The 114583-nt window shown below is 41.8% G+C and overlaps 1 protein-coding gene across 1 annotated transcript; it reads left to right on the forward strand.

The window, feature by feature from the left end:
* The first annotated feature begins 35083 nt into the window (after positions 1-35083).
* On the forward strand, positions 35084-83860 carry LOC132128855 (collagen alpha-3(IX) chain-like). The gene is made up of 32 exons (XM_059540230.1): positions 35084-35290; positions 35930-36001; positions 36532-36567; positions 36958-37029; positions 37148-37201; positions 53598-53633; positions 53865-53888; positions 54084-54137; positions 54499-54552; positions 54641-54682; positions 58571-58627; positions 59110-59163; positions 59265-59318; positions 60469-60522; positions 60602-60655; positions 60774-60827; positions 60937-60990; positions 61069-61122; positions 61191-61244; positions 61525-61569; positions 63461-63514; positions 63733-63786; positions 64148-64201; positions 64423-64494; positions 73948-73983; positions 74086-74130; positions 74219-74251; positions 80753-80899; positions 80985-81039; positions 81123-81305; positions 82370-82447; positions 83000-83860. Exons 1-32 carry the CDS (start codon positions 35225-35227, stop codon positions 83182-83184), a joined length of 2040 nt encoding a protein of 679 aa, XP_059396213.1. The 5' UTR covers positions 35084-35224; the 3' UTR covers positions 83185-83860.
* The last annotated feature ends 30723 nt before the right edge of the window (positions 83861-114583 follow it).

Raw genomic sequence — 114583 nt, forward strand, 5'->3', positions numbered from 1 at the left:
AGTACAACCTCTGCTGGGCCTTTTTCACAGAGGAGTCAATGTGAATGTCCCACTTCAGGTCCTGAGAGATGATGGTTCCCAGGAATCTGAATGACTCCAAAGCAGTCACAGTGCTGTTCATGATGGTGAGTTGGGGGAGTGCAGGGGGGTTTCTCCTGAAGTCCACGATCATCTCCCCTGTTTTGAGCGTGTTAAGCTCCAGATTGTTGAGACTGCACCAGACAGCCAGCTCTTTAACCTCCTGTCTGTAAGCAGACTCGTCACCGTCCTGAATGAGGCCGATGAGTGTGGTGTCATCTGCAAACTTCAGGAGCTTGACAGAGGGGTCCTTAGATATGCAATCGTTAGTGTACAGGGAGAAGAGCAGTGGGGAGAGAACACAGCCCTGGGGAGCTCCGGTGCTGATTGTACGGGTGCTGGATGTGTATTTTCCCAGCCTCACTAGCTGCTGCCTGTCTGTCAGGAAGCTGTTGATCCACTGACAGATGGAGGTGGGCACGGAGAGCTGAGTTAGTTTGGGCAGCAGGAGGTTTGGGATGATCGTGTTAAAGGCCGAGCTTAAGTCCACAAACAGGATCCTCACATAAGTCCCCGGTCTGTCTAGGTGTTGCAGAACATAATGCAGTCCAGTGTTTACTGCATCGTCCACAGACCTGTTTGCCCTGTAGGCAAACTGAAGAGGATCCAGCAAGGGTCCAGTGATGTCCTTCAGGTGGGCCAGCACCAGTTTTACAAATGGCTTCATGACCACAGACGTTAGAGCCACAGGCCTGTAGTCATTTAGTCCTGTAATTTGGGATTTCTTTGGGATGGGGATGATGGTGGAGCATTTGAAGGGACTTCGCACAGCTCCAGTGATCTGTTGAAGATCTTAGTGAAGATGGGGGCCAGCTGGTCAACACAGGATTTCAGACAGGCTGGTGTAACACGATCTGGGCCTGGTGCCTTTTTCCTTTTCTGCTTCCGGAAGACCTGGCGCACCGCATCCTCGCTGATCTGTATTGCAGGTGTGGGGGAGAGGGGGGATGCAGGAGGTGTGAATGGTGAGAACGCTTGATTGGAGATGTGTTCAGGGCGGGTTGCAGGAGTTGTTAATGGTGAGAGCGGTTGATTGGAGAGGTGATCAGGAGGGGTTGCAGGAGTTGTGAATGGTGTGAACGGTTGATTGGAGAGGTGATCAGGATGGGTTGCAGGAGTTGTGAATGGTGTCAATGGTTGTGTGGAGAGGCATTCAGGGCAGGTGATGGGTGTTCTTTCAAACCTGCAGTAAAACTCGTTCAGATCGTCTGCCAGTCATTGATTCTCCACAGTGCTGGGGGGGGGGGTGTCTTGTAATTGGTGATCTTCTTTAGACTTTTCCACACTGATGCTGAGTCGTTCGAAGTAAACTGAGTCCTTATTTTTCCAGAATAATTCCTCTCTGCCACTTTGATCTCCTTTTCCAGTGTGTATTTAGCCTGTTTATACAAGACATTGTCCCCCTTCATGTAAGCATCTTCTTTGTCCTGACGGAGCTGTCTGAGTTTTGCAGTGAACCACAGTTTGTCATTGTTGTAATTTAGTTGAGTCTTGGTAGGAATACACATATCCTCACAGAAACTGATATATGATGTTACGGTCTCTGTGAGTTTATTCAGATCGGTGGCAGCAGCTTCAAAAACACTCGAGTCAGTGAGGTCAAAACAAGATATTAAATCCTGCTCTGCTTCATTAGTCCATCTTTTTACAGTCCTTAATACAGGTTTAGCTGATTTTAGTTTCTGCCTGTAGGTCGGTATAAGATGAACCAGAAGGTGATCAGAACGTCCCAAAGCTGCTCGTGGAACAGAGTGAAATGCATCCTTTATTGTTGTGTAACAGTGATCCAATATATTACTGTCTCTTGTGGGACAAGTAACATGCTGTCTGTATTTTGGCAGTTCACGGGAGAGATTGGCTTTATTAAAGTCCCCAAGAATGATTAAAACAGAGTCCGGGTGTTGTTGTTCTGTGTCTTTGATCTGATCTTTGAGTCTCTGTAAAGCTGAGCTCACATGCGCTTGCGGAGGAATATAAACACTCACCAGAATGAATGAGTGAAACTCCTGCGGCGAATAGAACGGCTTGCAGTTAATGAAGAGTGTTTCGAGATTTGAGCAGCACATCTTCTTTAACACAGTTACATCTGTGCACCACCGTTCATTGATGTAAAAGCATGTCCCGCCGCCGCGTGATTTCCCCGTTGATTCTGCTTCGCGGTCCTCTCTGAACAGCTGAAAGTCCGGCAGATGGAGCGCGCTGTCCGGTATGGTGTCATTCAGCCAAGTTTCCGTGAAACACAGAGCAGCAGAGTGTGAGAAATCCTTATTTGTCCGAGAGAGCAGAAGCAGTTCGTCCGTTTTGTTGGGTAGAGAGCGGAGATTTGCCAGATGGATGCTAGGCAATGGCGTTCGAAATCCTCGTTTTCTGAGTCTCACGAGCGCGCCAGCTCTTTTTGCCTGTCTGCGCGTCCTCTTGAAGCGTGTGATCAGGGCAGCCGCTCCGCCGACAAGAATGTCCAGCAAAACATCAGAATAGTCGAAAACCAGTGATATATCGGGAGATGTGTGTTGCCGAATATCCAGCAATTCGTCCCTGATGAAACTGATTGCAGGAATATAACTAAAGACAGGACAAACTAACAATAACACAAAAACAACTGCGGAGCACATCACGGAGGCAGCCATCCTGTATCAGTGCCAACAATTAACGCTGATATATTCAGAGCCCTGATATAAATTAAGGTGACTTGACTTAACTTTTCAAACCTCGTACTTTCTATGATATAGTGCTGGGAAAACATGGAGGAACATTGTGCTTTGCGCGTTACCCATCGTGTGTTGGTAGTGATGTGTACCACAGATTGCTTTGCCGATAGCGGAACGTGATTGGTAAACAGTTTGCCAGAATATAGCATGACCCATTAGCCCGGGAGGTTTCCAGCTCTCCGCTCTCTCAGCGGGGTCTGCCTCACCTCCAGGTTGTGAATCTGCTTCTCCACGGCCTCCAGCTCGAGCTGCACAGAATGCAGCTAGAACATGTCCTCACCTGCAATAAATAATAATAACTTGACCTCAAATCACTATCTGAAATGTTTCTTTTCTATCTACTTTTTATTCTGTTTATTTATTCAATAATAATAATTAAATAATAAATAACGTGTATTGCATTAGACTAAAACAAGACTTGTCATAACACATATATCGTTGTTCTTTTGTCATGTTGATTGCTTCTATTACCCTCATTTGTAAGTCGCTTTGGATAAAAGTGTATGCTAAATGATTAAATTTAAATGTAAATATAATGTTATTATTACTTGGGTTTATGCTTAAACATACTGTTCCTACGTATACACATAAAATATTAAAGCTATTCCATGACTTTAAATCTTTTTTTTTTCTTTTAACATTGTGAAAGGCTCACATTTTGTCATTTTTGCTTTTATCATTCATAGAACTTATTGTTTTTACATTAACAAGTGGACAGCTCTAAACTCAATTGTTTATATTTAGATACATCCAATTCAACAACAATATTCTGTACAGAGAGAAACTTACACTCAATCATACCAAAATGATGGACTTTATTGTTTTATTAGGATCCCCATTAGCGGCCCATTTAATGGCAGCTAGTCTTCCTGGGGTCCTCTTTAAAAATCTTCACAACATAAAATTACACAAAACAAAAACAAATTACAATCAAGAAAATTCAAACATTGGTAAATGGACTGCATTTATAAAGCGCTTTCAACAGACCACATGGCCATCCAAAGCTCTTTACAAGTTGCCTCACATTTACCCATTCATACACTCATTCACACACCGACTGCGGTGTCAGCCATTCAAGGCGCCATCCAGCTCGTTGGGAGCAGCTGGGGTTAGGTGTCTTGCTCAAGGACACCTCGACACTTGGTCAGGTGGAGCCGGGGATTGAACCACCAACCTTCCAGTTTGTAGACAACCTACATGAACCACTGAGCCACTGCCGCCCCGATTGTAATTCAAACATTACAGTTACATTCAAAATATTACCAAGTGAAAGAACATGACAATTTCCAGCTTTCATCGAGGTCATTTGCAGCAGTTCCTGGGTTACTGTCCTCTTAAATTTATATTTGTTCTGAACTCTGTGTGATGAGACAGAAAGTCGATTCCAAATAGATATTGCTCTGTAAAATGATGTGCGTTTCAGAAAATTTGTCCTGGGAAGCGGAAGTTTTATGTCACCACCTAGTGCCTGCCTGGTGGCATATAGGTGTCCACTTCCTACAAAAACAAGCTGCTCAGAAAGAAACTTTGGCTGTTTCATAAATACTGCATTCCACAATATTAAAGTTAATCTTAGTTTGATTTTATCATCAACTGTAAGCCAAGAAAGGCGTGTATGCATCAGGGCCACGTTAGTCTTAAGAGAGCACTGGAGGACAGTCCTCGCTGCCCTATTTTGTGCCACTTGAAGCTTACGTAGGTCTTTTTGTGATGCAGACGACCATATAATTGGACAGTTTTCTAAATGGCACAGAGCAAGAGACTGGACAGCCTGTTTAGCAATGGACATAGGAATATATGACATACATTTTCTGGACATTGCAATACCATTCCCCATTTTAGCTATCATTCCATCAATATGAGCTGACCAAGACAAGCAAGAATCCAAGGTGACGCCCAATAACTTGGCTTGCATCACTTGTCTTAGCTGCAGCCCATTGACTGACAAGTTCAGAGAAGGCTCGGTGATTAGTTTTGATCTTTTCCAGAATATCATAGATGTTGATTTGTCTACATTTAAAGCTAGTTTGTTATCTTTTACCCACTTGCTTATATTCTGCAAGTCATGATTTAATAGATTTGAAACATCATGAGGAGTTTTTGCAGAACAGTACAGTGTGGAATCATTGAATGTTTCACAATAAAAGGTAAATCATTTGTAAAGATCGAATATAGCAAAGGCCAAAGGCAGCTACCCTGGGGCACACCACAATGTATTGTCTTAGTAGATGAATATTGACCATTAAAGAACACCCCTGCTGCTTCCTATTGGATAGGTAACTCCCCATCCATGACAGAGACGAAGGTGTAAAACCATAGCATTCAAATTTTTTAAGCATTATTTTATTATCTATCAAGTCAAACGCTGCACTGAAGTCCAACATAACAGCTCCTACTAATCTGTTTGCATCGATTTCTTCTAACCAGTTGTCGGTCATATGAGTTAAAGCAGTACATGTGGAGTGACCCTGTCGATATGCATGCTGGTACTTGGTGATCAGCCTATTAGAAAAAAAATATTTATAAACTTTTTCAAAAGTGATCTTTTCCATGACTTTGCTGAGTAAAGGTAATAGACTGATAGGTCGGCTATTCTGTCCTGTAAATGTGGCTCTTTTATTTTTAGGCAGTGGTATAATTTTAGCCTCCTTCCATTTCTCTGGAAATATCCCCTGCAACAAACTTAAGTTGACCAAATGAGCAATGGGAAAGGACAGAGCTTCAGCAGCCACCCTGATAAGCCTGGAGTCCAAGTGGTCCATGCCTGATGCCTTTCCATCAGGAAGGGCTGCAAGAATTTTTCCAACAGAACCTCTGTCAACTTGACTAAATGAGAAAGTGACAGAATGGTTCTTCTCACTCATTATCTTACTTAATATTGCATCATAAGATGCTGAGGTATTTGAACACATACCAGATCGAAATTTCTCTACCTTACTAATAAAGTAATTGTTGAAATAATTAGCAATTCCCTCTGGATCTGTAATGAACACTCCGTCATTTTCAACATATGAAGCAGCTGAGTGCTTACTCCTGCCCATTATTTGATTTAAAGTGTTCCATAGTTTTTTACCATCATTTTTTGCTTCATTAATCTTTTCCTGGAAGTACTCTTTTTTCTTCTTTCTATTCATTTTGACTACTTCATTTCTATGAGTTCACTATTGTTTTTGATCAGCAGAAATATTAGCTTTTATTTTAGCGTTGTCTCTAGACAGCATTACATTTTTAAGATTTTTGTCCAACCAAGGAGCACTTTTATTTCTCACAGCTCTTTTTCTGAGAGGAGCATGCTTGTCGACTATTTTGATTAGTATATCCATAAACCTATTAAGGGCTGAGTCAGGGTCACGATCTTCACACACTTCTGACCAGTCCACACCTTGAATTTCACCCACATATATTTCACCTTGGTTGAAATATCTATAAGTTCTTTTATGAATTATTTTACAGCCACCTTTAGGCAATTTAGTTTTCCTTGTGACTTCTATGATATTATGGTCACTACAATCAGTGGGCACAGAGACTGCTTTGGAGCATTGTTCAAAAGCATTTGTAAATATATGATCTATACATGTTGCAGATAACACCACTGTACTGGTAGCAACCCTAGTGGGTTGAGTTATGATTTGTTTTAGGCCACATATTGTAGCTGTAGATTTAAGCTTCTTATACATTGGACAGTTTGGTGACAGCCAGTCAATGTTAAAATCACCTAAAATAAATATCTCTCTGTTTTGATCACAAGCAGCATCAAACATTTCACATATGTCATCCAAATATTGAGTATTGGCACTGGGAGGTCTATATACACACCCAACTAAGATAGGCTTTATGTGTTGTAAATGAACTTGTAAAAACTTGAACTTGAAAAAAATAAATGTTTACATACTTTAACTAGACTCCTCCACTCTTGGATTTTATAACCAGTTTATCATATTTCAGAGTAGCTATCTCTCCTCTTTCCCGGGCAGCTCGCAGCTTGGGTAGCAGTTCTTTTCTTTTCTTCATTACAGCCTCAGAGAAGTCCTCATTTATGTAGATGCGTGTGCCTTTTAATTTCTTTGCAGAGGATAAAATGGTCTGCTTGTCCTTGAATCGCAGGAGTTTGACGATTATCTGTCTGGGTCTTCCACCCTCCTGATGCTGGCCAATCCTGTGGGCCCGTTCAATTTCAATATTGTTGTCATTTAGGCCCATTTTACTGACCATCATGTCCTTGATTTTCTTCTCGGATACATCCCTACTCTCTCCTCTTTCCTCAGGAATGCCATCCACTATAAGGTTGTTTCTTCGTGACTGGTTCTCAATAAAATCCAGCTTTGTAGCCATCTTGTCCAGCTCCTCCTTTGATTTAAGTATTTCCATTTCAAGCTTCTTCAACTTATTCATTTCCTCTTGTGCTTTAGCCATTTTGTCAACTTTGTCTTGAGTAAATTCCAGGCTGATTTTGATTCCTTGAACATCCTTAAATACATCATCTAAGCGTTTGTTGCCATCACTTATGAGCTGCACAAAAGATTTAAAGTTGTCCTGTTGTTGTTGTAACATGTCTTTGTAAAAATCTTTTTGCTGCTCAAACATCTGAGTGAAGAGGCTCATGGTCACCAGTGACTCGTCCTCTGGTGGTTTAGCCTTTGATTGTCTGTAAGGCATGTTGTTTCTTACCATGTGCGTCCACCTGGGCCCTGGGTGTAAAACCAAGAAAGTCCTGGATAGCTCAAAGGCTTCGGCATACTCCAGACCTCACTCCAAACAAGCAAGATTTTGAGGATATTCCAGCAATATCTTCACTCAATATTATGGAACAGGTTGGGTTAGAGGCTCCCTAACATAGATAACCAACATAGATACCAAATATGCCAGATCAAAAGGCATTAAAAGGATTAAAGGCATCATAGAGGATTGTGAAGATATTTCACTGGAATTTAGTCTTCATCACATTTATTTTTTTTGTTTATTTTGTGTTTTCCTTCTTCTTCTTTTTTTCATGTTCAGTGTCATCTGTCAACTGTTGTTAAGCACTGAAAAAAATGCTTCAATTTTAAGTGAGGCTTCCTCTGCAAATGGTTATGGCCCCTCCTTATCTTCCTTCTAACTTATACCAAACCTCAGTATACTTTATTCACAGTGGCCCCTCTACCTACTCCACTGAATGCTACCACTTTCTGTGCCTAATACCCTAAATTCCCAGATTCTCGCAGAAATTTTTGGTGCCATGTTTCTATTGGCTTAGTGTGGGCCTTCCGTCTGCCATTGAGTTGCGCTGCGTGCTCAGTGGTGGATCGGGCTCTCCCTCCCGGTGCAGCAGAGCCGCAGGCCCCTTTTGGTTGCTGTGAGAGCCCTCCATCCGATGCATCAAATCATGCCTTATATCTAGTCGCAAGGGGGACTCTCCCCCCCGGTGCAGCAGAGTTGCAGGCCCCTTTCGGTCACTGTGAGAGCCCTCCATCCAATGCATCAAATCATGACTCATATCCAGTAGCAAGGGGGAATCTCCCACCCGGTGCAGCAGAGCCGCAGCTCCCTTCGGACACAGTAATAGTCCGTCCATCAGTCGCGTTTTCTTGCTTACTCAGCATTGGATGGGGCTCCCCTACCGGTGCAGCAGACCCACGGCTCCCTTCGGTCGCAGGGTGAACCCCCTGTCTGAGTTATATTGCATGCACAATGGATGTCAAGGATCTCCCTCCTGGTGTAGTAGAGCTGCTGGCTCCCTTCGGTTGTTATCCTGGCTGTCACCTTCGGCTATCATCTCTATGTAATCCACTAAACGGTAAAGGTATTCAATGAACAGAAATCAGTAGTTCATGCTTTACTTTATTAAGCAACTTTAGAAAACACAACTATCTAAAGAAAGAAAATAAGTAAAACTTTTAAATGGTTAGTTCACCCTAAAATAAAATTTCTGTCATTAATTACTCACCCTCTGTCAGGAACACAACTGGACACAGATGCAGGTTACAGTGCGAGACCAATTTATTCAAAAAGTCAAAAGAAAAGCTCCCTCCAACGAACAAAAACAGGCCGGGAAATGAGGAAAAAGGTCCAACAGAAAAATAAGAGACTTCAATGTCCTTGCAAAAATGCCCGGCAGGGGGCGCCCAACAGCGCGGCCACGTAGAGAGCGGTGAGGGGAGGAAGCCACGAGAGAGCCAGTGACGGAGCAAACAAAACTCTTCAGAAGAATGCCGGTGCCCGGTCTAGGAAATGAGGGAGGGGAAAAAATAGAAAAAACAAAATAAAACCAGTAGCACCAAACAATGGCACAACAGAACAAGGCTTGACAGGATCAGACAGAAAGGCTACACCGGGACTATTGACGAACAACGATCTGGCACCGATAGGCGCGACAGACAAGAATAAATAGAGCAAGAGATGAACAGATATTGAATTCAGGTGAGCTGAGTCAAACAAATAGAAGCGGAAACAGTAGTGATGAGGGGGAGGGAGGAACGCCACAGATAGGTGCAAGACGAACGATCAAAACCAAAACAAAACACCATGTGCACACGAAATGCAGACATATACAGAAACACACGCACACACCGAAGAACGGGGTGATCAGACAGCGGACATGACAGTACCGGACGCCACCAGGCGCCGCAGGAAGGGGCTCACCTCGTCGCCGGTAGAAGTCCTCGACCAGTGTCCGATCCAAGATGTCCCAGGCCGGAACCCAGCTCCTCTCCTCTGGGCCATAGCCCTCCCAGTCCACAAGATATTGAAAGCCCCGACCCCTACGTCGGACATCTAGCAACTTCCGCACCGTATAGACCGGGGAGCCATCCACTAGACGGGGGGGAGGGGGGGTTGGGGCAGATGGAACAAGAGGGGAATGGAACACAGGTTTAACCCTGGAAACATGGAAAACAGGGTGCACCCGACCAAGCGTGGTAGGGAGCTTGTGCTGCACCGCCGCCGGACTCAGGACCTTGGTGATCCGGTATGGGCCAATGAACCTGGGTGCCAACTTGCGTGAGGCTACCCTGAGAGGCAGGTCCTTGGTGGAGAGCCATACCCGTTGACCACACACATAGCGGGGAGCAAGAGTCCGGTGACGGTCGGCACTGCTTTAGTCCGCCTACTAGCCAGGGCCAAGGCCGCCTTAGCCCTCTTCCAGGTGCGTCGACACCGTCGGACGAAGGCCAAAGCAGACGGGACCGCAGCTTCTGGTTCCTGTGTGGGAAACAAGGGAGGTTGATAACCGACAGAACACTGGAATGGGGACATACCTTTGGCAGAAGCCGGAAGGGAGTTATGGGCGTACTCTACCCAGGACAGCTGTTGACACCAGGAGCTGGGATTTTGGGATGCCAGGCGGCGAAGAGTACGTTCCAAATCCTGGTTTGCCCGCTCGGACTGCCCGTTGGTCTGAGGATGGAATCCTGAAGACAGACTCGTAGAGGCCCCGATCTGCCGACAGAACTCCCTCCAAAACCGAGAGACAAACTGGGGACCCCTATCAGAGACCACGTTGACCGGAAGACCATGAATCCGGAACACCTGATCAACCATCACCTGAGCAGTCTCTTTGGCTGAGGGGAGCTTGGGAAGGGGAATGAAATGGGCAGCCTTAGAGAAACGGTCCACCACCGTAAGAATGACGGTGTTACCCTTAGATTCCGGAAGGCCAGTGACAAAATCAAGGGCCAAATGTGACCAAGGGCGAGAAGGGATGGGCAACGGGTGGAGCAGACCAACGGGAGGCGCATTGGAAGTCTTGTTCTGAGCGCACACCGAGCAGGCAGCCACAAACTGCCTGACATCCTTGGCCATGGATGGCCACCAGAATCGCTGGCGGATGGCAGCCAGCGACCTTCGGACTCCTGGATGACAAACCAGCCTGGACGAGTGACCCCACTGGATGACTTCAGAGCGCAACTTGGTGGGAACAAACAGATTACCCGCTGGACCCCCCTTCGGCACAGGCCCCTTTAGTAGGGCCTCCTCTACTCGTCTCTCGATGTCCCAAGAGAGGGATGCCACCCCCACCCCCTGGCCGAACGGATATACTCAAGGTTTTTGTGATCCGTCCAGACCAGGAAGGGCCGAGCTGCGCCCTCCAACTAGTGACGCCACTCCCCCAAAGCCAGCCTGACCGCCAACAACTCCCGATTACCTATGTCGTAATTCCGTTCTGGGGGACTCAGGCGGTGGGAGAGGAAGGCACAGGGATGCACCTTTCCGTCCTCGTGCGACCGCTGAGATAGGACCGCGCCCACTCCGACATCGGAGGCATCCACCTCAACAATGAATTGACGTTCAGGGTCTGGAATAGACAAGATAGGAGCAGAGATAAAACGGGACTTTAATTTATCAAAGGCCTCCTGTGCCCCAGTATTCCACTTGAACGGTACCTTGGGAGAGGTGAGTGCCGTTAAAGGTGCAGCAATCTGACCAAAGTTCCGGATGAACCGCCGATAGAAGTTGGCAAACCCCAGGAACCGCTGCAGAGCTTTACAAGAGTCAGGAGCTGGCCACTCGGCAACGGCCCTTACCTTACAGGGGTCCGCTTTGATCTCCAACAACGAACAACGAACCCCAGGAACGGAACCGACTGGGCATGGAAGACGCACTTCTCCGCCTTAACATAGAGCTGGTTCTCCAGCAGCCATTGTAACACCTGGCGAACATGCTGAGTGTGTACCTGCAGAGATGGGGAAAATATCAAGATATCATCAAGATACATAAAGACAAAGCGATTCACCATGTCTCTCAACACGTCGTTAACCAGGGCCTGGAAGACAGCTGGGGCATTGGTCAGACCAAATGGTAGGACCCGGTACTCAAAGTGTCCCGTGGGTGTGTTGAAAGCTGTCTTCCACTCATCCCCCTCACGTATGCGAATTAGGTGATAGGCATTCCAAAGGTCTAGCTTGGTGAAGACCTTGGCTCCCTGCAATAGCTCAAAGGCAGACGACATAAGAGGCAAGGGGTACCTGTTTTTAATAGTGATGTTATTCAGGCCTCGATAATCTATACAAGGACGCAAGTAGCCATCCTTCTTCTTGACAAAGAAGAACCCAGCACCTGCAGGAGATGAAGAGGGTCGGATGAGACCGGCTTTGAGGGATTCATTAATATATTTGTCCATGGCCTCTCTTTCAGGACCTGAAAGGTAAAAAAAGTGACCCTTGGGCGGAGAAGTGCCTGGGAGGAGCTCAATGGCATAATCATAAGGGCGATGTGGAGGGAAGGAGATGGCCCGGGACTTACTAAACACCTGGCACAGGTCGTGGTACTCCACCGGGACCCCCTTCAAATCAGCAGCCTCCACCTGCAAGACAGGACACACAGACACAGGGAAAGAGGCAGCACCCAAACAAGACGCAAGACAAAACTTACTCCAAGACAAGACAGAGTTGCTGGACCAATCCACGTGAGGGCCATGTTGCACCAACCACGGGTGCCCCAGAACTATGGGAGCACTCGGGGATTCAAGAAGGTACAGCATGGTCACCTCACGGTGATTGCCCGAGACTATAAGATTGACAGGAGGAGTAGCATAGGAGACAGTGGTGATCAAAGTGCCATTCAATGAACGGGCAGGAATAGGTTCGGAAAGAGGAATTGCAGGAATTCCCCAACGGGTGGCTAGAGAGAGGTCCATAAAGTTGCCCTCAGCTCCCGAGTCAACCAGTGCAGTACAGGAGTTAAGGAGCAGCCTCTCGTTGCAGGTCTTGGATGCGGTTGGTCAGCTCAGCCACTTGGTTGGCTAGAAACTCCACCTCCCTTGTGGTGTTCGTCAGTCTGGCTTCGTGCTGGCCCAAAAGAACACCCTACTGGGTGACTGCGGTTCTGACAGGATCTGCACCTGCTGTGTCCATCTTGGCCAGATCGTTCTGTCAGGAACACAACTGGACACAGATGCAGGTTACAGTGCGAGACCAATTTATTCAAAAAGTCAAAAGAAAAGCTCCCTCCAACGAACAAAAACAGGCCGGGAAATGAGGAAAAAGGTCCAACAGAAAAATAAGAGACTTCAATGTCCTTGCAAAAATGCCCGGCAGGGGGCGCCCAGCGGCGCGGCCGCGTAGAGAGCGGTGAGGGGAGGAAGCCACGAGAGAGCCAGTGACGGAGCAAACAAAACTCTTCAGAAGAATGCCAGTGCCCGGTCTAGGAAATGAGGGAAGGGAAAAAATAGAAAAAACAAAACCAGTAGCAGCAAACAATGCCACAACAGAACAAGGCTTGACAGGATCAGACAGAAAGGCTACACCGGGACTATTGACGAACAACGATCTGGCACCGATAGGCGTGACAGACAAGAATAAATAGAGCAAGAGATGAACAGACATTGAATTCAGGTGAGCGGAGTCAAACAATTAGAAGCGGAAACAGTAGTGATGAGGGGGAGGGAGGAACGCCACAGATAGGTGCAAGACGAACGATCAAAACCAAAACAAAACACCATGTGCACACGAGATGCAGACATATACAGAAACACACGCACACACCGAAGAACGGGGTGATCAGACAGCGGACATGACACCCTCATGTTGTTCCAAACTCGTAAGACCTTATTTCATCTTCAGAACACAAATTAAGATAGTTTTGATGAAATCAGAGAGCTCTCTGACAACTGTAGTCACATGGACTATTTTAAGGATACTTTTATTAATGTTCTAGGATTTGAAAATGTTAGGTAAATTGCTGTCTATGTGTAGTCAGAGAGCTCTCAAATTTTTATCAAAAATATCTTATGGGTTTCGAAGGTGAACAAAGGTCTTGCAGGTTTGGAACAACGTAAGGGTGAGATATTAATGACAGAATTTAAATTTTTGAGTGAAATAGCCCTTTAAATCTCCTGAAAAACTTTATTTGGTAAAACTTGTATTGTTTTTATATGCATATCTGAAATCTCTAAAAGGTTTTCACAAACAAAGCAACATTAGTGCAGCTCCTCACTCCTCACTCTCCCAACGGCCCTTTGAAAAGAAAAAAAAAACATTAATGAACAATCATTGTGCCACTTTTTTTTAATTCCTTTTTTCACAGTTAAAACAGATGTGTCAGGTTACCCTTTGGTGCCCCACATCAAGTCGATATAGATCAGGGTTTCCTGTAACACTCCCAGCACTGCACATACAGGCTGTGCAAAATGTAAATTTTTAACAACTTTTAACACTTTTGAAGTCATTTCCAGTGAGGAATTAATATTGTACTAATTAAATATTCACTTTATCACCAATGATTTCTCTCTTTTGTTGTAGATCATTAAACTATTACCTCATTAGTCTGTCCAAAATCAGTTTTGTGAGGTACCTTGTGCCGAGTTCACACTGCACGATTTTCAAAGTAGTCAGATCACAGCTCCTTTCAGACTGCATGACTATCTGGGTATCGTTCAGACACTGCTGTGTTCACTCTGCAGGATGGACAGGGTGTTACATATTGCATGACTTTTTTTTAAAGAGGAACAATCGCTGACAACTCTGTCCTATCCGAAAACTGTTTCACAACAAAACACATGAGAAGTAACAAGGAAATAACAAGATCACGACTGTGTGACCAGAGCTCTCATGTGAGACCAAATAGTCTGTGCGCTGATTTGTGAAAAGTATAAAAAAGAAAAAAACATTATGTAAATTAAGTTATAGTCTCTCTATTTTCACTCGCATGAACGAGCACCGATATGCCTATGATAACAGGCATTTGTCGGAGGATGACGATCGGGCCTAAAATTGTGCAGTATGAACTCTGCATTAGTGTGTAAACACTGCTATGTTGTTATCTGATAGGGCAGCGAGGCAACAAGTCAGTTTTCATATGCAGCCTTTGTATGTCTCCCTAATCGAATACAACCAATTCATTTTATTAGCTCATGAGTACAAATGGCAAGACTTGAAGTAGATGTGTAGTGCTGTGGGTTCCCAGGACAAGTTTGAAAACCCATGATTCAATATCGTTTGGCTATGATCATATGATGTTCCCACAAGTTAATAGTAGCCATGACAAAACTAAGTGAACAGAACATGTCCCCTCCCGGTCACTGTACTGTATGTAATAGCACACAAATGGTAAGACATTTAAGAATCATTCTTGTCTTTTTAAAGTTTGTATTCCCATTTAAAACTTAAATCTTAAGAATTTTACCTATCTTGCTCTCCAACATGTGCCCTTGCAGTACGATTTCCTCCCATCCCTGGCACTGATTAGACACTTTGACACTGCTTTTTCTGCCTCTCTTCTGGTAATTGGGTTTGTAAGGGCATTTTGTTTTCAAGCTTCCTGTAAAATACATAAAGAGCATTAAAGTTAGATTAAATTCCATATTTGAGCTCTTGCAACAAAGGAGTTATTATCTCCACTTTTACATTTTTCAGGAAATTACAATAACGGTATCGAATATAATATTCTGTCATACACAAATGGTTTCTGTGCATTTTTGTCTGTGACTGCCTTCGTATATTTTCGGATAAACTCAATCGTGACATGAGAGAGGGCTCACTAATTTCTGACCGACCGCCTTAACTGAGAAGATGTTTGTTAAACATTATGCTTTGAAAACAATCTTTTTAATTAAAATTTACATTTTTTATATATTGTATGAAATTATTAGGTTCTTAGCTCGAAAACACTGACAATAAAAATCACAAGAAATTACAGCTGAATGACGAAGAGTGATGGCGCCGGCTGGATTCAGGAGGGAGGAGGGGGGTGGGATAAAGGGGGGTAAAAAGGGAAAGGGTCTTGTGATTCAGTGGAAACTTGTTGTTCTGTGATGAAAAAGACATTTATAAAAATTAAAAATGTCAAATTAAAGATTTGAGAATGCAAATATTTCACTGAATGTGAACACTTTTAGAATAAAAGCTAAAGTGGTCGCTGTATGCACTGTTCTGTGATCACAAAATAAACAGGAGCAGACACAATTAAACAGACAAGAACATGTTTTGTTAAACATTACGATTTGAAAACAATGTATTTTAATTAAAAAGTTCACATTTAATCATTTAGCAGACGCTTTTATCCAAAGCGACTTACAAATGAGAACAATAGAAGCAGTCAGGTCAACAAGAGAACAACAAAAGCATAAGTGCCATGACAGGTCTCAGTTAGTCTAGTATAGAACGCGTAGCCAGGTTTTTTTTTTTTTTTTTTTTTATAAATGAAAAGACAAGAAAAGGAAAAGTGCTGGTATTAGTTGGTTAAGTGCAGGCGAAAAAGATGAGTCTTTAGATGTTTCTTGAAAATGAGTAAAGACTCAGCTGTACGAATTGAGATTGGGAGGTCATTCCACCAGCTGGGCACAGTCCAGGAAAAGGTCCGTGAGAGTGATTTTGAACTTCTTTGGGATGGCACCACAAGGCGTCGTTCACTTGCAGAGCGCAAACTTCTGGAGGGCACATAAGATTTAACCAGTGAGTTTAGGTATGTTGGCAGAGCTGGGTAGATTACTTATGAATTGTAATCAGTTACTGATTACAGATTACATGAAAAAAATTGTAGTCAGTAATATAATCTTTTAGATTACACATTTTTGGTAACGTAATCTGATTACTTTTGGATTACATTTAGATTACATTTGTGCTGACCCTCATTTGATATCACATATATTCAGTTAGCCTAATCCTGTATTTTTTTGAAAATATATTTAAATATATATTTAATATATATATTTAATTCACCAAAAAGAACAAAATACTAACACTAATGTACCTTGCGGTTAGTGTTTGCTAGTAACACTGAATTAAACAAAATCACATCTTATGATAACATATTTTTACTTATAATAAAGTAAATTTAGAAAACCAATATTGAAAAATGGAAAAACATGAAATTCACAGCAATATCACTACTAGGTAGAATATTTAATCTAAAAAAAAAAAAGTCTTTAAAAATGAAATGATGTCTGAACATCCAGTGATTATAGGCTGCGTTCCCCTCATAGACTGTATAAAAACAGGTTCCCCTCCATTTAACATTATCCTGTTCCTGATTTCTTCTGAGTGTGATTCTGACACCCCTCCCCCTCAATCATAAACGTATATAAGTAGCAGGTTTATTAGGAAAAATATAAACGTAAAAAAAAAGAATCTTAATGAAAAAAACGTCTTTTTACCATTGTGTAAATAATATGTAATCATGTAATCCATAAAAAAGTAACTGTAGTCTGATTACGAGTATTTTAAAAAGTAGTTTACTCTAATTACAAGTACTTGAGTTTTGGAATCTGATTACGTAATCCAGATTACATGTAATCCGTTACTACCCAGCTTTGTATGTTGGTGCCGTGCCAGTGGTCGTCTTGTAGGCAAGCATCAGTACCTTGAATTTGATGCGAGCGGCTACTGGTAGCGAGTGTAACCTGATGAGGTGAGGAGTAAAATGAGCTTTTTTCTTTGGCTCATTGAAGACAACAATCGCTGCTGCATTCTGGGTCAATTGCAGAGGCTTGACAGTACATGCAGGAAGGCCCGCCAGGAGAGCATTACAATAGTCCAGTCTGGAGAGAACAAGAGCTTGGACAAGAAATTGGGTTGCTTGCTCTGACAGGAATGGTCTAATCTTCCTAATGTTGTATAAGGCAAACCTGCAGGACCGGGTCGTTGTAGCAATGTGGTTTGTGAAGCTTAACTGATTCAAGTTTTTTTTTTCAATTCAAGTTTATTTGTATAGCGCTTTTTACAATACAAATCGTTACAAAGCAACTTTACAGAAAATTATGTTTCTACAATATTTAGTAGTAGCTAGTAGTTTGTGCACGTTTGACAGGATTTTAGAAAAATAAAATTAATAATAATAATACAAGACATAGTCAGCTAGATGATGAACTATCAATATTATTAATTAATAGTAATTATATGATGCAGTCACACATGTAGCAATAATTGTTAGTTCTGTTTGTTGATTCAAGGTTAGGATCATCTGGGGTCCTCTGAGGGTCAGCATCATCTCTTCTCAGGTGTTCTGGATCCAGACTGGAGCTTGTGTAAATCCATCCCGTGGCAAAACATAGAAACAAAATAGAGACATCATTAGCATAGCTGCTGATCCAACAAAGTAAAATTAGTTTAACCCAAGCTAAAGAATAAAAATGCAGATGCAACTACACTCACAATTTAAGAGATACATTATTCGAATGCTTGGCGAAAGAGATGCGTTTTTAATCTAGATTTAAACAGAGAGAGTGTGTCTGAACCCCGAACATTATCAGGAAGGCTATTCCAGAGTTTGGGAGCCAAATGTGAGAAAGCTCTACCTCCTTTAGTGGACTTGGCTATCCTAGGAACTACCAAAAGTCCAGCGTTTTGTGACCTTAGGGTGTGTGATGGGTTGTAGAGTGGTAGAAGGCTAGTTAGGTGCGCAGGAGCTAAACCATTTAGGGCCTTATAGGTAAGTAATGATAATTTGTAACTGATACGGAACTTAATAGGTAGCCAGTGCAGAGACTGTAAAATTGGGGTAATATGATCATATTTTCTTGACCTCGTAAGGACTCTAGCTGCTGCATTTTGGACTACCTGTAGCTTGTTTATTGACGAAGCAGGACAACCACCTAGAAGTGCATTACAATAGTCCAGTCTAGAGGTCATGAATGCATGAACTAGCTTTTCTGCATCAGAAACAGATAACATGTTTCATAGCTTGACAATGTTTCTAAGATGGAAGAATGCAGTTTTTGTAACATTGGAAATATGATTTTCAAAAGACAAATTGCTGTCCAATATAACACCCAGATTTCTGACTGTAGAGGAAGTAACAGTACATCCGTCTAGTTGCAGATTGTAATCTACAAGATTCTGTGTGGTGTTTTTTGGTCCAATAATTAATATCTCTGTCTTATCCGAATTTAATTGGAGAAAATTATTTGTCATCCAATCTTTTACATTTTTAACACACTCTGTTAGCTTAGATAATTGGGAAGTTTCATCTGGTCTCGTTGAGATATATAGCTGAGTATCATCAGCATAACAGTGGAAGCTAATTCCGTATTTTCTAATAATATTACCAAGGGGCAACATGTATATTGAAAATAGAAGGGGACCTAGGACGGATCCTTGTGGCACTCCATATTTTACTGATGATAAATGAGATGACACCCCATTTAAGTAAACAAAATGGTAGCGATCGGACAGGTAGGATCTAAACCATCTTAGAGCCTGCCCTTGAATACCTGTATAGTTTTGTAATCGATCTATGAGTATGTCATGATCTATGGTGTCGAACGCAGCACTAAGATCAAGTCAATGTCAATGTCACCTTTATTTATATAGCGCTTTAAACAAAATACATTGCGTCAAAGCAACTGAACAACATTCATTAGGAAAACAGTGTCAATAATGCAAAAATGATAGTTAAAGGTAGTTCATCATTGGATTCAGTTATGTCATCTCTGTTCAGTTAAATAGTGTCTGTGCATTTATTTGCAATCAAGTCAACGATATCGCTGTAGATGAAGTGTCCCCAACTAAGCAAGCCAGAGGCGACAGCGGCAAGGAACCGAAACTCCATCGGTGACAGAATGGAGAAAAAAACCTTGGGAGAAACCAGGCTCAGTTGGGGGGCCAGGTCTCCTCTGACCAGACGAAACCAGTAGTTCAATTCCAGGCTGCAGCAAAGTCAGATTGTGCAGAAGAATCATCTGTTTCCTGTGGTCTTGTCCTGGTGCTCCTCTGAGACAAGGTCTTTACAGGGGATCTGTATCTGGGGCTCTAGTTGTCCTGGTCTCCGCTGTCTTTCAGGGATGTAGAGGTCCTTTCTAGGTGCTGATCCAGCATCTGGTCTGGATACGTACTGGATCCGGGTGACTGCAGTGACCCTCTGATCTGGACACAGACTGGATCTGGTGGCCACGGTGACCTCGGAACAAGAGAGAAACAGACAAATATTAGCGTAGATGCCATTCTTCTAATGATGTAGCAAGTACATAGGTTGTTATGGGAAGTGTTTCCGGTTCCGGTTTACCTAATTAATGCAGCCTAAAAATCCTTTAACGGAATTGGATAATAAAAGCATATTAGTATGTTATGTGTATGCCAGGTTAAAGAGATGGGTCTTTAATCTAGATTTAAACTGCAAGAGTGTGTCTGCCTCCCGAACAATGTTAGGTAGGTTATTCCAGAGTTTGGGCGCCAAATAGGAAAAGGATCTGCCGCCTGCAGTTGATTTTGATATTCTAGGTATTATCAAATTGCCTGAGTTTTGAGAACGTAGCGGACGTAGAGGATTATAATGTAAAAGGAGCTCATTCAAATACTGAGGTGCTAAACCATTCAGGGCTTTATAAGTAATAAGCAATATTTTAAAATCTATGCGATGCTTGATAGGGAGCCAGTGCAGTGTTGACAGGACCGGGCTAATATGGTCATACTTCCTGGTTCTAGTAAGAACTCTTGCTGCTGCATTTTGGACTAGCTGTAGTTTGTTTACTAAGCGTGCAGAACAACCACCCAATAAAGCATTACAATAATCTAACCTTGAGGTCATAAATGCATGGATTAACATTTCTGCATTTGACATTGAGAGCATAGGCCATAATTTAGATATATTTTTGAGATGGAAAAATGCAGTTTTACAAATGCTAGAAACATGGCTTTCTAAGGAAAGATTGCGATCAAATAGCACACCTAGGTTCCTAACTGATGACGAAGAATTGACAGAGCAACCATCAAGTCTTAGACAGTGTTCTAGGTTATTACAAGCAGAGTTTTTAGGTCCTATAATTAACACCTCTGTTTTTTCAGAATTTAGCAGTAAGAAATTACTCGTCATCCAGTTTTTTATATCGACTATGCAATCCATTAGTTTTTCAAATTGGTGTGTTTCACCGGGCTGCGAAGAAATATAGAGCTGAGTATCATCAGCATAACAGTGAAAGCTAACACCATGTTTCCTGATGATATCTCCCAAGGGTAACATATAAAGCGTGAAGAGTAGCGGCCCTAGTACTGAGCCTTGAGGTACTCCATACTGCACTTGTGATCGATAGGATACATCTTCATTCACTGCTACGAACTGATGGCGGTCATATAAGTACGATTTAAACCATGCTAATGCACTTCCACTGATGCCAACAAAGTATTCAAGTCTATGCAAAAGAATGTTGTGGTCAATTGTGTCAAACGCAGCACTAAGATCCAATAAAACTTATAGAGAGATACACCCACGATCAGATGATAAGAGCAGATCATTTGTAACTCTAAGAAGAGCAGTCTCAGTACTATGATACGGTCTAAATCCTGACTGGAAATCCTCACATATACCATTTTTCTCTAAGAAGGAATATAATTGTGTGGATACCACCTTTTCTAGTATCTTGGACAGAAAAGGGAGATTCGAGATTGGTCTATAATTAACTAGTTCTTTGGGGTCAAGTTGTGGTTTTTTGATGAGAGGCTTAATAACAGCCAGTTTGAAGGTTTTGGGGACATGTCCTAATGACAATGAGGAATTAATAATAGTCAGAAGAGGATCTATGACTTCTGGAAGCACCTCTTTCAGGAGCTTAGATGGTATAGGGTCTAACATACATGTTGTTGGTTTAGATGATTTAACAAGTCAAGTAAGACTAGAAATGAGATGCAGCCTTGATCTGACGCAAGAAGCAGGTCATTTGTAATTTTAACAAGTGCAGTTTCTGTGCTATGGTGGGGCCTAAAACCTGACTGAAATTCTTCATACAGATCATTTTTATGCAGGAAGGTGCTCAATTGAGCAGACACAACTTTTTCTAAAATTTTAGACATAAATGGAAGATTTGAAATAGACCTATAATTTGCCAGTACACTAGGATCTAGTTTTGGTTTCTTAATAAGAGGCTTGATAACCGCCAGCTTGAATGGTTTTGGGACGTGACCTAAAGATAACGATGAATTAATGATATTGAGAAGCGGTTCTTCGGCTACAGGTAGCAGCTCTTTTAGTAATTTAGTGGGTACAGGATCTAATAAACATGTTGTTGGTTTAGATACAGTGATAAGTTTATTTAGCTCTTCCTGTCCTATATTTGTAAAGCACTGCAGTTTATCTTTGGGTGCGATGGATGAAACTGAAGTGTTAGACGCTGTAGAATCTACATTTGTTATTGTATTTCTAATGTTATCTATTTTATCAGTGAAGAAATTCATAAAGTCATTACTATTTAACGTTGGTGGAATATTTGAATCAGGTGGCGTCTGGTAATTTGTTAATTTAGCCACTGTGCTAAATAAAAACCTTGGATTGTTTTGGTTATTTTCAATGAGTTTGTGGATATGCTCTGCCCTAGCAGAGCCTGTCTATAGCTGGACATACTGTTTTTCCATGCGATTTTAAAAACTTCCAAGTTAGTTTTTCTCCATTTGCGTTCAAGACTACGAGTTACTTTCTTGAGAGAGTGAGTATTACTGTTATACCATGGCACAGTACGTTTTTCTCTAACCTTTTTCAATTTGATGGGGGCAACAGCTTCTAATGTATTAGAGAAAATAGTGCCCATGTTGTCAGTAATTTAGTCTAATTCATGTGTATTTTTGGGTACAAATAGCAGTTGAGATAGATCAGGCAGGTTATTTGCGAATCTGTCTTTGGTGGCTGGAACAATAGTTCTGCCCAGACGGTAACGCTGAGACATATAGTTAATATCAGTTATACGCAGCATGCACGATACAAGGAAATGGTCTGTAATATCATCACTTTGGGGTACAATATCTATAGCAGTAAGATCGATTCCATGCGATATAATTAGATCTAGTGTATGATTAAAACGATGAGTGGGCCCGGTGACATTTTGCTTGACTCCAAAGGAGTTTATTAGGTCAGTAAATGCAAGTCCTAATGTATCATTTGCATTATCAACGTGAATATTAAAATCTCCCATGATTAGCGCCTTATCAACTGTAACTAGAAGGTCTGAGAGGAAATCTGCAAATTCTTTTAGGAATTCTGTATACGGCCCTGGTGGTCTATACACAGTAGCCAGAGCAAGAGATACATTATACTTCTGACAGTGTAACATTTAGCAGAAGTATTTCAAAAGAGTTAAACCTGTATCCTGTTTTCTGGGTAACATTGAGAATATCACTATATATTGTTGCAACACCTCCGCCACGACCAGTCTGACGGGGCTCATGCTTATAACAGTAGTTTGGTGGAGTAGACTCATTTAGACCAAAATAATCATTTGGTTTTAGCCAGGTTTCAGTCAAGCAGAGTACATCAAAACTATTTTCTGTGATCATTTCATTTACAATAACTGCTTTGGGTGTGAGTGATCTAATATTTATTAGCCCAAACTTTAAAAATTGTTTTTGTTCATTTACTTTACATTTTTCTGGTTTAATTACGATAAGATTTTTTCTAGATCCTACATTATATTTTGACCTCACTATTCGGGGAACAGACACAGTCTTAATAGTTTTTACAGCGCAAGTACTTTTATAATTTAAGCGGGTGGAACAAAACTCATCATAATAGTTATTAGAGAATTGTCTTACTAGTCACATGGAGCGAAGTGTCCTGGAGATGTTGTCAGAGAGCAGCTCCGCTCCGATTCTGCTGGGGTGTAATCCATCAGCGCGAAACAGCCTAGGACGCTCCCAGAAAAGATTCCAGTTATTAACAAATAGCAGTTTCTGTTCTTTACACCATGACAACAACCATTCATTTAAAGCAAAAAGTCTACTGAACCTTTCGTGTCCTCGTCGATACGTGGGCAGTGGTCCTGACACGACGATCGTCGCCGCGGGCGTCGTGCTGCGAACCGTCTCGATCAGGCTGCTGAAGTCCCTCTTCAGCGTCTCCGTCTGCCGCAGCGTGGTGTCGTTAACCCCGGCGTGAAGCACGACCGCTCTGGGGCTCTCGTCGGCCTTCAGGATCGCGGGTATCTGCGCAGAAACATCGAGAACACGAGCACCAGGCAAACAATGAGTGTGCACTTTACCTTCGGCTAACGTAGCACTTACGTGTCGGACGATGGAGTCTCCGATGATCACAGCATCGCGTCCTGTCTTGCGGAGGGGAGCGAAGCGGTTCCGGATGGAGATGTCGAAGGCAGGAGGGGGAGAAGTCGTCGCCTGGGACCCGGCTCGCGTCCTCCGCTGTGGATGCACCCAGGGTCCGTGGTGTCCCGGCGTCGCAGTGAAGGACATCTGGGAAGATCGCGTCCTGGGTGCACCGGGCCTGTGCAGAGAAACACACGGAGTAGACGTGGTGGGACTGTTAGCAGATCGCTGTATACTTACCCCGGACTTGTGAGCGTCAGCCCGGGATGATTCCAGCGCGGCTCTCCGCTCTCTCAGCTGGGCCTGCCTCACCTCCAGGTCGCGAATCTGCTTTCCCACGGCCTTGAGCTCGAGCTGCACAGAGTGGAGACATTCATCCGCCATTAAAGCAAGTAACAGTGAGTATAGCAGTGGTAATGTGTGTGAATAGAGTATTAGCAATGTAAGCGCAGTTAGCTGCAACCACGCCGCTGATGCTAACAGGCTAAAAGCTAATAGCGGACCCGGGAGATCAAAATAAAACTAGTGATAGCGAGGCGCTCTGATTGTTTTTGTTGTAGAATACAATAGAGGATATATTCACACGTTATATAAACGGAAACGATGATGTATAAAATTGATTTTTGAGTTAAAAATAGTCAATGAAAAGAATATAGTGACGGAGCTCAAACGCAGTACAGCCGCCAACAACAAACAGGAAGTGACGTCTGAAGTGATGAACTGATGATCCATCACAACTCCTAGGTTTCTGGCTGTCCTCGAAGGAGTAATGGTTGATGAGCCCAGCTGTATAGAGAAGTTGTGATGAAGCAATGGGTTAGCTGGAATCACCAGGAGTTCTGTCTTCGTAAGGTTAAGCTGAAGGTCATGGTCATTCATCCAGTCAGACAGGCTGAAATGCGAGCAGCTACCGTCGGGTCATCTGGCTGGAATGAGAAGTAGAGTTGGGTGTCATCAGCGTAGCAGTGATAAGAAAAGCCATGCTTCTGAATGACAGATCTTAATGATGTCATGTAGATGGAGAAGAGAAGTGGTCCAAGTACTGAGCCTTGAGGAACCCCAGTAGCAAGGTGGTGTGACTTTGAAACATCACCCCTCCAAGACACACTGAAGGATCTGTCAGAGAGGTAGGACTTAACCCACAGGAGTGCAGTTCCAGAGATGCCCATCTTTCTGAGGGTGGACAGGAGAATCTGGTGATTAACAGTGTCAAAAGCAGCAGACAGGTCCAGTAAGATGAGTACCGAGGATTTTGAAGCTGCTCTTGCTAGTCGCAGGGCTTCAGTAACCGAGAGCAGAGCAGTCTCAGTTGAGTGGCCACTTTTGAAGCCAGATTGGTTGCTGTCCAGGAGGTTGTTCTGTACAAGGAACATAGAAAGCTGGTTGAACACAGCTCGCTCAAGTGTCTTTGCAATGAATGGAAGAAGGGATTCTGTAGTTTTCAAGAAGCGCTGGATTTAGAGATGGTTTCTTGAGCAGTGGGCTTACCCTAGCCTGCTTGAATGCTGAGGGAAATGTTCCAGAGTGAAGAGAAGAGTTGATAATGTGAGTAAGCGAAGGTATGACTGCAGAAGAGATCGCTTGAAGGAGGTGAGTGGGGATCGGATCAAGTGGACAAGTAGTAGGATGATTTGACAGGAGAAGTTTGGAGACATCCATCTCTGAGAATGGGGAGAAGGAGGAGAAAGAGTGTGCGTCGGCCATTGTGAAGTTGTCCTCAGTCTGCGGTGTGGAGAATTGGTCACTGATGGATCTTGTCTTATTTGTGAAGAAAACTGCAAAGTCGTCCGCTGTAAGAGTCGATGGAGGAGGTGGTGGCGGCGGATTAAGAAGAGAAGAGAAAGTCTTGAAGAGTGTCCAAGCGTCACAACAGCTGTTAATTTTGTTGTGGTAGTAGGATGTTTTAGCCGTGAAGACATTTGCAGAGAAGGAAGAGAGGAGAGACTGATACACACTGAGGTCTTCTTGATTTCTGCCATTTCCTCTCTGCAGCCCTGAGTTTAGAGCGATGTTCACGGAGAACCTCGGACAGCCAGGGGGCGGATGGGGCAGTGCGTGCTGGTCTAGACAACAGTGGGCAAAAGTTGTCCAAGCAAGATGTTAAAGTGGAGCAAAGAGTGTTCCTAGCGCTGTTCGTGTCCAGAGCTGAAAACTGAGAGAGTGCAGGAAGTGAGGATGAAACCACAGAAGATAGGCGAGATGGAGAGAGTGAGCGTAGGTTCCGTCGAAAGGTGACCTGCATTGGAGTGTGAGGCGCTTCAGGAGTAAGTGCTAGGTTAGCAGTAATGAAGAAGTGTTCTGAGGTGTGCAGTGGAGCAACTGAAGAGTTGTCCACAGAGCAACAGCGCATGTAGATGAGGTCCAGTTGGTTGCCTGATTTGTGAGTCGCTGTAGTAGACAGTAGCTTGAGATCAAATGAGGTAAGCAGAGTTTTGAATTCAGCAGCCTGGGGTTTATCTAGGTGGATGTTGAAGTCACCAAGCAGTACCAGAGGAGTACCATCTTCAGGAAAGTCTGATAGGAGCACATCCAACTCCTCCAAGAAGTTTCCCAATTGACCTGGGGGACGATAAATAACCACAAAGTGGATTTTAACAGGGTGGGTTACAGTAATGGCATGTAATTCAAATGAACCAGGACCTGTAGGTGATGGCTGAAGATCAAATTTCCATTCTTTTGATATAAGGAGACCCGTACCTCCACCCCTCCCAGTGGTACGAGGAGTGTGGGAACAAGTGAAATTAGTGGAGAGGGCTGCAGGGGTGGCAGTATCCTCAGGTTTTGATCCTTTGAAGTCTCTGTCAGTGCCATGAGGTTGAGACCGGAATGAGTAGCAATAGAAGAAATGAAGTCTGCTTTGTTAACTGCAGACTGGCAGTTCCAGAGACCAACTGGAATAGAGAGCGTAGTAGTAGAGGTCAGAGGGACAGGCCGTAGATTTGTCAGACAGGCCTTCCTGCGACCTACATAGCGTGCTCTTCGAGTGTTAGTAGTGATAGTAGAGATCTGAAAGCACATAGTGACTACAAGTGTAAGAGATATTTGAGAACAAGGTATACAAAAAGTAAAGAAAGAGGAGAAAAGCAGTACTCAAGTGCCCTGTCAGTGTCCTTGTTCGGTGGAGTCGTGCAGGTAGAGTCAATTGTCTTTACACCTGTCCGTCTTCACACGAGGAGGATTCACACGAGGGTTGCCACGACCGCTGCCGTGGTGAAACCTACCGCTTTTGTATTTGCCTGATTACCTGTGATTGAAGTCAGCTGTCCATGCCTCACTATTTAGCAAATCGAAACTGGGCAGTCCCGCGATAGGAAAACGCAAAACCAAGCGCCACTTTCAGCACGTATTTACCAGGGTAAGACACACACAATTTAAACCAAAAACTTTCCTAGCAATGACGATCACACAGTAGTCTAATGAGAAAACGACACAAAACACTCACAAGCTGCTGTCCTTCTCTGTTGCTCGACTGTTTCTTCTGACAAGTGCTTTCAAAACAACTAATTAAGTACTTTCACTGGCTTTGGCCACGCCTCACTATTTAGCAGATCGAAACTGGGCAGTCCCTTAATAGGCAAACGCAAAACCAAGCGCCACTTTCAGCACATATTTACCAGGGTAAGACACACACAATTTAAACCAAAAAATTTCCTAGCAATGACGATCACACAGTAGTCTAATGAGAAAATGACACAAAACACTCACAAGCTGCTGTCCTTCTCTGTTGCTCGACTGTTTCCCCTGAAATTATTAGGCCGGCGACACACTGGATGCGTGGCGCAAGCGTCTCAGCCGCGTGGCGTGCCGGTTTTTAATTCGGCTCCCATGTTAACAGGTTAGAGCTTGCAGACTGCCTGCGTGAGCCGCGCGGAAAACGCCTGCATGCTAGAAATAGAACCGACGCCTATTTTTACCGCGACACGCGCGTGTGTTGGAAGCGTTTCCAGGCAAAATATAATAGGAAAATGTGTTTTTATGTCATTTTGTACACAAATACATATGAATTCATATTTTGATATTTGAAAGTCTATAGGTTGACATAAATTCAGATATAAATGTAATTTAAAAAATAAATAAATAATTATCGATTTTCAAATATTGCACCTGTCAAACATAATCTATTTAGCCTTTAATACTTTTGACGGTGTCCTTTATCAGTAGGCGTAGGTGTGTAAAAAAAGTTGATATTGTTGTCATGAAGACAAGAGCCTGGTCTGTCAACTGTCTCCCTCTACAGCAGCAGCGCGCCAGCGCCGCGCCAGGCACGCTTCTGGTGTGTAAAGACACAGAATCCGCCACGCTTCTGGGACGCTTCAGACACGCGACGCTCACGCAACGCAGCCAGTGTGTCACCGGCCTTAGGTTCTTACCTTGAGTACACTGAAAGCAAAAATGTCCAAAAGATTACAGCTGAATGACAGACAGAGAGTGATGGCGCTTCCGCGATGAGAAGGGTTTACTGCAGCCTGGAGATCTCCAAATAGGGGAGGGAACTCCAAAACGGGGTGGGAGCTCCAAAATAGGGCGTGGCTTCCTCCCATTGAGAGACAGGTGCATGACACGCATGCGCAATTTTTCCAACAATCCACTTCAGTGCAAACTCCACCCCAAAGCTGATTCTGAAGTTTTATTGGTTGTGTCAGTTAAAGTGTTTGCTATGCAACAAAAAGCTAACCCTTAAACCTACCCCACACCTTACCTTAACCATTGAAATTGACTGAAAGACGGGATTGGCACTGAATAGCATGGTAAAGTAAGTTGCAGTTCAGGAGATAAACAGTTAATAAGATCAAGCATGAGTTTTATAAATTAAAGTAGCAATTGAAACAGTAACAATTGGCTGAAATCGTAACAACTGGCTGAAGCCACAGCCAATGGTGAAAGTCTTTGAGAAAATAGACCCCGCCCCATTTTGGAGGTTCTGTCCAATTTTGGAGTCCACGCCCCATTTTGAAGATCTCCGATCTGCAGTTATAACCACTTGGCCGCAATGGCGGGATTCAGGTAGGGAGGGGTGGGCGATGGGTATTGCTGAATAAAATCTTGCCACATCCATCCTGCAAAAGTTTTGTAAACTCTTGTTTTTTTTGTATATGTCTCGGGTGCATTGTGAAGACCTCTAACACACAGATATGCTTTACAGTCATAAGTGCATTCAGTATAAATTTTAAACATATTTCCAAAAGAGAACCAATGAGAGCTTTTTCAAAATGTTGTAACGTGTCTCTAGAACAGACATAAGTCAAAATAATCACTAAGATGTCGAACAAAATGTCTAGAGATATAGCAAAAAAATAAATAAATAAAATAAAACTCATGTCCAGGGATTTTTTTTTCTTATTGCCATGCATTGGTCATAGAGCTCACTGTAGCGGTGCCTCAGATGTTGAAATATATTTATTGCCCAAGGTTCACACGTACTCCGTTTGCAGTGTATATACAGTATGTGTATGCAGTTCAGAAGCAGCAGCGAGAGCACATTATTGTAATGCAAAAGCATATTAAATATATATTAATAATAATGCACGAGCACGAATCTCTCCGCTTGCACGCAGATTTCAAAACCAGACACGCATGATCAGATACACGCTGCTCTCGCCCGGAGAGTGCGCGCACTTAAAACGTGTCTCCTTTCGCTCAAACTGTGTCCTGTGCGCTCACAACTCTCTCTATGATCATGCGCTAGGTGTTCATTCTTTTCGCACCTTTCTATTTCTAACCTTTTCTGTTCACATCTTTTACTGCGTGCAGTGTGAACGTTCTGATCCGTTAACATGGGCTCTGAAAAAATCCACATTACAGTGTGTGAACCTGGAGTTAGGCATATGCCCAGTCTGTTCTGTTCTCGCACTCCAATTAGGTGTGCTGCATTCTGACTGGTTCAGATAACATACTGCGGGTCTGGGCCACAGAAAATCCTGCTTTAAAGCGATTTAGAAATTGCGCACGCTCAAATCATGATTTTATTACGTTTCCGATTAATCGCACAGCCCTAGTGTAATGGTGGTGGAGCTGGTGAGTGTTCATGTGAACTGTTGGCCGAACAACAAAGCTTTTGTGGATTTAGTTTAAAGTCAGTCAGGTTTTTTCTGCTATTATCGCTTGCCGTTAACTGATTACCTCATATAAAAGCAACGTCATGCGTATAGTTCTAGAGTGAAACCCGCAATGTTCGTTAGCAAACACTGTGGCATCTCTGTGGAGACATTATACACCTTTATTAATTATGCCAAAGGGCATAAAAACACGGCGAACTTCAGGTTTTCGTGTGCATCTCCTGAATGCCCATGCACTTTCCAAAGTATCTCTGCCCTTCAGTCTCACATTTACCGCAAACACAGAAAAATAAAGTTAATCTCGTTCACGAAAATGCGTCGCAAATGGCACAGAACGCAATGGAAATGTTTTCAGGGGACCCCAATAAGTGACGAACCCGGCTATGTTCAGCCAAAGGCTGCATCCGAAAACTGAAAAATGCTGCCTTCGGAGGACGCATTCCAAGGTCGTGAGGCATCAAGGCACGACGGAATTCAATGTCGAATTCATCTGGCCAATTTTTGAAGGCAGCATAGATGTATCCTTCACTGCCTTTGATATCCCACAATCCTGTGCAGAGTTCTGCACAGTACATTCTGTGAGAGTTAAGTAAAAAAATAAAGATGGTGTCTGAAAGTTGCGGTCGGTGGTCAGTTTGTGTGTAAATGTATGTTTCTGATCAACGTTTTCCACTTTTGATGTCATTTCTAGCGAGAAATCAATATTGCAGTAATGAAATATCCACTTAGTTATCACCAAAGCTCTCTATATTTGCTGTAGATCATTAAACCATTACACTGCCTCAGAAGCCTGTCCAAAATCAGTTTCGTGAGGTGCCTTCGTGCAAAAACGCTGCCTGCAAAGTAATTGCCTGATACGACAGCGAGGCAGCAAGTCACATGTCTAATTTTTGGATGCATCCAATATACGATCAATGGCTGTCCGAATTCACTCACTTGTTTTCATTCACTGCTTCAAGTGAACTGTATTAGTGGACTAATGTAGAAATGAGTGAATGAGTGTTTAGGGGCGATTTCGGATTTAGCCAATGTAATTATTTTCACCTGGGATGTTCTCATGACAAAGCAGCAAAGTCTATCAGCTGAATAGCTGTTCTTAGGACATAAATGTCTTATTATTGCTGTTAACATAACTGTTGCAAATAAATACATTTTATACCAAAAACGTTTTCGTAATATGCTTTAATTATCTGTGTGAGTGTCCCAACTAATTTCCTAATTTAAATATAACTGTTACGACCGGAGACCCAGGGAAACACAGGAGACGAGAGATCCAATTGCAGTGTGGGTTTTAATGGGTAATCCAAATCAGCATCCAACAAGCAGAGGTCAAAACCATAAATCCATCCAAAAATAAATAAACAGGGAAGGAACATGAAAGGGAACAGAAAACTCGGAAGACGAGGACACTCGGAAGGCAAGGAAACAGGGTGACGGAATGAAAGGACTCCATGAAGACAAACAGAATAAGACCGGTTAATATAGGGAGGGTAATGACTATCAAGTGAAGACACCTGAGTGCAATTAACAGGAGTGCAATTACTGTGATGAAGGGACAAGGCTATGTGGGAATTGTAGTGCCTACGGTGAGGTGCCTATGGGGAAGTGAGACCACTAGTGGAGACTCAGGGAAACAGAGACCAGACAGCGTGACATTACCCCCTCCTCCACGGAGCAGCTACCAGATGCTCCACCTGAACACAAGAAGAGACCAAGGAACACAGAGACCAGAAGGGAAGTGGAGCGGCGGAGGACCGGGGGAGGGACGGAGGACCAGATAAAATGGGGAAAAAGAGACAATAAGTGCAAAAAACAAAAACAAGGAGCCCAGGAGGGAGGTGGACCGTCGGAGGATCAGGGGGAGGGACGGAGGGCCAGGTCCATAGAGGGAAACAGAGAGAAGAACAAAAACAAGGAGCCCAGGAGGGAGGTGGACCGGCGGAGGATCGGGGGAGGAACAGAGGGCCAGGTCCATAGATGGAAACAGAGAGAAGAAGAGCAAAAAACAAAAACAAAACAACAACAAAACACAAGTCCAGGAAGGACATAACGTTCAGACCCCAGGGCCGAACCGACAGGGCAGGAATCCAGAGAGGAGCAAGGTGGAATTGGAGCCATGCGGTCAAGACAGAAGCCCACCAGGGCAGCGCAGAAGACCACCGCATCCGTGCGGTCAAGACAGAAGCCCACCCAGGTGGCGCAGAAGACTACCACTTCCGTGCGGTCGAGACAGAAGCCCACCCGGGCGGCGCAGAAGACCACCACATCCGTGCGGTCGAAACAGAAGTCCACCCGGGCGGCGCAGAAGACCACCACAGTGGGATCGATGACACAGTAGAGCAATTCTGGTTAGGCAAGTCTTAAACAGAGAACATGAACAAGTTAAGGGTGGCTTCCGTGGCCACGACAGGATCAGTCGAGCACTCAGAGAGTTTGGCTGAGACGTGACGAGGCTCTGGAAATTCCACAGAAATGAGGAGAGGTTCTGGTAGTTCAGCCGAGACGAGGAGAGGCTCTAGTAGTTCAGCAGAGGCGTGGAGAGACTCTGATAATTCCGTGGTGTTTAGACAGGATTCAGGAAGATCAATGATGACTTGACTCTGCTCATGAAGATCATTGGTGACTTGACTCTGCTCATTAAGATCATTGGTGACTTGCATTTGTTCATGAAGATCAATGGTGACTTTCCTTTTCCCATGAAGAACACTGGTGACTGGACTTTGCCCATGAAGATCATTGGTGACTTGCCCTTGCCCATGAAGATCAATGGTGAGGTGCCTTTGTCCATGAAGATCAATGGTGACTTGCCTTTGCCCATGAAGAACACAGGTGATTTGACTTTGCCCATGAATAACACCGGTGACTTGACTTGACTCTGGAGGGTCAACGGTGACTAGCCCCGACTCTGGAGGGTCAACGGTGACTAGCCCTGACTCTGGAGGGTCAAAGGTGACTAGCCCCGACTCTGGAGGGTCAACGGTGACTTGACCCAACTCTGGAGGGTCAACGGTGACTTGACGCAACTCTGGAGCGTCAACGGGAACCTGACCCGACTCTGGAGGGTCAACAGGAACCTGACCCGACTCTGGAGGGTCAACGGGAACCTGACCCGACTCTGGAGGGTCCACGGACACCTGACCCGACTCTGGAGGGTCAACAAGAACCTGACTCGACTCTGGAGGGTCAACTGTGGCTGTCATCTTGGGCAGTGGCGCTGGGCTGGCAGCCATCTTGCACCGTGGCGCTGGGCTGGCAGACATCTTGTGCAGTAGCGTTGGGCCGGCGGCCAACTTGTGCTGTGGCACTGGGCTGGCGACCATACTGTGCAGTTGTGCTGGGCTGGTGGTCCTCCTGTTTGCAGACCCCGGTTCAGAATCGGCCATCCCACCGGGCGAGACAGGAGTGGCTGGGGCATCCCACGGAAGCCGATGCTGCAAGTAGCACACGAATTCCCAGAACCCAAATGCGTCCAACTGATCCATTTCTATGCGAGGTACCGGTTCATCCAGACAGGTGTTGAAAATGTCCTTAAGGGCCGCCTCATTATATCCCATACCCTCCGCCAAGGTCAAGAACACATGTGCCATGGTACCCACCTCATTGCCCTCTTGGGCGGAGGGTGGTTAATTTTAAATATTTCGCCCTCCGCTCCACCATACTGGCTGGGGAACGGGAATGAAGTCCCACACCGCTGGATCTCGACATGATGGAGTCCTTCTGTTACGACCGGAGACCCAGGGAAACATAGGAGACGAGAGATCCAATTGCAGTGTGGGTTTTAATGGGTAATCCAAATCAGCATCCAACAAGCAGGGGTCAAAACCATAAATCCATCCAAAAATAAACAAACAGGGAAGGAACAGGAAAGGGAACAGAAAACTCGGAAGACGAGGGCACTCGTAAGGCGAGGAAACAGGGTGACGGAATGAAAGGACTCCATGAAGACAAACAGAAAAAGACCGGTTAATATAGGGAGGGTAATGACTATCAAGTTCTTATGACTGAATCTGTTCATGTCTGTTGTTTTAAAATGCTCTTAATATGAAACTTTTATGTATTAATGAAATGTTTTCAAGTTTTTGGAAAACTTCTGCAAAAAAATTAAAATGTTATTTCAAGTATTACAATTGAACAATTAAATCAATAAAAGAAGTTAAACGGTATTTTGTTTCTTTTTATATTAAGACCTAATGAAATACAATTTGTACAGTTTTACAAAAAATAGTAAAAGTGGACAACACATTACAGTAAATTTCAGTGTAAAGTAATATTTTTATTGTATTAAAATATATCAATGGAGAAAAGAACATAACATTGTGTTTTACAGTAAAAAATTGTAAAATAAATTTACAGCAAGTTAAATGGAACTGTAAATATGAATACAATATTTTTACTGTAAGTTTAATTTACAGTAAGTTACTGGCAAACTGCTGCCAGTAAGTTACTGTAATTTCTACAGATTTTTTTTAGAGTGTACTATTTGCTATCTGATTAGATGTAACGGTAAACTTGTGAAATTATGTTTTATTAACAAGGTTCGGAAGGAGCACGATCAGATAATCATCCAATTTGGCACAGGTGCATCTCGATTAGCTAACCACCTTAACTAGCAAGCTGATTCTCAAAAGTCTGTGATTTTGAGGGAGGTCTGTTGGTATTTGAATTTTCATGCTGGGAACTAACAATCACCTCTACAATAAAACTGCAAAATTAGTTAATTCTATTAAAATTAATAGGTAGCCTTCTTTCCTTATTTTTCAATTATCCATTCCTCAATTCAAGCAACAAAACTGCTCAAGTTTCCTTTTTTTTAAAGGATGAAAACACATCTCCTGGTTTTATTAGTAAAAGGTCCTCAATATTTTCTATACAACACTGAATTTTTTTTTATGAAATCTACACATTATTTTTAATCATGGTTGATCACTAGGCTAATTCCGACATATATGTAATGATTTCCTGTTTTTCATTCTTTTTTTCTTTTCTTTTTTTTTGCCCCAATACAGTGTGACAACAGTGTACAATGAAAAAAAAGAACCTAAAAACGTTTTTGGTCTTATTTAGGATTATGACACATTTACTCACAGTTGAATACATTTATTTGATTTTAACCTAGGTTGTATAAGTAAACTTCATATTAATTCAGCGATTTCGTTTGAGTTCTGTGATGTATCTCTGATTCAGTAAGTGCTGTAGTCATTAAGACATCATTTCAGTTTTGTTGAACACACCCAAACGTAGTCCAATCTCGGCTAAATTTGCTTTGTTTATTTCTCATGAAGGAAGCGGGTGAGAGGAGAAGTCCAAAAATAAGGACCACCCTACTGTGCAGTGGAATTCTGAGCATCCGTCTGCGCCGAGCTCATGTCCGCCCCTCCGCCGGACTCAGCGCTGCCCCTTTATCTGCAATCATACCAGCACAGGACACAGGACTGAGGGGAGCACAGGAGCCATGGCCGTGTTCTCAGCGCTTCATCTGCTCTTTCTGTTCCAGCTACTGACAGCGTCTCTCGCGCAGGTAAGACAGACAGAGCTCGCCCAAATAACCTGCTCATCTGCTGCCTACAGTAATATCTGGACTGAGAACTGCAACCTGCTATTATCTCACATCAGTCGCTAGCTAACGAGTTTGTTCAATCCATGAAAGGTTATAATTTTTTTTTTCGGTTTTAAACGTTTTGTGGACTGATAATGTGTATATTGCAAAGGCCACATGACCCTTAAAATGAGTTTTGTTGGTGTGACTTCAAGTGGACGTCAGATGTTTTTTACATGAATAAATCGGTTAATTTTGATGATACATATATGATGTTTTTTATATATATATATATAGGTTACCTTACAGGACATTTTTCTCGCAGTGTAATGTGATCATCGCACAATGGCATCTTTGTGAGATCTTTGCCCACTTCACTCATTACACTTCGTTTGTATTCTGCATGTTGGTCTTTTTCTGTCTGAGTATTTAAAAATTCCATTCAAATCACATTGTGACTAGATCGTTTTCAGTTATGAACATATTTAATTCTAGCTTCACTCAGAAACTTTTGAGACATTTTGAGCTGAGAACTGACATCTATAAAAGATGTCTGTTGTTTACATTGATTTCTTTATTTGATTATTCTCATTCTTGATTTAGTGTTGTTTATGTCTATAGATAAGGCCGGGTCCTCGGGGTGCACCTGGAGCGCCAGGGCCGCTGGGACCCCCAGGGAAAGATGGCATCGACGTGAGTTGTAGCTTCATGAGTTGGTCTTTTATATGTTTTTATATTCCGTTCCCTTTATCTGTTTGGGTTTGTTACACATTTTAGACAAAATTCACAAATATAACTCAATAATCAATAATCTAAAACTTTAATGTAAATGAACTTATTATGAACATTATGAACATTATATTGCAAGTGTGAATGGTAATGTTTTGACTGTTTTAGACAGGCTGTAAATGGTAAAGGAAAAACTCTCAGGAATTTGTACGTGTAAACGATGAAAGCAGTGAATGTTTCCTTAGTAAACGAAAATCTGCTTCGTGCGAGCAGCAGAGGTGCAGTGACAGAGAGTCCATTCATGTGGTGTCAAATCAAACACAACCCAACCCCCTCTGGCCCCGCTCTCCTGCTCCCCACACTTTCTCTCCGAGTCACTCTGCTTGGAGATGGAGAACAGCACAACCTTTTTGGAACACTAAGTTTGTTTTTGCAAAAATGAATGATGGACTGCTGTCTAAAATTGAGAAACTCAGTGACTGTTATCTGTGCAGGGTAAACCTGGTCCGGCCGGACTTCCTGGAAAGCCTGTGAGTATATCTGGATGTGCTGCCTGTAAAATCCTCTCCTGTGAAATACTTTAGAGCACTGATTTTGTAAGTTTACTTTGCTTGAGTATTTAACGTGCATCACAATGCAAATTCTACACAGTGATGTAGAAGTGGCTGCCCATCCATATCTCTGATGATTGTTCTGATGATGCTTCTCTATAGATTATGAATAAATAATGAGGCAGAGCAGGGCAACATAGACCATGAGTCGAGTGTCATGTTTTAACCCCATCCTGCTGCTCACGTTACTCATGCAAAGCTTTTTTTCAAGTTGATCCATTAGATGCAATAGATGACATGTAAACACAGAATCGATACACTAATCATATTGTGTGCGACACAGTTTTTTGAATTCTCTTTTGATTGCAGGGGCCGAAAGGTAAAGCAGGTAAATCTGGGGCCGCAGGAAGCCCGGGACTGCCTGGACTCCCTGGTGTGGATGTAAGTCACAAAGGAAAAGCAGCATTTTCAATGCCACACACACATTTTTTTCTTTTATTTATAGAAAGGAAATCATATAAGCTCTAAACAAAATTGATGAAAATGTCCTATTCTGAAGGGTTTGACCGGTCCGGACGGTCCAGCTGGCAAGGATGGCCCATCAGGAGCAGCAGTAAGTGACTCTCAGTTTTCTTTGAGTTGAGTTGAGTTGTCGAGTCACATAACATCATAACAAATTAAGGATAAATATGTAACCAACAACTTTTCTTGGTTTTGAAGTGTGAATATGTCTGAAGCTCATCTAGATTAGTGAATGTATATCATATCACCTATTAAAACTACTAATGACTCTTGTAGTTTAGATTTTCAAATGTGTCAAGGCCTGAGCACAGTGTGCAGCTGTGAGCAGTTTTAATGAGGATCAGGTGACTGTAGATGAATCGGGGGTTTTCTCTAATCCAGCCTGGAATGTGAAGTTGTTCCAGCACAGGTTTTATGTTAATGAGTTTCTTGGAATCAGCAGGAATCACTGTAATTCTGTGTGGCTGGTGGTTCATGTGATGTCTTATAACAGTGGAAACAGTGCTTATTGACAACAATAGAAAAAAGAATAGAGCAAGCTAGTGCTAGAGGTCTTTTTTCTTTTTCTTTTTTTTGCGGGAACACTTTCTATGAAGCCTGTATTTATAATACATTATAAGGGTATACTTACGGCATTATAATGAGTGCATAATTTATTATAAAAAAAACTTATAATATGTTTTATCATCTCATGAATATTCATAAGAACAGTTTTAATATATTATAATATTTACTTGTTTGTGGTTATAGCTTTTAAGAGTATGATGATTTATAACACAATGAACAAGTTGCATCAATTTTTACAATGGATAGTACAGTATTTCTCATAGTTATAATGTATTATAAGTCTCTATCTTGACATTTTTCTGATGATACTTTACTTAAAGTGGTCAAAGACCACTTATGAGTAGTAATAATAATATTAATTTAAAAAAAACAGCCATTAGATCAGATATCAGATCAGATGAATGTGTAGTATGACACATTTGCTTTGAACTATTTTTATTTTATTTTTATTTTCAGTTTGATTATTTTGATGGTTCCCTTTAGACGGCTGTTGATAAGTAACTCTGCAACTGCATATAAACTAGTGATCATTAGAGTATTAGTATTTGTGCTACTGTAAATATATGCTTACACTTTATTTTGATGGTCAACCAACAGATAAACTGACTATAAGTGTCTTTGCAAGTATGTCATCTTATTCTACCATACTAGATTCAAACATTCTTGTGCATACTAATACTCTAATGAGAGATAGTTGGGATGTAGTTGCAGAGTTGCTTATAGTCGACTGATTAAGGGGACCATCAAGTAAAATGTAACCATATGAAGCATTGCATTTTTTTCAGTTTCAAAGTATTAAGCTCACATCAGTTAATTAACATTAGTTCCACAGAAACACTCATATAACCCTCAACATCTCACAAGCTGTAGTAAGATACTGTGCAGATCCGGTGTGTTTTTATCATTTTATAATTTTAAATATTTTATTCCATAACACTCTAAACCTCTGCAGACTGCAATCGACTGACACGATGTGGATTTACCATCCTTTCTCACGTGTCACCATTGTCTGGATTGTTTTATCGTCATTGCTTCATCCAACGACCTCGCTGTTTCTGTATACAGCGACTGAACTTCACTGGTTGCGGTGCTACTCTGCTGAGCCTCCACCTTCACTCTACCCTGACCAGGATATTGTTCATCGTCCCCGTCCCAAATACATCCATCGCGGGTCTCGTCTGGGTTTTAGGTACGATGACTTGAAGGATATAAGATCATTCTGGACCTCGACTCCCCGAGCAGCAAGGAAAACTCGGCGGACTATTGACCAGAGCGCGCTACCTAGCGTATCCAGATCGACCAGCTCTTCATTCGGTGGAAATGAGCTCAAAGTCGGACTCCTCAACATCTGTTCACTTTCCAACAAGGGTCTCCTTATCAGCGATATTATTGACAATAGTAAGTTTGATTTCTTCTGCTTGGTTGAGACCTGGCAGCAGGAGAATGACTTCCTTGAGTTGAATCATGCATGTCCTCCTGGGTTTGTTTACATTTCGCAACCTCGTATTTCCAAACGCGGGGGAGGGCTCGCGATACTTCACAACTCGATTTATAAAACGTCCCCGCTGTCTGTACAAAACCATGTTTCTTTTGAATCGACTGCACTACTCATCAGCGGTCCAACACCCACAGTTTTAGCTGTTATTTACCGGCCTCCGAAATACTGCAATACTTTTATAAGTGAATTTTGTGCATTTAACCCATTTGTGTACCTTATCACCCAATCTTATTCTCCTGGGTGATTTTAACATTCATATGGATACTGTCAGTAACCCACTCACAAGGGATTTCAATTCTTGCTTAGACAGTTTTGGTCTCCAACAATATGTGAACTTTCCAACTCACTCTAAAGGCCACACTCTGGACCTCATCTGCTGTTCAGGTGTCACACCTCGGGACTGTACTGCAGATGTAATACCCATATCTGATCATAAATTGCTTTCCTTTAATGCTGATGTTACACTCTCTAAATCCAAACAACAACGTTTGATGTAATTTTGGAATATAAAAAAGATCGACCCTTCTGTTCTGACTGCCGCATTTGCTGATTTTCCACTCAGTGACCAGCTCACTTCTCCTGGCAATTTGGTCTCATTTTACAACTTTGAACTACAGCAGCTCCTTGATACTCTTGCACCTCTTAAAACTCGGACTGTATCATTCACCCATTCTGCGCCCTGGTTCACTCCTGAACTTCGCCAGCTCAAAACCAGAAGCCGGCGTTTGGAACGCCTTTACAAACGAACTGGTCTTATGATACATAGAGAGCTGTATAGTGAACATGTTCATCTTTACAAAGATTCTCTTTATGCTGCCAAAAATGTTTTCTATTCACATTTAATTGAGTCTGGAGATGGTAATACTAAAGCATTGTATTCAACTGTTAATCGTATTCTGAAACCTCCTGACACACTTCCCGCACACCTCTACTGCACTGCTCAATGTGATAAATTTATGTCTTTCTTCAATGACAAAATAACTACCATCCACCAACAATTGGCCTCTTTGGCTACCCCTTACTGTAGTTCGTCACACAGTGTCTCAATTAATTTGCCCCTCCTTTTCCTTTCTTCTTTCAACTTGCCATCTGAAGAAGAAATTGCTCAGTTAATTTATAAATGTAATTCTTCCACATGTCTACTTGATCCTATACCAACTCATTTGGTAAAGGCCTGTTTTCCCTCTTTATCTTCTCTTATAACTCGTATTATTCACACTTCTCTTAGCTCCGGCATTGTTCCATCATCTTTTAAAATAGCTGCCATAACCCCTGTTCTTAAGAAACTTGGCGCAGACCCAAACAATTTAGATAATTACCGTCCTATCTCAAATCTTCTATTTATTTCAAAAATTCTTGAAAAAGCAGTGGCAGCACAGGTTCATGCTTATCTTAGTAATAATAACTTAACTGTATGAGTGTTTTCAGTCAGGGTTTCGTCCTAAGCATAGCACTGAAACTGCACTAGTGAGAGTAATGAATGACCTGTTAATGGCTGTTGATGGCGGGTTGTTATCTATTCTTGTTCTACTTGACTTGAGAGCAGCTTTTGACACAATTTCACACAGTATTCTCTTGCATCGACTATCTGGCATTGGTATCACTGGTATTCCTTATGCCTGGTTCACTTCATACTGTCAGGAACACAACTGGACACAGATGCAGGTTACAGTGCGAGACCAATTTATTCAAAAAGTCAAAAGAAATGCTCCCTCCAACGAACAAAAACAGGCCGGGAAATGAGGAAAAAGGTCCAACAGAAAAATAAGAGACTTCAATGTCCTTGCAAAAATGCCTGGCAGGGGGCGCCCAACGGCGCGGCCGCGTAGAGAGCGGTGAGGGGAGGAAGCCACGAGAGAGCCAGTGACGGAGCAAACAAAACTCTTCAGAAGAATGCCGGTGCCCGGTCTAGGAAATGAGGGAGGGGAAGAAATAGAAAAAACAAAACCAGTAGCAGCAAACAATGGCACGACAGAACAAGGCTTGACAGGATCAGACAGAAAGACTACACCGGGACTATTGACGAACAACGATCTGGCACCAAAAGGCGCGACAGACGAGAATAAATAGAGCAAGAGATGAACAAACATTGAATTCAGGTGAGCGGAGTCAAACAATTAGAAGCGGAGACAGTAGTGATGAAGGGGAGGGAGGAACGCCACAGATAGGTGCAAGACGAACGATCAAAACAAAACACCATGTGCACATGAGATGCAGACATATACAGAAACACACGCACACACCGAAGAACGGGGTGATCAGACAGCGGACATGACAGTACCCCCCCTCCGACGGACGCCACCAGGCGCCGCAGGAAGGGGCTCACCTCGTCGCCGGTAGAAGTCCTCGACCAGTGTCCGATCCAAGATGTCCCGGGCCGGAACCCAGCTCCTCTCCTCTGGGCCATAGCCCTCCCAGTCCACAAGATATTGAAAGCCCCGACCCCTACGTCGGACATCTAGCAACTTCCGCACCGTATAGACCGGGGAGCCATCCACTAGACGGGGGGGAGGGGGGGTTGGGGCAGATGGAACAAGAGGGAATGGAACACAGGTTTAACCCTGGAAACATGGAAAACAGGGTGCACCCGACCAAGCGTGGTAGGGAGCTTGAGCTGCACCGCCGCCGGACTCAGGACCTTGGTGATCCGGTATGGGCCAATGAACCTGGGTGCCAACTTGCGTGAGGCTACCCTGAGAGGCTGGTCCTTGGTGGAGAGCCATACCCGTTGACCACACACATAGTGGGGAGCAGGAGTCCGGTGACGGTCGGCCGCTGCTTTAGTCCGCCTACTAGCCTGGGTCAAGGCCGCCTTAGCCCTCTTCCAGGTGCGTCGACACCGTCGGACGAAGGCCAAAGCAGACGGGACCGCAGCTTCGGGTTCCTGTGTGGGAAACAAGGGAGGTTGATAACCGACAGAACACTGGAATGGGGACATACCTGTGGCAGAAGCCGGAAGGGAGTTATGGGCGTATTCTACCCAGGACAGCTGTTGACACCAGGAGCTGGGATTTTGGGATGCCAGGCAGCGAAGAGTACGTTCCAAATCCTGGTTTGCCCGCTCGGACTGCCCGTTGGTCTGGGGATGGAATCCTGAAGACAGACTCGTAGAGGCCCCGATCTGCCGACAGAACTCCCTCCAAAACCGAGAGACAAACTGGGGACCGCTATCAGAGACCACGTTGACCGGAAGACCATGAATCCGGAACACGTGATCAACCATCACCTGAGCAGTCTCTTTGGCTGAGGGGAGCTTGGGAAGGGGAATGAAATGGGTCGCCTTAGAGAACCGGTCCACCACCGTAAGAATGACGGTGTTACCCTTAGATTCCGGAAGGCCAGTGACAAAATCAAGGGCCAAATGTGACCAGGGGCGAGAAGGGATGGGCAACGGGTGGAGCAGACCAACGGGAGGCGCATTGGAAGTCTTGTTCTGAGCGCACACCGAGCAGGCAGCCACGAACTGCCTGACATCCTTGGCCATGGATGGCCACCAGAATCGCTGGCGGATGGCAGCCAGCAACCTCCGGACTCCTGAATGACAAACCAGCATGGATGAGTGAACCCACTGGATGACTTCAGAGCGCAACTTGGTGGGAACAAACAGATTACCCGCTGGACCCCCCTTCGGCACAGGCCCCTTAAGTAGGGCCTCCTCTACTCGTCTCTCGATGTCCCAAGAGAGGGATGCCACCACCACCCCCTTGGGCAAGATGGTGTCTGCTGACTCCTCCCTCCCAGGAGCCTCGAAGAGATGAGAAAGAGCATCGGGCTTAACATTTTTGGACCCGGGCCTGTAAGACAGCGTGAAATTGAACTGGCCGAAGAAGAGGGCCCAGTGAGCCTGTCGGGAGCTCAGCCTCCTGGCCGAACGGATATACTCGAGGTTTTTGTGATCCGTCCAGACCAGGAAGGGCCGAGCTGCGCCCTCCAAGCAGTGACGCCACTCCCCCAAAGCCAGCCTGACCGCCAACAACTCCTGATTACCTATGTCGTAATTCCGTTCTGGGGGACTCAGGCGGTGGGAGAGGAAGGCACAGGGATGCACCTTTCCGTCCTCGTGCGACCGCTGAGATAGGACCGCGCCCACTCCGACATCGGAGGCATCCACCTCAACAATGAATTGACGTTCAGGGTCTGGAATAGACAAGACAGGAGCAGAGATAAAACGGGACTTTAATTTATCAAAGGCCTCCTGTGCCCCAGTATTCCACTTGAACGGTACCTTGGGAGAGGTGAGTGCCGTTAAAGGTGCAGCAATCTGACCAAAGTTCCGGATAAATCGCCGATAGAAGTTGGCAAACCCCAGGAACCGCTGCAGAGCTTTACGAGAGTCAGGAGCTGGCCACTCGGCAACGGCCCTTACCTTACAGGGGTCCGCTTTGACCTCCCCCGCGGAAACAATGAACCCCAGGAACGGAACCGACTGGGCATGGAAGACGCACTTCTCCGCCTTAACATAGAGCTGGTTCTCCAGCGGCCATTGTAACTCCTGGCGAACATGCTGAGTGTGTACCTGCAGAGATGGGGAAAATATCAAGATATCATCAAGATACACGAAGACAAAGCGATTCACCATGTCTCTCAACACGTCGTTAACCAGGGCCTGGAAGACAGCTGGGGCATTGGTCAGACCAAATGGTAGGACCCGGTACTCAAAGTGTCCCGTGGGTGTGTTGAAAGCTGTCTTCCACTCATCCCCCTCTCGTATGCGAATTAGGTGATAGGCATACCGAAGGTCTAGCTTGGTGAAGACCTTGGCTCCCTGCAATAGCTCAAAGGCAGACGACATAAGAGGCAAGGGGTACCTGTTTTTAATAGTGATGTCATTCAGGCCTCGATAATCTATACAAGGACGCAAGGAGCCGTCCTTCTTCTTGACAAAGAAGAACCCAGCACCTGCAGGAGATGAAAAGGGTCGGATGAGACCGGCTTTGAGGGATTCATTAATATATTTGTCCATGGCCTCTCTTTCAGGACCTGAAAGGGAAAACAAGTGACCCTTGGGTGGAGAAGTGCCTGGGAGGAGCTCAATGGCACAATCATAAGGGCGATGTGGAGGTAAGGAGGTGGCCCGGGACTTACTAAACACCTGGCACAGGTCGTGGTACTCCACCGGGACCCCCTTCAAATCAGCAGCCTCCACCTGCAAGACAGGACACACAGAAACAGGGAAAGAGGCAGCACCCAAACAAGACGCAAGACAAAACTTACTCCAAGACAAGACAGAGTTGCTGGACCAATCCACGTGAGGGCCATGTTGCACCAACCACGGGTGCCCCAGAACTATGGGAGCACTCGGGGATTCAAGAAGGTACACCGTGGTAACCTCACGGTGATTGCCCGAGACTATAAGATTGACAGGAGGAGTAGCATAGGAGACAGTGGTGATCAAAGTGCCATTCAATGAATGGGCAGGAATAGGTTCGGAAAGAGGAATTGCAGGAATTCCCCTGCGGGTGACTAGAGAGAGGTCCATAAAGTTGCCCTCAGCTCCCGAGTCAACCAGTGCCGTACAGGAGTTAAGGACATCACCAAACTGAATGGAGACAGGAAGGAGAGTGCGAGAGGAGGGGGGTGCAATAAAGGGGTAGCGCTCAACAGGATCCCCCTCTTTACTGGTGAGCCTTGACTTTTAGCGGACAGCCTGCTGCGAAGTGACCTGATTTGCCGCAATACAGACATAGCCCTAGGGCGAGGCGTTGCTACTTCTGTTGAGGAGTGAGCCGAAGGCGCCCCACCTGCATGGGCTCAGGCTCAGTGGTTTCTGTGGGGGAAACAGATGACGACTCCTCAGTCCTCCAGGGTGCACGAACTGCCAGGCGTTGGCGGCGAAGGCGACCCTCGATCCGCAACGCCATGTTAACAAGATCGTCAAAATCACGTGGCAGGTCCTGAGTGGCCAGCTCATCCTGGATGTCATCCTCTAGCCCAGCACGAAACATAGCTCGACAGGCCTCCTCATTCCAATTGCAGGTAGCTGCCAGAGTCTTGAAATGAATTGCATAGTCTGTTACGGAGCGACCCTACTGACGGAGCCGGTCTAGCTGGTCAGCCACTTCCTGACCTCTGGCAGAGCGGTCGAATAGCCTCTCCATCTCCTGGCAGAAATCTTTAATAGAAGCACAACACGGAGCTTTAGTCTCCCAGACGGAGGTTCCCCAGTGTCTAGCCTTGCCGGTTAGAAGAGTCAATACAAAAGCCACTTTGGACATCTCAAGTGCGTATGTGCGTGGCTGCAAGGCAAACACCACAGAACACTGGGACAAGAAGGCCTGGCAGGAATTGGGGTCCCCATCATAGGGTGGTGGGTTATTGCATCCGGGCTCAGGCTCATGGCGAGGAAAATGGTGAACGGCACCACCCTGAGCAGCCTCTCGTTGCAGTTCTTGGACGCGGTTGGTCAGCTCAGCCACTTGGTTGGCTAGAAACTCCACCTCCCTTGTGGTGTTCGTCAGTCTGGCTTCGTGCTGGCCCAAAAGAACACCCTACTGGGTGACTGCGGTTCTGACAGGATCTGCACCTGCTGTGTCCATCTTGGCCAGATCGTTCTGTCAGGAACACAACTGGACACAGATGCAGGTTACAGTGCGAGACCAATTTATTCAAAAAGTCAAAAGAAAAGCTCCCTCCAACGAACAAAAACAGGCCGGGAAATGAGGAAAAAGGTCCAACAGAAAAATAAGAGACTTCAATGTCCTTGCAAAAATGCCCGGCAGGGGGCGCCCAACGGCGCGACCGCGTAGAGAGCGGTGAGGGGAGGAAGCCACGAGAGAGCCAGTGACGGAGCAAACAAAACTCTTCAGAAGAATGCCGGTGCCCGGTCTAGGAAATGAGGGAGGGGAAAAAATAGAAAAAATAAAACAAAACCAGTAGCAGCAAACAATGGCAGGACAGAACAAGGCTTGACAGGATCAGACAGAAAGACTACACCGGGACTATTGACAAACAACGATCTGGCACCGAAAGGCGCGACAGACGAGAATAAATAGAGCAAGAGATGAACAGACATTGAATTCAGGTGAGCGGAGTCAAACAATTAGAAGCGGAGACAGTAGTGATGAGGGGGAGGGAGGAACGCCACAGATAGGTGCAAGACGAACGATCAAAACCAAAACAAAACACCATGTGCACACGAGATGCAGACATATACAGAAACACACGCACACACCGAAGAACGGGGTGATCAGACAGCGGACATGACACATACCTTTCAAACTGCACACAGTTTTTACAACTAAAGAAATTTCATTCCCAACCTTCTCCTGTTAGCTGTGGTGTCCCACAAGGCTCTGTCCTAGGCCCCCTATTGTTCCTAATTTACCTTCTCCCACTCGGCAATATCTTTTCAAAATTTGGTATTAAATTTCACTGTTAAGCCGATGATACTCAGCTTTACATTTCTACAAAGCCTGATTCCATTCTCCCTCCCGCCTGTCTTACCAACTGCCTTCATGAAATAAATGTTTGGTTTTCTGCCAATTTCCTCAAACTTAATGCCAGTAAGACTGAAGTACTCCTCATTGGTACTAATTCTACTCTCTCTAAGTCATGCAGTTTTTCATTATCCATTGATGGTTCTTCCATTTCTCCCTCCCGCCAAGCTAGGAACTTGGGGGTCATCTTTGACAGTACCCTATCATTTGATTCTCACATTAATAACATAACCAGGTCTTGTTATTTTCATCTCCGCAATATTGCTTGCCTCCGTCCATTTCTCACTCCGCATAGTTCCTCTATTCTTGTTCATTCGCTTGTTACCTCCCGCATCGATTATTTTAACTCTCTATTATATGGTCTACCACACAAATCTCTTCATAAACTCCAGCTGATTCAGAATTCTGCAGCTCGTATCATAACCCGGACTTCACCTATTGAACACATCACCCCATCACTTCAACAGTTAGGTTGGCTTCCTATTAACTTTCGGATTGAATTTAAAATTCTCCTCCTCACATACAAATCTCTTCATAACCTTGCTCCACCTTAACTTTCCGACCTCTTACATCCCTACACCCCTTCTCGAACTCTCCGTTCCTCTTCACTTGGTCTCCTACATACACCCTCAGCTCGCCTAACCACCATGAGCCATAGGGCCTTTAGTCGTGTTTCTCCTCGTCTTTGGAATTCTCTCCCAGTCAACATCCGTAATTCAGACTCTTTAGCTCAATTTAAAGTCAAACTTAAAACTCATTTATTCAGAACTGCTTATCTTCCATGATTAATTTGTGCAATCAAGTCCAGTATTTTTATTCTTTCTTATTTATTTATTATTATTGCTTTTTTTTATTGACATTGTTATTTGCTGTTATTTTCTGTTTTAATATTGTTACTGTTGTTACTTGTTGTACGGTGACCTTGAGTGGTTTGAACGTCGCCTTAAATAAAATGCATTATTATTATTATTATTATTAAACAATGTCAAGATATGATACAGTCCATTATACTGTAAATGAAGAAGATGCAATATGGTGTTCATTGTGTGTTATAAATAATCATACTCTTAAACTTTTAACCACAAATATGTAAGTATTATGATGTTTTATAATTGTTGTTATGATTATTCATGAGTTTATATAACATATAAGGTTTTTTATAATGTATTATGCATTAATTATAATGCCTTAAGAATATCCGTATAATGTATTTTAAATATGGGCTTCATAGAAAGTGTTACCAACTCAGCTGCTTGGATTGAGTTGGGCAGGTCATTCCAACAGGAGAGAACATTTAATTTAAAAGTCTGTAAAAGTGACTTTGTGCTTCTTTGGGATGAACAATCAAGCGACGTTCACTTGCAGAACTCAAACTTCTAGAGGGCACATAAGTCTGAAGTAATGAATTTAGGTAAAGGGTTGCAGAGCAGTGGTGGTTTTGTAGGCAAACATTAATGCCTTGAATTTTATGCGAGCAGCTATTGGTAGCCAGTGCATTCTTTTCGACTTTAAGACTCAAACCGCTGGAGTGTGGATCCCGAGATGCCCTTTGCCAGTAGGGTAGATAGGAGGATCTGGTGGTTAACTGTGTCAAGAGCAGCGGATAGAAAGCAAGATAAGTGTTGAAGATTTGGATTCCGCTCTTGCCAGTCTTAGAGGGATGTGTTGATGATGTGAGTGAGTGCAGGTACAACTGCAGGAGAAATGGCTTGAAGGAGATGAGGTGGAATAGGATCAAGCAAACAAGTAGTAGGGTGATTTGAAAGGATGAGTGAAGAGAAGGATGTGAATGAGTGAATGTTTGCTGGTAAGAAGTGCTTGACGGATTGTTGTGTGGAGAATTGTGCACTGATGTCTTTAATTTTATTAATGAAAAACATGGCAAAGTCGTCAGCTATTAGAGTTGATGGAGGAGGGGGAGGAGGACAAAGGAGCGAGGAACATGTTTTGAAAAGCATGCAAGAGTTGTTAATTTTGTTATGGTAGTATGTCCTTTTAGCAGTGCAGACAGAGAGGAAGAGAGGAGTGACTGATACACATTAAGGTCAGAAGTATTTTTTGCCATTACCATTTTAGCAGCTCTAAGCTTAGAACAGTGTTCGCGTAGAAAATCAGATAACCAAGGGGCAGAAGGGGTGTTACGGGCTGTCCTGGAAGATAAGGACCAAATAGTGTCTAAACAAGATGTAAGAGTGGAACAGAAGGGAAGGAAGCGAAGATGAAACCATAGCAGATAGCCGCAGATGAGAGTGCGTAGGTTACGTCGAAAGATGTTCAGTTAAATAGTGTCTGTGCATTTATTTGCAATCAAGTCAACGATATCGCTGTAGATGAAGTGACCCCAACTAAGCAAGCCAGAGGCGACAGCGGAAAGGAACCGAAACTCCATCGGTGACAGAATGGAGAAAAAAACCATGGGAGAAACCAGGCTCAGTTGGGGGGCCAGTTCTCCTCTGACCAGACAAAACCAGTAGTTCAATTCCAGCCTGCAGCAAAGTCAGTTTGTGCAGAAGAATCATCTGTTTCCTGTGGTCTTGTCCTGGTGGTCCTCTGAGACAAGGTCTTTACAGGGGATCTGTATCTGGGACTCTAGTTGTCCTGGTCTCCGCTGTCTTTCAGGGATGTAGAGGTCCTTTCTAGGTGCTGATCCACCATCTGGTCTGGATACGTACTGGATCCGGGTGACTGCAGTGACCCTCTGATCTGGACACAGACTGGATCTGGTTGCTACGGTGACCTCGGAACAAAAGAGAAACAGACAAATATTAGCGTAGATGCCATTCTTCTAATGATGTAGCAAGTAAATAGGGTGTTATGGGAAGTGTTTCCGTTTCCGGTTTACCTCATTAATACAGCCTAAAAATCCTTTAACGGATTTGGATATTAAAAGCATGTTAGTATGTTATGTGTAAACAAGGTTAAAGAGATGGGTCTTTAATCTAGATTTAAACTGCAACACACGTCTGCCTCCCGAACAATGTTAGGTAGGTTATTCCAGAGTTTAGGTGCCAAATAGGAAAAGGATCTGCTGCCCGCAGTTGATTTTGATATTCTAGGTATTATCAAATTGCCTGAGTTTTGAGAATGTAGTGGACGTAGAGGATTATAATGTAAAAGGAGCTCATTCAAATACTGAGGTGCAAAACCATTCAGGGCTTTATAAGTAATAAGCAATATCTTAAAATCTATACGATGTTTGATAGGGATTCAGTGCAGTGTTGACAGGACTGGGCTAATGTGGTCATACTTCCTGGTTCTAGTAAGAACTCTTGCTGCTGCATTTTGTACTAGCTGTAGTTTGTTTACTAAGCGTGCAGAAATTGAAACTAAGTATTGTTTTTTTGTTTTTGAGCAAGATGACAAAAGTGGGAGAGTTTTATATTCAGTGATGTTGGGATTTAGAAGAGATTCAGTTACTCTGGGTTATCTGAAGATGGACGGCTTTAAGAACCAGCCTTAAAGTACGTCTGAAATGACCTACAGTCTGAGTAGGTGCTACATTTGAATTTGGTCTTACTTCGAAGCTCTTGAAGGAGTATCTTCTATATAGTTTGAATGTGTGTAGTATGAATGAAATTTAGATGTACTACATCTGCCATGTTGTCATTGTCACATGACCTCTCGTGTCAGTTGTGACCTCATGGGATACTAAATTGTCCTTCAGTTGTGTACTTCAGAATCTGGGCGTATAGGTCACCCGTGTACTTTTTGCCTAATATTTTTGAATATTATGAATTTGGACATGCTAATCTTTTGGCATACAATTATTATTATTATTTTTTTTTTATATCAGGGTTGGGGAGTAACAGAATACATGTAACTTAGTTATGCATAAAAAATGCTAAATATGAGTAACTGTACTCATTACAGTTACATTTTAAATGGTCGGTAGTCAAATTACATCCTAAAAGTATTTTATACACGATTACTTTAAATGTTAATATAATTTATTTCATTTAAACATTAATGTTAACTGTAACAGGCAGTTAATGGAAACAGGAAACAGTGATTATCTGACTCTAACAGTCTGAAAAGATCCTATGATATGGTTTTCAAGTTTCATTCCCCTTGAAAAATATGCAAAATTGTAATAATTTTAACAAAATTAGGACAATCATTAAAATTGCATGTTATTTTATTTAGTACTATCCTGAGTAAGTGATTTCACAACAGATGTTTGCACAGTCTACATGACAAAATAACTGAATTTAAACAAAAATTCCCCATTCAAAAATGTACGTACCCTTGCATCATAACCGCCTTCATTGACTTGCTTGTTTTCATCACTTTCGCTTTAATTCTGGGGCACTGGCTCATTCGCTAAACTGAGAATCCAATCAGAGCTCTCACTCTTGTCTATGGCCCTGAAGTGTTGAATCGGGCAAACTACCGCCGATGTGAGTCTGACCGTTGCTTGGTGTGTCCCGGCCTTGAGTACTCCAAAGTAATCTAAATACTTTAGAATAGTTTGGAATACTAAGTAACACAATTTGTGTAATCTAACAAAATAAATGAAAAATTGCTTTTTAAAGTGTGTATTTTAAAATATGTGAAAATAAATTTTAAAAGTAATCTTCCCAACACTGTATATAGTAAGAAGTATTTGATTTTGGATGCAGCATTACATTTTAGTAGGGTTGACCCCGAATAATTGACAATTCGATGCTTCGATTCGAGGAGACTGATTCGACTACTAATCTCGCAGTCGAATGTTCGGGGGTGTTATTGATTATGCCATTCTGACTTTATGGGGAAGCTGAAATGTCTGATTTCACATAGAACTTGCAGTTTTCTCCTAATGAGTTAAAGGGTTAGTTCACCCAGAAAGCAAATTTATGTAATTAATAACTTACCTCATGTCGTTCCAAACCCGTAAGACCTCTGATGTGACATCAGAGGGTCAGTTAGAATATTTAGAAGCATTGAAAATACATTTTGGTCCAAAAATAGCAAAAACAACGACTTTATTCATCATTGTCTTCTCTTCCGTGTCTATTGTGAGAGAGAGCTCAAATCAAAAATCAAAGAATAAAGTCGTCGTTTTTGCTATTTTTGGACCAAAATGTATTTTCAATGCTTCAAAAAATTCTAACCGACCCTCTGATGTCACATGGACTACTTTGAAGATGTTTTTCTTACCTTTCTGGACATGGACAGTATACCGTACACACAGTTTCAATGGAGGGACTGAGAGCTCTCGGACTAAATCTAAAATATCTTAAACTGTGTTCCAAAGATAAACGGAGGTTTTACGGGTTTGAAACAACATCAGGGTAAGTTATTAATTACATAAATTTGCTATCTGGGTGAACTAACCCTTTAATATGCAGCCTATTATGATAAAGATGTGAATAAGAATCTGAAAATAAGAAGCTTCAAATTAATATTTTAAAGTGTGTGAATAAATCCAACCACCCCTTTAGATTTATGTTTCACTTTTTCACCAAGACTCAAACTGACACCGGCAGAGACTGGATTTTTTCGAAGAGGTAGGGTACAAGTGATTTTAAAACATTTCAGCCGGTGTATATTTATTGTGGATATATTATTTACCTGATATAAAATGTGTTTGGTTCAGTCAAGCACTTTATTATAGTACTACGGTGAAATCTCTTCAGCACAGCACGAGCAGGACAAACAACAAATCAGAATATTAATAACTATGACTGGACTGTCACACCCATACTATTATAATAAAACGCTTAGCTGCCGTGTTTCAGCACATTGTTTCGTGAAAGGAGTTACCGTATTTTTGGGACTATAAGTCGCACCTGAGTATAAGTCGCACCAGTCCAAAAATACATCACGATGAGGGGAAAAACATATATAAGTCGCACTGGACTATAAGTCGCATTTATTTAGAACCAAGACCCAAGAGAAAACATTACCGTCTACAGCCACGAGAGGGCGCTCTATGTCTTCAGTGTAGACTACAGGAGCACTGAGCAGCATCTCTGGCAGCATAGAGTGCCCTCTCGGGGCTGGAGACGGTAATGTTTTCTCTTGATTCATTTCTCTTGGTTCATTTCTCTTGGTTCATGTCAAATAAATTTTGATAAATAAGTATCACCTGACTATAAGTCGCAGGACCAGCATAACTATGAAAAAAAGTGCGACTTATAGTCTGGAAAATACGGTAATTCAGAAACGTTCATTTGCATTCGGGCTCTTTTTGCAGATAAAAGTCTTAATATTAATGTTATGTTGTAGAAATAACGAAGCGTATTCTACATTAAAATATGAGTTTAATCACATTGATTAAAAACTTGCTATCAAATGCTCACTCTACTGTTCATCTTCAGAGCGCGCAGCTCAAAACAGAAATGCAGAACATTAATAACTACTGTCATATAGGCTAACTTTATAATGAGAGCACTATTGTAAAACTTGTGAATTGTTAGGGTTTCGCTGATGTTTAGTGTTAACTATCTTTTAATCAAAACATAATAACATTATTTACCTCGAATGAAAATCCGTATTTGGGGACACCCCTACAGTTTAGAATGCTAATTATGTGTGATTGCTCACCAACAATTTGTTATTTAGCACTATAATAGTGCTATAACAGGAAAAAAGTATAAAACTGAGTGAATAAATTAATGAAACCAGTAAATCACTTCCTTTGGTCACTTAAAAAAACTGAAAAAATTATCAGATGATCTGTCATTTACGTGAACCAATTATGTATGTGTAAATCTTTTTACTTTGTTTTTATTTTTAGAAAAATAATTAATTTGATTAAAATAAAATCAGAATGTATGGTTTAAACTATACCAAAGATATAATTTGAGAAAAAACAAAACAAAGCTAAACAAACTGAAGTATTGTTCTAGTAAGATTGTTGGTGATCATTATGTAGGTCATGCAGAGAGAACACAGTCTGCTGCGTACGATCAGCTCTCAACAGCGTTCTGATGCACTTACTGTTTCTCAGCTTGCCAGATCAGACTTTTATTTTGAATATTATTTTGTGTGTGTTCTTGTAGGGTGACCCAGGACCCCCCGGACCGGACGGACCCCCTGTAGGTGCCAAGCATCAGTAAATCCACAGTAAACACAGTGATATGACATTTAATCCTGTTTCCAAAAGTACAGGACCAAATGATCCTCTCTAGTTCAAGCCCACACCATATTTGTTTCTCATTTGTCAGACTACCGTCATTACTTACATTCACAAATCATCTGTACAGCAAAAGTGCAGTATCATGAGGAACATGTCAGTGACTTACGTTCTCTTCTCTTGTCTTCCTCAGGGCAGAGGCAGACCAGGAGCTCTGGTGAGTACAAGTACCAGAATTAGAGGAAGATTGATCAGAATAACGAATTAGCTATGAGGACAGATGGGTCACGGGCTGCGTTTATTTGCACTGGCTCTTGGTTATGATCATGCATTATCCTGTGAGGACACTCAACAAAAGACAATGTGCAGCTAGTGTCAAACATTTGCATTTGGGTGTGTTTTCTGATCTCAGGGTCTTGCTGGAGCTAATGGACTTCCAGGTGGACCAGGACCTCAGGGTCCGCCGGTGAGTGGCTCTTTACACACTTTGACAGCAAAAAGAGCAAAGACGTTTATGTTGTTGGTCATGTGTTATTGATCAAACATAGAGAAATTACTCATTACTTTGAGAAAAAACTACTACAGATTGCTATCTGCACTGCACAAATGAAAAACATTTTGGACGTGAAGAGCTACAGTAAGCAGAGCACAGAGACAAGCAGAAGATCTGTGTCTGACAAGCTGCAAACTGATGTTTGTCTGTGAATCTCTCTCTTCAGTCCACTGAGAATAAATACACACATAGTTGTGGTTAGATGTGTATGTTAGCTGTGGAGCTCATGGACCAGTGTTGTGCTGAGTGGCTCTGGTTTGTGTGATGCTTGTAGGGGCCCGAGGGTCTTCCAGGACTCCCTGGTCTTCCAGGCCTGGATGGACCTCCTGTAAGTACCTGCATATGAGGACTCAAAGTGCAAAAACACATTAATTTTATTCAAATCATTCAATCTCACCTATACTTCTTCTTTTTAGGGACTTCCAGGAACTCTTCCTGAAGGCAGTGGTGATCTGCTGGTACGTTAAGATGATTTACCACTTTGGCATGAAAACTACTGAAGTGAAAAAATATATAAATTGTACTTTATACAAACTAAAAAACAAACAAACAGATACTTAAATTGCTTACAGCCAAATGTATTATTATTTTTTATTTTATTTTTTTATTTTACTATTATAATTATGTTTGGTACAAACATATATTTTGATTTATATATTTAATATTAATCAAAATTATTTCTTCTAAAAGACAAAATACATTTGTACAACATAAAAATATTATTAATTATGAAGAACATCACTAAAAAAATGTTGGATTTACATTATTCAATCATCCACGTCAGTTAATTAAATTAAGTTATTCTGAACTGAGCAAATGTCTCAGTATTATTTTATATGGTTCACTGGCAAGTTTTAATTCATTCAATTTCATGTATGCTTTTTGTCACATCACTGAATCTTTAAGTATACAGTAGCAGCAAATACATTCTCAGCCCTAGCAAAGCCTGCTCTCTTCACCAGAGTAACAGAAACCCTTCTAACGCTCCTTGTTAAGTCACATGCAAAGCATTTTCAAGCACTTGTTTAGTTCACATTCACACCACATAGTTTAATCTACTATTAATTATATTAATTAAAAGCATAGAAATCAAGTTTAGAAGAGAAGCACAGTTTCGTTTTGTAGACCACACAGATGATTGATTAGATAATCAATCAATATTTTTTTGTGTACCAGACTTTATTTTTTACACAAAACCCAAAGTGTTAATGAATGTAGGTCAATATAATATATATATATATACATACAGTACAGACCAAACGTTTGGACACACCTTCTCATTCAAAGAGTTTTCTTTATTTTCATGACTATGAAAATTGTAGATTCACACTGAAGGCATCAAAACTATGAATTAGCACATGTGCAATTATATACATAACAAAAAAGTGTGAAACAACTGAAAATATGTCATATTGTAGGTTCTTCAAGTAGCCACCTTTTGCTCTGATTACTGCTTTGCACACTCTTGGCTTTCTCTTGATGAGCTTCAAGAGGTAGTCACCTGAAATGGTCTTCCAACAGTCTTGAAGGAGTTCCCCGAGAGATGCTTAGCACTTGTTGGCCCTTTTGCCTTCTGTCTGCGGTCCAGCTCACCCCTAAACCATCTGGATTGGGTTCAGGTCCGGTGACTGTGGAGGCCAGGTCATCTGGCGCAGCACCCCATCACTCTCCTTCTTGCTCAAATAGCCTTTGATGCCTTCAGTGTGACTCTACAATTTTCATAGTCATGAAAATAAAGAAAACTCTTTGAATGAGAAGGTGTGTCCAAACTTTTGTTCTGTACTATATATATCATCCCCTTGGAATTATAAGGTTCTATCTGCATTCCGAGTAGTTTTGAGATATTGAGCTTCAAAGTTTTTGCATTCCATTCGACTGTGTAGATAGAACCTTATTGTTTTTTAAATAAAAATCCCATAATGTATACAAAAAAAAATCTATCACATAATAAATAAGTTGTCATAGAATAACAATATGGGAATAACTCAATTTTGCCAAAAATGACAAATAGAACCTTATAATTCCAAGGGGACGATATATATATATATATATATATATATATATATATATTTATATATATATAATCACTGTAAAACATAAAATATCACGCAAAGAAACCGATTGCCTTAAACCATTTAAGTTTTAAAACTGTACTCTGAAATTAATTAGGTTTAGTTCACTAAAAGAAGATATACATTGCAGTTAAGTAATTAAGTGATGAATTAAGAGCTGATAGAGCATTAGTGATGATGCAATGCATGCTGGGTACTATCATAGCAGAGCTTAGATTCTCTGCCCGAGCCCGAGCTCGGGCTCGACCCGACCCGACCCGCGGGCCGGGCCGATATTTCCTGCCACCGTCCTCGGGCCGGGTCGGGTCGGGCCCTTGATAAAGCACGTCACGTGTCATGCGCAGGTAGGGTAGGGTCGGGCTTGATTTGTTGGGCCCGATCTAAGCTCTATATCATAGTACAAAACTCATCCATGACTCCCAGCATGCATTGCTGCATGTTTGTAATTTTATTTTTATGGTCACCATTATTATGGTTCACATGCTGACTTTTGATGTCTGTGTGTGAATGATTTATACTGTAGAAGAAAGATGTATGAGCACAAACTGTTTGGAAAGTCCTTTATATTAACTGATTATCACAGAACCATTGGCTCTTAGAGTCGCTTTTACTATCAACAATCCAACTAATTACACAGCATCTATTTAAATTAGATTCTGAACAGTTCGGTAACTGATGATTGTCATCACCATTATCATCACTATATAGTATAACAACCAACACCTGATGTTATTTTCTTTGGTTCTTTGTGTTATAACAAATATGTTTCAGGAACACATGGTTACAACAGACAGAGGAGAAAAAACTAAGACTAGAGGTCAAGGGTCAAGAGCCCAACTAAAGCAGACACTGATCTCTAACAAGGTTTATTCAGATGAAACAATAAATCAACATCTAAACCTTAGTTAATTCTCAATAAGATCTTCTGTAGATGTCTGATAGAAATAAAGTCAAACTGGTTATTAATAATTGGAGCTGGTGATGCTGTTTGTGGGGATGTTTAATCAGATCTTAAGAGACTTAGGGCCCTATAATACACCCGGCGCAATGCGACGCAAGGTGCAGCGCAAGTGTGTTTGATAGTTTCAGTCTGGCGCTGTTCACATTTTCATGTCCAGCGACACGTCGTTTAATTATCAAATGCATTTGCGCTCATTTTTGCGCCCATGGGCGTGTTGGTCTAAAAAAGAGGTGTGTTCAGGCGCATTGCTGGCGCATTGCTATTTTAAGGAGCTGAAAAAAGACTGTGCCATAGGCCAGCTCAAACCTGGTCTAAAGTCTGGCACAATGTTTTTTCTTGTTATTTAAAGAGCGTGTCAGTATAGGCGGGTCCACAACACGCGTACACGCTGCTTATTAAACACAGGCACGCACAGCAGCACAGAAACATGCCAAAATTAAAGGATTGCATAAGATTTTTTTGTAGGCTAAATATATATATATATATATAAATATATATATATATATATATATATATATATATATATCCTCATAATGAATAGCCATCACATGAATCAGAATTAGGCTATTTGCTCACACACGAACAGCTTCGTTTCATCTCAGAGACGCATTCAGTCTTTGCGCTTGCCAAATTCCGCCGTGTAAATAGCAAATCCGTCATGGCACGAACTGGCTCTTAAAGGGAATGGAAGATGAGACTCTGATTGGTTTATTGCACGTTGCGCCCAAAAAATACCCATTACTCATTAAGAGAATAGGGACAACCCGTTTAGACCATGCGCCCAGGTGCGCCAACAGTTTTTCTGGCGTTAAAATAGCAAAAGTGGATTTGGACACGTCCTGAGTGCACCTGCACCGTGTGCTTTACACTTTGCATTTAGATCGTTAAGATAAGGCCCTTAATGTCTTTTATTTCAGTCGATTTCATCTAAGGCTGTGTTTGAAGTCTAGTTCTGGTGTCATCACTAATGCTCAATCAGAAATTAATTCATCGCTTAATTACTATATAATTTATTAATATAAAAGTCGAAGTTGCAAGTAAGATAAATTAAGATAAAAATTTTTAAATTCAATGTTTGCTTAAGTTACTTTAGTAAACTAAATGATTTCTTTTCATTTATTCAGTGGAGACTGTTATTTGCTTTTAGACAAACTGAAGTAAATAGTTTTAAATGGAAATCGTGACAATTCGTTTTTTTTTGGTTGCTTTTTTTTTCAGTGTATCTTTACGTCTGTGGTATTTGTAATGTGTAGAGAGGTCTGTTGTAAGTGTAATTCCATTTTCAAAAGATAAACAAAATGTGTTGTTTGTAGTGTCCGGCCATCTGTCCTCCGGGTCCTCCTGGACCGCCGGGAATGCCTGGATTCAAGGTACTCAGCAACACCTCAGAGAGCAGCTTTAACACTGGACTGAATTGAACTGAACTGAATCAACACCGAACTCACTCAAGCTGAATTAGCAATTACACTTTTTTTAAATTAACTTTTTTTCACACTGATGAACTTCATAATGTTATTGATCTGAACTGATCCAACACTGAACTTATTTGTGACCCTGGAGCACAAAACCAGCCTTTATTTTTTTTATTTTTAAGCTTTCCATTGATGTGTGGTTTGTTAGGACAGGACAGTATTTAACTGAGATACAAGTATTTGAAAATCTGGAATATTGTCTGCTTTACAGCAGAATCTGAACTGTGTCCATCGTTGTGTTTCCATAACTGACACAATCTGTATTGTATAAAGCGCTATTAACATAAACATGACTTGACGTCAGCATTGACATGATAAAACGTGTTTCTTATTATAATAGATATCACAAACTGTGGTTCTGCTTTTGTGTTTTGAATTAGGGTCACACAGGTCATAAAGGGAGTAAGGGAGAGGTGGGGAAAGATGGAGAGAAGGTGAGATAGTTGTGTAACAGACTGAAACTAATGAATGGATGAACCTGAATCAGAGAGGAGCTTGTTTGTAATGTGTTTGTGTGGCTGTCTCTTCCCATCAGGGTGATCAGGGCCCGCCGGGGCCGTCGGGGACCCCAGGGACAGTGGGTTTACAGGTACGCCTCACCTCAGCTAGACACTTACCATGTCTGCAGACATTCCTCTTAGAATTGACTTATTTCTTGGGAAGGGTTGCTCTCACAAATATGTCATTATTTGCTTTTTTAGTTAAAGGAAATAAAGAAATAAAAGTTTTAAAGACAAAATAGCAAAACAAAGAAAAATAGCAGTAAAATAAATCTAGTTTGAGTGACGAATGGAGTTCAGACCTCAGTGAGGTTTGCTCGTGGACAGCTCAGAATCTGAAGCCTTCAGAGCAAAGCCTGCCACCAAAAATAATCTTGATCAACAGAGTGCTCCTGACTGAACTGGGCTTTAATGTAAAGTCATGCATACCATTTACAAATAATATTTGTATTTTATAATATATACACTTATACTACTAAATAATGTCAAAAATGCGTCCGTTAATGGTTCTTGTCTCTCACAATTAGTTACAAATTACATTACAATTTCATTACAATTATTCAATTAAATTATATACATGATATACAGTAGGCTTTTGTTGATTCAAAATGGAGAAAGTTCACTAGGGAATATTTGCATAATCAGAAATTACTGCCTGTAACAATTCTGTCATAAACCAGTTATTAATGTTTAGATGCTTAAACCTTGCACTCGTTCACAGTTAAACTGAAGTGTGGCACTGGATCTGCGCACAGCAAAGTCATCTTCTTGAATTTGATTGGCATCCCAATCATTTTGACTCTGCTTGTGCTGTTAGAGACAGACCACCCTAAAAATTTAAACTTTTTATCATCCTAACATCAATGAGAGTAATGGTGTGCAGCAGAGCAGCATCAAGAATATCAAATACTGGGGGGTTCAATTCTGCCATTTCTAATTTTGTGGAGCATCTGAGGATCAGCAATGTCAGCAACATCAGCAAATTTTCGTTTCTTTCTTTTAAAAAATGGTGCACTGGGATAACAGTCCCCAGTGTTAAACAGTTGTTTAGAAGAACTGAACAGGATAGAGTGTAATATAATATAATTTATCAAAATGAAAACAATGTGAGGAATTCTATTTAAACACGAACAACAAAACACATTGTACTGTATGTTGTGGGAAACACAAATATCCAAATTCTGTCTAGTTTTTTTCTTCTTCTTCCATTGATGTTTTGTGTGTAATGGTGTGTTAAAGGGCTCTCGAGGGCTGAGAGGACTGCAGGGGCCGGTGGGAGCAGTCGGAGACAGAGTAAGAACATCACCCCACACATTTTACTGAAATAGACACAGTCATATGCGGAGTCCAGACAGCTGTGCTCTCTCTGTAGGGATTGCCTGGCTTCAGAGGAAAACCTGGAATAGCTGGCATCATTGGAAAAACTGTAAGTGTATCATCACACCTTTGCACATTAATGTTTGCACGTGGTTTTTTTTTTATGTGTGTTTCTGTTAGTAAAATATAAAATCACCAAAAGTTTGATATGTGTGGCTTCTGAATAGGGTGATGCTGGTGAGAGAGGACCGCAAGGTTTCAAAGGGCCCAAAGGAGAGATAGTAAGCACATTACTTGCTAGATATAGTTTCTTGTAGGCCCCTCATACTTATTTCAGTGTAACATCAGAGTGATTGTGATATTGGCATGGATATGTCTTCCTCTTAATAGGGGAAAATAGGCCCCAAGGGACTCCCTGGAGGTGTAGGACCTAAAGGAGAACCGGTGAGGAACGGTTTTATTTACTGACTCTTATGAGGAGCGTTAGATTTGCCCATTATAATGCTGTGTGTGGAACCGCAGGGCATCCCAGGCAGGGACGGAAAGGATGGCACTCAAGGGCTGGACGGTGAAAAGGTAATCAGCAGCTGGTTTAGAGAGTGGTTATTTCTGGTGATGCTGACGCTGTGTGCTTGTGTTGACAGGGAGATGCTGGGAGACCTGGAGTACCTGGTGAGAAAGGACCTAACGGCCTGCCTGTACGTATTACACCTCATTACACTGTCCAGATGATCAGCACACAGACTAAACATTAATATGGCAAGAAAATTTTATATTAATAAGTGGTGTGACAACGTCATTTTTGCCTTTCATCTCTGCTTGTTTTTTATCTGCAAATTTTTTATTCAGGAAATCATCTGGTTGTTCTGTTCAATAATCATTTTTGAGTGTTTTATTACTTTTTAGTTGCTTAGTTTGCTGGCTTTTGTAGCATTGTGTAACTCGCAACAAGCTGAAATCTATCTGTGTGTAATTCAGGGTTTGCCAGGAAAAGCTGGTGCCAAAGGTGCCAAAGGAGGAGTTGTAAGTATATCAATCTGTTTGCAACTTACATGAGAGCAAGGCCATTTAGAGCTGGAATATGAGTTAAATATATTCAGATAACAGAGACATACAATTTTTAATGTAAAGATTTCAGTTTCTGTACCTTTTTTAGATTAGGCATCCTCTTTAAGATTGTTTAAAACTGTTCACACAGAATTAATTTTTAAATTGTTTCTCTATGTACTTGAACAAGAGGAATGTGTGACACTAACAAGTTACTATTTATTTTTTTCATTCCACTTCTCTGCATCTCTCATAAATTGTCCTGATTTATTGGTCAATGTGAATATTTTTAAGCATAAATTTAAATATATTTTAGGATGTATATTATCAGTGCTGAATGAACTTTATTTTAGAAAATGAAACTATTAAGTGTGGAAGACCGCATTAGGAGGTTTATGGTTGCAGTAAAGTTGGGATGCTCACTGTACTGCTGCACACCAAACCAGCAGCATATATGGTCTGTCATCACTCTAAACAACAGTGTGTTAGCTCAACAACAACAAAATTAACAAGTCCATTTTTTCTTCCAACTTCTAATGAAATTATTTTCTCAGCCAACAAACTACACTGTGCTAGAAGAATTTAATCATTTGTAACAAACACATATTTTTAAGTTAATTTCTCCCAAAAATTAAGTTAAGCTTTGTAGGTCTTCAACCAATTTACTTAATCTTATTATTTTATTTTTTAGTTCTAATCCATAACAATCAGCACACACTAAATGTGACTTATTTACATATTAAGCTGTTATTTGTCACTGGCATTAGCGCAGTCTTTGCTAATAAAGTCAGCGTAGTGTTTTTCTGGTCATGTGCTCTACTCTTCAGCGCAATGGTTATCATAAAAACTTCAACATAACAGAAACTCTTTTAAATGTCAAACATAACAGCATTAAACACTAACAGGTATTTCCCTTCACTATTCCTTTAACATTTACTCTCCTTATCCAGCCATATGCAAAGCATGATGGGAACTAGAAATCGACTACCTAATTTCCAAAGTTTCTACAATTTAATTTTAAATAAATTCAATTAACAGAAATTTGAGTTTAAATTATGCACAATATTAAGTTAATTCAATGATCAATATTATTATGTCAACTGAACTCTAAATGATGTTTGAAATGGTTTAATTTAATTATTTAGCATGCATTTATTTAAGTTGTGGGATCAGGTCACCTGAATCATTTTTTTGAGTGTGTTGTTAAGCTACGTCTTTGATTCAAATGTGCATCAAAATAATTCCTTTGCACGTGATTAGAAATAGTGATACCATCCACTATTTCTAAGCTTACATTCATATAATTAAGTTCATGTAACTCTCTTTCATGACATCTGAGTGGCTCAACATCAAATGGGATGCCAAGTTTAAACTCATGTTTACTTCAGCACTCAGACTCCATCCCTTATTAGTCCTCGTTTCCGTTCCTTGTGTTCTAGCTTCTTGAAGGAAACAAGGGTGGAAGAACTGACGAAAAAAGTATTTGAAGAAGGAATTTCACTGATCACTCATAGTGCAATCAGTTACATTCAAGGCATCTGCCATTTTGTTGTTGAAGTTTGGTTAAGACATTTTAAATGAATGTTTTGTAACCGCAAAGATGAAATATGAAGAGGAATATGAATTTATGCTTCAGTGTTTCCTAGTTCAAGCATCCTCGCTAAGCTTCCTCCGGATGTACAGTTTAGGAAATGATAAGCATCTCTGGAGAGAGGCTTCTGTTAGAATCTGCTTATGGTACTTTCAGCTCAAAATGACAGCCATCCCATCTTTTTTCCTTATTGGTCTGGTGTTTCTTACTGTAAAACAGTCTGAGGTCTATTTCACCCTGAAATGGTGATTAATGCAAGAATCCTTCTCCGTTCAGGGCAGTCCAGGAGAGATGGGAGAAGCAGGACCGTCTGGAGAGCCAGGTATACCTGTATGTATCTGACTCGTGACCAGATATGAACCATTTCTGACATCTGTAGTGTAGTAATGCATGCTGTAAGATCAATCAGATTCTCAGCCAATGTTTCTGCACTTCCAACTTCTGAGATTGTACAATATATACAGGTCATTTAGTAGAATCTTATGAGCTGACTGCTACATGCTCTGATTCACAATGACAATGGTTACTAAACGTGACTAATCCCACAGGGTGAGATTGGCATCCCTGGAGAGAGAGGAGAGGCTGGACCCAGAGGTGTGGCTGTAAGTAAATACAAAGCCAGCATCAGGGACAACATTAGACACTGATTAAAAACCGGCTGAGCAAGATTCATTTGAAGTTACACTGTTCATGGTGTTATGTTTTGGTCAACATAAAACCACAACTGACACATCCCCATTTTTCTTTTTCTGAATGAGTTGTTTGAGCTCAGGTTCTAAGACTGACTTGTAACACATAATAGTGCTGTGTTAGATTGGGACTGTGGTGCTGAAGTCATAAAATCATGCTCATCTGAGCAGAAGGTCAAGCAGCTGATCCTGAGAGATGAGCATGTTATTTATGTGCTGCAGGCAGGAGAGCTCCAGCATTTGTGGTTGTTCATTGTATGTGCTTGTTTAACAGGGTGGTGTTGGACTAGTTGGAAACCCTGGAGCGCAAGGTGTTAAAGGATTCCAGGTGAGTTGCATTATGGGATCATGTCAAGTGCCACGACAGAAAAACATGTGAAATATGCCTCATATTCCATGGGTTCTGAAGCATAGGATAGAGTTTGGTGACTGTAAATGTAATCTATTATTTGGCAAAAAGTCATGATGTTGCTCTGAGGGCTGAGAGCTCAGGAGCAGTAGTTGTGTGTCAAGTTTGATGAAATGTATTAAGCTTGTGTTTCCATACAGGGTGTTAAAGGAGCTTTAGGTGATCCAGGTCTGCCTGGTCCTACTGGAATCAGAGGAGGCTTTGGTGAGCGGGTAAGTCTGTCTTTCTAATGATGTTAGAAGTATCTAGCCTGTGTAAAACTATTTAAAAAAATGTCTTTGAGTTTTTCAATTAACTTTCCTTTTCTAAAAACATACACAGATTCATATAGACAAGCACATTAACATATATTATTTAGTTTTGTTTAATCACAGACACAATAAAGAGCATATTCTCAGCAACTCAGTGTAATAACTGCACATAATATAAAAATTTGCCCACAATGTATTAAGTTAATACTTATTATCATTATTATTGTATAAAATGTTCATAATGTAATACTTTTCTCAAAACATAATAAAATCTTGACCTCATAATGTAATGATAATTTTTCAATGTAATAAAATCTTTTCACATAATGTAATACGATAATGTAATGCAGTTATTGTATGAGAAATGTATTACATTATGAACACACTTGTGATAAATTATATTGCAATCACAGTTCATAAGGTAATACTAGCACATAAATTAAAACAATGTTTACAATATCATAAAAAACGTAATAACAATTTTATGTAAAATAAGAAAATTAGGCTTGTTAGTCTACATTTTAATATAAAAAACTGACAAATTTGGTGATTATGATGTGCTTTTTCATTTATATATATATATATATATATATATATATATATAAGGGCTGGGCAGGTTAATGCATTATATCGCATTATTGCATTAATGCATTAACTGATTAATGCCGACATTTATTTTATCGCGCGTTAACACAGTTTTTTGTATTATTATGAAAGTCCATTGATCACTGGCTCTGAATACACATACAGACAAATCATGGGTCACAGGAGGGGATGTTCCCGATCTAAATTTAGGCTAAGCATCAACATTCACAAACCACTGTCCACTGTTATTTTTAACATAAAAGAATGCAACAAGCTCATAATCATGACATTACAAGTTGGAAATAGGAAGTTTCCGATAGCACGTGAAGACAGCAGAGAAGCGTTTGCTCATAAAAGTGGAGTGAATCATTTTACCCTAATTATTCTCCCGTATCCCGCACACACGAGTCTCTACCCTCCCATCAAGTGTTGTCCCGCGTTGCACTCTGCTGCGATGGGTCCCGTGATCGTGTAGGTCTATAATAGAATGGTGCCAGTTATAATGTTATGATCGAAGCTCTGGACTCTACATAACTTGTTTTCTATAACAAACTATAAAATATTTTCTATAAAAAACAAATGGCTTATTTTTTATTTAATTTGATTTCATTACATTAAAGGGTTACTCCTCCCCATTTTTTTTTTTCATTAATCACTTACCCCCATGTCGTTCCAAACTTGTAAAAGCTCAGTTCATCTTCGGAAGACAATTTAGGATATTTTGGATGAAAACAGGGAGGCTTGAGACTGTCCCACAGACTGCCAAGTAAATAACAGTTTCAAGGTCCAGGAAAGTATGAAAAGCATCGTCAGAATAGTCCATCTGCCATCAGTGATTCAACCGGAACGTTATGAAGTGACGACAATACTTTTTGTCTCCAAATCAGCATAGTACCATTTTGGCAAATCTGAGCTGTACGCATATGGCGTACACTCCGCGCTGCGCCGATGCATTGTTTGCTTTCAAATCAAAGCATAAATACACGTAAAAAACGTATCTTTGTGGCATGGCTGATACAGAAGAACGTATGCCATCTGCGTACAGCTCAGATTTGCCAAAATGGCACTATACTGATTTGGAGAGACACAGAGGAGAGTTGAATTGTTGAATTAAGTCGTTATTTTAGTTTTCTTCATGTACAAAAAGTATTCTCATCTCTTCATAACATTACGGTTGAATCACTGATGACAGACAGACTACTCTGATGACATCTTCATACTTCTCTGGACCTTGACACTGTTACTTACTTGGCAGTCTATGGGACAGTCCTCCCAGTTTTTATACAAAATATCTTAAATTGTGTTCCGAAGATGAACAAAGCCTTTACAGATTTTCATGGGGGGGTGGGGTAAGGTAATGACAAAATTGTCATTTTGGGATGGAGTATCCCTTTAATGTTACAGTTGAGATTTAGGCTACAATAAATATTTTAACTGCTACTATGTAAAAGGAACACTGCTGTAAAAAGCACCTTATTTGTTTAAAGTGTTTGCAAACCAAATTTTATTACACTTTTGTTCATATAGCAGTAGGCCTACTTTTATATGAAAATAGACTACTTTTGAATGCGTTATTAGTTTTGTGCATAACAATGCATTATGCGCAATATAAAAGAAGACATACATTGCAGTTAAAGGGTTAGTTCACCCAAAAATGAAAATTATGTCATTAATGACTCACCCTCATGTCGTTCCAAACCCATGAGACCTCCGTTTATCTTTGGAACACAGTTTAAGATATTTTAGATTTAGTCCGAGAGCTTTCTGTCCCTCCATTGAAACTGTGTGTACGGTATACTGTCCATGTCCAGAAAGGTAATAAAAACATCATTAAAGTAGTCCTTGTGACATCAGAGGGTCAGTTAGAATTTTTTGAAGCATCAAAAATACATTATGGTCCAAAAGTAACGAAAACTACGACTTCAGCATTGTCTTCTCTTCCGGGTCTGTTGTGAATGCGTTCACAAAACTGCAGTGTAGTGATATCCGGTTCACGAACGAATCACTCCATGTAACCGGATCTTCTTGAACCAGTTCACCAAATCGAACTGAATCATTTGAAATGGTCCATGTCTCCCGTAATCATTAATCCACAAATGACTTAAGCTGTTAACTTTTTTAATGTGGCTGACACTCCCTCTGAGTTCAAACAAACCAATATCCCAGAGTAATTAATATATTCAAACAGTACACTGACTGAACTGCTGTGAAGAGAGAACTGAAGATGAACACCAAGCCGAGCTAGATAACGAACGAAAGATTGACTCGTTCTCGAGTCAAGAACTGGTTGCATCGGTTTTCGGATCACCAGTAGTTCTTTCGGACAGTTCGATTCAATAAACCGGTTAAAAAAAACTCCGGTTCTTTTGCGCTCAACGTAATGGCGTCATTGGCGATGACTGCCCTTTATTCAAGCCTTCGGTTAACCTGCACTCCTAACATTAGCACACAGTCAGTTCAGAATCAATCACCAAAAGAATCAGTTCATTTCAGATGCTCTGTGTGTCGGTCTGCTTCACACTGAATCACACATGCGCAGTATCATCAGCTCCTCGTTCTCGAATCGGACGCGTTTGACAGAAACGGTTCTTGACTCGAGAACGAGTCGTTATCTGGCTCTGCTCTGTGTTCATCTTCAGTTCTCTCTTCACAGCAGTTCAGTCAGTGTACTGATTGAGTAAATGAATTACTCCGGGATATTGGTTTGTTTGAACTCAGAGGGAGTGTCAGCCACATTAAAAAAAGTTAACAACTTAAGTCATTTGTGGATTAATGCGTATTGGAGACACAAACCGTTTAAAATGATTCAGTTCGATTTCGTAAACCGGTTACATCGAATGATTCGTTCACGAACCGGACATCACTACACTGCAGTTTTGTGAACGTGCTCACAACAGACCCGGAAGAGAAGACAATGCTGAATAAAGTCGTAATTTTTTTTTTGGACCAAAATTTATTTTCAATGCTTCAACAATTTCTAACTGACCCTCTGATTGTTACAGAATACCCGGGAGGCTGAGGAGTAATAGAAAGATGGCTTTATTGAAGGCACAAGCAGAGGAGCGGGTAGTGCTAGGTAGAGTGATGAATGGGTCCGTGATAGCTGGGTGAAGACGTCAGAGGAGGGAGGTGTACCACACACACGCACGATGGAGACTTGGATCTTCGGAGGATCGCTGGAAAGAGGTAAGTAGAGGAAGAGTTAGTCCTTAGAGTAAGCATACAGGTAAGACCTTGTCGCGAACGAGACCGGACGCTGCCTGAGTGCGTGTGTGTGGTATTTATAGTGCAGATGTGATTGGGTTGTGATGAGGGTCAGGTGGAAGTGATTAGTATTCCGATGAGGGCATGCGCTGTGAGTGAGTGGAGGTGGAACCTGGCGTGTTTGTAACAGTACCCCCCTCCCCACGGCTCGCTCCTGAGGGCCGAGGACCCAGACGACGTGGTGGACGTCCTCTTCCCCTGGGAGCTGGTCGGTCAGGATGCCGACCAGATAGGGCCGCTTCTACTCCGGTAGTTGAGGCGTCGACTTCCACGACGAAGGGTCGGTCGGGGTCAGGATGGACCAGGAGTGGAGCGGTCATAAAGGCCTCTTTGAGGGTGTGGAAGGCCTCTGTGGCGGCAGGAGTCCAAGAGAGTGATTTTGGTTTGTTACGGAGGAGACTGGTGAGAGGGCTGGTGATGGTACTGAAGTTTTGGATGAACCGTCTATAAAAAATTGGCAAAGCCAAGGAATCGTTGTAGTTCTTTGATGGTGGTAGGAGTGGGCCAATCTCTGACGGCATTAACCCTCTGGAGTCTAAGGGTATTTTTGGGGCCTGGAGAAGTTTTGTCATGCCTTGACATTTGTGCTTTTTTCAGTTTCTTATAAATATCTAAATGGGTAAAGACTAACCTCACTGTAATCAGCACAAACTGGGCTGTAATAATATGTGAAATGCATGTATGTACATGATTGTGTTTTTGAGAAAAAAAATATTATGCGTGGTTAGTGAAAAACTAAAAATGTTAAAACGCTTGAATAAGGCAAAAAAACACATAAAGAACAATGGTTCCCGGGATTTTTGAGAACTGGAGCTTGTAGCCTAGAATTTTTCTTTCTAAATGATGTGAAAATCATCTTGTTTACTCACTCACAGAAAACAATATATTGATTTAAATTTTCTAAGACACTTTTTGTTGGTAAAAGTCATATGCGAGTAGGCGTCAACTACCATGAATATCATAGTGATTTACACCTGAGAAGACAAAGGGCCGCATAATGAGCTGCATAATGAGCTGCATAATGAGCCATTCAGTCATCTGTGCCACTGTGAGTGAGGAGTTACAAGAGAGAATGTGAGAACAAAATAAATCTATATAATTTTATGTTTGTAGTTTATTAAGAATATATTTAATTATCCCACAACATAATTTAATATCCACTTGGGGGAGCAGTTAAACAGTTTATTAGAAACAATCAAAGCTGACTTTCAAACAAATTGTTTGGCATGCTTACTCCAGTCACACAATCCTTCAGAAATCCTTTTAACAATCTTATTTTCTACAAAAAAAAAAAAAAAACGTTTGTTGTTATTATTATCATCATTATTATTAATGTTGAAAAGAGCTGAGAATATTTTTCTGGGTTTTTAGGGGGAATAAATGGAAAGAAAAGCATTGTTTTTACATTTGTTACAGTTATCTATTTGTTACATTATATTATTTACATCAAGCTTTCGAAGGGTATAGTGTTGTATATTGTTATTGAAACTTCATAATGTTTCACTTGATTATACATTTAGTCAGGAATTATAATTTGGAAAAAGTCTAACTAGTAAAACGTTTACACGTTATGTGAAAACTAGTACAAGTATATAAATAAATAAAAAGAGACTTACTCATGTTTATGATCTCTGCTGAATAAAGTGCTTCATTCTTTTTTTCTGAGGAAATCCATTTCTCAAATCCTCAACCACATCACATCTTTTTGGGGTGAATTATGTGTTATTCCTCTCATCGCGAAGCAAACAGTAAAATAAAAAAAACTTGAACAGTCTGGCTGCTTTTTCTTCTGTTATGGGCGTATTCAAGCCGCGCGCTTCAGTTTGAATCTGAATAGCGCATTCGGCGCGGGGGCGTGGTCACATTAGATATAATGAAGGGAGACATGAAAAACAGACATCGCGTTGTTTTCATATGGATTACTTTATCACAGAATATCTGTTTTCGGCGGCACTTGTTTAGTTTAAAAATAGACATGTCAAGCTTTCTATAGATATCTCTCTCATGTATTTTCGTTGAGTATTCACGGAGTTACAGTTCATTTAAATGACGTGTTTGTAAAAGAAGATCAGCGCAGACAAAGGCTGCAGACAGCGCACCTTGTTTGTTATCTTTATTTTATAAGTGCACAAAGTTTTGTTGTTATTATGTCTGTATCCAAAAAAAAGTAGACCCTTTACAGATTCGATTGATGTATTGCTCTTATCTGTACGATTAAAACTGAAAGTGTAATTTAAGTTCTTTTCGGGGTTATCAGGAGAAAATGACTCAAAATGCGTATATGCGTTAATCGACTCCAAAGGGTCCAATAGTGCAGATGTGATTGGGTTGTGATGAGGGTCAGGTGGAAGTGATTAGTATTCCGATGAGGGCATGCGCTGTGAGTGAGTGGAGGTGGAACCTGGCGTGTTTGTAACAGTACCCCCCTCCCCACGGCTCGCTCCTGAGGGCCGAGGACCCAGACGACGTGGTGGACGTCCTCTTCCCCTGGGAGCTGGTCGGTCAGGATGCCGACCAGATAGGGCCGCTTCTACTCCGGTAGTTGAGGCGTCGACTTCCACGACGAAGGGTCGGTCGGGGTCAGGATGGACCAGGAGTGGAGCGGTCATAAAGGCCTCTTTGAGGGTGTGGAAGGCCTCTGTGGCGGCAGGAGTCCAAGAGAGTGATTTTGGTTTGTTACGGAGGAGACTGGTGAGAGGGCTGGTGATGGTACTGAAGTTTTGGATGAACCGTCTATAGAAATTGGCAAAGCCAAGGAATCGTTGTAGTTCTTTGATGGTGGTAGGAGTGGGCCAATTTCTGACGGCATTAACCTTCCCCTCGTCCATCCGGATGCCTCTGCTGCTGATGTTGTACCCAAGGAACTGCACTGAGGGCCGATGGAAAGAGCATTTCTCGGCCTTGAGGTAGAGCTGAAAGGCCCTTAGGCGTTGCAGGACCTCCGCAACGTGGCGTCGATGTTCCGCTAGGCTCCGGGAGTATATGAGGATATCATCTATGTAGACAAGGACGAACTTATGGAGGAACTCCCGGAGCACCTTGTGAATAAAATCCTGGAAGACGGAGGGGGCGTTAACAAGTCCATACGGCATCACACAATACTCATAGTGGCCAGTAGGGGTTATGAAGGCAGTTTTCCACTCGTCCCCCTCTCGTATCCGGATGAGGTTATAGGCGCTGCGGAGGTCCAACTTGGTGAAGACAGTGGCACCACGGAGATGTTCCAAGGCAGCTGGGACGAGGGGAAGTGGGTATCTGAATTTGACGGTTATGTGGTTTGGAGGGAAATGGGACCCACTCTATGACGTACACATCTTCTATTCAACTGCGGGTAATTGTGTGGACTTGGTAGGCTGACGGCGTTGGAGTGGTAGCGAGTTTGAGTTGTCTGCCAAAATCATGGTCTGCCAAAAACCTCTCGGAAATGGTCGATGAAGCTGGAATAAGACTGGATAACTGGGTTATTTTGAGTCCATATAGAATCTGCCCACAGTAGTGCTTTACCTTGAAGTTGAGAAATTACAAATGCTACCTTGGATCTCTCGGTGGGATATAAATGCGGTTGCATCTCCAGGACCAGCGAGCATTGAAGGAGGAATCCGCTGCACTCCTCCGCCGAACCAGAGTAGGGCGCCGGCCTGGCCATGAGACTGGCGTGAACGGAAGGTGAGGAAGTGCTGGCATCATTGACGGAAGTGCTCGCTGGTGTTGGGGATGCAGGTTGAGCTGTGAGTGTCCTACGGAGTGCATCAACTTGATCTTGAAAGGGGTCCGTGAGGCTCATGCTTGTGCCAAGTGGTGTCGGTCCGGTCTTCTGTTACAGAATACCCGGGAGGCTAAGGAGTAATAGAAAGATGGCTTTATTGAAGGCACAAGCAGAGGAGCGGGTAGTGCTAGGTAGAGTGATGAATGGGTCCGTGATAGCTGGGTGTAGATGTCAGAGGAGGGAGGTGTACCACACACACGCACGATGGAGACTTGGATCTTCGGAGGATCGCTGGAGAGAGGTAAGTAGAGGAAGAGTTAGTCCTTAGAGTTAGCATACAGGTAAGACCTTGTCGCGAACGAGACCGGACGCTGCCTGAGTGCGTGTGTGTGGTATTTATAGTGCAGATGTGATTGGGTTGTGATGAGGGTCAGGTGGAAGTGATTAGTATTCCGGTGAGGGCATGCGCTGTGAGTGAGTGGAGGTGGAACCTGGAGTGTTTGTAACACTGATGTCACAAGGACTACTTTGATGATGTTTTTATTACCTTTCTGGACATGGACAGTATACCATGCACACAGTTTCAATGGAGGGACAGAAAGCTCTCGGACTAAATCTAAAATATCTTAAACTGTGTTCCGAAGATGAACAGAGGTCTCACGGGTTTGGAACGACATGAGGGTGAGTCATTAATTACATAATTTTCATTTTTGGGTGAACTAACTCTTTAAGTAATCAAGAGATTAATTAAGTGCTGATTGAGCATTAGTGATGAACAGCTGCTGTTAACAAACAGAATCACTGAAGAAAAGAGAAACACAAGAACTACTACAACTGACTTCAGACACAGCCTTAGATGAAATCAACTGAAATAAAAGACATTAAATCTCTCAAGATTTGATTAAACATCCCCACAAACAGCATGACCAGCTCCACTTATTAATAATCAGACTGACTTTATTTCTATCAGACATCTACAGAAGATCTTATTGAGAGTTAACTTAGGTTTAGATGTTGATTTGTTTCATCTGAAATAGCCATGTTAGAGATCAGTGTCTGCTTTAGTTGGGCTCTTGACTTCTAATTCTCGTGTTTCTCTTTTCTTCAGTGATTCTGTTTGTTAATAGCAGCTGTTCATCACTAATGCTCAATCATCACTTAATTAATCATTTAAGGGTATAACACCTATAAACAACATGACAATATTTTTGGTGAGTTTATAATGTGATAAATTGCTCAATTGTTATTAATTGTTATTACATTATGAGCTCAAGATTTTGTAATGTTTTGAGATAATTATTACATTATGAACATTTTATTACAATAATAGTGTTATACTTATAACATTATGTACAGTTTTACATCATGAATTGCTACAGCATAGCTCATGTTTCGGTAGACATCTAGTCAAGTCAAGTCACCTTTATTTATATAGCGCTTTAAACAAAATACATTGTGTCAAAGCAACTGAACAACATTCATTAGGAAAACAGTGTGTCAATAATGCAAAATGATAGTTAAAGGCAGTTCATAGAGCAGTGGATCCCAACCACGTTCCTGGACATCGCATGTTTTCCATGTTACCTTAATCAAACACACCCCGATTCAGATCATCAGCTCATACGTACAGACTCCAAGACCTGAACTGGGTGTTTCAGACAAAGGAGAGATGCAAAATGTGCAGTGCTGGGGGGCCTCCAGGAACGTGGTTGGGATCCACTGATCTAGAGGTCCTGGTGACCTCACTGTCCAGAGCTCTTGCCTAAGAACAAAGTCTATGTGTAACACACACATAACTCTCTCCCCCTCTCTCTCTCTCTCTCTCTCTCTCTCTCTCTCTTTCTTTCTCTCTCTCTCAGGGTCCAGTTGGAGCTGGAGGCCCTAAAGGAGACATGGTATGAGGCATATCTACTGTGTGATGAAAAACAAAACATATGATGAGAAAACAGTTGGTTTGTATGTGTTTACATGTGGCGACGTGTGCTCATGTGTTTTAGGGAGTTGCTGGAAGTGATGGTTTACCGGGGGAGAACGGGGAGCCCGTACGTAACGCTGTTCATTTGCCACATGCAGCTCAATGTCTGAATCATCTTCTGATTTCTGACACAGCTCTGTTTCCTCTTACTTCAGGGTCCTTATGGTCCTGTCGGACAGAAAGGAGAGGTGAGATCTCATTTAATTTTATTTAATTTTCCTGTTTTTATACTATTCTAACTATTTGCATATTTGTCAAAGTAAGAATTGAAAGGCCTGTTTTTACTTCAAAACCAAAATGATTTATCCCCCCAAATTATATATTTTGATACATTTAATTGATAATACAATTATTAATATTGTTTCCATGTTAGCACATTCAAGTCTTGGTAAATGTAATTTTATTTAGATTTAGATTTATAAATCAAAGACAACAGAGTGATGCTTGGAATGGAATACTAACTAATACTTATGAACACCACACAGTATAAAATCTAAGCTAATTAAATTAATTATGTATTAAGTGAAACTGCATTATACTGTGGTAAATATTTCAAACTGCACCGTGCTAAATTGTTATCATTACCTAATCATGTTTGACTGAGTATTCATGTAAAACTTTTTAATCTAAAATAATTTTGATGTCATCTCTGGGTTATTCATTACACTGGAAATGGCAGGTACATTGCATTGTGGAAAAAGTAGTAGTTTGTCCAGGTATTTTATGCAGAACACATGCCTGATGTCCATGTGTCATTCCAAACAAAACCAATGACAAACAAAGAGCACAGTAACAGAAACAAAGGTATAGTAACCCATGACAGATGGATTGCACTTTGAATAGTTAAAAACGGCTTTTAAAGATGAACTGCATAAAATTTTAGATTCCAGATTCCTGCATGTGGACAGGCCCCCAACAAGTGAGCCTACAGTGTTTAATAAAACTGCTGGAAAATATTTATCTTGTCATTAGCAGTGCAGTTTAGGTATCAGGCTAACCGAGGTAAGCAACAATCAATGGCCAATCATCGGCGTTTAAATTGAACAGATTCCATTCATCACTCAAAATGTTGGAGTTTTCATTAATTGCTGATTCAATCAACACGCCCATCATTCCTCTCATTGTTACAAAGCTTAGACACAATGTAAATAAAAGATTAACTGTGCAGTGCAGAGCTTCATTTATTATACTGAATTGACTGACAGATTTTAGTGATTAGAAGGGGAGCGCTTTTTGCATTCTTATATTCCATTGAGCATATTATTAATAACAAAATAATACAATGTGTAGTTTTAAAGGGGTCCTATTATGGTTTTTCAACTTTAGTTAATCTGTAATATTGCTGTTTGAGCAAAAAAAGATCTGTAAAGTTACAAATCTCAAAGTCCAATTCAAAAACAGATATTTTATTTAACAGAAATCACTTTTCAAAAACTACAACGAACGACTCGTTTGGATTACAACACATATTTTAGGGGATTTGTGATATCACAAATATCAACGAATGGAATGAGACCTTATTAAGCTAACTGGCCACGCTAACCAATCACAGCACACACTGGCCCGGCTTACCAATCACAGCACACACTGGCGCCGCTAACCAATCACAGCACACACTGGCGCCGCTAATCAATCACAGCACAAACTGGCCCCGCTAACCAATCACAGCACACTGGCCCCGCTAACCAACCACAGCACACACTGGTCCTACTAACCAACCACAGTACACACAGGTCCCGCTAACCAATCACAGAACACACTGGCGCCGCTAACCAATCACAGCACACACTGGTCCGGCTAACCAATTACAGCACACACTGGCGCCACTAACCAATCACAGCACACACTGGCATCGCTAACCAATCACAGCACACACTGGCGCCGCTAACCAATCACAGCACACACTGGCGCAGCTAACCAATCACAGCACACACTTGCCCCGCTAACCAACCACAGCACACACTGGCGCCGCTAACCAATCACAGCACACACTGGCCCCGCTAACCAATCACAGCACACACTGGCCCAGCTAACCAATCACAGCACACACTGGCGCCGCTAACCAATCACAGCACACACTGGCGCCGCTAACCAATCACAGCACACACTGGCCCGGCTAACCAATCACAGCACACACTGGCCCGGCTAACCAACCACAGCACACACTGGCTCCGCTAACCAATCACAGCACACACTGGCGCCGCTTACCAATCACAGCACACACTGGCCCAGCTAACCAATCACAGCACACACTGGCGCCGCTAACCAATCACAGCACACACTGGTCCCGCTAACCAATCACAGCACACACTGGCGCCGCTAACCAATCACAGCACACACCGGCCCGGCTAACCAACCACAGCACACACTGGCGCCGCTAACCAATCACAACACACACTGGCGCCGCTAACCAATCACAGCACACACTGGCGCTGCTAACCAATCACAGCACACACTGGCCGCGCTAACCAATCACAGCACACACTGGCCCCGCTAACCAATCACAGCACACACTGGCCGCGCTAACCAATCACAGCACACACTGGCCCCGCTAACCAATCACAGCACACACTGGCGTCGCTAACCAATCACAGCACACACTGGCGCCGCTAACCAATCACAGCACACACTGGCGCCGCTAACCAATCACAGCACACACTGGCGCCGCTAACCAATCGAAGCACACACTGGCCCCGCTAACCAATCGAAGCACACACTGGCCCTGCTAACCAACCACAGCACACACTGGCCCCGCTAACCAACCACAGCACACACTGGCCCCGCTAACCAACCACAGCACACACTGGTCCCGCTAACCAATCGAAGCACACACTGGTCCCGCTAACCAATCACAGCACACACTGGCCCGGCTAACCAATCGAAGCACACACTGGCCCTGCTAACCAACCACAGCACACACTGGCGCCGCTAACCAATCGAAGCACACACTGGCCCCGCTAACCAATCGAAGCACACACTGGCCCCGCTAACCAACCACAGCACACACTGGCCCCGCTAACCAACCACAGCACACACTGGTCCCGCTAACCAATCGAAGCACACACTGGTCCCGCTAACCAATCACAGCACACACTGGCCCGGCTAACCAATCGAAGCACACACTGGCCCCGCTAACCAATCGAAGCACACATTGGCCCCGCTAACCAATCACAGCACACATTGGCCCAGCTATCCAGTCACAGCACATTTCGTATTTCAAAAGGCAGGCCTTCATTTGTAGTGATGGGAAGTTTGGGTCATTTTACCCACTCTGACCTTTGAGTCTCGTTCAGCAAAATGAACAAATCTTTTTCCGAGTCATTTCGTTCATTTTATCAAATATAATTAAAATGTTAAGTGTTACTTCCCTTACATCTACTAGTACTTACGCAAATGTTGATCACACTACAAACAATACAAAACTATAATGCTATAATAAACAGAAAAGATTAATTAATTGTTTACCTGGGTCTTCAGTCTATGATTTCCTCACCTCACCTTTTATCTGACAAGTCTTCATGTTTGAGTTAAACAATGCACTCTGAGCCGGAAAGAGAATTGATTAGTTCATCTCATGATTCTTTGGGTTTGAGTCGTTCCTTTATCACGTGACAAACCCATAAGCTGTGGGTTTTAATATGATTTTTTTTTTCTTTTGGTCTACTAATGATTATTCAACTATTAGGGGGCAGCCCTTCAAGAACGGCCCATCACTATTCATTTGATGCAGGAACCATTCAAGCAGTTTGTGCCAGACTGGGGAGAGAGGTGTTGTAATAATGTAAAATATGACAAACCTAGTGTGAGCGCCTGTTCTAGTACACCCCAAAATGAAAACAAAACTTTGTAAAAGAGCATAATAGGGCCCCTTTAAACTATTACATTAGGTATTAGGTATATACTTTACATTATTCATTCACATGGCAAAGAATGACTCTCAACAGAGATTAAGAAAAAAAATCCTGCAAATCTTGTAGTGAATTACAAACTGATGCCATTTGGTTTGAGAGCCTTCCTCAAAGAATACTGCAAGCACAATGCATGAACAATTAAAAATGACTCATTCAATTTCAAGAAAGTGCCAGCAAATTCCAATCACAGCATTGCATTTCGTTTTAGAAAGTAATTACTGTTAAAACACCATCTGGTTGACTAATTCATTTCAGAACTTGCACTATCCCATATATAATGTGAAGCGTAAATAAATTCCAAACTAAGAGGCAACAAATAAGGGTCACAAAAGTTAAAGAACACATAGTTGATGTGTTGGGGCCCCATACCTGCAATTTGCTTAACACCCCCAAATCATTAAGTCCACCCCTGGGTACCCCAACCTACTGATAGCTTGCCAGCTGCTTTCAAATGTGCCATATTTGTGTTTAGACTGTGAAGTTTTACATTTCAAATACAATAGGCAATCGCAGAAATGTCTGTTGAGCACATTACCTGAATCAGAGTCCAGCCAGAGGTATTAACATGGTGTGGAAACAACTAGAGCTGCCCTCGACTAAGGATTTTTCTGATCGACTAGTAGTCATTAATTTTAAGCATTAGTCAACTAATTGCACATTTATAAATAAACCATTTCAATCATTATAATGAGCCTTTAATTGCCTACATAGCCTAACAAATTGCTCAAGCACGCATAAAGCTTGCCACAGCGCACCACAAAAGTAATGATTATGAATGTGTCAGGGAAAAACATTTTAATAATTTGATAAACTAGTACTTTCTTTGTTTTTGTCTTAAGAGATGATGTCGGTGACACTGACTCCGCAGTAGTGATGCACCCCATGTGTTGTTTGGATTACATCATTTGAGAATATTTGTTTTCCATTTGAATTGGTTAATTTGAAAGTAGAAATTTCACTCTCTATAGATATATTTTTTAATGTCTGTAAGGCAAAGATATACACGGAGTTTCGTGCTCAAGTTCACGCAGACCAAGACGGCAGAAAATGCATCCTGTTTGCTTTGATTATTTTACAAAAGCACAATGTTTTATTGTTTTACAGATTTGAAAGATATATAACTCATATCTGTATTACCAAAAATTACTTTGGTGTGTATTATAAAATGAGTATTTTAGGATTAAGAGGGTGCACCGGTGCCTGTTCAGCTTCCACACTTCCACAGAAACAGAATAGCGCACATTTTTCTAGGTTAACATTAAATCGATTGGCCATGTAAAGATGCTAATAGCCTACTTATATATTTCAGATGATAAGCCATATTTGAGGTTGATGAATGATGCAAGTATTTAGATGTCCTGCCTGATGTACTGTAAAGTCAAGTCACCTTTATTTATATAGAGCTTTAACAAAAAGGATTGCGGCCACTGAACAACATTAATTAGGAAAACAGTGTTTCAATAATGCAAAATGACAGTTAAAGGCAGTTCATCATTGAATTCAGTGATGTTATCATCTCAGTCCAGGTGAAATAGTGTCTTTACATTTATTTGCAATCAAGTCAAGAATATCGCTGTAGATGAAGTGACCCCAACTAAGCAAGCCAGAAGTGACAGCGGCAAGAAACCGAAACTCCATCGGTGACAGAATGGAGAAAAAAACCTTGGGAGAAACCAGGCTCAGTTGGGGGCCAGTTCCCCTCTGACCAGACGAAACCAGTAGTTCAATTCCAGGCTGCAGCAGATTGTGCAGAAGAATCATCTGTTTCCTGTGGTCTTGTCCTGGTGGTCATCTGAGACAAGGTCTTTACAGGGGATCTGTATCTGGGACTCTAGTTGTCCTGGTCTCCGCTGTCTTTCAGGGATGTAGAGGTCCTTTCTAGGTGCTGATCCAGCATCTGGTCTGGATACGTACTGGATCCGGGTGACTGCAGTGACCCTCTGATCTGGATACAGACTGGATCTGGTGGCTACTGTGACCTCAGAATAAGAGAGAAACAGACTAATATTAGCGTAGATGCCATTCTTCTAATGATGTAGCAAGTACATAGGTTGTTATGGGAAGTGTTCCCAGTTCCGGTTTACCTAAATAATGCAGCCTAAAACTCCTTTAACGGATTTGGATATTAAAAGCATATTAGTATGTTATGTGTAAGCCAGGTTAAAGAGATGGGTCTTTAATCTAGATTTAAACTGCAAGGGTGTGTCTGCCTCCCAAACAATGTTAGGTATGTTATTCCAGAGTTTAGGTGCCAAATAGGAAAAGGATCTGCCGCCCGCAGTTGATTTTGATATTCTAGGTATTATCAAATTTCCTGAGTTTTGAGAACACAGCGGACATGGGAGGTTATAATGTAACAAGAGCTCATTCAAGTACTGAGGTGCTAAACCATTCAGGGCTTTATAAGTAATAAGCAATATTTTAAAATCTATACGATGCTTGATAGGGAGCCAGTGCAGTGTTGACAGGACCGGGCTAATATGGTCATACTTCCTGGTTCTAGTAAGAACTCTTGCTGCTGCATTTTGGACTAACTGTAGTTTGTTTACTAAGCGTGCAGAACAACCACCCAATAAAGCATTACAATAATCCAACCTTGAGGTCATAAATGCATGGATTAACATTTCTGCATTTGACATTGAGAGCATAGGCCGTAATTTAGATATATTTTTGAGTTGGAAAAATGCAGTTTTACAAATGCTAGAAACGTGGCTTATACTGTAAGTGACTGAAATGCAAAACATTTTATGCTGCTATGTGGTTTTCCCTGTGTCATAGTCCGGTAAGCGTGGTGAGCTTGGAGCCAAAGGAGTTGTAGGACCACAGGGAGAGACCGGAGCCAGGGGGGCACCTGGAAAACCAGGACCGATGGGATTCCAAGGAGAGCAAGGTTTTCCAGGGGTTGCTGGAAAGACTGGTGTTCCTGTAAGCAACTGCTAGATGATAGATTTTGGTACTGCGCTGTAAAGACAAATGATGTCTCATGAGTGCTGTTGTGATTATGTTGTAGGGCAAACTGGCTAGTGAGCAGCATATCAGAGAACTGTGTAGCTCCATGATTGATGGTAAGACCTCTGTTCACCCATAAACTGCATTAATGAACAGGTTCACAATGCAACCTGAAACGTATTGTTGGTGTTGATCTCAGATCAGATAGCTCAGCTCGCTGCTAACCTGAGAAGACCTCTGGCTCCGGGTGCTGTGGGACGGCCTGGACCACCGGGGCCTCCAGGAAAGCAAGGAGAAGTTGGATCCATTGGTCACCCTGGAGCCCTCGGCCCACCAGGTTATAGAGGACTGCCAGGAGATCTCGGTGATCCTGGTCCTCGAGGTGAGAGACGGGTCATGTAGGGCATTTTTTTTTTTTAGCAAATGGTTAAAAGAATAAATGTCACTGAGGTTGCTTTATAATCAGTTAATGCAGTGCATTTGTTAAGAGTATTAATTATATTAGTTAAGAATATTAATCTTTATTTTTTTTGTTAGTTAAATACAACTGTTCATTGTTAGCTCAGATCCATTAAATAATATTAAGACAACTTTTGATTTTAGTTTGACTTTTTATTGATAGTTCATGTTAACTGATGTATTTCACATTGTATTAAACAGAACCTTATGTAAAAAGTGTTTCCACAGGACAGGCTTTAACTACTTGAAAGCTCACTCACATATTACATAGGTGCAGAGTAAGAGGATTGTGTTTTTGTTGTTGTTTTGTTGTTTTAACAGTTGCTTAGATACATTTTTCAACACTTAGGTAACTTTTTCAAAACTCTTCACGCAGTTCTCCTTACCCAACTTTAACTTGGCACAGCTGTCAATTTCACATCCAGAATGCACTAGCACTACCAGAACAGTTCATACATGTCTATAAAACAAATCATTCTTTATGACAACCTAAAAACACTAACATAACATAGCATTATTTGACAACGTTTACTTCTCTACATTTTTTTTTTTTTACTAAACAAGAATAAATCTCGCTTCTGTTGAGAATTCACTGCAGTATTTACGTATTTTGCAATGTTCTTATTGCAGTACTAATCTTTATTTTTATTTTTTTTAAATAGGTACATGTAGTTTTGGTGATGTTTGTGTCCGAGTGAGAAGTGAAATCATGTAATTTGAAAGATTTAGTCATTGAGTGTATTTGTGTGAAAGCAATGATAAATGATCCACACTTTAGCCCACACAGACTGCTGTTGTGCTCACTGTGTGAAGAGTTGTGACCAGAGAATTGAGAACCGGGTCCTAGCCAATGTAAAAAAAAGTTTTTCACCGCTGTGAAAATTGATATTTGCTATTATGTGTATGAATCCAGGAAAAATGTGATATCTTAATATGAATTCATATACCGCATTCCAGAATGAATTTGGATGTATCTTAATTCTGCAGGAGATGTTGGTGAGCCAGGTGATAAGGGGCCTGTTGGTAAAGCGATCGAAGGGCCCACTGGAGACCAGGGTGACCCGGGTATGTACAGTCTTTTCATAAGAACATTTAATTGCACCCCAGTCACCATTCACACACACACATATACACACACACACACACACAACCAAATGCATTACCAGTGCAGCTTGTCAATGTATAGTAGTTTTTTAAGAAACACACAGCCACGCTGTCTAATCAATATCAAACATTAACTTAAAAAACAGTTCCTAAATTATTAGTGCGCAAAAAAAAGGTAGTTGGGTCAGAGATGGCAGGCAGTACTCTTCCTGATTAAGAACAGCATGGGATTGATTCCCAAGAACATGCCAGTGAACGTTTGTGACTTCATTATCTGACCTTAATGTTCAGCTCAAACTTAACTACAAGAAATTACAATAAATAACAACAATAAAGTATATGAGCAATCAATCATAAAATTATTATATATAACTGTACTGAATCTGACAGTTTAATTAGAAACTGAAACGGAGCAATATCAGAGAAATATCTGGATAGATGTGCAGTTCTTGTAGTTCTTTTTCAAACACCTGCAATTCGTTGTCTTATATCATTTTTTTCTATGGCCATCAGGTCTGCCCGGCGTGCATGGCATCGTCAAAGACGGCCGTGACGGAGCACCTGGAGATCCAGGAGAAGCAGGAGAAGCAGGAAGAGCCGGCAGACCGGGACACCAGGGATCACCTGGAATCTGTGACACATCAGCGTGCCAAGGAGCCGCGGTTCACGGGAAGTCCTCCAACCCTAAGAACCATTAACAGGAGAGACAACAGAATTCCCTATCAGGAATGCTTCTGGAGGAGAAACACAACTTAAGAGGTGTCAGTGGATTTCAATCCAGTGTATTCAGAGCTGCACGAACATTGATTATCACAGAGGAATGATCACGATTTCATCTGTGTAACTCAAGAGGCCTGAAGTATCAACATGTGTAGATACAACAAAAGACTAAATACATGACACCGTGAAACTAGTTGATGCAAAAAAGAATTTAGTCTTTGTATTAGAAGTCTTCTTGTACAGGAGCCTTTAAAAGTGTAATGGAGTACAACTTTGAGCTTCATGAGGGGTTTTACAGCACCTCAAAACCTGACCTCGAAACTGGAGGCTTGCTTGAGCCTTCAAGAAATGAAACCAACATATTGGATATATTTCTGCAAATTGAATTTTTTTTTTTTTTTTTCTTAAATGTTTAACATTCAAAGTCAGGAACAAACTTTAAGCATCAGTTGAGATGCTTCAAACACACTTCCTGTAAAATATGTCATTGGCCATCTGTGGGCTTTATCAACCTTCTCCGCTAGATAATGGTGCTGTTAAACTATTAAATATGATTTTAAATACTATTTATTATTTCTGAGTTACTGTTGTGTGTACAGTGTTTCTACATCATGGTATTGTAAGAAAAACTGAATAAAGCCACTTTTCAGTAAATTATTTCTCTTAGAGCTCATGTCTCTGAACCCTGGTAAATACATTAAATATATAATAACGCTTATGAAAGTCAAAGTCACCTTTATTTATATAGGGCTATAAATACATTGCGTCAAAGCAACTGAACAACATTCATTAGGAAAACAGTGTCAATAATGCAAAATGATAGTTAAAGGCAGTTCATCATTGGATTCAGTTATGTCATCTCTGTTCAGTTAAATAGTGTCTGTGCATTTATTTGCAATCAAGTCAACGATATCGCTGTAGATGAAGTGACCCCAACTAAGCAAGCCAGAGGCGACAGTGGCAAGGAACCGAAACTCCATCGGTGACAGAATGGAGAAAAAAACCTTGGGGGAAACCAGGCTCAGTTGGGGGGCCAGTTCTCCTCTGACCAGACGAAACCAGTAGTTCAATTCCAGGCTGCAGCAAAATCAGATTGTGCAGAAGAATCATATATTTCCTGTGGTCTTGTCCTGGTGCTCATCTGAGACAAGGTCTTTACAGGGGATCTGTATCTGGGGCTCTAGTTGTCCTGGTCTCCGCTGTCTTTCAGGGCAGTAGAGGTCCTTTCTAGGTGCTGATCCAGCATCTGGTCTGGATACGTACTGGATCCGGGTGACTGCAGTGACCCTCTGATCTGGATAAAGACTGGATCTGGTGGCCACGGTGACCTCGGAACAAGAGAGAAACAGACAAATATTAGCGTAGATGCCATTCTTCTAATGATGTAGCAAGTACATAGGGTGTTATGGGAAGTGTTTCCGGTTCCGGTTTACCTAATTAGTGCAGCCTAAAAATCCTTTAACGGATTTGGATATTAAAAGCATATTAGTATGTTATGTGTAAGCCAGGTTAAAGAGATCTCTTTAAAGAAAGAGAGAGGTCTTTAATCTAGATTTAAACTGCAAGAGTGTGTCTGCCTCCCGAACAATGTTAGGTAGGTTATTCCAGAGTTTAGGCGCAAAATAGGAAAAGGATCTTCCGCCCGCAGTTGATTTTGATATTCTAGGTATTATCATATTGCCTGAGTTTTGAGAACGTAGCGGACGTAGAGGATTATAATGTAAAAGGAGCTCATTCAAATACTGAGGTGCTAAACCATTCAGGGCTTTATAAGCAATAAGCAATATTTTAAAATCTATACGATGTTTGATAGGGAGCCAGTGCAGTGTTGACAGGACCGGGCTAATATGGTCATACTTCCTGGTTCTAGTAAGAACTCTTGCTGCTGCATTTTGGACTAGCTGTAGTTTGTTTATTAAGTGTGCAGAACAACCACCCAATAAAGCATTACAATAATCTAACCTTGAGGTCATAAATGCATGGATTAACATTTCTGCATTTGACATTGAGAGCATAGGCCGTAATTTAGATATATTTTTGAGATGGAAAAATGCAGTTTTACAAATGCTAGAAACGTGGCTTTCTAAGGAAAGATTGTGATCAAATAGCACACCTAGGTTCCTAACTGATGACGAAGAATTGACAGAGCAACCATCAAGTCTTAGACAGTGTTCTAGGTTATTACAAGCGGAGTTTTTAGGTCCTATAATTAACACCTCTGTTTTTTCAGAATTTAGCAGTAAGAAATTACTCGTCATCCAGTTTTTTATATCGACTATGCAATCCATTAGTTTTTCAAATTGGTGTGTTTCACCGGGCCGCGAAGAAATATAGAGCTGAGTATCCTCAGCATAACAGTGAAAGCTAACACCATGTTTCCTGATGATATCTCCCAAGGGTAACATATAAAGCGTGAAGAGTAGCGGCCCTAGTACTGAGCCTTGAGGTACTCCATACTGCACTTGTGATCGATAGGATACATCTTCATTCACTGCTACGAACTGATGGCAGTCATATAAGTACGATTTAAACCATGCTAATGCACTTCCACTGATGCCAACAAAGTGTTCAAGTCTATGCAAAAGAATGTTGTGGTCAATTGTGTTATACGCAGCACTAAGATCCAATAAAACTAATAGAGAGATACACCCACGATCAGATGATAAGAGCAGATCATTTGTAACTCTAAGGAGAGCAGTCTCAGTACTATGATACGGTCTAAATCCTGACTGGAAATCCTCACATATACCATTTTTCTCTAAGAAGGAATATAATTGTGAGGATACCACCTTTTCTAGTATCTTGGACAGAAAAGGGAGATTCGAGATTGGTCTATAATTAACTAGTTCTTTGGGGTCAAGTTGTGGTTTTTTTGATGAGAGGCTTAATAACAGCCAGTTTGAAGGTTTTGGGGACATATCCTAATGACAATGAGGAATTAATAATAGTCAGAAGAGGATCTATGACTTCTGGAAGCACCTCTTTTAGGAGCTTAGATGGTATAGGGTCTAACATACATGTTGTTGTTTTAGATGATTTAACGAGTTTATACAATTCTTCCTCTCCTATATTAGAGAATGAGTGGAACTGTTCCTCAGGGGGTCTATAGTGCACTGTCTGATGTGATACTGTAGCTGACGGCTGAATGGTTGCAATTTTATCTCTAATAGTATCGATTTTAGAAGTAAAGTAGTTCATAAAGTCATTACTGCTGTGGTGTTGGGAAATGTCAACACTTGTTGAGGCTTTATTTTTCGTTAATTTAGCCACTGTATTGAATAAATACCTGGGGTTATGTTTGTTTTCTTCTAAAAGAGAAGAAAGGTAATCGGATCGAGCAGTTTTTAATGCTTTTCTGTAGGATATGTTACTTTCCCGCCAAGCAATACGAAATACCTCTAGTTTTGTTTTCCTCCAGCTGCGCTCCATTTTTCGGGCTGAAACCCCCCCCCCCCCCCCCTTCCGGTTCATTGATGGTCAGAGGACTTCAGGAACAGTTCAAAAGAATCTGTAGTGTGTTGATTGTAGTCCATACACTCAGCACTATGTATCTTTCTGAGGTCACATATTCATCTAGTGGTTGATTATGTCATTGCCATAATACTTGAGATGTAATCTCTTTCTGGAACAGTAGGTGGTACTTAACACTGCATTCTGAAGCCACCTTATTAGAGGCATCTTCAAATAAGACTTTTTTTACACTATTTAAAGGGTTAGTTCACCAAAAAATCTAAATTATGTCATTAATGACTCACCCTCATGTCGTTCCAAAGCCGTGAGACCTCCGTTCATCTTCAGAACACAGTTTAAAGGGTACATAACATACACAGTTTCACCTAATCTCATGTTAATCTTGAGTACCTATAGAGTAGTACTGCATCCTTCATATATCCAAAAAGTCTTTAGTTTTATCATATTTATAAAAGAAAAATACAGCTTTCCAATTCTTTCCGGAAAAAGCCGAGCTCCCGGAAGTGTGCCGTGAGATGAGCTATAATACTGATGTTTTGTGTTGTTTCTATTAACATATATTCACTTATGTGCTGATTTCTAACAAAATACAGAAATCTGATGCAATTGTACTTACGTACATGAATGGGGTCTTTTAGCAAACGATGTGCAAATCCAGCGTTGACTTGGGCCTTGTTTATAAAACATTCGTCACTCAAATGACCAGAACACACAAAGGCACTTGATACTGAAGGAGTGGATGCCGAGTTGCCCTATCCTTCATACTGATATTAATTATATTATTACATTATTTCTTGTTTGACTAATAATCAAGTTATGGCAAGAGTGAAATGTGTAACCTTATGTGCGCTTATGAGATATTAAAGAATCCTGTTCTACCCTGTATTTCTTTTCCTCAAGATTAATGTCCACAAATTATATGTGTGTATCCAACCGTAATGATAAGACACTCGCCAGTGCTAGAAAGCCTTGAATTTTAGATAAGTTCTCTGTGTATGTGTGTTAGCATCTGTCTGTACAGAGAGAAGCTCAGACAGTCCCAGGACAAACGATCACCTGCCAGTGTCCAGCGGATCAGATATACGTCTTTGGAGAGTTTATCTATGGGTTTTGGAACCAATCAGAATTTTGTTGACTTATGTATTGATGCAATTAGTATCCTCTGTCAGGGTTTAACTGTGGTTGATTTTGAGTTGTACGGGGGCGGCCTACGAACTCCGTCGAGAGTATTGAAGCTGACTTCTGCTGATGAAATTGCAAACTATTTTTTTCAAGTAAAATTATTATTATTAATTGAACTCATCTCTGACTCCTGGTCTTCATTGCGACATATCTGGTCCTTGGGTTTTAACTGTAAATTCCCCTACAATACACTCCGTTGCTGCCACGGAAAAACAAACTGCATCCACTGTTCATGTAACGGTGGGTCCATGTGGAAGCTGAACATGGTAAACTTTCCCTCACATCCAAAAACGAACTTATTTGGAGGCATTCTCTTACAAATCCTAACCGCTGCCGAGGATTTTGAAGCGCGTTAATGTGCGTGGTCTCGCTCTCCTCTGGTCAATGGGTTCGCGTGGGCGCGCTTTTCTTGGAAAAATGCTCATATAAGGACTTCGTTCTCATCTACGTCATTAGATCCACGATCGAAAAAACCAGCCGAAACTTGAACCAACCCAGAAGTAAGATTTTTGGCACAGAAATTCTCAGTCATTCTTCTAAATTATTTTTTATTATTTTTGGCCATGTTTAGCATGATAATCCATCTCTTTAACACTGTGAACAACTCTGAATACACGAAACACCATTGTACACCCCCTTTAAGATATTTTAGATTGAGTCTGAGAGCTCTCAGTCCCTCCATTGAAGCTGTGTGTACGGTCTACTGTCCATGTCCAGAAAGGTAAGAAAAACATCATCAAAGTAGTCCATGTGACATCAGAGGGTCAGTTAGAATTTTCTGAAGCATCGAAAATACATTTTGGTCCAAAAATAGCAACAACTATGACTTTATTCAGCATTGTCTTCTCTTCTGTGTCTGTTGTGAGAGAGTTCAAAACAAAGCAGTTTGTGATATCCGGTTCGCGAACGAATCATTCGATGTAACCGGATCTTTTTGAACCAGTTCAGCAAATCGAACTGAATCGTTTTAAACGGTTCGCATCTCTAATACGCATTAATCCACAAATGACTTAAGCTGTTAACTTTTTTAATGTGGCTGACACTCCCTCTGAGTTCAAACAAACCAATATCCCGGAGTAATTCATTTACTCAATCAGTACACTGACTGAACTGCTGTGAAGAGAGAACTGAAGATGAACACCGAGCCGAGCCAGATAATGAACAAAACATCGTTTCGTTCACGAGTCAAGAACCGGTTGTATCGGTTTTCGGATCACCAGTACTTCTTTTGGACAGTTTGATTCAATAAACCGGTTGAAGAAAACGGTTCTTTTGTTCTAATGTTAAGGACTCTAATGTTAAGGACGGTTCTGTGGTTAAACGGTTCTAATGTTAAGGACTCATACTGCTCTGCAGCCCTTCCTCCTCTTGGAAGATCAGATCACAATCTGGTACTTCTTAACTCCACATATACACCAATTGTTCAAAGACAACCGGTTACTTATAGGACTGTGAGAAGATGGACACAGGAAGCAGATGAGGCTCTGCAAGGGTGTTTTGAATCCACAGACTGGGAGGTACTCTGTGATCCCTATGGAGATGACATAAGTTCCATGACGGATTGTATCACAGGGTATATTAATTTCTGTGTGGATAAGGTCATACCCTATAGGAGAGTGAGATGTTTTCCTAACAACAAGCCATGGATAACCAGCGACCTAAAGGTGCTTCTGAATAGGAAGAAAAGAGCTTTTAGGCAGGGGGACAGAGAATTAATGAAGACTGTACAGAGGGAGTTGAAAGTGAGGCTGAGAGTTGGCATGGAGGTGTACAGGAAGAAACTGGAAAACAAGCTCCAGCAAAACAACTCAAGGGATGTATGGGCGGGAATGAAGACTATCACAGGGTTTAAGGTGACTGGTAACCAGGCTGAGGGAAGCCGGGATATGGCTAATGAGCTGAATGTGTTTTTCAATAGGTTCAGCTCACCCCTAGCCTCCCATGCAGCCTGTCAAATTGGCCACACATCACCCCTTGCTCTTCAGCTGCATCCTTCTCCCCCCTCCCTCCTATCTACTTTCCCCTCTCACACCTCCTCAAAGATCAAAATTGGTGATTCACATGGTGCTACCTCCACCCACCCTTCAACATCATCATCTATCTTCATTGCTGAGAACACCATGCCATCCTCTATCTCTCCCACCCCCCTGTATGTCTCTAGCTGTCAGGTTAAGAGGCAGCTGGTGAAACTGCATCAGAACAAAGCCCCGGGACCGGATGGTATTAGCCCCAGAATCCTGAAGGTATGTGCTAACCAGCTATGTGGGATTTTACAACACCTTTTTAACCTCAGTCTGAGTCTGGCGAAAGTTCCACTAATGTGGAAAACAACTTGCCTTGTTCCAGTGGCTAAAAAGTCTGCTCCGTCTGCTCTCAATGATTATAGACCGGTTGCTTTAACCTCACACATTATGAAAGTTCTAGAGAGACTGGTTCAGGCCCATCTGAGACCACAAGTTACTGCCTTCATTGATCCACTGCAGTTTGCCTACTGCCCTGGGGTGGGTGTGGAGGATTCTATCATCTACTTGCTTCAACGAGCTCACTCTCACCTGGATAGAGCTGGCAGCGTGGTGAGGATCATGTTCTTTGACTTTTCCAGTGCGTTTAACACGATCCAACCGTCATTGCTGCGTGAGAAGCTTCAAGTGATGCAGGTGGACACCTCCACAATTTCCTGGATTATAGACTACCTGACATGCAGACCTCAGTTTGTGCGACTAAGGGGTGGTGTGTCTGAACGAGTGGTCAGTAGTACAGGAACACCACAGGGGACTGTTCTCTCGCCATTTCTCTTCACGTTGTACACGTCAGATTTCCAACACAACTCAGAGTCCTGTCATCTTCAAAAATACTCAGATGACTCTGCAGTTGTTGGGTATATTAACGGTGGAGATGAGACTGGGTACAGAGATTTGGTTGATCGCTTTGTGTCGTGGTGTGGGATAAACCACCTTCTCTTAAACGTGACTAAGACAAAAGAGATGGTGGTGGACTTTAGAAGGACCAGGAAAACAACATTAAAACCCATTTACCTGTATGGAGAGGAGGTGGAGGTGGTTGATCATTTTAAATATTTGGGTGTGTACCTCGATAACAGACTGGATTGGAAACGCAACTCTGAGGCCATCTTCAAGAAGGGCCAGAGCAGACTCTATTTCTTGAGGAAGCTCAAGTCTTTTAATGTATGCAACAAGATGTTGTATATGTTTTATCAGTCTGTCGTCGAAAGTGCAATATTCTTTGCAGTCATCTGCTGGGGCAGCTGCATCAGAGGCAGTGACAGTAAGAGACTAAATAAACTAATAAAGAAGGCTGGCTCTGTGCTGGGGTTTGCTCTGGAACCTATGGAGTTGGTTGTGGAGGAAAAGATGTTGAAGAAACTATTTAACATCATGGACAACACATCACATCCGCTGCACAACTTGGTGGTTGGGCAGAAGAGTGTTTTCAGCTGGAGACTACGGCAACTCTGCTGTAGCAAGGACCGGTACAGAAAGTCATTCCTACCCACTGCAATAACAATATATAACAGATCTTCTCTGGGTAGATAAGAGATTATGGATATTAATGACAAAATAGAGCATAACACATGAATATATGGTATATGATATTTAAACTGCACATCTTGTGTAACTATTTTATTTTATTTATTTATTATTATTCTTAAGGATTTTTATACAGTATAGGTCAATGTATGTTATATGTAATATGTCTGGTATGTATTGTAATTTGCTGCTGTGACATCACAATTTCCCCTTGGGGATTATTAAAGTCTTTCTATTCTATTCTATTCTATTCTATTCTATTCACCGGTTCTTTTGCGCTCGACGTAATGGCGTCATTGGCGATGATTGCCCTTGATTCAAGCCTTCGGTTTACCCGCGCTCATAAAATTAGCACAGAATCAGTTCAGAATCCATCACCAAAAGAATCAGTTCGGTTCAGACGCTTTGTGTGTCAGTCTGCTTCATACTGAATCACACATGCGCAGTATCATCAGCTCCTCGGTTCTCGAATTGGACGTGTCTGACAGAAACGGTTCTTGACTCGAGAACGATTCAGGCTTTTGTTGGTTTCAGGGTTTACTATACCCTGTAAACCCTGCAGCTAGAGAACTTTCGTTCTCCCAATTTCCCTTCAAATTATCCATGGTGGGTTTCAAATATTTAGGGATATTCTTTACTAATCTATATGATAAATTATTTAGCCATAATGTTTTACCTCTTGTTGATCGAATTAAGGGGGACATGACAAGGTGGTCAGCACTCACTTTGTCCTTAGCTGGATGTGTTAGCCTTATTAAAATGGTCACTCTCCCTAAAGTACTTTTTTTTTTCAGCACATTCCCATTTTTATCACTAGATTTTTCTTTAAAATTTTAGACAGCACAGTACGGCCATTCCTTTGGGGAAATAAACCACCACTTAGAAGAATCTATTTAGACTTAAGAAATCTATTTTTCAACTTCCCAAGTCAAAAGGTGGCCTGTCTCTTCAGAATTTCCAGCACTATTTTTAGGCATGTAATATTAGTAAGATTTCTTACTGGAATAACCCCCACTTACCCAAAGATTATCCACCCTGGGTTCATACCAAAACTTCTTCAACTAAATATGATTTACGTTCTGTTATCACTTCTCAGCTTCCGTTAGTAATCAGCAAAATTACTTCCAATCCGATCTTTTCAAATTCACTTAGAATTTGGATTCAGTTTAGAAAATGTTTTGGATTACACAGAGCATCTATACATACAGTATGCCTATTTTTATAAACCATGCTTTCTCACCATCTTGTTTGGACTCTGCATACCGTATATGGGCATGTAATGGTATACAGTCAGTCAAGGACCTGTATGAAGAGAGTGTTTACATCCTTTTCTTCCTTATCTGCCAGGTTTGACCTACCCAATAGTCACCTATTTCACTTTTTTTAGACGAGACACTTTGTGCAGAAACTGTTCCCTCACTTCCCAAATCGTCCTCCAGAATATGCACTAGACAGCTTCTTTGATCTGAAACCCAATGATAAACATCTTATCTCAGTCATTTATAACTTAATTAATACTTTGATACCTGATATTTCAAAGCGTTTATAAGAGATTTGGGAACTGGATCTCTCTATTCCTATTTCAGATGAACAGTGGTCATACATCCTATATCCAGTACACTCATCATCAATCTGCGCCAGGCATGGTTTGATACAATGCAAGGTAATTTACAGAGCTCACTTGACAAATGCACAATTATAAAAAAAAAATCCAGACAAGAATGATGCTTGCAACCGTTGTAAACAAGGTCCAGCAGATCATGTGCACATGTTCTGGTCATGCCCTCAATTAGTAACCTTTTGGTCCTATGTGTTTGACACACTGGGAAAAGCACTTAATGTTGAACTGAGTCCCAATCCATTGAAAGCGTTTTTTTGACGTTCTACCATACACCACTTACTCTAGTCCCATTGCTCAAGTGGTTGCTTTTACCACTCTGATAGCTAGAAGGAACATTCTCCTTAAATTGAGATGTGCCACTTCCCCTACTCACAATAGATGGATACAAGACATATATTTTTACATTAAATTGGAGAAATTAAGGTTTATGCTTCAAGGTTCCCTTAAAGCCTTCAGTAAGTCAAGTCATGTCAAGTCACCTTTATTTATATAGCGCTTTAAACAAAATACATTGCGTCAAAGCAACTGAACAACATCGATTAGGAAAACAGTGTGTCAATAATGCAAAATGACAGTTAAAGGCAGTTCATCATTGAATTCAGTCATCTCTGTTCAGTTTAAATAGTGTCTGTGCATTTATTTGCAATCAAGTCAACGATTTTGCTGTAGATGAAGTGACCCCAACTAAGCAAGCCAGAGAAGACAGCGGCAAGGAACCGAAACTCCATCGGTGACAGAATGGAGAAAAAAACCTTGGGAGAAACCAGGCTCAGTTGGGGGGCCAGTTCTCCTTTGACCAGACAAAACCAGTAGTTCAATTCCAGGCTGCAGCAAAGTCAGATTGTGCAGAATAATCATCTGTTTCCTGTGGTCTTGTCCTGGTGGTCATCTGAGACAAGGTCTGTACAGGGGATCTTTATCTGGGGCTCTAGTTGTCCTGGTCTCCGCTGTCTTTCAGGGATGTAGAGGTCCTTTCTAGGTGCCGATCCACCATCTGGTCTGGATACGTACTGGATCCGGGTGACTGCAGTGACCCTCTGATCTGGATACAAACTGGATCTGGTGGCTACGGTGACCTCGGAATAAGAGAGAAACAGACTAATATTATTGTAGATGCCATTCTTCTAATGATGTAGCAAGTACATCGGGTGTTATGGGAAGTGTTCCCGGTTCCGGTTTTGCTAATTAATGCAGCCTAAAAATCCTTTAATGGGTTTGGATATTAAAAGCATATTAGAATGTTATGTGTAAGCCAGGTTAAAGAGATGGGTCTTTAATCTAGATTTAAACTTCAAGAGTGTGTCTGCCTCCCGAACAATGTTAGTGTGACGAGTGGGGCGGGGCCGAGGGATATGGGAATGAGCGAGGCCGGTGGAGTGATTTGGAAATGAGCAACACCTGTGACCCACCACCGGTCTCCAGTCCCACAGAAGAGATGGAAGGATATAAAACTGGAGCGACGACAGTGAAGGATGAGAGAGGACCAGGCCTGGGGTCTCATTTATAAAACTATGCGTAGGATCTTTACTAAAAGTTTACGTGCGCCCAAAAGCCAAAAATGGCGTACGCCAAAAAATATTCCGATTTATAAAACCGTGCGTACGCACACCTGTAAGCAATGTTCCCTTTATAAATCACAGATCACCCGCAGATGTGCGTACGTGAACCAGCCTCATATCCCGCCCTGTACACGCCCATTTTTAACCATAAATAGTCAATGCAAATCACCTCATGATTGCTGATCAGCATGTAAATGAGAGTGGAATCCCATATATACCTGGAAAACTGGCATGCGACCCGCCAATTAATTAATCCAAGAAAGTGAAAACGTGCATTTCTGTTAGCCTAATTTTAATAATGGCGACAGGTGAGAAAAGAGGAAAAAAACATAATTTCTCAGATACTGAGATTGAAACACTTGTAGGGGAGGTGGAGGCTCGGAAAACTGTGTTATTTGGTGGCCACAGCAGTGGGGTCACTAATAAAAAGAAGCAGTGCGAGTGGCAAAGTATTGCTTCTGCCGTCAATTGTGTCAGTGGGACAGAACGGACAGTTGCAGAATTAAAGAAAAAATGGTCCGACCTGAAGGTATACAAATTTTTTTTTTACCAACATATTACATTTGTGTTTTATTAGGCTATATACCTATATAAATAGCAATATTGATTTTCAAAAAGTTTTATTTACATGTGCTTACAGTATGCAAAATATGTGAAATAAAGATTCTCATTCATTCAAGGTGGAGGCAAAGAGAAAACTGTCCTCCCACCGCCAGAGCGTGGCTGCAACTGGTGGGGGCCCATGTACAGCTGATCTCACATCAGTGGACCGCAAAATCGCGGCTATAATTGGGGAGGTCAGCATGTGTGGTATTGTGTCGGAAAAGGAGGGAGACACTGACGTGACTGAAACCACAGAGGAGCAAGGTTAAACCGATTTTTAATCATTAACGCTGTACATTTGAGTGTGTGGGGTGATAAATGGATAAATGTTGCCAATTGTTTGTCCTCCAGTCCTTCCGGAGTCTGAAGCTGTAAATGAACAGGAGGTTCAGGGTGAGGGGTTCTCAGATGCAGATGCACAGCGTCCGGCTCAAAGCAGTGCCCCTTCTGCGTCTGGCACGTCCAAAAGTGGTCGGGTACTCACTGACGCAGTCCTGCAGTTACAGCGAGAGACAATAAACGCTGTCAACAGGGTTGCAGATGAGCTACGGCAGATGAGAGAAGTGATGCAAGAAATTGCACAATCATTAAAAGATGCAGTTAAAACATGAACCTTGAGTTTTGTCTTTCTTTACAAACGCCGCATGACATCCTCACGGATTCTTGCACCTCGTTGATATCCCTCTTGTCGGCCAGGGGGCTGTGGCTCGGGGTCGTAATGCTGGGGTAGAGAGAGATCAGGAGGGAGAGGAATACCGTTTCTCAGTGCTATATTGTGCAAAACACCACACGCCCTGACAATCTTGCACACTTTTGCTGGATGGTATAAAAGTCTGCCACCCGAGGCATCCAGAGCACGCCATCTGCATTTCAGGATGCCGATGGCACGCTCCACAACTGCGCAGGCACGAGAGTGGACCTCGTTATAATGAGTTTCCTCTGCGCTCTGCGGGTTTAAAAATGGGGTGAGGAGCCAGCGTCTCAGGGGGTAGCCACTGTCGCCTGCAGGTTATAATTATATTAAAAACAAAATTGTCACAGTTTCTACTTTTTAATATTGTTAAACTCACCAAGAAGCCAGCCATCACGTACTGCGCCTGCATTTAGTCTGTTCCCTACACTATGTGTCAAGATAAAGGAATCATGTGTTGAACCAGGCCAGCGTGCCACAATGTTTGTGAGGGTCATGTTGGAGTCACATATGATTTGCACATTAATAGAATGCACATGCTTTCTATTAACATAAGCAAATTCATTTTCAGATGGTGCCCTTATAGCAACATGAGTGCAGTCAATTGCGCCGATTACATTTGGGAAACCAGACATTGCTGCAAATTGCGTTTTAATTTCGGCCTGTTCTCGCACAGTGTAGGGGAACCTGATGTATCGACTAACCATATTAAGTATACCATTTAAAACGACAGATATTATGGCACTCAGGGACGGCTGTGATATACCAGACCTATAGGGTGAGATGATAGATTCCAATAGAATTATTTCATATACAAAAAGGTCTTAGAGACAAATTTGAGGATTACTTATTGTTTTTTTATATTATTAATTTACCTGTCTGCCAATTCCCGCTGGAAACAGCCGGTTGCCAAGAACCCCAGAGTGGTGAGGACTTGTATTTGGACTGGGATGGCATGGTTCCGGCGTGTTGCCCTCTCTAATACTGGACCCAATTCAGCACATAGATCCAAGAGCACAGCTCTAGGGAATCTAAATCGGCTTATTAGCCAGTCATCATCATGGGCCAGGAAATCATCATGGTCCCTGAAAACTCGTTCTCTCCTTATTCTGCCATTAGCGTAATCCTCCAACAGTGCCAGGAGTGCCATCATGAAGCATTACATACCCGGGTCACCGGAGAATTTATATGTTTCTAGCAAATAGACTGATCGTTAACACCTTGACAAAATCACTTAATTAATTTGTGGGCGAAAATTTAAGACGAAAATGTTATAGTGAACACATGCTTCTTGACGGTTTTGTAATGAACACCGTAATAGTTAGGACCGATGATGAGTAGCGATTGTGCTTCATGACTGTATTTGCAGACTTTGACATTTTATGATATAGGCTATGTACATTAAGGAAAATATTTCCTTTTTACACTGTGTTCTGCAGTTCTCTAATAAAAGGGTATTTCATGCTATTCTGTAGGCTATCACATGTATCGCGCCATGTCCTCCTGTGCTCCCGTTGTGGACAATGTGACTGTAAGGCAGCGCTGATTATTATTTTATTTTACTTTTAATACATTTTGAATTACGTTTGGATTTTACTAGATGTATATAGCCTAAAACAATCGGCACAAATAACACTGTTGGATTTAATCTTCATGATAATGTGGATATAACGTATGAAATGGAGTGAAAATTAAATGTCATTCATTCTTATAATCGTTCTTCTCACATTTATTTTCTACAATCTAACTTCAGTTCACGACCTCACCATCGGTGTCGCCAATTCCCTTTGTCTCCAGAATGTGCGTACGCACGGCTCAAAGTTTGCTTAAAGGTGCGCACATTCTCCCGTCAAGTTTGTTTTTTATAGATCACAACCTTTGCGTGGGAACTGGCGTACGTACGTTTCCAGCCCCGTTTTGTGCGTACGCACGCTTTATAAATGAGGCCCCTGGGCTTTATTTTATGTTTTGGTTTTTATTTGTGCGCATCAGTCGTCCGTGAGGGGCTGATGCGCTGTTTTGTGTTTATTTTGTTATTAAAGTCTTTGTTTGATTGTCCGCCAGTTCCCGCCACCTTCTTCCCGATGATTATGGAGTTTTGATTATTACAGTGGTGCCGAAACCCGGGAGAGGGAGGGACGCGCTGCTGAAGATCCCTCGTCGCTGTGGTGAATCCGCGGTGCCATCGAGCAGGCGAGGAGTGTGCCTACATGGACGCTCGAAGCAGAGTGAGTTATTCTAGGTATTATCAAATTGTCTGACTTTTGAGTACGTAGCGGATGTAGAGGATTATAATGTAAAAGGAGCTCATTCAAATACTGAGATCCTAAACCATTCAGGGCTTTATACGTAATAAGCAATATTTAAAAATCTATACGATGTTTGATAGGGAGCCAGTGCAGTGTTGACAGGACCGGGCTAATATGGTCATACTTCCTGGTTCTAGTAAGAACTCTTGCTGCTGCATTTTGGACTAGCTGTAGTTTGTTTACTAAGCGTGCAGAACAACCACCCAATAAAGCATTACAATAATCTAACCTTGAGGTCATAAATGCATGGATTAACATTTCTGTAATCCAAAGTTTGTGAGTTCGAGTCTCAGACCTGCAGGGATTGTAGGTGGGACAGTGAATGTCAGAATCAGAATCAGAATCAGAATGAGCTTTATTGCCAGGTATGTTTACACATACGAGGAATTTGTTTTCGTGACAGAAGCTCCGCAGTACAACAGATTGCCAGCGACAGAACATAAAACACATAATAAAAGAATATAAAAATACAAAAAATACAAATAAGTAGATAAGTAATGACAATATACAAATTGACAATTGTAGGCAGGTATATTACAAAAATGCAGTTATGTATGTACATGTATATTATGTGCAAAGTTTAAGTGTATACTAAGTATGTGTGTTAGATAAATTAAGTGTATGTGTATATAAATATAAAGTGTAGTGTGTTCAGTGTGTATCAGCTGTTCATAAGATGGATTGCCTGAGGGAAGAATCTGTTCCTGTGTCTGGTCGTTCTGGTGCTTAGTGCTCTGTAGCGTCGACCAGATGGCAACAGTTCAAAGAGGGAGTGTGCTGGATGTGAGGGGTCCAGAGTGATTTTAACAGCCCTTTTGCTCACTCTGGATAAGTACAGTTCTTGAATAGATGGGAGAGTTGAACCGATGATTCGCTCAGCAGTCCGGACTACCCTCTGTAGTCTTCTGAGGTCAGATTTAGAAGCTGAGCTGAACCAGACAGTTACTGAAGTGCAGAGGATGGATTCGATGATGGTGGAGTAGAACTGTTTCAGCAGATCCTGTGGCAGGTTAAACTTCCTCAGCTGGCGAAAGAAGTACAACCTCTGCTGGGCCTTTTTCACAATGGAGTCAATGTGAATGTCCCACTTCAGGTCCTGAGAGATAGTGGTGCCCAGGAACCTGAATGACTCCACTCAAGGCCGCCTTAATGCACGGGCTTTCCTGGGCTGAAGCCCAGGGGCCTCGCAAGTTTAGGGGCCTCCGATGGTCGTTGTTTTTTTTTTTCGTGTTCAAGGCTCTAAAGCTATTATATGTCTAGTTGCTTAATGTTTAGTCAGACTGACAGCTCCCCCGTGACAGGTGAAGTGACAGCCCACCACCAGGGGTGGTCTCCATTCCTGCGCTACTGGGTGTGTCCGTGTCATTCATTTAGTCGGAAGTTTGAGAGCGGTGCCCAGAAAAGAAAAAACCTTATTAAGAAGCAGTTGCGCGAAAAATGTCTGCTAAAGAGCATCCCAAAGCTCACCGGATTTTTTAAACCAGCTTCTAGTGCTACTGAAGATGCATCCAGCACCGGAGAAACATCGCTTCACACACCGGAGGTGGAGGGAGCGGAGGAGCTGCAGGCCTCGACCGCCGCGCCCGCGCTGCCCGCGCAGGTGGACGAGGAACAGCAGGGGACTGCCAGCAGCAGCATCAATAGAGGGGAGGAGGAGGAGGAGGTGCGGGGTGCGGGTGAGTCTCAGAGAGAGGACCAGGCTGCTAAATAGTCAGATGATGACCCATATAACAGTGACCCGGGCCGCTGGGGAAATAATATTGACCCACAAGTGCGGGCTTATTGGGCGAAAATGGGACCGAAGGTCTGTCAAAATAAAAATGCGGACGTGTCAGCATCGGAACGCAAATATAAATGAGTGTGTTTGTGTCTGTGCAGGTGCATGTGCATGTCATGTGATTGGTTCAAAAGGCCTGCTGAGTTCAGAGAAGAGGCTCCTACATTTATCTGTTGCTGTTCTTGCTGTTATCAGTTATATCAGTTCAGACAGGTTGAGTATGTTTGTGCAGACAGGTGATGGTTGGTGATGATGTTTTTCATAATAGTGTTTAAAATCACAAATTTTGGTTTTCGTCAACGTAAGTTGCTTTGTTGATAAATAAAGTGTCTTGTGTTTATGCTCAAGGGGGCTCAGTGATATTTTAATAACAATATTATGGTGTTTTCTGTCTCAAAGAAGGAAAACTCACTGTTGTTGCCAGGTCTTGAAAGAAACTAATGCATTTTATGATGTAGATTACACCATTTTAAAACGAGACTAAATTGAGTGGATGGCGGGGAGATTTGGGGGGCCTACAAAACCTCTCAGCCCCGGGGCCTCCCATTAGGTTAAGGCGGCTCTGACTCCACTGCAGTCACAGTGCTGTTCATGATGGTGAGTGGGGGGAGTGCAGGGGGGTTTCTCCTGAAGTCCACGATCATCTCCCCTGTTTTGAGCGTGTTAAGCTCCAGGTTGTTGAGAGTGCATCAGACAGCCAGCTCTTTAATCTCCTGTCTGTAAGCAGACTCGTCACCGTCCTGAATGAGGCCGATGAGTGTGGTGTCATCTGCAAACTTCAGGAGCTTGACAGAGTTTTGCAGTGAACCACGGTTTGTCATTGTTGTAATTTAGTTGAGTCTTGGTAGGAATACACATATCCTCACAGAAACTGATATATGATGTTACGGTCTCTGTGAGTTTATTCAGATCGGTGGCAGCAGCTTCAAAAACACTCCAATCAGTGAGGTCAAAACAAGATTGTAAATCCTGCTCTGCTTCATTAGTCCAGCTTTTTACAGTCCTTAATACAGGTGTACAGCACTCTCTCCACCCTCTATATCACTACTGAGCTGCCCTTGAGCAAGGCACTGGACCCCCAACTGCTCCCTGGGCACCGCAGCATAAAGCTCCGGGTATGAGTTCATGGTGTGTCTGTTCACTGCTGTGTGTGTGCACTTTAAATGGGTTAAATGCAGAGCATGAATTCCGAATATGGGCCACTATACTTGGCTGTATGTCATGTCACTTTTTACTTTTTTTTTCCACAGGAGCTGCTGAAACAGTTCTACTCCACCATCATTAAATATGTCCTCTGCACTTCAGTAACTGTCTGGTTCAGCTCAGGTTCTAAATCTGACCTCAGAAGACTACAGAGGGTAGTCCGGACTGCTGAGCAATTCACGGGTACAACCGTCCCTTCTATTCAATAGCTGTACTCATCCAGAGTGAGCAAGAGGGCTAGTAAAATCCCTCTGGACCCCTCACATCCAGCACACTCCCTCTTTGAACTGTTGCCATCTGGTCAACGCTACAGAGCACTGAGCACCAGAACGACCAGACACAGGAACAGTTTCTTCCCCAAGGCAATCCATCTCATGAACAGTTGACAATAACTGTGGAACATACAATACTATTTATACACTTATTTATCTAACAAATATACTTACATCTACATTTAAATTTGCACATAATATACCTGTACATACAACTGTCTATTGTTATACATGTTCTGGTCATATAATTAGAATATCATCAAAAAGTTGATTTATTTCACTAATTCCATTCAAAAAGTGAAACTTGTATATTATATTCACTCATTACACACAGACTGATATATTTCAAATGTTTATTTCTTCTAATTTTGATGATTATAACTGACAAATAAGGAAAATCCCAAATTAAGCATATCAGAACATTAGAATATAACTTAAGACCAATACAAAGAAAGGATTTTTAGAAATCTTTGCCAACTAAAAAATATGAAAATGAAAAGTATGAGCATGTACAGCACTCAATACTTAGTTGGGGCTCCTTTTGAGAACAGGGATACCATGGTCCTTAAACCAGGTTCTGGTAGCTTTGGCACTGTGTGCAGGTACCAAGTCCTGTTGGAAAATGAAATCTACATCTCCATAAAGTTGGTCAGCAGCAGGAAGCATGAAGTGCTCTAAAACTTCCTGGTATACGGCTGTGTTGACCTTGGACCTCAAAAAACACAGTGGACTAACACCAGCAGATGACATGGCACCGCAAACCATCACTGACTGTGGAAACTTTACACTGGACCTCAAGAAACATGGATTGTGTGCCTCTCCTCTCTTCCTCCAGACTCTGGGACCCTGATTTCCAAAGGAAATGCAAAATTTACTTTCATCAGAGAACATAACTTTGGTCCACTTCTAATTTTCTGAGATACTGAATTTGGGATTTCCTTAGTTGTCAGTTATAAACATCAAAATTAAAAGAAATAAACATTTGAAATATATCAGTCTGTGTGTAATGAGTGAATATAATATACAAGTTTCAATTTTTGAATGGAAATGGAATCAACTTTTTGATTATATTCTAATTATATAACCAGCACCTGTATATCTGTACATACAATTGTTAATTTGTATATTTTTTTATTCCATATTTACTTGTTCTATTTTATTTATTTATTTATTTTAAATCTGTGTTAAATCTTTTTTGTTCTATCTGTCCTTCTGTTACACTATGGAAGCTACTGTCATGAAAACAAATTCCTTGTATGTGTAAACATGCCTAGCAATAAAAGCTCAATCTGATTCTGATTCCATATACTGTAAATGTTGCAATATATGTCAGATTCCACATACTATATATGTCCCAACAAAGAAGACTAAGAGGAGAAACAACAACCAATTTAGCATGTAATAAAACTAATACAAATCTAATGCATGAAAATAGGGATTTTATTTGCCCTAAACCCTGTTAATATTTGTCAGTAAAGTGCATCCTCTGATTCTGCCTTCTCTCTTTTCTGTCTCATTCTTTTAATTTGAACTGAGTTGGCTACACATGCTTACATTCATAAACTTTATTACTTTTCACAATTATTTATTCATGTCATATTTATTCACAATCATTTATTCATATATTATCATGGAACTGTTCAGTCTATAATTGATTTTTATTTCCACTTCACTTTCATCCAAAGAGACGGAACTATTTGCAATATTCATACAATACTATAACCTAGAAATAATTTAAAGCGGTCACTTGCAAGTCACAGCAGCATGAATTATGTGCCCAGCAACATCTGATTCAAATATTATGTTAATTAACAGTGAGTGTAAAAAAAAAAAAAAAAAAAAAAAACCTACCTATGCGTTCTATACTAGACTGAGACTTGTCATGGCACTTGTATACTGTTGTTGTTCTCTTGTTGACCTGACTGTTTCCATTGTTCTCATTTGTAAGTCCCTTTGGATAAAAGCGTCTGCTAAATGATTAAATGTAAATGTAATGTAAATGAGTGGTGGTTTCAGGCATTACAGTGTGTCGCACTCATACTTGTGCATCAAGGCTTGTTTTGTTGTCATCCTGCCTGCGGGTGTCGCTGTTGGACAGTGTTTTCTCTACTTCCTGTTGGCCTTCTGTAGCAAATTGTAGCTCCGTGTAGCTGTTTTTATTTTATTTTTTTCTCTAGAATCTTTATCTTACTATCACTCTCTGTTTTTTAAAGTGGTAAAATATAACTTAATTCACACCATATTTCTGATATTATCGATCAATCTTATCAGATTAACTTTGATCGTTCACTTTTATTTTATTTCCGTGAGTGCAGTACACCTGCAAAGCGTTAGCACTCGTTAGCTTGTCATTAGCGTTTTCATTCGAACCTATCGCTGTTTTCTTTTCTCCTCTCCCTCGCTCCAGTTTTTCACAAGTTCATCAAACAACCGCAGTAAGAATTTTCATCAAGCACGGTGAGTAATGGCTTCTCCTATCATTGTTTCTTGCACCTCTTGCCACATGTACAGTTTATCTATCTCTGTCGCTGATGAGGGATTCACATGTAATAAATGCAGGGAAATAGTTAGGCTGACAGAGAAGATTTCAGAATTAGAGACACGCATCCAAACTTTAATTGAGGACAGTAAAAATGTTAGGGCTCTAGATACGGCTTTGGATGCGTCTAGCTCAGGGATTCCTGTACATTGTTCGGTTCCGGAAACAGAGCCCCAGCAGCAGGGCAACTGGGTGACGGTGAGGCAGCGTAGTCGTGGGTCAAAACACCGCTCTTCTGTTCCGATCAAAACATTAAACAGGTTCTCCCCACTCAGTGATGCACCCACTGAGAAACCTGATGAAAGTGCTCAAGTTATTGTTCATTCTATTGTACGGAACGTGAATATAGAGACACCAGCCACCATAGTCAAATGTTTACCGGGAGCCAGAGCGCCTGGCATCTTGGCAAATTTAAAAGTGCTGGCTAATGCTAAACGTAAATACAGTAAGATTGTTATTCATGCCGGCGCTAATGATGTTCGACTTCGCCAGTTGGAGATCACTAAAAATAACATTAAAGAGGTGTGTGAACTTGCAAGCACGATGTCAGACACTGTAATATGCTCTGGTCCCCTCCCTGCTTACCGTGGTGATGAGATGCATAGCAGATTGTCATCACTCAATGGCTGGATGTCTAAGTGGTGCCCACAGAATAACATAGGTTTCATAGACAATTGGACGAGCTTTTGGGGCAGACCTGACCTGTTTAAAAGAGATGGTCTTCATCCCTCCTGGGGTGGCGCCACTCTTCTCTCTAGAAATATGTCAAATAGTGTTTATACTTGACTAACTGGGGCCAAGGTCAGGAAAAGCAGACAGACTGGCTAAACCGACCGTCTGCTAGCTGCCTCCCATCACAGAGGTCAGTTAATTCTCAGCACATAGAGACTTTTTCACCTAGATATCACACTATAGAGACTGTGTCTGTTCCCCGAACTAGAAAATACAAAAAACGTCCAAACCAAGTTAAGATTAACAATTTAATTGAGGTTCAACAAATAAAAAACAGAAGCAATATGGATAAACAAATGATAAAGCTTGGCTTATTGAAAATCAGATCCCTTTCTACGAAAACACTTTTTGTAAATAATATGATCACTGATCATAATATAGATGTACTCTGTTTGACAGAAACCTGGCTAAAACCTGATGATTACATTATTTTAAATGAGACCCACCCCCCAAGATTACTGTTATAAACATGAGCCACGTCTAAAAGGCAAAGGTGGAGGTGTTGCTTCAATTTATAACAACGTTTTCAGGATTTCTCAGAGGGCAGGCTACAAGTATAACTCGTTTGAAGTAATGGTACTTCATATAACATTATCCAAAGAAACAAATGTTAATGATAAATCCCCTGGCCTTTTTGTACTGGCTACTGTATACAGGCCACCAGGGCACCATACAGACTTTATTAAAGAGTTTGTTGATTTTACATCCGAGTTAGTTCTGGCTGCAGATAAAGTTTTAATAGTTGGTGATTTTAATATCCATGTTGATAATGAAAACGATGCATTGGGATCAGCATTTATAGACATTCTGAACTCTATTGGTGTTAGACAACACGTTTCAGGACCTACTCATTGTCGAAATCATACTCTAGATTTAATACTGTCACATGGAATTGATGTTGATGGTGTTGAAATTATTCAGCCAAGTGATGATATCTCAGATCATTATTTAGTTCTTTGCAAAATTCATATAGCCAAAATTGTAAATTCTACTTCTTGTTACAAGTATGGAAGAACCATCACTTCTAACACAAAAGACTGCTTTTTAAGTTATCTTCCTGATGTATCCAAATTCCTTAGCATATCCAAAACCTCAGAACAACTTGATGATGTAACAGAAACTATGGACTCTCTCTTTTCTAGCACTTTAAATAAAGTTGCTCCTTTACGCTTAAGGAAGGTTAAGGAAAACAGTTTGACACCATGGTATAATGAGCATACTCGCACCCTAAAGAGAGCAGCCCGAAAAATGGAGCGCAGCTGGAGGAAAACAAAACTAGAGGTATTTCGTATTGCTTGGCGGGAAAGTAACATATCCTACAGAAAAGCATTAAAAACTGCTAGATCCGATTACTTTTCTTCTCTTTTAGAAGAAAACAAACATAACCCCAGGTATTTTTTCAATACAGTGGCTAAATTAACGAAAAATAAAGCCTCAACGAGTGTTGACATTTCCCAACACCACAGCAGTAATGACTTTATGAACTACTTTACTTCTAAAATCGATACTATTATATACTGCAACCATTCAGCCGTCAGCTACAGTATCACATCAGACAGTGCACTATAGACCCCCTGAGGAACAGTTCCACTCATTCTCTACCATAGGAGAGGAAGAATTGTATAAACTTGTTAAATCATCTAAACCAACAACATGTATGTTAGACCCTATACCATCTAAGCTCCTGAAAGAGGTGCTTCCAGAAGTCATAGATCCTCTTCTGACTATTATTAATTCCTCATTGTCATTAGGACATGTCCCCAAAACCTTCAAACTGGCTGTTATTAAGCCTCTCATCAAAAAACCACAACTTGACCCCAAAGAACTAGTTAATTATAGACCAATCTCGAATCTCCCTTTTCTGTCCAAGATACTAGAAAAGGTGGTATCCACACAATTATATTCCTTCTTAGAGAAAAATGGTATATGTGAGGATTTCCAGTCAGGATTTAGACCGTATCATAGTACTGAGACTGCTCTTCTTAGAGTTACAAATGATCTGCTCTTATCATCTGATCGTGGGTGTATCTCTCTATTAGTTTTATTGGATCTTAGTGCTGCGTTTGACACAATTGACCACAACATTCTTCTGCATAGACTTGAATACTTTGTTGGCATCAGTGGAAGTGCATTAGCATGGTTTATATCGTACTTATATGACCGCCATCAGTTCATAGCAGTGAATGAAGATGTATCCTATCGATCACAAGTGCAGTATGAAGTACCTCAAGGCTCAGTACTAGGGCCGCTACTCTTCACGCTTTATATGTTACCCTTGGGAGATATCATCAGGAAACATGGTGTTAGCTTTCACTGTTATGCTGATGATACTCAGCTCTATATTTCTTCGCAGCCCGGTGAAACACACCAATTTGAAAAACTAATGGATTGCATAGTCGATATAAAAAACTGGATGACGAGTAATTTCTTACTGCTAAATTCTGAAAAAACAGAGGTGTTAATTATAGGACCTAAAAACTCTGCTTGTAATAACCTAGAACACTGTCTAAGACTTGATGGTTGCTCTGTCAATTCTTCGTCATCAGTTAGGAACCTAGGTGTGCTATTTGATCGCAATCTTTCCTTAGAAAGCCACGTTTCTAGCATTTGTAAAACTGCATTTTTCCATCTCAAAAATATATCTAAATTACGGCCTATGCTCTCAATGTCAAATGCAGAAATGTTAATCCATGCATTTATGACCTCAAGGTTAGATTATTGTAATGCTTTATTGGGTGGTTGTTTTGCACGCTTAGTAAACAAACTACAGCTAGTCCAAAATGCAGCAGCAAGAGTTCTTACTAGAACCAGGAAGTATGACCATATTAGCCCGGTCCTGTCAACACTGCACTGGCTCCCTATCAAGCATCGCATAGATTTTAAAATATTGCTTATTACTTATAAAGCCCTGAATGGTTTAGCACCTCAGTATTTGAATGAGCTCCTTTTACATTATAATCCTCTACGTCCGCTACGTTCTCAAAACTCAGGCAATTTGATAATACCTAGAATATCAAAATCAACTGCAGGCGGCAGATCCTTTTCCTATTTGGCGCCCAAACTCTGGAATAACCTACCTAACATTGTTCGGGAGGCAGACACACTCTTGCAGTTTAAATCTAGATTAAAGACCCATCTCTTTAACCTGGCATACACTTAACATACTAATATGCTTTTATTATCCAAATCCGTTAAAGGATTTTTAGGCTGCATTAATTAGGTAAACCGGAACCGGAAACACTTCCCATAACAACCTATGTACTTGCTACATCATTAGAAGAATGGCATCTACGCTAATATTTGTCTGTTTCTCTCTTGTTCCGAGGTCACCGTGGCCACCAGATCCAGTCTGTGTCCAGATCAGAGGGTCACTGCAGTCACCCGGATCCAGTACGTATCCAGACCAGATGCTGGATCAGCACCTAGAAAGGACCTCTACATCCCTGAAAGACAGCGGAGACCAGGACAACTAGAGCCCCAGATACAGATCCCCTGTAAAGACCTTGTCTCAGAGGAGCACCAGGACAAGACCACAGGAAACAGATGATTCTTCTGCACAATCTGACTTTGCTGCAGCCTGGAATTGAACTACTGGTTTCGTCTGGTCAGAGGAGAACTGGCCCCCAACTGAGCCTGGTTTCTCCCAAGGTTTTTTTCTCCATTCTGTCACCGATGGAGTTTCGGTTCCTTGCCGCTGTCGCCTCTGGCTTGCTTAGTTGGGGACACTTCATCTACAGCGATATCGTTGACTTGATTGCAAATAAATGCACAGACACTATTTAACTGAACAGAGATGACATAACTGAATCCAATGATGAACTGCCTATAACTATCATTTTTGCATTATTGACACTGTTTTCCTAATGAATGTTGTTCAGTTGCTTTGACGCAATGTATTTTGTTTAAAGCGCTATATAAATAAAGGTGACATTGACATACTGACTCTTATTCTGCCTGAAAGAATGAAAGGGCCGTACTGAAGGCGGAGCAATTTGACCAATCAGATGAAAGGAGCATTTCAGCGCTGCCCACCAGTGCGAATTAAATATTGAAGCCATAAACCGATCTGTAAACCCCAAATAAAAAATGAAATGATCAGCATGGTCATTCCATGCAGCATGGAAATGGAGAAGCACGAAAATACAATCTCCTCCTCATCTGAAAGGGATAAATGTGCCCTTCCAAAAGATGCTTCTTGTTCTGAGTCTCAGTCCTGTAAGGGGAGAGACAGAAACAGATCACCAACATTTTGAGAGTCCAGAGAAACAATAACAGAGACCAAGCTCTGAGCCTCCAGCCTGTGAGGAAAGAGATACCCTACATTCAGAGTCTTCATCCAGCGAGACAATAACAGATGCAGCACATCCTGAGTCTCCATCCTAGAGAGACAAAGCAAATTGACCAAATTCTGTGTCTCTAGCCCAGAGAGGCAGAAGACATCTGCAACAAGGTTAAGCTCAAATTACTTTCGTCTGCTTTTGCCAAACTTTTGGATTCCAAACGTTTGATGCATTATAGGGATCCTTACCTTATTAGTTTCAGTTTATCTCATACCTTTGCCAGCAACACCCAATTGAATCAATTGCATTTTATGCATCTTATGCACTTTATTCCTTTTTCATTTATTGTGTTAATTTAATAGAAGTGCTGATTACTCTTGCCAATCTTTTGTTAATAAAATGTATTTTATTACAGTTGTGTCTTCCTTGTGTTGACAATACAGTAAGAGGTTCAACATGTTTAATATCTTTCTTATCTAAGGTATTCATAACCGCACCTTAAAGGGTTAGTTCACCCAGAAAGGAAAATTATGTCATTAATAACTCCCCCTCATGTCGTTCCAAACCCGTGAGACCTCCGTTTATCTTCAGAACACAGTTTAAGATATTTTAGATTTAGTCTGAGAGCTCTCAGTCCCTCCATTGAAACTGTGTGTACGGTCTACTGTCCATGTCCAGAAAGGTAAGAAAAACATCATCAAAGTAGTCCATGTGACATCAGAGGGTCAATTAGAATTTTTTGAAGCATCGAAAATACATTTTGGTCCAAAAATAACAAAAAAGATTACTTTATTCAGCATTGTCTTCTCTTTCAGGTCTGTTGTGAGCGCGTTCACTGCAGTGTAGTGACATCCGGTTCGCAAACGAATCATTCGATGTAAACGGATCTGCTTGAACCAGTTCACCAAATTGAACTGAATATCGTTTAAAATGTTTTGCATCTCCAATAAGCATTAATCCACAAATGACTTAAGCTGTTAACTTTTTTAATGTGGCTGACACTCCCTCTGAGTTAAAACAAACCAATATCCCAGAGTAATTCATTTACTCAAACAGCACACTGACTGAACTGCTGTGAAGAGAGAACTGAAGATGAACACCTACCCGAGCCAGATAACGAACGAAAGATTGACTTGTTTTCGAGTCAAGAAGCGTTTCTGTCAGACGTGTCCGATTTGAGAACCGTGGAGCTGATGATACTGCACATGTGTGATTCAGCGTGAAGCAGACTGACACACAGAGCGTCTGAACCAAACTGTTGTTTTTTTGGTGATTTTTTCTATACTGATTCTGTGCTAATGTTAATGAGTGCGGGTAAACCGAAGGCTTGAATCAAGGGCAATCATCGCCAATGACATCATTACGTCGAGCACAAAAGAACCGGTGAACCATTTTCTTCAACCGGTTTATTGAATCGAACTGTCCGAAAGAACTACTGGTGATCCGAAAACCGATGCAACCGGTTCTTGACTCGAAAACGAGTCAATCTTACGTTCGTTATCTGGGTCGGCTCGGTGTTCATCTTCAGTTCTCTCTTCACAGCAGTTCAGTCAGTGTACTGTTTGAATATATTAATTACTCCGGGATATTGGTTTGTAAAATATTGGTTATTCAGCAGACATTAAAATTAGGCGCCAGTGGTTGCATGCACTTTGCCTGGAAGACCGCGAGGTCCCGCCTAGAGCTGGAGCGTGCAAACTGCATTTTACACGGTATTGCTTCTCCAACGCAATGGAGGTGGAAATGGGCTTCTCCACACAGCTCGCGCTGAAAAGCGACGCGGTGCGGGAGTTAAGAGCGCAGTTTGAGCCAGCGGCTTGAATTGATATGGCTCAGGCCACAGACACCTCGACATCCTCCACTTCAGGTGAAGGTGGGGGAGAAAAGTCCTCTACTTCAAATGAACGCTCTATTGCAAAGCTACTTGCGTCACTACAGTCACTCTCCATTTTAGCGACTCTGACAGCAGCTGTCAATTAATCCGTCACTGCGGGTCTCAGGATCACGCCGCACTTGCTCAGCCCCGCCCTAGGTTCATCCCCTCTATCTCCGCTGTACTCTGCCCACTTTTCAGCATTTTTCAAATATTGCCAGTGGGTGGAGTCAGGCTCTGACCAGGGGTTTAGTTACCCTTTAAACTGTGTTCTGAAGATGAACAGAGGTCTCACGGGTTTGGAACGACATCAGGGTGAGTTATTAATGACATAATTTTGATTTTTGGGTGAACTAACCCTTTAAGAGACCTCCTCAACCTTCATGTCCCTGTGCAGTTCCTGACTTTGACCTAGCCAATACACACCAACAACTTATGTAATTCGCATCCACAGACAGGAAGAAGAAGAAGAAGAAGATCAGGTTAGACCCCTAATAATAATAATCTTTAAGAATAAGAATAATCCTAGTGTTTAAATCTTAGGAAAACTCCATAGTGGTTTTACACAATGTATTTATTTATTTATTTATTTATACTTACTTTTTTTTTGTTGTTATTTTTGTCTTGTCACTTATCAACCTGTCTATATACTAGAAGCTTCTGTGCACCCAGAATAATTCCTTTTCTTCTGGTTCTGCTTCTGAATACCGCAGCAGTAATTCCTCCTCCGATCGGGTATCAGTTTGTTTGAAAGTGTGCGTTTGTGTATGAGCAGTGAAGAACGGGGGGGGATATGAGAAAATCGCAGATGAATAAAGAACTATTGGTTGGTGTGTTTTTAGACATAGAGAAAGCATACTATATGATGTGGAAGGAAGGATTTTTAATTAAATTGAATAAAATGAATATTAATGGTAGAATGTATAATTGGATAAAGGATTTCTTAATTGATAGAACCATTCAAGTAAGGATGGGGTAAGTAATATGCAGTTGAAAATGGTACCCCACAAGGTAGTGTGTGCAGCCCTATATTGATCAACATAATGGTAAATTATATTTTTAATACCATTGGACCAGGGATTGGAAAGTCTTTATATGCAGACGACGGGGCTTTATGGAAAAGAGGTAGAAATTTTGTTGTATGTAGAAGAAAGCATGCAGAATGCTATTAAAGAAGTTGAAATGTGGGCAAGTAATTGGGGATTTCGAATATCAGTGGAAAAGACTAAAATGATTAGTTTTTTAAAAAAGAAGAAAACACCAGTTGTTAAGTTAAAATTGTATGAGCAAAAGATAAAGCAAGTATCTGAATTTAGATTTTTAGATATTTGATTGGATTCAAAGATAACATTTGCAAAACACATTCAACAGATAGTAGATAAATGTAAAAGAGGAATAAATGTACTGAGGTGTTTAGCGGTAGTAGATTGGGGAGCTGATAGAAAGTCTCTAAAAATAATATACTGTGCACTTATAAGTGTAATGACGAAGTAGAGGCAGTCGGATCCATCTGCAGGACTTTATTGAAGCAGGTATCAAACCAAGGATGCACAGAGCATAAAACACTAAGGAAGCACGAAGCAACATGCAGCGTGGCAAAACAACACTTCACAGAGAAACACAGAACCAGGCAGTCCAGATAAAGGGTGGATAATGATTAACAGGTGGATATGATGATGCTGATGGGAAAACCAGACAGGGCTGGGAACTAATGATAGCAGAAGGGAAAGATGGGAATTGCAGTCCTAGAACTCAGGTGACAAGGAGCGTATGAGACCGGAGAGAGGTGAAGGCTCCGTGACAGAGCCCCCACCCTGCAAGCGGCTCCGGAAGCGAGGACCTGAACGACGGCGGGGTCTTCCACGGGGTCTTGGAGCAGGACGATCTGGGTGAGTCTGATGGTAGGTGGTAAGAAGAGCAGGGTCCAGGACGTCCTGAGACCTGACCCAAGAACTTTCCTCAGGGCCATAGCCCTCCCAGTCAATCAAGTATTGCAGTACCCCGCCGCGACGTCTGGAGTCCAGGATGTCTCGTACCCGGTACGCCTCCTTCGCTCCGACCTCAATTGGGGGAGCCTGCACGGAACCGATCCCCTCCTGAGCCTCCTCTCTCCTGGGAGTGGCAGCGGGTCTGAAAAGACAAATATGAAAGGTGGGTGAGATTCTATAATGTGCTGGGAGAGCCAAACGAAACGATACCGGAGTGATCTGCCGAAGAATCTTGAAGGGCCCAATGAAGTGAGGGGACAACTTCTTGCTTGGGAGCCTTAAACGCAGATCACGGGTGGAGAGCCACACCCACTGTCCGGGCCTATACCGCGGACCCTCACGTCTCCTACGATCCGCATGAAGTTGAAAGTGGCGGATGGTACGTCGCAGATGGACATGAGCGGTATTCCAAGTGGCCTCGCTGCGTTGCAACCACGTATCCACCGCAGGGAGGTCTGACGGCTCTCCTGACCACGGGAAGAGAGGGGGTTGGAAACCTAAGACGCATTGGAAGGGCGTTAGACCAGTGGCAGGCTTTACCAGGGAATTTTGGGCGTACTCCGCCCAGAACAAGAATCGGCTCCAGTCCTGTTGGTTCTCGTAACAGTATGTCCGCAGAAACCGAATGAGGTCCTGGTTCGCCCGTTCAGCCTGACCCTTAGACTGCGGGTGGTATCCAGAGGTGAGGCTAATGTTGATATTGAGTTTGGAGCAAAGTCCCCTCCATACACGGGAAGCGAACTGAGGACCACGGTCGGAGACAATGTCCTCGGGGATGCCAAACAGACGAAATACATGATTGAGAAGTTCCTCTGCAGTCTGCATGACAGTGGGTAGACCCTTAAGGGGAATGAAACGACAGGACTTGGAGAAGCGATCCACGACCGACAGCACTGTGGTAAATCCCTGAGAGGGAGGTAAATCCACAGCGATGTGGGACCACGGGCGCTGAGGAACTGGAAGTGGCTGTAAGAGACCGGCAGGTTTAAGGTGGGAAGATTTGACTGTGTTACAGGTGGAACATTGATGGATGAATTTGATAACATCAGCCCGGAGTGTGGACCACCAGAAGTGGTTGGAGACTAACTGTACAGTAGCAGTGATACCTGGATGTCCCGCGCTGGGTGTGCAGTGAACCCATTGATGCACCCGCTCACGGAGCTCGAGAGGCACGAAAAGGCGGTCCACAGGACTCTCGGCCAGTACAGGAAGAGCCTCAGTGACCTCCGAGATAATATCCCACTGCACAGGTGCCACGATCAGACTGGGAAGTAGGATGGGTTCTGGCTTGGTGATTTCGTTGAAATCCTCGAACTGACAAGACAGAGCATCAGCCTTCCCGTTCTTGGACCCAGGTCTGTACGTGATCCTGAAATTGAAACGGGAGAAAAACAGTGACCAGCTAGCCTGGCGAGCATTCAAACGCTTGGCAGACCTGATGTATTCAAGGTTTCGGTGGTCTGTGAGGACGGTGAAAGGTTGACGTGCCCCCTCCAGCCAGTGCCTCCATTCCTCCAGGGCAGCCTTCATGGCTAGAAGCTCCCGGTCACCCACATCATAATTGCGCTCCGCCGAGCTTAACTTGCGGGAGTAAAAGGCACAGGGAAACATTCTTGCAGGGTTACCGTGATGTTGGGACAGGATCGCACCCACTCCAGTGTTCGAGGCGTCAACCTCCACGACGAACTCCCTCTCCAGGTCTGGATGATGGAGGATGGTTGCGGCAGTG

The sequence above is a fragment of the Carassius carassius genome, chromosome 46 (assembly GCF_963082965.1).
Source record: "Carassius carassius chromosome 46, fCarCar2.1, whole genome shotgun sequence".
Taxonomy (NCBI): domain Eukaryota; kingdom Metazoa; phylum Chordata; class Actinopteri; order Cypriniformes; family Cyprinidae; genus Carassius; species Carassius carassius.

Coding starts and splice junctions, on each gene's coding strand:
- LOC132128855 (XM_059540230.1), top strand. CDS start 35,225: ATGGCCGTGTTCTCAGCGCTTCATCTGCTCTTTCTGTTCCAGCTACTG. Junction 81,040..81,122: donor GTGTAGCTCCATGATTGATG/GTAAGACCTCTG, acceptor TGTTGATCTCAG/ATCAGATAGCTCAGCTCGCT. Junction 82,448..82,999: donor TGGAGACCAGGGTGACCCGG/GTATGTACAGTC, acceptor TATGGCCATCAG/GTCTGCCCGGCGTGCATGGC.